Consider the following 144,179-nt stretch of genomic DNA (forward strand, 5'->3'; position numbering starts at 1 on the left):
GGCAGAGGAGACAATCCATAAGTAGAGCAGCTGCCCCCCTACTAGATTTTTTAATTCTCCCCTTAGATTTTGAAAAATAGATTTTTCGGTAATTTATATAAAAAAAAAAGATTGCCCCACCCGTATAGATTTTGAAAAGTACCGTTTTTGATGTCTTCATTAAAAACATTGAATGAGAACCTTCCCCTTACATTTGCGTGAATCGGTGTCCTTGGTCCTTAGTGAATTTTCCAATTGGGATAATCACGCTGCAATCTTTAGTATCTTTAATATCTATCATTTAATCACTAAGATCCATTAATCTCTGAATAATTTGAGTTGAAGAGCAGGAGTGAATCTCCAGCATTTTTATTGGGAGGGGGGGCAAAAGGGACCCATATCGGATAGTCAAAGGGCATAGGATGTATAATAATTTTGCTCTCCGCATTATTGGGGGAGCAACTGCCCCCCCCCCTCCCTCTGCCACCCCCCAAACAACCCTTCTGTTGAAGAGGTAAAGCATATCATTGCTTTCAAAGCTGAGGTAGGGAAATGGAGGTGAATTTGATAACTTTGGATTTTTTTTCAATATTTCAATGCTAGATCTGCAATCATCAAGTCCAAAAGGCACATCGTGTGATTTTATATCGCATAGGGTTCTATCATGTGGCGAGTACTCATGCAGTTACCACTCATTCGGTACAAACTTAAACCAAGTATATTCGCTCAACCATAGGCAGCGCAATAATGCTGCCTAAGTAAAGAACGATGTCGGCACAATGTATTATTTTTTTTTTTTCCATACCAGGTCACTTCGTATCGAAGGAGTTGTCATAGAAACATCGAAAAGAGCTCATTCGATTGGAAATTGGAAAGGCTAGTGCTCTTTTTAATAGTCGAAAGTGATTGGAAGGCAACTAACACCCCTTCCACGCCAACCATTTCCCCCAACACATTCAATCACAATTTTGCGATAGGCATTTTGTTCAGCGTAGTTGATTTCCAAATAGAAATCATATTTTTGAGGAGGACACTCCCCCACAACCCTCAGGGCCAGGGTGTTAGTTATGCCCTGGGGGCTTATAAAGTTTTTATAGAAAGCTTTGTCGTAGAAACTTCAAAAAGGGCTTGTACAATTGGAAATTCAAAGGGCTTGTGTCTTTTTTAATAGTCGAAAGTGATTGTGAAAGTGATGAAAGGGCAACTAACCCCCCTCTTACTCCCACCTTTTCCCCAAACACATCCACTCAAAATTTTGAGATAGCCATTTTGTTCAGCGTAGGCGAAAGTTCTGGAAATTAGTTCTTTGAGGATAACCCCCCCCCCCCGAAAACCTCGGGGCAAGGGTTGTAAGTTAGGCCCTGGGGGTATATAAGGTTATTATAGAAAGCGTTGTCGTAGAAACTTCAAAAAGGGCTCATTTGTTTGGAAATTGAAATGGCTAGTGCCCTTTTTAATAGTCGAAAGTGATTGGAAGGCAACTAGCACCCCTTCCACCCCCACCATTTATCCAAACACATCCAATCAAAATTTTGAGATAGCCATTTTGTTCAAAGTAGTTGAAAGGTTCGGAAATTATATCTTTGAGGATGAAACTCCCCCTACAGCCCTCAGGATAAGGGTTATAAGTTATGCCCTTGGGGTATATAATTTTTTTTATTGAAAGCTTTGTCGTAGAAACTTGAAAAAGAGCTCATTCGATTGGAATTCAAAGGGCTAGTGCCCTTTTTAATAGTCGAAAGTGATTGGAGGGCAACTAACCAATCTCTCACGCCGACCTTTCCCCCAAATACATCCAATCAATATTTTTAATAGCTAACGGAGTTAAAAGTCTTAGAGATAGAATCTTTAAGGATGATAACCCCCTCAAAGCCCTCGGGGTAAGGGTTGTAAGTTCTGCCTTGGGGGCTTAAAAAGTTTTTATACAAAGTGATGATGCAAAAACTTCGAAAAAGTATCATTCAATTGAAAATTAGAAGGGTTTGTGCTCTTTTTAATAGTCGAAAGTGATTGAAGGATAACTAACACCCATCATTTCCCCAAACACATCCAATAAAATTTTGAGATAGCCATTTAGTTCGACGTAGTTAAAAAACCGTAAATTATGTTTTTGAGGATGACACTCCCCCCCCCCACATCCCTCCGGGCAAGGGTTGTAAGTTATACCCTGGGGGCATATAAGTTTTTTATTGAAAGCTTTGTCGTAGAAACTTGAAAAAGAGCTCATTCGATTGGAATTCAAAGGGCTAGTGCCCTTTTTAATAGTCGAAAGTGATTGGAGGGCAACTAACCCCCCTCTCACGCCGACCTTTCCCCCAAACATCCAATCAATATTTTTAATAGCTAACGTAGTTAAAAGTTTTAGAAATTAGGTCTTTGAGGATTATAACCCCCTCAGAGCCCTCAGGGCAAGGGTTGTAAGTTATGCCCTGGGGGCATATAAGGTTTTTATAGATAGAGATGTTGTAGAAACTTCATAAAGGGCTCATTTGATAGGAAATTGAAATAGCTAGTGCCCTTTTTAATAGTCGAAAGTGATTGGAAGGCAACTAGCACCCCTTCCACCTCCACCATTTATCCAAACACATCCAATAAAAATTTTGAGATAGCCATTTTGTTCAAAATAGTTGAAAGGTCCGGAAATTATATCTTTGAGGATGACACTCCCCCACAGCCCTCAGGGCAAGAGTTTTTAGTTATACCCTGGGGGCATATAAGGTTTTTATTGAAAGCTTTGTCGGAGAAACTTCAAAAGAGCTCATTCGATTGGAAATTCAAAGGGCTAGTGCCCTTTTTATTATTCGAAAGAGATTGGAGGGCAACTAGCCCCCGTCTCATGCGGACCTTTTCCCCAAACACATCCAATCAAAATATTTAGATAGCCATTTTGTTCAACGTAGTTAAAAGTTTTAGAAATTAGGTCTTTGAGGATGATAAACCCCTCAGAGCCCTCATGGCAAGGGTTGTAAATTATGCCCTTCGGACATATAAGGTTTTTATAGATAGTGATATTTTAGAAACTTCAAAAAGGGCTCATTCGATTGGAAATTATAAGGGCTTGTGCCCTTTTGAATAGTGGAAAGTGATGGGAGGATAACTAACACCCCTCTCGCACCCACCTTTTTTTCCAAGCACATCCAATCAAAATTTTTAGATAACCATTTTGTTCGACGTAGTTAAAAAATCCGGAAATTATGTTCCTGAGGATGACACTCCCCCCACAGCCCCCAGGGTAAGGGTTGTGGGTTATGCCCTGAGGGCATATAAGTTTTTTTTTTTATAGAAAGCGTTGTCGTAGAAACTTCAAAAAGGAATCATTCGATTGGAAATTGAAAGGGCTGGTGCCCTTTTTTAATAGCAGAAAGCGATTGGAGGGCAAGTAATCCCCCTCTCACGCCCACTATTTTCCCAAAAACATCCAATGAAAATTTTGAGATAGCAATTTTTTTCAGTGTAGTTGAAAGTTCTGGATATTAGGTCTTTGATGATGACAACCCCCCCCCCCCAGCCATCTGGGCAAGTGTTGTAAGTTATGTCCGGGGGGCATATAGGGTTTTTATTGAAAGCGTTGTTGTAGAAACTTCAAAAGAGATCATTCGATTGGAAATAGAAAGGGCTAGAGCCTCTTTTAATAGTTGAAAGTGATTGGAGAGCAACTAAACCACCTCTCACGCCCACCATTTCCTCAAACACATCCAATCAAAATTTTGAGATAGCCATTTTGTTATATTTGAAAGTTCTGTAAATTAGGTCTTTGAGGATGACAATCCCCTCACAGCCCTCAGGGCAAGGGTTGTAATTTATGCCCTGGGGACATATAAGGTGTTTATAGAAGGTGTTGTCGTAGAAAATCAAAAAGGGCTCATTCGATCGGAAATTAAAAGGGTCCTTTTTTAATTAAAAAGTTTAATTAAAAAAAATTAAAAAGTGCCCTTTTTAATAGTCGAAATTGATTGGAAGGCTTAACACTTTTGTAGTAAATATCAATGTGGGTACAATGCATTATTTTTTTTTTTTGTTTAGACCAGGGCACTTCGTATCGAAGGAGTTGTCGTAGAAACTTCAAAAATGACTCATTCAATTGAAAATAGAAAGGGCTAATGCTTTTTTTAATAGTCGAAAGGGATTGGAGGGCAACTAATCCCCCTCCCACCCCCACCCTCCCATTTGCCTATTATGTTTAAAAACTAAATGTTGCCTTAAGATTAAATCAAAATGCACTGTGTTAATGCGAATTCCCAATAAGGCATCTCAGAAGTATCCCAAGAACGACTCTAGGTATTCAGTTCAAAATTTCGGGGTTACTTCTGCTCTTAAAATTTAACCAAATCAAAATAGCGTAAGTGTATCCAAGCTATCAAAGAAAGTAAACAGATTTTTTGCGAATGGTATCAAGTTTTCTATTTCAGGTGAACTAGAGGGGGTATAAAGCTAAATTAAACACTACTATTTCTGTCCAGATTTTTAAAAGGGTGCATGTTGTTAAAAATTGCTGAAAATCTTTCTTCAGCATACAAATAACAGGCCAAACTATAAGGTTTTAAAAAAACGAAAAGATTTAAAGCACTATTTTTTTCCCTGAGAAGACTATACCAATATAAAACGAACAGAAATTAATTAAAAAAACTGTTTCCACAAAATAAGCTTTTCAAAGAAAATTAAAGAGCTCCATTAAATCAAAAATGAGCAAAAATAAAATAAAATAATCTACCAAGCGTGAAACTCCCACAAATCAGCATCGATAAATAAATGAAACCCAAAAACGAACAGAGATTACAATAAATAACCTAGTCAAACTAAAAACGAGCAGAAATTAACATGAGTAGGGCTCAAAAGCCCTATGCCTTCCCAAGACCAGAATATAATTTGCACTTTACTGAAAAAAATACAAATGAATGTGCATTGTCAGTTTAATATACATGTACGAACAGAAACTTTGATATTTAGTAATCAAAATGTTAATTATTTGATTTATTAAAGTTATAAAAGTAAAAACATTTACATTTTTTCAACCGTCTTAAAAATTGCATCCATAAGTTTTTTGGCCAGGTGGATTTTACACAATAGACAAATTTGAAACAAACTTTTACTGCATCAGTCCGTAACGCTCCAAACTGACCAGATTTTTTTTTTGTTCTGTCTCATTTTTTGTTCTGTGACTTGTAACTTACAGGGAAGGGCGATACACACCTCAGTAAAAGCAAAAATATATTGAAGGTGGGTTGTATCAATTTCTAATAACCAAAACCGAACTAAAATATTTTTATTTTCTAAGATCAGCATAGACTTACAGGACATGCACACTGACATAGAGGAACCTCAATGAATACAAAAGCTACGAAGGCGAAGATTGTTGTATTGATTCGAGACGCAAAAATAGGCTGAAATTTGTTTCATCTTAGTGGGCAACTATAACTTGCTTGGCAGTTATACTGGGTCAAAGGATCCTAAGAGAGAAAAATATTTTGATAACAAAAATGAAAGAGCTTTACTTGGTGTAACCAAGTAAAGAGCGAGCCACGGCCTATAGTAATCAGAAGTTTTAATACGTGTTTTGAAAAATTAAATTTCTTATGAAAAAAAATACCACTTTTAAATGATTCAGGAGTGGTAACTATTATTTTGATCAATCCTAATTGTAAAAGTTTATTGCGAAAACAAATCTAAAGGAGTTTTGAAAAAGAGCTTCAAAACCCCTCTAAAATGGTGCCAGGTCACAATGAAAAGTACATCCCTGGAATCACTATGGCGGAAAACCATATACGCCAGAATTAAATCCCTCCACCTTCAGGAACAAGAAGATTCACTTTTTTACATGGGAAGCACTGATGAATTGGATTGAGTTGAATTTAACTTTATCAAAAAAAAAACAAAAAAAAAAAAACAATACACCATTTAATCATTTAACAATATAGCCGTCCAAGAAGAAACAAAGCTCTGAGGATGAACGACTACAACAGTCAATGTCCATGAATTCAACTAAAGAACTACAAAAAATTATTAATAATAAATAAAATAAAATAAATATCAAAAATCAATCTCTGTGATAAAACAAGAATTTTTTTTTAAATATAAGTAAATAAAAACAAAGTTCATCATCCTCCCCTCCCAATAAATACTTCTTTAATCTTTTCTCAAATTGCTATAGATGTTCAGCCGCCTTAATACTCACCGGTGGCACATTCCAAAAACTCGGTCTCACATGGCGAATTGTAAATCCTGCCCGAGTCTGGATGTCTAAGCTCAGTCACAAGGTTTTAGTAATATACTCATGTAAGCAACTATTACTCTTATTAAAATGAGAAAAAAACATATGGGCATGCATCATTCCAACATTGATATGCAAAAATTGTAGCCTGATAATCCCTGATCTGCCCAGCATTCATCACTCTTAACTTTCTATAGCAAGTCTCTGTGTCATTAAAATCTTTCACATATTTTCCAATTATTCTCACCACTTTATTTTTTTCAATTTGAACACGTTTATAACTTCAGTAGAAATTACTAGCCCATAAAACCCAAGCATGTGAATAAGGACTAACTGTTGCATGATATAGCTTTTCTATTAAAGATTCAACACAACAACTAGAAAAAGTACGAACAGTTTAATCTGTGAACGAAGTAAGGCAAGCACCCGGCAGGTAGAATCTCATTGTGTCAACATAAATAAGATAAGGCAGTAGACCCAGAACAGAACCCTGTGGAACACCCCTTTTGATAAAATACTAACCAGAAATAATATCATTTAACATCACTCTAACAGATCTTCCAATTAAAAACTTTCAAAACACTTCAGATGTAAATCCCTGAAGCCCAAAAATTCTAATCCGCGTAACAAAATATTAAAATCTAATGTATCAAATGCCTTCCCTTTTTTCAAAAATCACACAACTACTGTTGCACAATTTTTCTTATTATCCTAGTGTATAATGGAAGAATTGAAATAGGTCTCCAGTTCTCTGTGTTCAACTTCACACCTCCTTTATGCCGTGGGATCGCTTTCGCTTCTTTTAAGGCGTCCGGGAATGTTCCAGTTTGTATTGAGACGTTTATCATATGAAGCAAACAGGGTAGAAATATAAGCTGATTAGTTCAGATGTTGTCACTTTGAAAACTGGTTGTTTTTTTTTTCTCCCAGGAGTGATCTAGTAGAACCAGCCGTCACAGAATATTGGGAGAGGGCCCATTCGAAAGGAAATCATCTTATTTATTGCCCTTTTTCAGCAATAAAAGAGATAATGGAACAGCAAAGTTATTTTTTCTACCATTTTGTACCACCAAACGCATTTTGTCCCACCATCCAAGAAAATAGAAATTCTAAGATAATCAGTTGATTTTCAAGGTCTAAAACCCTAAACACGAGGTTTTGAGCCCCCCTCCCATCTCCATAAATCACAGCAAAGTGGTATTTTCTGCCATTTTGTGCCACTAAACATCAATATCTCCGCAGAGAGAATTCCGGCGGATGCAAATTCTAGCAGATGCAATAGGTTTTCATGGTCTTACACCCCAAACAAGAACTTTTGAATCCCCAATATATTTTCTGCTGTTTGTATCAAAACTATGAAATTACAAAGACAGTTCCACATTTCTTCAATGTTGCCTAATTGAATTATGAAATTCAATAAAAAAACAAAATTAATAAATTTGACAACGCTGTTTGTCATAAAAATTCAATCATTACAAATCTTTTTGTTTCTAAAAAAAAAAAATCTGTTCCTTCAAAGGAAATCTACACCTTTGATTTGAAGTCATATATTTTCAGCTGATTTTGCCTATTCCTAAGTAAGTAAGTGAGACGGTACTAGACCCTTAAGGCCCAAACCGGCGGTGCTGATCTCCGTTTCGTGGCCCTTCAACCAGGAAATGCAAAGGGGGGCTGGGGGCCAACCATCTTGTGCTTTCGCATACCCTTCCTGTTTACCTTCCCCAGAATTCTCCAGGTATCCATTTAGAGATAGGTCAACTCTGACTGAGATTACAGGGTCACGCAACTGACTCCTGTCGCAAACCGAATTACTGGCTATGCCTGAGATTGAAACCATGCCCCTTGGACAAAGAATTCTCAAACCAGCCCCCCAACCACTTAGCCTTATTCCTAAGTCACGATTCATTTTTGTTAAATTTAGTACCCGCAACCAGGGCCAGTGTGGGAGTGGGGGACGGTGGGGGGGGGGGCTCATTTGTTCCCCTGTATTTAGAAAATACCTTTTTTGGGGTAGTTACACTGAAAAACTGCTTTTCTTTGGTATTTTCATGGAAAAAATGAAAAAAAATTGCCTGTACTTTAAAATATCTTTGCACTGATTTAGAAACGTAGCGGAATTAAGATGTGAAGGGATAATCCGTGGCTAATTTTGTTCCTATTTCATATTCACTAAATAACACTGTTGTCTTTAAATTATAATGTTTGGATGTTTACATTTCAAGTGTTACATAATGCTCTTTTTCAAAAGTTTTGAAAATCAAGAAGATAGGAGATAAAAGGCGTGCAAGTTTTACATACAGGAACAATTTTTTCAATAGAAAAAATTGCAGAAAAAATTGTATAGCCTTCTGCTTATGTGTTTTTAACAAGTCACACACCAATAAAACACACTTTTACAGTGATGCCGTGCCTAAAGAACTTGTAAAATTGAAAAATGATCAAGACTACAGCTTTGTTTTATTGAAAATGTTAAAAACATGATGTGTTGTACTGTAATCATACCGTGTGAAACTAAAAAGTTTCACAATAGTACTTCTTATAAAATTGCAAGGTATATAGTCTATACTTGGTATGAAATATCGTAAATTTACTTCTACCAAAATGAATCTTTCAGATCTTGAGATTTCAATTAAACGTGTGAAAAATTTCGTCTTAAAAAATTTTATACAGAACATTTTTCTCAGAACCTTTATAGAATAATTTTGCACTCTTGCGGATCATGGGTAAACCAGAGCGATACGTCATCTTAGTCAGTGTACTGCTACTGTAAAAAGGTATACCCTTCCTATACCATATTCTACTATTATTGCAGATACACTATTAACGACTTATACCTGCTTAAAGTGATGAATATTAAGGCTTTTGGAATCTTATTTGTTCAGTCGATCACAATATAAATCTGTTTATAAAATGATTTCATGGTTATGGCCCTTATTCTGGTTTAGACGCCATCCTTCTACGTTTTCATAATATAATTTAAGGTAAGGTAGACTTTTAAGTTATTAAACAGCAGTTTTCGAGAAAGCATTAAAATATTTATTCTGTTACGATTTAAAGATATTCATTCCTATCTATGAAGTTTATGCAAAATATGCTGATTTAATCAACCGAAATTCACTCATTTGGGAATTTTTTATCCTCATATTACTTCCATGGTATAGATGGCCGTCACGTTTATCACATTATTAGAAGAACTAGCGAAACATTAGTAGATTTTAAAACAAATTGCACTATGGCAAGTTCTACAAAATGTATTAGGATATTGACATCACCATCGTTTTGTGGAGGCGCAATATTGAACAAAAGTAATTGTAGAAGTGTTTCTTTAATATCTAGCAGCTCTTGCAACCATGGGAACAGGACATTGTTTAATAATATCCTGTCTAAAGAAGGTAAGTCCTCAATCTTTTATTGTGCATTGAATAAAAAAGGCAGTTCCCAAAAAATGGTAAATTCCTAATTCAAGAATGGCTTCTGGGGCTCATTGCATCTTGATTCCTTAAAGGGGCCCCAAAGATATTGGTAAATTTCTACCAAATCATATTATTGAGTTAGGAATAAAGTGAATACACCATTTGATGCCTTTTTTATGCTGATTATGAATATAATAAGCTAATCATTTGTATTGGAAATGAATTTCAGCCCCCCCCTATATATGCCAATTCAGGGTTAGGTTAGGTTGTAGAAATATAAACCCTGAATTGGCATATAGCTAGCCTATAAGGGGGGGAGGCTGAAATTCATTTCCAATAAAAATGATTACTATATTCGTAATCAGCATAAAAAAAGGCATTGAGTGGTGTATTCACTTTATGCATAGGGTAGAAATTTACCAAGGTATTTATATGGTTAATGAAAGAACATAAAAAAGGCATCAAATGATGTTTTCACTTTGATCCTAGCTAAATTATAGGCCCTATGAACAACTGCAAATTTACCATGAAATTTACCTATCCCCATTCTCCTAATGTGCAAATATATACCCTGAATTAGCCTAGAATATACTCTGAATTGTTGATGGCAAAGTTTTGAATTGCAAAATTCAGTGCTATTTTTGTCAATAGTATTCAAAAAACTTGAAATGGTAGGAAAAAGGTTTATATTTGAGTTGCCTAATAAATGAGGTTTGAATTTTTATAAATCAGTATTTTTAGAATAGGCTATGCTACTCATGAATAACTTATTTTAAATTAGTGATATATTTTAACCACTTTTCAATAACTTAACTAGTGTTGAAACTTCTTCGTGTGGTAACAAAAATGAAATTTTGTAGCCTTTAAAGTTAGAAATTTACCAGTTAGTTTAGTTAGGAGAATGAAACTTTCTTCCAGGACTGAATCCTGGGCATGAAATATACCCCAGGAAGTTATTGCCAAGCTACTAGCATATCTCTTCCTTTTTCTTATTTCTAGGGCTTAGAAGAAAGCATACATGACAGTGTTATTCCTAGGCAGTCAAAAAAAAATTTGTAGTTTGCATCATAATTTGGTAAATATTGACCTACAAATAAAATGAACTTACCATTTGATGCCAGCTCTTTCTGAATATAATACTCAGTTTTCTTACAAATTCAGCTTTAAGCCTTTTTTGGACTCTTGAAAATGATAATTTTTTTCTATGGTTTTTGGTATAAAAAGGGTTAAAAAAAAATTTCAGACTTACTATTTCATTATAAAATCCATTTTCTTAAAGTTATATGATCTGCTAGCATTGATTTGTCACAATTAAGTTGGATAAAAATTTTTTGAAACTTCTCTATTTTCTATCTCCCAGAGAAAAATTTCTCTATTTTCTATCTCCCATGTTTCTTTTGTCAGCTTTAATATTTTTTGACATATAGGCAAAACAGCAGTTTTTAAGCAGCCTAACAAAATTACCTTAATTCACACTTTGGAGCAATTAAGGTCCATACAGGATCTGTTGTGCTCCAGGTCAATGATGGCAAAATTTCATCACTGTATTAGGGCCCTGTGACATGCCATAAGAGAGTTCTGCTGGAGAGATGCAATTTAAGCCCAAAGCAGCATCAGCCTCCTAGCAAGACACTCATTATGATGAAGTTGGCATCAGTCAGTAGTTGAGTAGGATGGACAACCCAATCTTTCAGATCATGTTACCCAATTTGGACTATCCCCAAACTTCCCTTTACTCACATTTTCCCCAAAAATCCACATCCCATTGACATAAATTCTATCTGTGTATCCAAAAAAAATTCATAACTGGTTCTGGCCTCCATCCCTTATTTGCCAAAATAAAACTGACCCCTGCTCTCTCAGATACCCTACTTCATCTTGATGAAGATACCCTACTTCCCAGCATCATCTTGCCTTAGCCCCCCCCCCCCCTATAAAGAACACTCCCAATTTGACTTCTTCTTGTATCACCAGGAAACTTTTCCAACATCCCTTGCTCTTTATTCCCTGTGGGTACCCTACTGATGTGACTCTGGTTGAGTTCCTAGATGCAAAAATTATCCTGTAATAAATAGTCTCCCCAAAAATTATCCACACCATCCCAGAGCCCAAAATTAAAACCCATCACAAGAATTACTGAAACTCAACAACAGTCACATTTCCCCAGTTGCTTTAAATTTCCAAAATTTCTAATCACCAATGCCAAAAGCCTTAATTTTGAGAAATGTACTGAACTCAAGGTGCTATCAGAATTAAATCAGATTGACATTATAGCTGCTACAGAAGTACAGTCTCATAACCAAAGGTCTTTGTTTGTCAAACTATTTTGAATTTATTAAATTCTCTCTTTTGGAACACCTAATTGGAAAAAAAAGAGGTGGCATCATGCTTTTTACTAAATGCAACCTTTTTCCTAAAATTATTCCTGTTCCTAATTTATCTGAGAATGATGAAATCCTTTGGCTAAGTATTAGACCTAAAGTACTCCCCCATCTCTATAATATCATTGCATTAGTTGTCTTCTATTACTAGCCAAACCAAAACATTGATGCAAAATGCAAATTTCTTCAACAGTGGCAGACCAGTGCTGATTTTGTTATATCTAAGTACTCAAATGCTGGACTTTCCTGGTTGGTGACACCAATGAACTTAAGATGAATTCAATTTGCTTCTCTCTAAAAGTTAAGCAAATAGTTAAAATACCAACAACTAGGAGAAATACCTCACTAGATGTCATTCTAACTAATCTGAATAATCTTTACAGTCCCCCCTCAGCTTTGCCTCCATTGGATAGGAGTTATCATTTTTCTCTTCTCCTATCCCCCTCCCCCATTTTTATTTTAAGCACTCATTCTCAGTAACTTATAGCTCTTACTGCCCCCTTCAAAATGCTGCCCTTCTTTCTTTTGGAACATGGCTGAGTGCTGAGGATTGGTCCAATATTTATAATTTGCATGATCTCAATGAAATAACACTACCTTTCACATAAAGCTAAACAATAAATATATAATTTCTTTCACTGAAAAAAGATTTTAAGAAGTGCTCCAGTGACAAACCATTCAGTAATCAACCCATAAAAGTGCTAATTAGCAAAAATTGAATGTTTTCAGAGAATGTTTCTATATTCTCTAAACTATATGAAAGATTTCTTGGAGATTGGCTAAAAGAAAAAAAAATCCTACCTCTTACTGACTTGAGACAATTTAGGAACATCCAATCCACTTCTACTTCCCATTACATTGTTTTTCTTATCAACTCAATTGGGAAAATTCTCAAAAAACCTAATTGCTGGCTAAATTTAATTTCTTATAACCTTCAAAAAGCATGTGACCTTGTTAACCACAATATTTTAGTTGAGAAACTTGTAACTGGTTTCAATATTGATTATTTCCTGGTTAAATTGGTTGCCTCCTTTTTATCAAATAGATCACAGGTAGTCAAATATCAGAATCAATATTCCAATCTCCTCCTTGTTCACAATGGAGAACCCCTAGGTACTAATGGAGGTACCAATGGAGAACCCACAATGGTACTCTCATAGGTCCTCTCCTTTTTTCTGTTATGATAAATAGCCTTGTTAATGAATTTCCTAACAGATTGAAATTTGTGGATGACCTAATGGTTGTTGAAACCTGCTACAGAAACTTAGTAAGCAACCCTATGAGCATCCTCAATGATATTGCAGATGACACTGCAGACTTAGACATGAGAATAAACACCTCTAAATGTATGATAATGCCAATATGTTTCCTTAAAACTTAACCCCCTTGCCTCACCCCTGTCCCCCCAGATATTTCTGTGTCTTCCCTTATATTACTTGGGGTTACATTTTTGTCTAATTTAAAGTGGGGTATCCATATTAAAGATATTGTCCATAGAGCTAATGCTTCCATGTCTCTCCTTAAGCTCTTGAATAAATTTAATGTCCCCCCATCCCATTCTTCAAGGATTTATACTGCTCTTGACCACCCACATCTTGAATATGCTTGTCGAGTTTGGCACCCTAGCATCTCCTGTGATGAATCAGAAAAAATTGAATCCATTCAAAAAAGAGCCCTGAGAATAATTTTTAAAGAAGCTAAGGTACTGTACTTGCTCCTTCTAAAAAAGGACAAACTGGAAACTGAAACAGGAGAGGAATGTTGTACCTCTGTTTTACAAAAAGAAAAGAAAAAAAAGATGTAATAATAAACCTTTGCATGGGAAACATTTTCCCAAAAAGACACTCCCCATCCAGACACTCCCCATAAGGTATATATAGAAAGTGTGATCATGTGTGATCATGAACTTTGGAAGGGGCTTGTTAGATTGGCAATCAGAACATAATTTGCACTTTACTGAAAACAAAATACATTTATTTTTGACTTAACACCTTAAATTAGGTATTGTTTCTTAGACCACACTGTCATTCTATGACAAAAAAATAAATCCCCATTATAGAACAAATTTATATTTATCCCCATTTGAAAGTTCATTAGTTTGTCATAGAACATCAGTGTGGTCTAAGAAAACAATACCCAATTTATGGTGTTACGTTGTATATATGAGGAAATGAGACCAACCCTGTAAACAACTATAAACTCAACATTTGGTTTGCAATTAGAAGATGCAGAAGACTTCCACCTTCATTGAAAATTTGTGTTACATTTGGGCAACATTAAAGAAGGAAATTTACATTAAGATTTTAAATGAATTTTGTCAATGAACTCTCTCTGAAAATAACCTTGTGAATGATCTGGAAGTTCATTATTTTGTGAATGACCCAAAAAGTTATTTATTTTGTTGTGTATAAATATACTAGTTTCAATTTCATTATTTTAATATTTCTACTGAAGACAGTCACTATATATGTGATCAAAATATCCGGACTTTTGTACCTGTTTTTTCACTGTCTAAATAAATGGATTTATCCCCATTTGAAAGTTTATGTGTTCAAAACTCACAGCCCTTGTTCTAAGGGCTTTGGGGGGTTGTAATCCTCAAAGATATAATTTCTAGACCTTTCAATTATGTTGAACAAAATGCAAAAAATTAAATAAGAAAAATGGGTTTTAATTTCTATAAAGCAGTGAATACAAACACTTAATTAAACAAAAATACTCCAAATATTTTGGCCCCACATCCGGGAGCCTTTCTAAATGGAAAAAAAAAAACAAAATTTTTTTTTTACATCAACATAAAAAACATACTAAACAAACAAAAGAAAAAATATAAATAAATAGGAAAAGAAAACTCACAAATTAAATAAACAATTCCATTCACTGGCGTATAAGAAAATCGAATGTTTATATTGATTGGAACACGCCTTCTCACAGTATATAAATGGAAATCTATAAAAAAATGAAAATATATTTATACTTAAACTAAAACAATAAAGGTCAGCTAACCCCCGGCCCATAACCCCTAAATAGATCTCACAAGTTCATCACCCAATGTTTGAATTATAAATTGAACAGATTCGTTTGCTTGCAAGCTTAGCTGCAGTTTGTTTACCTTTCCTCTGCAAGGTCATCTTTCGTATCCGGACTATTATTAAAAATAGTTCTGGTTGAAAATTTTACCTGCTTTTTAATTAAACTATTATAAATCGAATTGATAAATATTATTTATATTAAAATATTATTATAAATATTATTATAAATCGAATTATTATAAATCAATAATCCTAGAAAAAGATGATTATGATAGTAAAATAGAAACAATTCTAAGTGATACTTCAACATATAAAAACCTTAACTCAGATCCAACTGAATTGTATGTTAAAAGATTAAGAAAAGATTTAGAAGACCTTAAAACAAATGGAAGTATCACACCCCAGATGTATTACAAGTTCTTTCCAAGGGGATCAGTTAGCCCTAGAATATATGGTTTGCCAAAAATACATAAAACAGGTATCCCTTTAAGACCTATTGTTTCAACAACCAATTCCCAACGGTAACAATCGAGAAATGGGCAGTAATGACACTTAAACCTTTATTATAACTCCAAGAGTCGTATATAAAAAACTCGGAATTTTTAAAAGATAAACTTATAAGTATAGAAATATCAGAAGAATCTAGATTGTTCCGTTTTGATATAAAATCAATTTATACATAGAGTCCTTTTGATAAATTGTTTAGTATTTTATCCAAAAAACATAAGGAACATAAAAATGAGATAGAAGAATTATCTTTGGGAATTGAACTGGAAACTATATTAAATTTAGTCAGAATAACTAGCAGGTATACTAATTACTTCACGTTTAGAGATAATTTTTACCATCAAAGTAGGGGATTGGCAATGGGAGGGCCTTTAAGTCCGTTGTTAGCAAATATTTATGTACAGTATGTAGAAAATTTAGCTATAGAAACATATTTTTTAAAACCTAAATTTTGGGGCAAATATATGAATGATATTTTAGTTATTTGGAATCCTGGGGAATCAGAAATTGAAGGTTTTTTGGAACATTTAAATAATCTGGGAGGAGAATTAATTTTTACAATTGAAAAGGAAACAGATAATAAGTTACCATTTCTTGATATTTTGATCCATAGAAATAATAACAAACTAGCGTTTTCAATTTACCATAAACCAACTAATAACAACCATTACTTGTCTTTTGCATCAAATCATCCAATCCAGGTAAAAAGGCGTTTGGTTATTTCTTTAGTTGATAGGGTATTAAAATTAGCATCACCAGAATACATAAGCAATGAACTAATTTTTATTAAGGATATTCTAGTAGGTAATGGCTATCCGGAAAATATGATTTCTCCAATAATTGAAAAAAGGAAAAGAAAAGTTACGGAACCAAAAATATTAGAAGAAGATGGGTCAAATCAAGAAGCAAATTACATAACTTTGCCTTTTATCCCAATATTGTCTCAAAAATTAAGAAGAGAATTAAAAAACATAATATAAATACAGCATTTAAATCAGGAAAAACTAAAAGCTCGTTGTTAAATAAAGGGAAAGACAAGGTACCAAGAAATTTGCAAAAGGGAGTATACAAAATTCCATGCTCTTGTGGTAAATTTTATGTGGGAAGAACACAATAGATTTTAGAAAATAGGCTACAGCAACACAAGAATGCCATAGATTGCTCTCAAAAACAAAATAAAACACCGGAGACTTTTGAGTCAGCTGTTGCAGAACATGTTTATAATTTTCCTCATCACAGTATTTTGTTTCATCAAACAAAAATAGTAGACCCGTCTGCAGGACTTTTACAAAGCTTCAGGGAAATTATAGAAACAAAAAAGATAATATGGGGGTATTAGTATCAATAGAGTTGAAGGGGATTTTAGGATCAATTCGACTTATAATAGTTTAATTAAAATGCAGGTAAAATTTTCAACCAGTACTATTTTTGATAATAGTTTGGATACGAATGATGACCTTGCGGACAAAGGTCAGACTGGGTTAAATGCTGGGAAAGGTAAACGAACTGCAGCTATGCTTGCAAGTAAAGAGATCCGTTAAATTTGGAATTTAAACCCTGAACGATCAACTTGGAACATCTAATGATGGGGTAAGGGCCGGGGGTTAGCAAACATCAACTGTTTTAGCTTATGCAGCAATAAATTTTGGTGTTTCTACAGATTTCCATTCATATACTGTAAAAATGTATGTTCAAAAAAATATAAATAGTTGTTTTTGTTCATATGCCAGTGAATGGAATTGTTTATTAAACATGTGAGTTTTCTTTCCCTATTTATTTATATTTTTTCTTTTGTTTGTTTAGTATGTTTTTTATGTTGATGTAAGAAATTTTTTCTGTTTTTTTTTTCCGTTGAGAAAGGCTCCCGGATGTGGGGCCGAAATATTCGGAGTATTTTTGTTTAATTAAGTGTTTGTATTCACTGCTTTATAGAAATTAAAACCCGTTTTTCTTGTTTAATTTTTTGTAAATGGAAAAGCAGTGTGGTCTAAGAAATTATTTGAACAAAATGGTTACCTCAAAATTTTTATTGGGTGTGTTTGGGGAAATGGTGGGAGTGGGAGACGAGTTAGCTGCCCTCCAATCACTTTTGACTATTAAAAAGGGTACTGGCTCTTTCAATGTCCAATCAAATGAGCAGTTTCCAAAGTTTCTTTGACTGAATGGCCATCTCAAAATTTCTATCAGAGGCATTTCAGGAAAATATGAGGTGTGGGTCATGGGGTGTCCACCCTTTGATCACTTTGAATCTTAAAAAGGGGAACTAGAACTTCTGATTTGCGATCACCCTTTCTATATAAACCTTAAATGTGCCAGGACATAACTTACAACCCTTGCCCTGAGAGCTGTAGGGGGGTTGTCATCCTCAAATACATAGTTTCTGAAATTTTCAGCTATGTTGAACAAATTGGCTATCTCAAAATTTTTATTGAATATGTTTGGGGAAATGGCGGGCATGGGAGAGGGGCTAGTTGCCCTCCAATCACTTTTGACTATTAAAAAGGACACTAGCAATTTCGATTTCAAATCAACTGAACCCTTTTTGAAGTTTCTACAACAACTGGTTTGATACAAAGTGCCCTGGTCCAAACCCAAAACCCAAAAAATAAAGAAATAATACATTGTGCCCACATCTCTCTTTACTTAGGCAGCACAATGCTTCAGTAAACCAAGATGATGAGTCAAAATGTCTTTCTTTAACCAGAAAGGAGACCAGTGATTAACTTTGGTTGGTCCTTGGACATTGAGGACCATTCTCAGCTGTCACATTAAATGGTTGGGAAGAGACAGACGGTTCTAGGCGTTTACCCCCCCCCCCTGGAAAATACTTCCTCGGAAAATATCCCCCTGCGGAAAATACCCTTCCGCCGGAAAATACACCTGGTAAATACTCCCTCCGGAAAATATCCCCCCCCTTGTGGCAAAATAAGGATTTTAAGTTTGAGAATTTTATTTGAGTTTTATTTTTTTAATTTCTGTAGGGGGAAGGAATTTTGGTACTTGTGTATTATGCGCCACTCACTCAAGTTTATGCTGTGTAAAATTTGAGAATCCACCGATTTTTTCGTTAGTTTTTTCTTTACTTCAGAAATAAATTGGGGCTATATATTTATGTATTAGGGGGGGGGGGTAAAGAATAGCAGGTCTGCATGCAATATGTGTTTGGTTCAATTATTCCGCATATTAGATAGATATAAAAACAAGTGTATTTTAAAGCCAAATATATGGTCATGAACATAATAAAATATCATAAATGAATATAGTGAATGGGGGGGGGGGGGGCGTTTAAACCCCTGTAAAACACCCCGGGGTGTTTAAAACCTGTAAAATACCCCAACGCGGAAATTCCCCCGGAAAATGCCCCCCCTCCACGGAAAGTAATCTCCATGGAAAATACTCTCTCCTTGGAAAATACCCTCCCCCTGTGGAAAATAAGGTTTCTGCATTTGAAACTTTTATTTGAGTTTTTTTTTAGTTTTGTTGAAAAGTGCTAAAGAACGGGAGAAAGAACAATTCACACTCCTTACATATCTTAAAAACGTAGAAAAAAAAAACACAAATTTATTTTTGTTGAAAAGGCCTTCCAATCAACGTTTGCAATTTTTGACAGTAGTGGGTGCCAAATTAAAAAAAAAAAAAATTGAAGAAGAAACAAAATATAGGGGAACAATCATCAAAATTAAGCTAAGACATGTGGATTATGGGCAATTCACTCAAGTTTATGCTGTGTAAAACTCGAGAACAAAACTGGTTTTTTCCTTAGTTTTTTACAGCTTAGCGCAAGACAAGACAAAGACAAGTGGCAGAACATATGGGAAATATATAATTGGGGCTATATATTTGCATGTAGGAGGGGGGGGGTAAAGTATCTGGATAGTTTGAAGTCAGAAAAAAATTCTTTCTAGGTATATGGCCACTAAAAAATTACAGAAGAATAGCGAGGTATATGGAAATTTTTTAAACTAAAAAAAAAAAAAAATCAAAAAAATCCCAGTATAAAGTAAATGTAATGTTTCATTTAAGTGTTTCTTCCAAGTGTCAAATGTTTTTTTTTCAATGACCGTTTTTCCAAGTATTAAGCACTATTATTAGGTTAATGTAGTGTATCATTTAAATGTTTTATGAAGATCGCTGATCAAAGTTTATGTTATTTGTGTCTTTCATTTATGTTATTTTACTGTGTTCATGGCTGTAGGCTATATTTGGCAATAATTGTACCAAACACATTTTGCTTGCAGACCCACTATGCCCCCCCCCCCCTAATGTGCACATCTATAGCCCATATTTATTTCTAAAGTAACAAAGAAACTAACGAAAAAACCGGTGTGTTCTCGAATTTTGCACAGCTTAAACTTGAGTGAATGGTGCATAATACACAAGTACCAAAATTCCTTCCCCCAACGGTAATTAAAAAAATAAAACGCAAATAAAATTCTTAAATTTGGAAAGCCTTATTTTCCACGGGGGGGGGGGGTTTTTTACTTGGGGGGGGGGGTAAACGCCGGCCACCGAGACAGACATATTCTGAGTGGTAAATTAATTTAAGGTTTCAGCAAATACGTCTAGAGCTGTAAAGTAGATATGACACTCCTTTATAATGGTATGTTGCTTAAATGGCGAAGAGACGTGAGGGATCACAGCTTTCAGCTGTGATGATAGGAGCTCTTGAAGCTTTAGAAGCCCTGGTACAATGCAGTACATCTAGAATTTTTTTTTTGGCACAATACGAATTTTACAGCTCTTTTTGGTTTTACTTGGTTCTTTCTGACTTGGATATCTGTTCCTGTTTTAGTTTATCGTAATCTTCTTTCTGATTATAGCAAATTTTTAACTTGCTGTTCGAATGGTACAAATTAATATCTTGCAGTCCAATTTTAGTTGGAAAACTATTTATTATATAATTTATTTATTTAATAGTTTATTTAAAAGCATTCATTTAATAATTTATTTAAAAGCATTTAATTATTTAAAAGCATAACAATTATTTAAAAGCATAAATTATGATATAATTTATTTAAAAGCATTGTCAACACTAGATGAAATGGGTAATCCAAAGTATACATATGTTTATGAATCTAAAACTCCTTTCTTACCTACATGGGCGTACGTAGCTTCTTCTCTAGGGGGGGGCAGCCGATTCTGTGATGAAGGGCGGGGGGCTGAAGTTATATTGGCTGTTCACAAAACCTTACATTGCCAGTAAGTTCTATCATACCTATGAAATCTTTATTAATAAGTAATCACCAAAAATCATCAATAAGCTTCAGCATTAATCAATCTTCATGGATTAAAGCTAAATCTTTCCAAGAAATTATGGATAATTGCTTCTTGTTTGACTTTTATTCTGTCATTCCAGCTGTTTGTTTCCAGCTTTTTCAACCATCTACCTTTTATCAACTGCCTTTTTAGCCATCTACGTTTTTTCAACTGCTTTTTCAGCCATCTGCTTTTTCAGCCATATCTAGTGCAAATTTGGATTTTTCGGGGGGGGGGCAGCTCCTCCTCTCCGCCCCCCTTCCGTTTGCCCATGCTTCCCTATTGAAAGATTTAAAAAACAGGGATAGACAGTAACTTCTTTTTGGTTCCACTTTTGCACTTATGAACTAGTTATTTATTATGGATAGTTGACATATATGTGGTACAGCTGTGGATTCCTCTTACTATCCATGTCTCATCTTAAAAGCAAAATTTTCTTACTGTACATGTATCTACAATGCGGGACCATTGGAGGAGAGAATAGAGATTTTCTTACACGAGATCGTTTGCCAAGACAATCATAAGATGTTGTTATGGGTATATATACCCATAGTAAGGGGAGGGAATTTTTCTCTTGGGGATGTGTAACATTGCAGAGAAAATTCGTGTTTATGTCCCTGTAAAGCGTAGCCTGTGTCTAAAACAATCAAGAATATACACTACGTTCAGCAAATACATTAAGATTCAGATGTTAAAATCGAGGATGTAAGATGCAACTAACCCACCGATTTTTATTTTTTGAATTTTCTTAGTCTTTATTTCCATTGTCGCTGATCAGTTTTGCCATAAAACTATTGTACCCCATCATTGAATTTTTATTGTCAGTACATAAACCAGCCCAGTTTTGTTTACATTTCCTATTAATTCAGGTCTGGGGAGATCGAAAATGACATCAGTATAGAAAAACAAAATCCATCGCTTAGTACCCCATTTCCACGGTAGGCAAGGTCAGAAGGGATAAAAATACCATTTGTGGTATTATAACAATATCATACATAATCGAAAAATATATAATTTAAAGGTCCTTTCCTAATAATTTAATGTTGAGGAAGACCGAAAATGACATTAGAACTAGAAAATTCTATCATTTAGCACCCCATTTCTCCCCTAAGCAAGGTCAGAGGGGGATGAAAATACCCTTTTTTGCTATTTGCCTACTTTTGGTTTTAATGTTATTATTGTAAAAAAAAAATGAAAAGTAAAAACTAAAGCAAAGAACAGTGTAGCAGAACATTTCAATATCACAACTTGGTTTTCAATTACCATGACTGAAAGGATCACAACTTCGTTTTGATTAAAGCGCTATGAATAAAACATAAATTTGGCTTAACCACATGTTATCAAGATCATAATGGTCCAAAGAAACGTTGAGGCAGCTTGTTCCATGGCACTGGCTACAAGCAATAGTGCAGAATGTCACTCTTTTTGCAAGTTCATTGAAGACAATCATAATCACCTTTACATTTGCAGTGAATCAGTTTGAGAAGGCTTTCAGGGACAGATGGTATATCAGTCATAATGGGCATATAATTGTTTCATGAAAATTTCCAGTCCCAGTCTTCAGGCTTTCAGACAGACTAGCTTCCAGCCCCAGTTTTTGAGTGATTCTATATGTTTTGTTAAGCGACTTTTTATGAAGATTTTTGTGTTCATTTATGTACGACTACTTCACAAATTAAGATTCCGTTTTTTCATCCCACACTAACATGCAATAAAGGATGGCAATGGGGTACTAAATAATAGAATTTTTCTATTCTGATGTCATTTTCGGTCACCCTGGGCTTCAACTAATAGGAAATGACCTTTGAATATATATATTTTTTTTTTAATTATATATTGTGGTATTATAATGCCGCAAATGGTATTTTCACCCCATCTGACCTCGCCTAGAGTAGGAATGAGGTGCTAAGCGACGGAATTTTTCAACTTCGATGTCATTTCCGGTCTCCCCAGACTTGGATTAATAGTAAACAACCTTTCAATCCACCAAATACTGCACAAATTAAGATTTTGATTTTTCATCTCTGTCTGACCTCTCTTAGGGTAGAATTAAGTTACTAAATAGTGAAATTTTCCCCTTTTAATGTAATTTTTGGTCTCCCATATTTGAATAAATAGAAAACGACCCTTCAATCCATAAAATATTTCATAAATTTAAATTTGAAAAATTTTCCCAGTTTTTTCCCTCTTTTCCCTTAAAAAAGGGGTATCTCTGCAGGACCGATTTTGTATATGTTTTCAAGCGGATTTTTCTGAACATTTTGGTGCCATAAACATTCCTGTTTCGCAAATGCCGAGGTTTGGCCTTGTTTTCATACTTTTACTGGACTATTAGCCTGTAAAATATGAAGAAAAATAGCCAGGTTGGATTTTTTTTTTTTACTGCTTGGTTTCTTGCCTGCTGGCTGCCGGCGTGTCATCCCTGATTTAGATCAAATTCTTTACCGGTAAAAGGGGATTCAGACAAATGGATGACAGAATTTGTGTTCGATTCGTTCCACAAAACGAGCAACCTACCAAATTAGCTTTTCCTGATAGATTCCAAATATGCCACTTTTCTTACAGACTATCTTTGACATTTTGGAGCTGCCACCGATCCATCCCGATGCAGAGCAGGGTGACTGCTGCCCGTATTTCGTATGAAGGACTCGAAAGCTTTTGAATATACAAAACTTCAAAGTCAGCAATTTTTTGACTTAATGTTAGATAACTTACCACTTTCTGGTTAAGCAAGCTCATACGTATGTAAATTTTGAAAGGGTTAGTTAAAAAAACATTCTTGTTTTTCGTTGGAATTTTCAAATGTTTGACATGCGATAGGGGTCTCTTAGTTAGAAAGATACAGTAGGGAAATAAGGCTAGGGAAGAAAAAAAAATATGTAGGCTAACTTTAGAAGACATATATCTTTAGTTAGAAGAGCATGTGTATTCTTAATTGTATACTCTTAGTTAGAAGGATGGAGTAGGGAAATAGGGTTAGGTAAGAAAAAAAAATGTAAAAATCTGCTTGTGACTATATGGAATGTATCCGAGAGGAGGGGGGGGGGGACAAAAGCCGTATTTTTAAGCCCAATCATTAATTTTGTTCTTGTAGGGTCCCTTGGTCCCGCCTTAGAGGTGGAGGGATTAAATTTTGCGCCTCTATTGAAATCTGTATGGCCTTATATGTGTATGTCTTTTATTCAACTCTTATGTTTCAGAATCATCAAGCTTATCAAAAGTTCTCAAATCACAATTCCACGTGTCACATAGTCATCAACAGGCAAGAAAGGACTATTATGACATTCTGGGTGTTCCTCGAAATGCTTCAGTCAAAGAAATCAAGAAGGCATATTATCAGCTAGCCAAGAAGTACCATCCTGATACAAATAAGTCTGATCCTAATTCTGGAAAGAAGTTTCAAGAGGTTTCCGAGGCTTATGAGGTAAATTTGAATATTGTCCTATCTTTAGGTCAGGGTTGCCACCGCGGACAGTTGCCACAGTGCTATAATCACCAAAACTTGCAAGCTACACAGTGATTTTCGGTGCTAGTCAAATTTCTTTTACGTGAGTTTCTGCTGTAGCCGCAATATGCACATGGTCTGTTTAAATGTACTTAGATTTTTTCTTATGTCAGTTTCTTAATCTGTTTTAATTTGAAAGAATAAGAAATGTCTCCTGAGCTAATCGGAGCGCTAAATGGGATAATGCACGCATATTGAAGTATATTTAGATTATTGTCATTCATAAAAAATACTGAAACATATATTTTGAAGTGAGACACATCGTGTAATTGCATTTTATATGTCTATAGCGCGTCCAGACTCCTGCTTGTGTTTTCTGGAAAAATTGGATGAAAATCTGGAAGCAGGAAAAGTAGTCTAGATTTGCCGTTTTTTTTTTTAAATGTCTGAACATGTTTATCATCTATCCCAGGACCGTAGCCAGTACTGTTTTTTAGGGGGAAGTGTATTTTTTTCAGGAGGAGGGGGTACAAAAAACTTCAAACAACGCATCGAAAATGTGTTTATATGCAGTTTTGTCACGTTTTCACGAATTGGACACAAATTTCGGGGGAGGGGTTTAAACCTTCTGCCCCACCTCCCTGGATATACCTAAGCTATTTTCATCAAATCTGTTTTTTTTTCTGAGCTAAAACATAAAATAAACCATTTTAGAGTCTCAGCTTAACACTTCCCTTTTTTGTTCTAAACAACGTTAAAAAATTTTTGTTTATCACTTATCGTCTCTGATTGCCTCATTCTTCTGACAGTTTTTCCAGAAAAGCAGCCCATAATATCTTTTTGCGTCCCATTTTTTCATTTTCTGAACCACTGATCTTCCAGGCCTGAAGACGGAAAGATGGCATGGAAGCAGTATTCCCAGTCCCCAGTTTTCTTTTCTTTTTTTTCCAGAAAGCGGATAAACCTGGACGTGCTATTATAAGAAATTCATTTTATAGTTTCTGGAGAAAGATCCAAATGCGATAGCAAGGATTATCTGTGATTTTTGCTTGTTTCTCACATTTTTTTGGCTCATTTGAAGAGCTTGCAGCGAAAAAAACCCCTCTATTTTCATGATGCATCAAAACCGTGCTTTTAAAAGTGCGACGTCGAAAGTGAATTTTTATTAATTCAACACCCCCTCAGCATGTCCTAAAAGTTGCTACTTCATGCTCTAACTGACATCTTTTAAAGGATAGAGATCAATATCACAATCTTGCTTGACTTAGTGACAATTCAGGTTAAATTACCACCATGTTAAATGAAGCTCAAATCTTTTTGAAGATAGAAAAAATGCTGTGTTCCTGACTGCTTGGAAAACAATTAATTTCCTTACAACACCATTTCCATTTCTTTTATTATCTAGTGATTTGGAAAACTAACCTAGCCCTAGGCTTATAGGTATGTATCAATAGCCGCGTTTTCAGGCTCAGCGGGTTCGAACACGGGTTGTTCCCGTCTAGTTTAAAGTTTCTAGTTTTTCCTCTAGTTTCGTCTAGTTTCAGCGGGTTCGAAGTTTCAACCCCGTGTTTGATGCAATAGATGCACTGATGCACAACCCTTGATGCACTAGACGAGAACAACCCATGATCGAAGACGGGTTGTTCACGGCTCAGCGGATTCGAACACCGGTTGTTCTCGTCTAGTACATCAAGCGTTTTCACAAAGCGGGTTCTCGAGGAAAACACGGGGTTGAAACTTCGAAGTTTGTTCCCCCCCGTGATATTTAATTTCTTCAAAAATCTTGTAAAAACTAAAATAAGCCTGCATAATTCAAGCATCCAGAGAAATGGCTCAGTTTTCTTTTGTATATATTTGCTTTTATGGTACTATGTGGCTGATTTTTCATTGTAAATTTCACTTGCTTCGGGAAATCAGCTCTAACTTTGCTCCCCCCTCCAACCAGGATTTAGACAAAATTACACCACAGTTTTTAATAGTAAATTTCCTAGTACTAGTGTTTGACATTAATGGGATAGATATGTTGAATTTATGGACTAATGGTTATGTATTACGTTTTTATATAAGCAGCTAGTGATGGGGGGAGGGGTAACATTTATGGCGCTATTGCTGAGATTTTTTTCCATTGAAAGAAGATTAAAAGTAAAAGTACAGTGTGGCCAGAGAGAAACAGCGGGCCTACTTGTGAAAATCCTGTGTATTACTTTTCTTTCTTTTACTGGTGTAAAATTTCATAGAGGAAAACCTCATTATTTCTGTGATGTTTTGGCAGCGAGTTCCGCGGATCATTCTTATGGTATGGTTTGGAATAATCTTCCTGAAAGCACTAGGATGGCTGAGAAATTCATTGATAACTTCTTGATGAGTCAGGACGGTTGAGGGGTATATATATATATATATATATATATATATATATATATATATATATATATATATATATATATATATATATAGCACGTAGCAGGCTTCTATATATGGATTCTCATTGTCGCTTGTCTTCTACCTTTTCTTTTTTTGATGTCATGAGTCACCACAGGGTCATTACAGCCACCCTGTGAAAAATGGGAATTCTTTCTTGAAGTCCTGACCTATTTAGATCGTTGTTGTGGCCAGTCATCGCTGTTCCTTGTTTTCCAGCAGTAGATTTTATTGTGCATTTTTTTCATTGTTGCCTCAGAAAGTTTTTTTTTACACGCTTTTGGCTTTAGCAGTTTAGATTCATACATCATCTAAATTAATGTTTTAAGACATTGCATATAGCAAATACGTCTTTTCCAGTTTCCAACCGAAGATCACTGTTCAAAATTTTGTTTGCAATTCAATGTGATTCTTGCTGTCGTTTGGTCCATGTCTTTTTCTTTAGCTGTTGCGATTCTCATTTTCACTAGTTTTCTAATAACATTTATCTGTGCTTCATTTTTATCAATCAACCCTTTAAATATTTTGAATGACCTTAAATTTAGAATTTGCGCCTTTGTAAAATTACGTTTTTTTGTTATTGGACCTTTAACTTTTGCCTTGGCTTGTCTTTAGTCATTATGGAAAACATAATGCCGAACCTCTGTTTTTTTAACAGAGGCTGATGCGGTTTCAGGTTCTTTGCTAGCATCCTTATAAACTCTAATGCAGTGGCGGATCCAAGGAGGCGATGTGGTGCCACCCTTACATAGTCTAAAGTAGTGTAATTTACTTAATTAACGCAAGTTTGCGTTAACTAAATTTGCTCCTAACGCAAGTTTATCGGATCAACTTATATCGGATCAACTTTTAAAATTATTAGTGAAAACTAAATATAGATTGTTTTTTGTGCAAATATTTTTTATTTTTGTTGTGATTCTTGGGATGTACGGAAGATAGATTATATTAGAGGGTTTTTCTTGAGCCTCACATTGTGAAATATAGTTGATTTTACGAAAATATCGTTTTAAAAAGATATTTTCGTAAAATCAACGATATTTCACAATGTGAGGCTCCAGAAAAACTCTCTAATATAATCTATCTTCCGTACATCCCAAGAATCACAACAAAAATAAAAAAAAAATAAAAAAAAATATTTGCATACTAAAAGAGTATTTAGTTTTCACTAATAATTTTAAAATCACAATTTTCTTAAACTCTGGTAAAGATAAAACCCCAACTACTCGGCAGAGAGCAGTTTATTACATACCATTTGACTATGGCAACTACTATGTTTGAATATCCCATTAGAGTCCAGAAAAACGCCTACACCAGCAAAAAGAAGACATAGACAAAGCGTTAATTGCTAATAGTTCTAATAACTCCTTTGATTCTGCTTTAGCTAGTCATATATTTGATAATCCCAGCCACACAATACTTTTTAAAAATCTTCCTCAGTAGTAGTGATTTGGGGATAAAACAGGTAGTCCGGGAATCAATAGAAATTAGGCTCAAAATAAATAAAAATATTTCCTTAAATAGGGACTTAGGAGAATATTCACTGAATTCTTTATACTCAAATTTTATTCAAAATGATCTAACAAAATATTTTATTAAACCAATTGACAATAGTATTGAACCCGTTACAAAAAGGCCTTTAAGACTAGCTGCTAAAAAAGCAAGATTAGCTTTGAAAACTTGCAGTTAATAATTTTATTTTATTTCATTTTAATGAGTTCCTTCTCTCTCATCATTTTATTTATCAGTCCTGGTTGAACTTCGTTGAAGTAAGGATGCTGGGGCTGTTTTAAAAGTTTTTAAAAGTTTTTGAGAGCATTTTCAGTTTTAAATTTCGTATCTTACTGTAAGTTGTTTATATATATATTTTTTCTTTTATGTTGTGCTGAAGACGGCCCTTGGACATAGGGCCGAAATATTCACCGATTTAAATTGCACTGTCTTGAAAAAAATTCCCTATTGTTTTTAAGTTGTGTTTGTTTGATATTATTTGTAACACTTGTAACTTTTCGTTTTTGGAGTTTTGTGTCATTTGAAAGTCCAGTTTGTTGATTTTCACCCGTTGTGAATTTAATTTGTTGAAGATGTTCCCTTGGTCTTATCACGTTTGTTAGTTCAGGTGTTTCCAAAGAATCGTCATTTTTATTCTCTAAAATATTTGATTATTAAACCAAGTCCGATTTCTAACAACGATTTATACTACGACTCAAACTTTTGGTTTTCGTTTTTAAGGTTTTTGAATTGTTGTAATCCCTTGTCAAAATATATACAAATATTTTTGTAATTACCAGTTTTTTGCTCTTTACGCAATTTAGATTGAAACACTTCGATTTCTAACAACGATTTCTACTAAGCTTCGACGTTTTGAGTTTCTATTTTAAGGTTTTAGAATTGTTGCAATCCCTTGTCAAAATATATACAAATATTTTTGCAATTACCAGTTTTCGCTCTTTAAGCAACTTAATGTAAACTTTCCCATGTATGAAAATCTTCAATTTTTCCACTTAAGCATGACAACGTCATTGCAATACTGATTTATTTAGAAATGACGTCAGTCACGTAAATATTTTTTTCCAAAATTAAGGCTTTTAAAGAATTTTCTCAAACTTCTGACCTATCTACATCATTTTTTTACGGCAGCGATTTTCCCGAAAAAACGTCCGTTTTCGAGAAAAAATACATACATACGTACACAGTTATTGCTCACTTATAAATATAATATATATATATATATATATATATATATATATATATATATATATATATATATATATATATATATATATATATATATATATATATATATATATATATATATATATATATATATATATATATATATATATATATATATCATAAGTGATTAAAATATTGAGTCATGCCACAAACAAATCTGAATAGATTTTCACGTGGCTTGTCTGTTTGATATGATTTTTTTGTGAATATTGGTTTTTCAATTGAAATGAATTTATCTCTCTCTCTTTCTATCTAGGCCTATCAGAGGGAATTTAACTTTGCTTTCATTTTGCTGTGTTAGACTTACACAGAGGAGCACGTGAGAACAAATCGAAGTTTTAGAAAGGCAGGGTTGTTTGGTTTGCCTTTTTAACATACGTTTAAGGAGAAACCGTTGCTGGTGACCGACGGGATCAGAATGAGAAGATGGAAGTACTGGGGGCACATGACTCGTATGAGCGAATGACGCCTCAAAACACAATGTATAGTGTTCAACATACAGCATTCGAAGGAGTGAAAGACAACTCAGCGCACTAATTCGATTCCTGGAGAAAGAGGCGACGAGTCTCCGGACCACGCTGAATGAACTTTTGTCTTTTGCACAATATTGGCCAAGCTGGAGGTCAACCGTCGCTGCTCTATGCGCCCCTAAGTATAGGAGGATCTAAGTCTAAGTAAGTTTAAGGAGAAAGGTAATTGGGTTAAAGGCGTCACAGATGTAAACCAATTTAATTAAAGCACGCTTTTTACCTCTGAACTATGGGAAAGTAACTTCTCTTTTTCTCTTTGGTTTAGCTAAATAAACCGGCTTCAAAATGAATAAGATTACGTTATGTGAAGTGATTGTAGAGCTAGTGTTGTCATCTATGTAATAAAAGTATCCATTACATGTACATCAAGGCTTGTAGCCTTAAGCGATGTGTAAATACCAGAGTTGTTCTAGTTGCTTTATTTTATTTTACAGGTTCTAAGCGATGATACAAAGAGGAAAGAATACGATTCTTGGGGATCAACACGTGAGCAGATGGGCATGGGTGGAGGTGGTCCGCAAGGAGGACCTTGGGGAGGAGCAAGTCAAAACTGGAATTTTCAATCAAACATAGATCCAGAGGAATTATTTAGGTATCTTCCCAGTTTATTTTTGGTATATGGAAAGTACGGGGAGGGTTGGCTTTTGTTCAACTACAAAAGCCAATTATGTTCACTTACCTTTGTTTAGGGTAACAACTTTAGTTTACTTTCGCTATATCTTAAATTTGAACTATTATCTTCAAATAAAAATTTTCTTCTGTGGTAGCCTTAATGTCGAAAAATTATAAGTCTGGTTTTCGAAATAAGTGGAAACTTTTTGGTGGCAAGACTAAAACTTCCAGTCGATAGAAAATATAAAATCACGTAAAAAAGTCTTTCAATTTTGGTGATGACAAATATTATTGTAGTTAAAAGCCCATGAGGATTTCTGTCCTTCAGGAAACTTGCCTAAGAGGCTATTAATTCGTAATTTGTTTCTTTTTTTAACAAGGTGAAACAAATGCCATTTATTTTAATGATAACTCGTGCTAATGAGCTAATCTCAGATAGTTCAAATATTTTTGATGGTCAGTCTTTTTTTCGGTTTTTGTTAAAAAAGGGGAGAACCTAAAAGTCATATTTAAATTCCATGTATTTACTTTTTAAAGCATTGTTTTACATTTTTTCTCAAAATGAACACTGTTGTTTGATCTTGTTGTTAATTTACTAGATTCCATTTTCATTAGCTATGGCTGCGCTGTTTTGTTTTCATACCACTGCTTATTTCGGAAGAAAAGTTCAATATATATGGTTAAAATGAAAATTTAAACAAGCAAATTTTTATTGTATATAACCAGGAAAATACTTTTTAGTCTCAAATAATAGCTAAAACAATTTTGAATGTTTTTAGATTCTCCATTTATTTGTAAGTTTATTTATGCTACTGTAAGTTTATTGGATACTGGAATGTTAGAACAGTTAATCAAGAAACACAGCCAGGAAAACTCAACAGTGTTATGAGAACCCTTGATAAGTTCCGTATTGACATAGCTGGACTTTCTGAGACCAGGCTTACTGGTTTTGGGACTTTGAAAACTGAGATTTACCACATCTGTATTCCGGACTTGAGACTAGAAAAGAAGCAGGTGTCGAATTTGCACTAAGTAATCGGGCCAAAAAATGCCTAGTGGACTGGGAACCAATTGGTGAGCGGATTCTTCGTGCCCGTTTCGCCACTTCACAGGCCAAATTGACAGTTATTGTAGTGTACTCCCCAACGAATGATGCCTGTCAAACCAAAGACGACTTTTATCGTGCGTTATCGAATGTTGTTGCAAAAACGCATCCTCATGATATTGTGACTGTGTGTGGGGACTTTAATGCTAAAGTTGGAGGTGATGCTTCTTATGCCCCAACTATCCTCGGTAAACATGGACTGGGGGAAATTAATTACAATGGTGTGCGACTAATCGATTTTTGCGCTACTCATGAACTTATCGTCGGCGCAACATGGTTTCCACATAAACAGATTCACAAGTATACTTGGAACTCGCCTGATGGTGTAACACGAAATGAAATAGACCATATCCTAATTACGAGGCGCAGGCGACGGTGTCTAGAGGATGTTAGAACCTTCCGAGGTGCCGACTGTTATTCCGATCACCAACTTGCTGTTGCAAAGTTCAAGCTGAAACTAAAAACTGTGACAAAGCCCCAGCGCCCAGTGAAAACCTTCAATTTGAGGAAATTGCAGGACCCGAACGTATTGCAAAAGTATACTACAGCTTTGTCAAACAAGTTTTCCCTTCTAAGGGACTAAGTGTCGCTTGATAGTCAGTGGGAAAAAATTGCAGAAACCGTGAAAGAGGTCGCACAAGAAGTTGTGGACTACAACAGGAAGAAGAAAGAGCAGTGGATATCTGAAAGTAGTTGGGATATTATTGATCAAAAGGCACAACTCAAAATCCTCGTAGATAAGAATGACCATAGCACGACTTGTTCTAGAGAATATGTAGATAACCTGAAAGCGCTGTACAACCGTCTCCAAAAGCAAGTCAAAGCCGCAACCAGGTATGATATGAGGAGGTACCTCGAAACTATGGCCGAACAGGCTGAGGCAGCCACTGGACGGGGAGATATCCGTACTGTGTATGCCATAACGAAGAAGTTAGCGGGTATTTCAAAGGCGTCGTCGACCCAAGTTGAAAGCAAAGAAGGCATCTTATTAACCCAGACTGATGACATAGTCCGACGCTGGAAAGAGCATTTTAACGAGGTACTAAATCAGATGCCTCCCACAACTACTTTAAATATCCCTGAAGAACCACTGTTTGATGTCGGAATATGTTCCGGACCTCTCATGCTTAGTGAAGTCAAGGAGGCCCTAAAGACTTTGAAAAACGGAAAGGCTGCAGGCAATGATGGCATATCACCAGAATTACTGAAGTACGGTAGAAGCGCCCTAGTCGAACCCATATTTGAACTTCTTTCCCGTGTTTGGGATGAAGAAAAAGTCCCTAGTGAATGGTCAAAGGCAGTAATTGTAAAACTCTTCAGAAAGGGACAAAAGACTAAGTGTGATAATTGAAGAGGTATTGCTTTACATTCTGTTGGCAGCAAAGTCCTGTGCCGAAGAATTCTTAACAGGATTCAGAGTAAAGTGGAGAAAGTTAGGACAGATGAGCAGCACGGATTCTGCTAGAGCAGATCATGTTGTGACCTTACATTTAGCCTGAGAGTCCTGCTGTATGAATCCAATGATTGGCAATTTCAGCTACTTATAGTATTTATGGATATTCTCAAAGCTTTCGACTCGATACATCGAGGAACTATGTGGAAGATTTTAGTGCACTATGGAATTCCGACCAAAATTGTAAATATAATTAAAGCGCTATATGATGATATCATGTGCGCAGTACAGACAGAGGGTGGCCTAACGGAGTGGTTTTCTGTTCAGTCAGGTGTAAGGCAGGGCTGCATTCTATCACCATTACTGTTTGCCATAGTGATAGATTTTGTTCTCCGTGGATGCACTTTTAGTGGCGGTCTACAGTTAAATCCACTGAGAGAACTCAATGATGGTGATTTTGCTGACGATGTTGCACTTATTACCCACGACCCAGAAGATATGCAACGCAACATTAATGAACTCGGTCGTATGGCAAATGCTGTCAGACTCTCCATAAATGCTAACAAGACCAAATCAATGCCGAATGCAGTTATACCTGACTTAGCCGAAGGACTTTTGGTTAACAACGAGGAAATTGAGGAAGTGAGAGAGTTCAAGTATCTCGGCAGCATTCTTACGCAAGATGCCAATTCTGAAAGAGAAATACTGTGCGGAATAGCATTGGCTGGGTCTGCTTTCAGCTACCTTAGAAATGTTTGGAGAAATAATAAATATTCCCAGAAGTTAAAGCTTAAAATTTATAATAGCAATGGGGTCTCTGTCCTTACGTACGGCTGCGAAACTTGGAGCATCACTGCTCAGCTAGAACGACGACTCCAGGCATTCGACAATAATTGGCTAAGGTCTATCCTAAATGTACATTGGACGAGAACAATACGAAATGATGAAATCTATCATATGACAAGTCATACCCCCATCCTTCATCTCATTAGAAAGCGGCGATGGATGTATTGGGGGCGTATGGTGCGACTGGGGGAAGGAAGGCTGCCGCACGACGTATGGTGTTGAACACCCCCCGGTCTCTGCAATTTAGGGAGACCGAAAATGATCCTTGGCAGGTCGCTAATGAAGGAGGCGATGCTGGCGAGGTCCTCGTTGGAGGAGCTATGGTTGAAGGCTCAGGACAGGTCGTCGTGGCGAACCACTGTTGCTGCCTTATGCGCCCCCAGGCGTAGGAGGACCTAAGTAAGTAAGTTATTTATGCTAAAAAAGAAACAAAAACTATTAAGTTTATGAACAAACCCTGATGAATTTAGAACACTAAAAAAAAGTAAAAATCTTGTCATGAAGAATATCTTTTCGGGAATTTGAAAGATTGTGAAAACATACGAATCGTATGTGAAGTTGTGATAAATAGTAAAAATAGGATGAGAGGGGTGGGCCCTAACTCCCATCTTCCATACTATCTATTTGCCTGGTCTATTTTGTAAAAGCACGCTTTCAGACTTGAGTATCCGAATTTTGTGTGCATCTAAGCGTGTTTCTGAGGAATTTTGACAAAAGAGAAGGGAGGCTCAACCATATCTTGGATGATTATGCTGCACCTTCTCCTTTGTTGACAGGTATATCGTAGATAAATAATTATCCTATTATATGATATATTCAACATTGAAGCCACATGGACTATGGTTACTAAAGAGCCTCAAAACAAAAAGAAAAGAGCACTACCACAGAGACAACGCATAAACAACTCCGCCCCCAGTGGCAGATCCAGGGGGCGAGGGGGCGCGCGCCCCCTCTAGCGTAGTCTAAAGTAATGTAATTTATTTAATTAACCCAAGTTTGCGTAATTAAACTTGCTCCTAACGCAACTTATCGGATCAACCTATTTTGCCCCCCCCCCCTAATTTTTTTTTTTCGGATTAACATATTTTGCTCCCCCCTAAAAAGATCCTGGATCTGCCCCTGTCCGCCCCCAATAAATATATGCTTCAAAAACATCTTTGCCTTGTCCTGCTTATCCTCCTTTCTCCGAATAGATGTATCTGTTGTGCATCGCCACACGCAGAAATTTTGCCACATTCCTAAAATGCATGTGTCAATTGCTCTACAACATTTCAACCACATATTACTTCCCTTTTGTGTGGTATGCGTGTTGATGAAGTACGAAATGTCCTTGTCCTTCAGGTGCTTGTAGAAGTTTTCCTGGTTTAGTGAAAAGTGTAGAATTTAATAGTTTTCTCAAGGCGCTAGGTCTCTTTGCAACTTTATAGCGCTTGTGTGAAACTGCACGAGGTTGATTTCCTTCAACTACTATTTTCAAGGGGTTTGGTAGCCTTGATGTAGCATTATCCTTCTAAACTAGCTACAATAACAACATTTTACCCCATATTATTAACCTAAGTCCTTTTAAAGTTGCTGTAAAAAGCGCTCTGAAATATGATTTGGTTTAAAATGTGCTTTAAAGTGTTTTTTTTTTGTACTTAGTTTTAGGGTAAACCATAGCCAAAAATCTAGCCTCGCTTAGATATGAGTTAATAAAGAGGAGAAGGACTTTGATAGCCTCATCAAAGAGGCAATAGTTATCAGCAATTGAGAGCCAGAATTTCGATAACTGTTTACCATATAAAACTGATAAATCAATGAGTTCTTCACTTGCTTTTGTTGACGTACTAGTTGGTAAGTCGTTTTGATAGGGCTTATAAATCCAACTCAACGAATCAAATTTTTTCATCTCTTCCCTAAAATAGTCGTCAAAATTATTTCTTAACTGTGATAAATGACTGGAAATTTCAGACAGTGGCTGCACTGCATTTATGGCTGCGCTTGGTTTTCAATAACAAAAGTTTCAAGTGTTTCAAAACAACCATACTTGCCATTATCAATGTTTTTCTCTTTTTTAGAATTCTTTCGTTTAAATCTCTGAGCATTTCTTGGGGTATGAGAAGCAGAATTTTAAAACCAGGGTGGGATGGAGTTAGAGTGTTTCCCGCGCAGCGTATATAACCAAGGAGGTTTACCGCTGTAACAGATTCACAGTTGTATGGTAGTCAGTAATGAAATCTTCTTTTTTAAGGAAAATTTTTGGAAGTGGTGCCTTTGGAGGCAAATCTCCCTTTATGGACATGGGTGAAGACTATGCTGATTCGAATTTTGGCTTTGGAGCAGCACAAGAGGTACTTCCAGAATTAGACTGCTCAGTGTTGAACTGAACCAAGTCCATTTTATAATATTGACTCGTGATGTAACTTATATGTGGCAATTCAAAATGCACTATTTTGTGCGACCCAAATTTTACAGAACGAGTAAAAAAAAAAAAAAAAAAAGGGAAAATGATAAAACTGAAAAACTCAGGTTTTTAGGTTCGTAAACGGCCAGTTATTTGTACAACGAACTTTTTTTTTCTCGCCTAAAGCTCAACTTACCAAATATTTCTTGTGAGTAAGTTGAGGGGATACACAGTTTTTAACTAGAAAAAGACGTTTTTAAGCTAACCTGCTGCTACGGATTAGCCCGCATTGGTAGGCCAAACTACAAACAAAAAGGATCGTCATATACGTTTCTAGAAGAAGTGCTTTTCCTATCCCACAGCTCACTTCTTCTTTTTCTTAGATCTTACAACAGTATCAGGCATTTTCTGCCTCTTCTGGCATCTGAAATGCAGATGTTACTTGGGAATTTATTAAACCGTAAGCTCTCCAGTCTCACGGTAAAATATCCCCAGGGCGATATCCAACAGTGTCCGACTTAATCATTTATGTCACGCGGAGGCAATTCATAATTCAACTCAAATGTTCGGTTAAGCGATGTTTGCCATGTCAACAAGCCTAATGCGGGGCTCCCACGGCGTCAATAGAGTTAATACACTTTTTCATGAAAGTGCGAACCGTAAAGTTTGTCCCACTCGCAAAGATTTCACATTTTTGACTTTACGGCAATTTTTCATAAAAAGTAACTGAAATTGTCAGACATGGAGCTGAGAAAACCATCTTTTTTTTTAGCATTTCTTCCTTTTAGTAATATTAAAAAATATTTTTTTGTTTCTTTTATCAAGCAAAATATTTAAACAAGTTTACACTATTATACTTGTAGACACTAATTTGTATGTTGTTTGTTTGATATTTTCCATACGTCTTCCGCTATTGGTCCTCCGCTATTGGTCCTCCGCTATTGGTCCTCCGCTATTGGTCTTCCGCTAATGGTCCTCCGCTATTGGTCTTCCGCTATTGGTCCTCCGCTATTGGTTGAACTTTGTGGGCTTTCTTGAAAAAGTTAAATAAAGTTCAACTTTTTTCCGACAGCAATAAAGTCAACAGTCATGCGAGGAAAACAGTTTATTAACTTTTTGGACAGCTTTATTAACTTTATTGACCCCGTGGGAGCCCCGCATAATGATGGTACGACAAAGCACTGATTGAAGGGTTGGTTAATTGAGTAATTTATGCGTGATAGTCTACAGTTGCCTGTGAACTTTAATCTTTTTTAATAAAGTCGAAGAATAAAGTTTGTTTAAGAATTATCGTCTATATCGTATAAGAAAAAACAACAAAAATTCAGAAAAAAACAGCATAAACTTGTTAGTGCAGTGGTTTCCAACCGATTTTGGGCCATGTACCTAGGCATTTCTAAAATCCTAATACCCCCTTGTGAAATTTAAATTTTGTAACTCAAAATTTTATGTGTATTCACCTCAAGGAACCTTAAAAGGTCGTGAACTTGGTTTTTCTTTCGGGTCGTCCTCTAAGCAATTTTGCGCAAATGAAATGTCTATATAAGATAGATTTTATACAATGCATGACGTTATTGTAATACTGTCATGTATCTTTTTTGCTCTTTAAATCCTTATGAATGTGACGTCATTCACATGAATGTTTTTTTTTTATATAAGGACTAGTTGAAAAGAAATGTGAAGAAATAGAGAAAGCTTTTAAAGTGTCTAAGGTAAAGCATGAGTTCAGTTAGAAACCGAGCCGAGTGGGTAGCACACTAGATTTGAAATCCTTTTTCGGTGAGGACAGGGGTTCGAGTCCTGGTCTCGCTTTTTATTTGGTTTGGAACGGGGGTCAGTGTCGTAACTTTCTAAGCTCAGCCAGAGTCGACCCAGATCTAAATGGGTGCCTGGAGTATCTGGGGAAGGTAAACAGCAAGGGTATGCGAAAGCACAGCAATTGGTGTTCGGCTGGCCCCCGAACACCAATTGCGCTTCCTGGCTGAAGGGCCATGAAATGGAGATTGACACTGCCGGTAGGGACTATCAAGCCCAGTGCCGTAATCTTTAACCTTTTTATGGAACTTGGTTGCGTTTTTGGTGGTTTGAATGACGAAACAGCCGGAAATAAGATGTTCGGCCAAATCAGATTTTCTATTAATCTTTACCAATTAGAACACGTCCCCAACCTTTCACAGAAAATAGAAAATAATTTCTTTCTCTATAATCTCCAATTTATGAGTGAAAAGTTCCACTCCCACATATTGGAAGTCGTCTCTTTAGTTGTCAGTAAAACACAAATGACATTCAATGTTAAAGAAGGTTTGAGGCCATCGGTACCCCACTCACATTTTTGTTGGTTTGAGACGGTGTTTCATAAAAAAAATCATCTTGAAAGGATAGTTTTTGTTTTGACTTATTTATTCATTTTATCTTATGTTTGTTCTTGGTTTGATTTTCTCATTCTTAATAGTTTTGCTCGTTTCAAGTTTGAATTTTTAGATGAGCTAAGTTTTTTGCTCTTCAAAGTTTTAGAATCGTTCTTTGATTTTCGATGTTTTCTTTCTAATTTAACATTTCGAAAAAATAACTTTGGGATCCGTGAAAGAGGATTTTCGATCGTCGGTATTTAGTAAGGATTTTTTCATGCATTAATAATTATATTTTAACTATGAAAAAAAAACTTGAAATACTTAATTCCAAAATTTTGAAATGCCTATACTGTTACCATATTTTGCTCTATGATGCTTAACCTCCTTTTCTCAACTTCTAATGAATCAGCAAACGCATTTTATGGAATAGGCACCCTCAGAAGACTCTTCTGAATAGAGTTGCAGTCTCATACAAACCTGTTCTTCAAGTATTCAGTGCGAAGTGTCCCCAATTGCTGATAATCCGACCGTGCATTGTTTCTGTAACTTTGCTGTAGATGGTTCATAAATGATCCTGCAGACAAAGATAAATTTTGAGCATATAAAATTTTAGGAATAACGTATTAATCATGATATTTTAAAAGGGGGGGGGGATGGAACTGGTCCTGAACTCCCGAGGACACCGCTACCATGTACTTGCTAGTCCCAAATTATCCAAGAATTACGACAATGAAAACAACACTTTGAAAAGATATCATGCTGCTATTATAGCTAATCATTTTTCACACCATTTTCAATCAAACAAAATTTGCATTAGTTGTTTACAATTTTATTAAAGTAAAGTCCAGAAAGGTCATGTTGGATGTATAGGCTCCCAAAGTCAAGTGACCAACTTGCTTTGCTTAATTTGAGGTAGGCATTGCTAGTGTTATTTATGTAAGGGGCTCTGGTTAGATCAGGCTGGTCCAGTTTTGACTGTAAGGCTTGCAAACAATTGTAAAGCCATTTTGATTTTACAATTAATGAGGTTTTTGTAATTGGTTACTTATGGCCAAATTTTTATGGACTTGGGATTTTGACAAATCCGTACAATATAAATCCGGTCCACTTAATATTTTCAGTTTTCAATTTAACTACTGACTGAAAACGATTGATAAAAGACAATGTGATAGCCCTAGAAACTACTCGACTAATTTGTACTTAACTATTTTATTGTTTTAGTAATGTAATTAATATGATTAGTTATTACTTATTTTAATTAAGATTTGGTGATTAACTTAATTATGATGTTTTTAAGGTAATAAGAGATTAAATATTTGTTGACAAATTGGATCTAAGACTTATTTTCCGTGCAGTTCAGTCTTATTTAACTATATTCTTGTATCAGAATCACGACAGCTTATCATAGAGCTCCACTATAAAACTAATAAGAAAATATTTGAAAAGGAAGCGATGGAAAATCCAGATGAAAAGCTAGACAGGGATGCCCTTAAACTGAAGTTTTCAGTTTAGCTTATTCAGCTTAAAATTAAAAGCATAATTTATCCTAAGCATAACTTTTATCAAGGTCGTATTCGTGGGGGAGGGGGTTCAGTGTTTGACCCCTCCCCAATCTTTTTCCAACTCGTAAAAGGGTAATGGGAATTCATTTAAACACATTTTTTGGTGTGTTTTTTTTGTACTTTCCCTCCGGGTTGTATCCGCCTTGATATGGGTACTCCCTTGGTTTTTTAAAGTTTTTTCGTAGCATCTTGACCAGAAATACCCTATATGCCACTAGTTTTCTGCCCCGTTTTGGTGTTTGGCCTTATGCATCTGCTGTAACTTCACTTGAAAGGATCAATCGGCGGCTTTGATGGGATACCTGATTAGAGAAACAGTTTAATGTTACATATTGGCTACAAAACAAAGCTGTTTCTATAGTTAACAGCTTTCATTACCTATGGGTAATGAAATGAAAAAAAATCATATGAAGTTAGAAAGCTAAGTGTTAAACTTTAAATGAACAGATATTATCCTAAATACGGGAGGGGGGCCTCCCCCTCTACGTCAACTCAGAACCGTAACATTTAGAAGCCTGGACTCTTTATTCCAATTGAGTATATTTGCTTTGAAATATAGTTTCTCAGTAAGACTGAAGACGGGAAATATTCAGTTAAATTTTTTTTTAAGACAATACATAAATGTAATATTTATTATTTTAATATAAATTTATTATTTATTATTATTTAAATATATATAATATATATTATTGTAATATAAATGTAATATTTTTTACTCACCGGCTATATCTGTTACATACATTATGGAAAGCTGTCAGTAAAGCTCAAACTCGAATATCTTTTGAAGAGTAGGGAATTTAGAGGGCAATATTTCCTATTACGCTAATGGTAATTTTTGTCCGTTTTAATTTTTATCATCATTGTTTATTTTTGTAGGTACATTTTTTCTTTCGGATATTATTTCTGTCTGTTTTTCATTTGTTTGCGATAAGTAAATTTCAGAATGTGCTAGAATTTTTTCACAGGTCAATAATCTTGACTTTCTTTATTTATATATTCTGATATGTTGTTTCTTAGTAGGGGGGGGGGGCGGGGGCAGGGATTGCTACTGTAAGAATGTGTGTTTAATTTGAAACTGCTGTCAATGCACATTAGGTTTAGTGCAATAATTTTTTCCATTTTTCAAAATAAACTTGGACTTGTGATATTAAAAAAAGAAAGAAGATGTATTAGTAAAAAATTAATTTTTTTCTTCGTTTTTTCTTTAAATTAGAAAAAAAAACTTTACCTGGGTATTTTCGATGCTTTTTTAGCATTCGTATTAATTATATCTTTCAAAACGAAGCATCAAATAAAAGAAATCAAAAATATGGCGTGATGGTTTTCAACCCCTCAAGGGTCTGAAGACTCACTTTGACAGGGTAGGACGTCTGTATGAAATATCCCATTTTGGCTTCAGATATTTCATCAATAGGGTATAAAGATTACACAGTTTTTCGATAAGATACTCTTATTCGATATGTTTGAGCTTACCATCGATCAGACTGGGGTAATGCAGAAGGTGTTCTGTAACATTTTCTATCAAAGTAAGATTCGTTGATCGCCTTTCCGAATTCTGTATCCAGGATTTTTGTTCGGGGAGGTTTGTTTTTTCGGGGGGGGGGGGATGGTTACAGAGAATACTTTCGAAAACGCATGCAAAATTTGTTTACGAGTCGGAAAAAACATTTTGGGGGCAGGGGATCAAATCCCCTACCCCCAGATACGACCTTCATCTTATGTTAATCTCAGTATGCTTGGAAAGTTTTCGGTTTTCATTTTCTAAAATGTATCCTCACTTAGGGAAATAGTGCTTATGATATATATATATATATATATATATATATATATATATATATATATATATATATATATATATATATATATATATATATATATATATATATATATATATATATATATATATATATATATATATATATATATATATATATATATATATATATATATATATATATATATATATATATATATATATATATATATATATATATATATATAAAGTACTAGGTGTAGGTGACCGAGCTTATCTATGTGAAAAGAAAGGCGATTTTTTAATCTCTTTCGCAAAAGAACTTTAATTTTATTTTATCTTATTCGCTGTAGAAAGTAAAACCATGAAGGTATTTGACGTCTGGGTATTTGTGACGTCATTCATATGAAAAATGTTTTCCGAAATTATTTAAGGCCCTTAACGAATCGTCCTAAAGTCGTGTCCTATCTAGATCGTTTTTTCATACTGTAGAACAAACAATTATCTTATTACGAACCATATTATTAAACGAACGATAGTTAAAAATATTATTAGAATTTTTTTGAAGCAATACGTAGCATTTAATGCGAAGCAATAAGAATTTGAGACTCACGTCACATCTCTCAAATGGGAATATTTTTTTCTAAAAGCTTGGAATCAACTGATTTGTCAACAAATAAATTGTGTTTTAAAGCACCTGGTACTTAGGTTCAAGACTTTCAACCTTCAGAGGTCTCTAAATTTCAGTCAGCAGACGATTTATGAAGAAAATTTAGGGGTCTGGAAAAAAGAAAACAAATTTTACCAAAATTTATGACTTATCCAGGTCTTCCTTTTTTTCAAAACAGAAAATGGTAGTAATTCATTTTTCAAGATAAACATATATACAATTATTACTTGTTTAATAAGACAGATATAATTACCATAATGTTGCCGTATTATGGTAATATAACGCCATTTGAATTACCACAACTGGCTGCTCTCATTTACGATTTTGCTTCCTCTTTTTAATGAGATTTTAGTGGTTAATCACTACAATTTGTGCTCCTCTTTTTAGATTGCCGTAAATTTGACCTTTGCTCAAGCAGCCCGAGGAGTGAATAAAGAGGTAAACTTGAATGTTGTCGATACATGTCCCAAATGCAAAGGGTCGAGATCGGAAATCGGTTTTAAAGCTGTTAAATGTCCCTTTTGTAACGGCACTGGAATGGAAACTATAAGTACAGGTAATATTCAGTTACGTTTTTTAGGCTTTTTACTTAGTGTTTCTGTTTGTCGTTTTGTCCAGTGTTTTTTTTTCGCTAATCGATGCTTAGGGTGGTTTACTCTGCTCATGTTTGAGATGTGGCTATAAGTAAATTGAATTGAATTCTTCGAAAGTATTTAAGTTGATTTGAACCAACTTCACGACATGGTGGGGATTTTAATTGTGATTATCAATCCTTTACATAGTATACAGATGTTTGTAAATTAAAAAGGACCCCCCTCCCCACACCATGATCCTAATTTCAGGAAAACTCAAATGCACAAGGATTTGAGTATCAGGATTTGAATATTAAATTTCTTTACAAGTATCAGACCTCTCCTTGACCAGCAAATAATGTCTAATCTCCTTACTAAATCTTATGTGACTTACGCTTACAAAGGATGCCATAAAGATAAGTAAAGCAGTTTTACCATATTTTACTATTACAAAATAGGCTGCGGTCTAGTATCGTAAGAAATTCACTGCAATAAAAGGATGGGTATAGGATTTCCCCTTCAGTTTGCCCTAGAAATAACAATGTAGAAAAGCGTTACAATGCGCAATAATTCGGATATTTGAACCTCCTATTTCTTTACCCCTTCCGGAAAAAAACTCCGTAATCACTCCTTCAATTAACTTAAAGGCATTCCCTGAAATAAATGGATGGATGTGAATGTCCCTTTTGATTGGTCCCACAGGAAATGTTTGATGAAAAGCCTTGAAATGCTCTAGAATTGTGATATTTAAATCTGAATTTTCTTTACAAATATCAAACCCCTTCCTCTACCAGGAAAAAATCCTCAAGTCAGCCCTTAAAATTTGGTCTTGCATAAAGGCCATTATATCAGTTTGTTTTATTGTTGTTCACTTTGGCAATGTAGGTTTACATGTAGTGTCTCTTTCATATTGATCTTTAAATAAAAAAATTGCGAGTTTAAAATCAAAGGTTAGGCTTTCAAATCAAAAGTTTGCTTTTTAGAGACTTAAGAGGCATTTTCTTTCTCTTTCAGTTTACTGAAAGCACTTTGACATTCTATTAGTGGTTGAGAACAAGGGCGTAAACTGTCTAAAAAAATTACCAGTCTCAGGTTGTATATCAGCTGTGGGTTGATATTAATAACTACGAAAAACCTGTACAATCTTTCCTTCAAAGCGTTTCTTCTGTTAAAAGCAATCATTTTATTTAAGTTGGTGGGGTTCTCCTGAAGTTGCAGCATAGCTAAAATATTTTTATATTTCTGAGTTGTTTTTTGTTATTTGGTAGAAACTGTTGTATTAGTTTTGCTGTTAATTTTTTAATTCCTTAGCCAATAGATACAAAAAGATGTTCGAACGTACACGTCGTTCCGGTTATTGACCCCTCCCCCTAATAACTATACAAATACGATTTGGATTAAGATTCAATTATGTCATGAGGGAGGTTAAGTAAATAAATAGTTACTTGTACTGGCAAAGGGAAAAAAACCTTAAGGTTTCTTAACAAGGGATGTTTAGAAATGTATAAAAAAGATGCTATTTAAGAATTATTACCAGCGCAGGACTGTGGTCTGGTGACTTTTCATTTTTTATGTATGTTCCCTTTGTCGTTAATAAGGACCATAAGTCAGTAGACCTCAGCAGTGGGTATATTGACGTTAAGAAATATAGGACTATTTTGATTTCCTGGTCACAAAATGTATATAATTTATCATATAAGTATCTTCTTTAATATTTTTTTTTTTCGTTTTATTGTTATATATTTATTATTTAATATTATTTTAATTTTATTAATTGACGTATTAATTAGTTATCTAATTTAATTTTATTTAATAATTATTTATGTTTTATTCTATTACGAGTATTTTATTTTTCTACTCTTATAAGATCTAATTGCATAAGCCGGATTCTGCTCACAAAGAAAAGAAGTATGGAGATTGATTAAAGTAGCTTTATTTGGGGTCTAGAGTATCCTATGTCTTTTGTGTTGCTATAAATGTTCTGTGCATGAAATTGATTTCAACTTAGGTTTAAGGCTGGTCGATACTGTGTTTGATAACATATATCTATAAACTTTCTTTCAATCCTGTCTACAAACTGAAATAAAAAATGTCGAAAGCTTGTGACCTGTTTTTTCTTAGTCACCCTGTATGATATACCAACTGATGGAAAAAAAAATACTTAAAAAAGGATTTAATATTAGATGTCAATAAAAAAAAAAAAAAAATTTACCAGTCCATATATATGAAAGAAAATGACAAATCTTTCAGAATAATTCTCAGGATCCATCCGTATCACCAAAAATAAAAAGTTATAGAGGAAATGAGAGAAAATTTAAACATAATGTAAAAAACAGCTGTAAAAGCCTAGGAGCTAAAAGCAAGGACAGTAACTGACAAATAAGAATCAAGATTAAAAACAGGCAAAGGAAGAAGCTAAGACTAAAACCAACGAATGAAAAGCAAAACTAAAAACAAGCAAAGAAAGAAGCCAAGACTTAAAACTAATGAATCAAAAGCACAACTACAAACTAAAGTAGAAACATGAATGATTGTTTAATGTAATTTAAATTGTTCTGTACAATGTCCATATTATAATTTGTTGGATATTGTCTATATACTAATAACTTCATTTTAGGTCCTTTTGTGATGAGAACAACTTGTAGACGCTGTAGTGGTACACGAATGTACATCAAACATCCATGTGTTGAATGCGAAGGAAAAGGCTCTACTGTTCAAAGGAAAAAGGTCACTGTGCCAGTACCTGCAGGTAATACCCTAGCTGTTATTTTCCTTTTATTTTTGGAACCATCAAAATGGACAAAAAAAATTTGAGTTTATTCAAAAGGGGTACTAGAAACCAAAATGAAAGTTGAACTCGTCTCCGGTGTTCGGAGGGAAAAGGTCACTATACCAGTATCAAGAGATAATACCCTAGTTATTATCATTATAGTTTATAACACCAATGTAGACGACCCGTAGGGGTATAAAAACTTAGATAAAACATTCATGTGTAAAATGCGAAGGAAAATGTTGTATTGTACAAAGGAAAAAGGTCACTGCACCAGTGCGAGCAGATAATACCTTAATTATTATTATTTTATTATAACACCAATACAGACGACCCGCAATGGTACATAAGACCTCCATGTGCCGAATGCGAAGGGCAGGGTTCTGGTGTTTTTAATATTTTTGACTAAGGAATGATATCTCATTTCGATATTTTTCTTTTAGCATTGTTTGACAGTGTTTTAGTGGTTGTGCTTTGTCATGATTTTCTTGCTTATTTGTTTTTTTTTGTGGACTCGGATATCCGAATTCGGTCTTTCGGGCTTGTGATAGTAATTTTTTTGAAATAAATATCTTATCTGTTCAAAGGAAAAGTTCACTATACCAGTACTAGCAGAAAATACTCTAAAGTTACTTTTTTTGTACCACCAATGGAACAGAAAAAAAATCGCATTAGTTCAAATTGACTGTTGAAAATGGAATAATTGTGAACACATGACTTTTTGGTGAAGGCAGATTTAGTCCCCGAATATAAAATAGACCAGAAACTTATTGTCCGAAAAATAGGCTGAATCTTTATACTGAAAAGAGATTAACTGAGAGGTATACTGAGGGAACAAAGGCTTTGTGTTGATGAAACGACTCTTTTAGTGAAAACAAGCTTCTTGCTGTTAAAATGTAGCCACCATATTCATCATTTTTAAGATTAGAATGTGAATTGATAATGAATTGATAAATACCTCACCTGGTCCAATAAAACGTGTGTGACTAGGAGCAAATTTACGTATGGCTTATTCACCTCTGGCTGAATGATCAAAATGTATTGGAACGGCATGTATATTGACGCAAATAGCGACGAAGACCACACTGCCTTTCCATCATAAACAAAAAAGTAGAACAACAAGGAAATTTAAAAATAATTTTAAAATCTTTAATTTACTAATTTAGGTTAAATATATACACCCTTTTACTTGCATATGAGGGTTTTTTAAATTACATTTTGACTGTGACCTTTTTATTTTATTTGAAACATTAGAATCTTTTAAAAACACCTACAACAGCGCAAAGATGACAAAACTAAAACTTTAAATTCTAATAATCCAAATATTTCCTTTGATTCTGCTTTGAGCAGTCACATATATTATAACCCTAGTCATAAATACTTTTTGAAGAAACTTGCCTTATTAGCAATGATTTAGGCATAAAACAGGTTGTTCGAGAGGCATTTGAAATTAAAATCAAAATAAATAGTAATATTTCTTTAAATAGAGATTTGGGGGAATATTCGCTTAATGCCCTATACACAAATTTAATTAAAAATGATTTAACTAATTATATTAAAAAATCAGTAAATAACTCCACTCAACCTATTACGAATAGACCTTCTAGGCTGGCTGCCAAGAAAGCGAGATTAGTTTTAAAAGCTAATCTGGTTGAACTTCCTTGAAGTAGTGATATTAGGGCTGTTTTAAAACATTAAAAAAAAAAGCTTTCAGTTTTAATGATTGAATTTTAATGTAAGTTTCTTTTATATTGTTTTTTATCATCTTCGTCTGTTTTGCTGAGGACGGCCCTTGGATATAGGGTCGAAATATTCATTTAAAGTTGCGTTCCACTGTCTTTTATAAAAAAAAAAAAAAAAAAAAAAAAAAATCCCTATTGTTCTACTTATTTGTTTATCATGTATATTGAATTGACAAAATTCGTTAAATGGCGCCATGCAGATTAATTCCTACCATTCACCCCTTTCATCATGATTGCACAATTTTTAAACTAGTTTCGTGACCAAAAATAAATTTTGCGTTGTAAACTTTACAAACTGATGTTTTTAATGATTAATTAAAAAAAACTTTTCCACAAAATACGTTTTTCAAAGAAAAGTAAAGAACTCCATTAAACCATAAATGAGCAAAAATCAAATCAAATAATCCACCAAGCGTGAAACTACACAAATCAGCATCGATAAATAAATGAAACTCAAAACGAACAGAAATCAAACAGTTCGTGGTAACGAACTGTAAGTAAGGAGCGACCCGGCTCAATGGTAACCGAAACTCTAGAAAACGGTATTTTGATACAAAAATATACATCAAAAGAATCAGATTTTAATGCTGATTTTAAATATATAAGTTTTATCAAGTTTAGTCCAACCTATCGAAAGTTACGCCCCTGAGAAAATTTGGCTGATTTTTGAAAAAAGGGGGAAAGACCCCCTAAAAGTTATAGAACCTTAAAGAAAATCACACCATCATATTCAGCGTATCAGAGAACCCCACTGTAGAGGTTTCAAGCTCCTATCTACAAAAATGTGGAATTTTGCATTTTTTGCCAGAAGAAAGATCAAGGGTGCGTATTTATTTTTATTTTTTTTTTCCCAGGGGTGATCGTATCGACCCAGTGGTCCTAGAATATCGTGAGACCTCATTGGAATGGAAATTAAAAGTTCTAGTGCCCTTTTTAAGTGACCAAAAAAAAATAGAGGGCAACTAGGCCCCCTCCCACGCTCATTGTTTTCCCAAAGTCACCTGATCAAAATTTTGAGATAGCTATGTTGTTCAGCATGTTCGAAAATATTATAAGTATGTCTTTTAGGATGACTTAATCCTACGAAGTTCCCAGGAGGAGCGCTGAAAGTTATGAACTTTACCCAATGTTGACATATAGTATTGGTTATTGGGAAGTATACAGACGTTTTCAGGGGAGATTTTTCCTGGTAGTGGGGGGGGGGGTGGGTGGGTTGGGGGTTATGTGGGAGGATCTCTACATGAAGGAAGTTTTCATGGGGGAAGGGACATTGCTATGAAGGGGACGCCGGACTTCCCAGCATTATTTAAAAAAAGATCAAAAACTAAATATAAAAAAACAAGTTTTTCAACTGCAACAGCAGAAACATCAAAACTTTAAACGAACAGAAAATATTACATATATGACTGGGTTCACCCCCTAGTCAATACATCGCTCTTTAAGCCAAAGATTGTTTAGTACTTTCATAAGAGCTATTTATTCTAATTAACGGCCTTTGTGATTAAGCGGTCATTTTTAAAGAATTGGAAAAAATTCGAACTTTCGCTTAAAGACCAAGGTATTGACTAGGGGGCGAATCCCCTAATATACGTATTAAAAATATATGAATATAGAAGTTCGTTACGAAGTTAACTCGTAAGTTACGTATATCTATTACTAATAAAAACGTTCGTAAATAAAATTAAACAAGTTTCGAGAAAGCCATTTAACCAAATAAAAGTAAATTAATATGAAAATTTTGTTTTAATTATTCTTGTACGATGAGACAAGATCAAAACCTGCATTTATTCAAAAACGCTCAAAAATTAAATTAAAAAAAACAAGTTGTTTTTAACTGAAAGTAAGGAGCGACATTAAAACTTAAAACGAACAGAAATTATTCCGTATATGAAAGGGGCTGCCCCCTCCTCAACGCCTCGCTCTTTACGCTAAAGTTTTACTTTCCCAAAACTATATTTTTTTTAAAAAAATAAAAAATCTTAGCGTAAAGAATAGGGCGTTGAGGAGAGGACAGCCCCTATCATATACAGAATAATTTCTGTTCGTTTTAAGTTTTAATGTCGCTCCTTACTTTCAGTTAAAAAAACTGTTTTTTTTTATTTAATTACAATAAATAACCAAGTCAAACTCAATACCAGCAGAAATTAACATGAGTAGGGCTCAAAACCCCTATGCCTTCCAAAGGGCAGAACATAATTTGCACTTTACTGAAAAAATATAAATGTTTTTACTTTCATAATTTTAATAAATCAAATAATATTAACATTTTGATTACGAAATATTAGTATATATGCATATTAAACTGACAATGCACATTCATTTGGATATTTTTTAGTAAAGTGCAAATTTTGTTCTGACCGGGGGAAGGCATATGGGTTTTAATCCCTACTCCTGTTAATTTCTGCTCGTTTCGAATTTTACTCGGTTATTTATTGTAATTTCTGTTCATTTTGGGTTTCATCTATTTATCGATGCTGATTTGTGGAAGTTTCACGCTTGGTACATTATTTGATTTTAATTTTGCTCATTTTTGGTTTAATGGAGTTCTTTACTTTTCTTTAAAAAAAACTTATTTTTTGGGAACAGTTTTTATAATTAATTTCTGTTAGTTTTATATTGACATAATCTTTTCAGGGAAAAAGAAAATCATACTTTAAATCTTTTCGTTTTTTTGAGACTTTATAGTTTGGCCTGCTATTTGTATGCTGGAGACCAATTTTCAGCAATTTTTAACAACATGCACCCTTTTAAAAATCTGGACACAAATAGTAGTGTTTAATTTAGCTTTATACCCCCTCTAGTTCACCAGAAATAGAAAACTTGATACATTTCGCAAAAAATTTGTTTACTTTCTTTGATAGCTTGGATACACTTACGCTATTTTGATATGGTTAAATTCTAAGAGCAGAAGTAGCCCCGAAAGTTTGAACATAATACCCTCAGTCGTTCTTGGGATACTGCTGAGATGCCTTATTGGGAATTAGCATTAACACAGTGCATTTTGATTTAATCTTAAGGCAACATTTAGTTTTTAAACACAATGGGAAAATGGGAGGGTGGCCGTGGGAGGGGGATTAGTTGCCCTTCAATCACCTTTGACTATTAAAAAGGGCATTAGCCCTTTCTATTTTCAATCAAATGGGCCCTTTTAGAAGTTCTTAAGACAAATCCTTCGCTACGAAGTGCCCTGGTCTAAAAAAAAAAAAAAAAAAAAAAAAAAAAAAAAAAAAAAAAAAAAAAACATTGTACCCACATCGATCTTTATTATAAAAATGTCAGGTCTTCCAATCATCCAATTGATTGAGCCCTGTTTGAGTTTCTGCGACAACGCTTTCTATAAACACCTTATATGTCCCCAGGGCATAAATTACAACTCTTGCCCTAAGGGATGTGATGGGTTTGTCATCCTCAAAGATCTAATTTCCAGAACCTTCAGCTACGTTAAACAAAATGGGTATCTAAAAATTTTGATTGGATGTTTTTGGGGAAATGGTGGGCGTAAGAGGGGCGTTAGTTGCTCTCCAGTCACTTTGGACTTTTAAAAAAGGCACTAGCCCTTTCAATTTCCAACCGAATGAATCCTTTTGAAGTTTCTACGACAACGTTTTAAATAAAAACTTTATATGCCCCTAGGGCATAACTTGCAACCCATGCCGTGAGTGCTGGAGGGGGGGGGGGTCGTCTTCCACAAAGACCTAATTTTCATAGCTTTTAACTACGTTGAAGAAAATGTTTATCTCAAAGTTTGTATTATATGTTTTCGGTGAATTGGTGAGCATGATTGAAGGGTTAATTGCCCGCCAATATAATTTATCTATTAAAAGATCACTAGCCCTCTCAATTCGGACCAAATGAGATCTTTTTGAAATTTCTATTTCAGCGCTTTCTATTAAAACCTTATGTGCCCTAGGGCATAACTTACAACCTTTGACCTGAGGGCTGTGCGGGGGGTTATCATTCTCAAAGACATAATTTCCGGACCTTTTAACTACGTTGAACAAAATGCCTATCTCAAAATTTTTAATGGATGTGTTCTGGTAAATTGAGGGCGTAAGAGGGGGTTAGTAGCTCTCGAATCGCTTTCGACTATTGATATCGTCGCTATTCCTTTCAATTTCTAATCAAATGATTCGTTTTTGAAGTTTCTACGACAACGCTTTCTATAAAAAAAAACCTTATATAAAAACCTTATACCCCCAGGGCATAACTTACAACCCTTGCCCTGAGGGTTGTGGGGGGATTGTCATCCTCAAAAACATAATTTCTGGACTTTTTAACTACTTCGAACAAAATGGCTATCTCAAAATTTTGATTGGATGTGTTTGGGGAAATAGTGGGTCTGAGAGGGGTGTTAGTTATCCTCCAATCACTTTCGACTATTAGAAAGGACAGAGGCCCCTCTAATTTCCAATCAAATGAGTTCTTTCTGAAGTTTTTACAATATCATTATATGAAAAAACCTCATTTTCCCCCAGGCCATAATCAAGAACCTTTTCCTCAAGTGCTCTGAGGGGGTCATCATCCTCAAAGACCTAATTTCAAAAAATTTTAACTACGTTGAACAAAATAGCTATCGATTGGAATAGCTTTTGATTGGATGCGGTTGGGGAAAAAACCGGCATGAGAGGGGGTTAGTTGCCCTCCAATCACTTTTGACTACTAAAAAGGGCACTAGCCATTTGAATATCCAATCGAAGGAGCCCTTTTTCAAGTTTCTACGACAAAGCTTTCAATAAAAACCTTATATGTCCCCCGGGCTTAACTTAACAACCTTGATTTGAGGGGTTTGGTGGTAGGATTATTCTCAAAAATAAATTTTCTGGACCTTTTAACTACTTAGAAAAAAGGTGGTATCTAAAAATTTTGATGGGACGAATTTGGATCATTGAAATGCTGGCAAGGAGTGTCAGTGACCTTCAGATCCCATTTGACCATTGGTACGGAAGTTTGACAGTTTAATTTACAACAAAATGAGTCCTTTTTGAAGTCCTTACGACAATATGTTTTATAATAACAAGGTTTATATGCCCCCAGGTTATAACTTAAAACCCTTGCCCTGAAAACTGTGGGGGGGGGGGTTGTCATCCTCAACGACCTAATATCCAGAACTTTCAACTACGTTGAACAAAATGGCTATCTCAAAATTTGGCTTGGATGTGTTTGGGGAGAAGGGGGGCATGAGAGGGGGATTAGTTGACCTCCAATCAAGTTCGGCTACCAAATAGGGCACTAGCACTTTAAATGTCCACTCAACCTAGTTCCTCTTCAAGTTTTTACCATAACGCTTTCTACGAGCACCTCATGTGTCCCCAGGGTAGTACTTTCTACTTTTGTCCCAAAAACTGTGGGGGAGTGCTTTTTTCAAAAACAGGTTTTATTTCAAAAAATCAGCTACGCTGAATAAAATGAACATATCAGAATTTTGACTGGGTATGTTTAGGGAGATGGTGGGCGTTGAAGGGGTGTTAGTTGCCTTCCAATCGCTATCGACTATTAAAAAGGACGCTATCCCTTTGAATTTTCAATCGAATGAGCCCTTTTTGAAGTTTCTGCGATAAAGCTTTCTAGAAAAACATTATATGCTCCTAGTGCATAACTTACAACCCTTGCCCTGAAGGCTGTGGGGGATTGTCCTCCTCAAAAACATAATTTATACCTGAAAATCAACTACGCTGAACAAAACGGCTATCTCAAAATTTTGATTGGATGTGTTTGGGAAAACGGTGGGTGTGGATGGGGTGTTAGTTGCCTTCCAGTCACTGTCGGCTATTAAAAAGGGCACAAGCCACTCCAATTTCCAATCGAATGAGCCCTTTTCGAAGTTTCTACGATAACTCCTTCGATACGAAGTGCCCTGGTCTAAAGGAAAAAAAAATATTATATTGTGCCAACATCGTTCTTTACTTAGGCAGCGTAAAGCTATTCCTCTGCCTATAAAAGGGGAACTTCCTGTTTATTTTCACAAACAAAATGTTTTAGTCTAAAATTTTGGTGCGTGTGAAGAACAAGTCTAATCCAAGCTAGTCTACTGGACTGTTACTCGTGCCTAATAATTATTGACCACTCCTCAACGTCTAAAAGTGCCACATGAATCATTATACGTGGTAGTAAGTGAATGATTAATGGAAAGACAACAACGATTTTTATCTTTGTTTTTCATCCCACGCAGGCTTATTTAGTGTTCTGGTGGTTGGGGGGGGGGCAGCAGAAGTCTATAGGGGTTTTAGGTCAGTTCAATTAAGCTGGAAGAAAGAGTTTCACAGCCGTTTGTATATGCGCGTAGAATTTGCGACTAATTGTCTGACTTCTAACAACTAAAGCCAGAAGCATTTGATATAGTTATGTTCTAAGTTTTGAAGCCGATGGCTAAGAAAACGAAAGAGCTCAAAAACAAATGTAACTAATGAAAAATCATAAATTATGGAAGAGTAAGTAAATATTTGGAAGGTCACGGTTGATTTTTAGGCCAAATGGATATTTTAGTGACGCAAAAGGAACGTAAAGATAACATGCACAGGAAAAAATTGATCCAGCTATCCCAACGTCAGACGTAAAATAATCTAGGAAATTCTTTTTATTGAACATCAACTCATCAAATCTTCTTTTTTTGGTTTTAGATTATTGGCAACATAAGGTATCCGATATGACATATGCGCACTTGTTCCCTGGCCATCGTCTTATTCCAATTATTTTCTTTTTTTGTTTTTAGGATATTTTAGCAAATTTTCCCAGTACCACAGAGAGCTTCCGAAGCAATTTTGTTAAAATTGATTGAGGATCATAAATGTGTCAACAATTTGAAATGCTAACGTGAGCCTAGTTTAAAATAAAGAGAAAAATATAGTCTCTTACTAATTTCTAAGCAAAATGCTGTCTATCTAATGTTTATACAGCACAAACAATATTTGTCCTGTGCCGGCAAAGATTTTAATCAAGGCGGCTAGCATAACCGGAAACTTCCGAAGCTGTCAAATTATTCAATGATTCTTTTGAGGGGATTTTTATTGCTTTCTAAGCAGATATACTAGACTATTTTTATGAACTACCCTCTTCCGAACTGAAAATAAAAAAAATCTGCTCCATTAAATAAACAAAAACAAAAAAAGCGCTTTCTAATTATGTAAGTTTCATTAAATCTGAGTATCAGTCTCCGCAACAAAACTGGAGAAGTTAAATGCTTTTTTTAAGATTTCCTGGAAAGTAAGTATCGCCTTTTAGTTTTCTGTTGTTTATTTGGATCTCTTATCAAAGCTATACAAGTTATGGCAAGACCGCTCTATCAATTCGGATCGCCTTGGCCACATCAACTAAAAATTTTTCATTATAGACGAGACTGATTGATCTTATAAGGTATCGAACGGCCCTAATATGACAAGGTAGGAATTGAAAACTACTAGCGAAAAATATATTGTAGCATCTCGCAGCTTTATTAAAAAAGTAGAAAGTTTCACAGAAAGTTATATATTTGGTTAGATTAATCAACAATGCTATATAAAATTTCTCTGCAAAGTGACCGGTAATTAGTATTTTTTAAGGATTATCTGAACCCAAAATAGATTATCTTCAAAGTAGGCTTATGCTAGCTTGTGCACATACAGGTTGTTTAAGCAGGCTAAACTACCTTTTTAGCAGAAAATTTATATATTTGGTTAGATTAATCAACAATGCTATATAAAATTTCTCTGCAAAGTGACCGGTAATTAGTATTTTTTAAGGATTATCTGAACCCAAAATCGATTATCTTCAAAGTAGGCTTATGCTAGCTTGTGCACATACAGGTTGTTTAAGCAGGTTAAACTACCTTTTTAGCAGAAAATTTATATATTTGGTTAGATTAATCAACAATGCTATATAAAATTTCTCTGCAAAGTGACCGGTAATTAGTATTTTTTAAGGATTATCTGAACCCAAAATCGATTATCTTCAAAGTAGGCTTATGCTAGCTTGTGTACATACAGGTTGTTTAAGCAGGTTAAACTACCTTTTTAGCAGAAAATTTATATATTTGGTTAGATTAATCAACAATGCTATATAAAATTTCTCTGCAAAGTGACCGGTAATTAGTATTTTTTAAGGATTATCTGAACCCAAAATCGATTATCTTCAAAGTAGGCTTATGCTAGCTTGTGCACATACAGGTTGTTTAAGCAGGTTAAACTACCTTTTTAGCAGAAAATTTATATATTTGGTTAGATTACACCAATGCTTTGGTTAGATATAGAACAATGCTATATAAAATTTCTCTGCAAAGTGACCGGTAATTAGTATTTTTTAAGGATTATCTGAACCCAAAATCGATTATCTTCAAAGTAGGCTTATGCTAGCTTGTGCACATACAGGTTGTTTAAGCAGGTTAAACTACCTTTTTAGCTGAAAATTTATATATTTGGTTAGATTAATCAACAATGCTATATAAAATTTCTCTGCAAAGTGACCGGTAATTAGTATTTTTTAAGGATTATCTGAACCCAAAATCGATTATCTTCAAAGTAGGCTTATGCTAGTTTGTGCACATACAGGTTGTTTAAGCAGGTTAAACTACCTTTTTAGCAGAAAATTTATATATTTGGTTAGATTAATCAACAATGCTATATAAAATTTCTCTGCAAAGTGACCGGTAATTAGTATTTTTTAAGGATTATCTGAACCCAAAATCGATTATCTTCAAAGTAGGCTTATGCTAGCTTGTGCACATACAGGTTGTTTAAGCAGGTTAAACTACATTTTTAGCAGAAAATTTATATATTTGGTTAGATTAATCAACAATGCTATATAAAATTTCTCTGCAAAGTGACCGGTAATTAGTATTTTTTAAGGATTATCTGAACCCAAAATAGATTATCTTCAAAGTAGGCTTATGCTAGCTTGTGCACATACAGGTTGTTTAAGCAGGCTAAACTACCTTTTTAGCAGAAAATTTATATATTTGGTTAGATTAATCAACAATGCTATATAAAATTTCTCTGCAAAGTGACCGGTAATTAGTATTTTTTTAAGGATTATCTGAACCCAAAATAGATTATCTTCAAAGTAGGCTTATGCTAGCTTGTGCACATACAGGTTGTTTAAGCAGGTTAAACTACCTTTTTAGCAGAAAATTTATATATTTGTTTAGATTAATCAACAATGATATATAAAATTTCTCTGCAAAGTGACCGGTAATTATTATTTTTTAAGGATTATCTGAACCCAAAATCGATTATCTTCAAAGTAGGCTTATGCTAGCTTGTGCACATACAGGTTGTTTAAGCAGGTTAAACTACGTATTTAGCAGAAAATTTATATATTTGGTTAGATTAATCAACAATGCTATATAAAATTTCTCTGCAAAGTGACCGGTAATTAGTATTTTTTAAGGATTATCTGAACCCAAAATAGATTATCTTCAAAGTAGGCTTATGCTAGCTTGTGCACATACAGGTTGTTTAAGCAGGTTAAACTACGTTTTTAGCAGAAAATTTATATATTTGGTTAGATTAATCAACAATGCTATATAAAATTTCTCTGCAAAGTGACCGGTAATTAGTATTTTTAAGGATTATCTGAACCCAAAATCGATTATCTTCAAAGTAGGCTTATGCTAGCTTGTGCACATACAGGTTGTTTAAGCAGGTTAAACTACCTTTTTAGCAGAAAATTTATATATTTGGTTAGATTAATCAACAATGCTATATAAAATTTCTCTGCAAAGTGACCGGTAAATAGTATTTTTTAAGGATTATCTGAACCCAAAATAGATTATCTTCAAAGTAGGCTTATGCTAGCTTGTGCACATACAGGTTGTTTAAGCAGGCTAAACTACCTTTTTAGCAGAAAATTTATATATTTGGTTAGATTAATCAACAATGCTATATAAAATTTCTCTGCAAAGTGACCGGTAATTAGTATTTTTTAAGGATTATCTGAACCCAAAATCGATTATCTTCAAAGTAGGCTTATGCTAGCTTGTGCACATACAGGTTGTTTAAGCAGGTTAAACTACCTTTTTAGCAGAAAATTTATATATTTGGTTAGATTAATCAACAATGCTATATAAAATTTCTCTGCAAAGTGACCGGTAATTAGTATTTTTTAAGGATTACCTGAACCCAAAATCGATTATCTTCAAAGTAGGCTTATGCTAGTTTGTGCACATACAGGTTGTTTAAGCAGGTTAAACTACCTTTTTAGCAGAAAATTTATATATTTGGTTAGATTAATCAACAATGCTATATAAAATTTCTCTGCAAAGTGACCGGTAATTAGTATTTTTTAAGGATTATCTGAACCCAAAATCGATTATCTTCAAAGTAGGCTTATGCTAGCTTGTGCACATACAGGTTGTTTAAGCAGGTTAAACTACCTTTTTAGCAGAAAATTTATATATTTGGTTAGATTAATCAACAATGCTATATAAAATTTCTCTGCAAAGTGACCGGTAATTAGTATGTTTTAAGGATTATCTGAACCCAAAATCGATTATCTTCAAAGTAGGCTTATGCTAGCTTGTGCACATACAGGTTGTTTAAGCAGGTTAAACTACCTTTTTAGCAGAAAATTTATATATTTGGTTAGATTAATCAACAATGCTATATAAAATTTCTCTGCAAAGTGACCGGTAATTAGTATTTTTTAAGGATTATCTGAACCCAAAATCGATTATCTTCAAAGTAGGCTTATGCTAGCTTGTGCACATACAGGTTGTTTAAGCAGGTTAAACTACCTTTTTAGCAGAAAATTTATATATTTGGTTAGATTAATCAACAATGCTATATAAAGTTTCTCTGCAAAGTGACCGGTAATTAGTATTTTTTAAGGATTATCTGAACCCAAAATCGATTATCTTCAAAGTAGGCTTATGCTAGCTTGTGCACATACAGGTTGTTTAAGCAGGTTAAACTACCTTTTTATCAGAAAATTTATATATTTTGTTAGATTAATCAACAATGCTATATAAAATTTCTCTGCAAAGTGACCGGTAATTAGTATTTTTTAAGGATTATCTGAACCCAAAATCGATTATCTTCAAAGTAGGCTTATGCTAGCTTGTGCACATACAGGTTGTTTAAGCAGGTTAAACTACCTTTTTAGCAGAAAATTTATATATTTGGTTAGATTAATCAACAATGCTGTATAAAATTTCTCTGCAAAGTGACCGGTAATTAGTATTTTTTAAGGATTATCTGAACCCAAAATCGATTATCTTCAAAGTAGGCTTATGCTAGCTTGTGCACATACAGGTTGTTTAAGCAGGTTAAACTACCTTTTTAGCAGAAAATTTATATATTTGGTTAGATTAATCAACAATGCTATATAAAATTTCTCTGCAAAGTGACCGGTAATTAGTATTTTTTAAGGATTATCTGAACCCAAAATCGATTATCTTCAAAGTAGGCTTATGCTAGCTTGTGCACATACAGGTTGTTTAAGCAGGTTAAACTACCTTTTTAGCAGAAAATTTATATATTTGGTTAGATTAATCAACAATGCTATATAAAATTTCTCTGCAAAGTGACTGGTAATTAGTATTTTTTAAGGATTATCTGAACCCAAAATCGATTATCTTCAAAGTAGGCTTATGCTAGCTTGTGCACATACAGGTTGTTTAAGCAGGTTAAACTACCTTTTTAGCAGAAAATTTATATATTTGGTTAGATTAATCAACAATGCTATATAAAATTTCTCTACAAAGTGACCGGTAATTAGTATTTTTTAAGGATTATCTGAACCCAAAATCGATTATCTTCAAAGTAGGCTTATGCTAGCTTGTGCACATACAGGTTGTTTAAGCAGGTTAAACTACCTTTTTAGCAGAAAATTTATATATTTGGTTAGATTAATCAACAATGCTATATAAAATTTCTCTGCAAAGTGACCGGTAATTAGTATTTTTTAAGGATTATCTGAACCCAAAATCGATTATCTTCAAAGTAGGCTTATGCTAGTTTGTGCACATACAGGTTGTTTAAGCAGGTTAAACTACCTTTTTAGCAGAAAATTTATATATTTGGTTAGATTAATCAACAATGCTATATAAAATTTCTCTGCAAAGTGACCGGTAATTAGTATTTTTTAAGGATTATCTGAACCCAAAATAGATTATCTTCAAAGTAGGCTTATGCTAGCTTGTGCACATACAGGTTGTTTAAGCAGGTTAAACTACCTTTTTAGCAGAAAATTTATATATTTTGTTAGATTAATAAACAATGCTATATAAAATTTCTCTGCAAAGTGACCGGTAATTAGTATTTTTTAAGGATTATCTGAACCCAAAATCGATTATCTTCAAAGTAGGCTTATGCTAGCTTGTGCACATACAGGTTGTTTAAGCAGGTTAAACTACCTTTTTAGCAGAAAATTTATATATTTGGTTAGATTAATCAACAATGCTCTATAAAATTTCTCTGCAAAGTGACCGGTCATTAGTATTTTTTAAGGATTATCTGAACCCAAAATCGATTATCTTCAAAGTAGGCTTATGCTAGCTTGTGCACATACAGGTTGTTTAAGCAGGTTAAACTACCTTTTTAGCAGAAAATTTATATATTTGGTTAGATTAATCAACAATGCTATATAAAATTTCTCTGCAAAGTGACCGGTAATTAGTATTTTTTAAGGATTATCTGAACCCAAAATCGATTATCTTCAAAGTAGGCTTATGCTAGCTTGTGCACATACAGGTTGTTTAAGCAGGTTAAACTACCTTTTTAGCAGAAAATTTATATATTTGGTTAGATTAATCAACAATGCTATATAAAATTTCTCTGCAAAGTGACCGGTAATTAGTATTTTTTAAGGATTATCTGAACCCAAAATCGATTATCTTCAAAGTAGGCTTATGCTAGTTTGTGCACATACAGGTTGTTTAAGCAGGTTAAACTACCTTTTTAGCAGAAAATTTATATATTTGGTTAGATTAATCAACAATGCTATATAAAATTTCTCTGCAAAGTGACCGGTAATTAGTATTTTTTAAGGATTATCTGAACCCAAAATCGATTATCTTCAAAGTAGGCTTATGCTAGTTTGTGCACATACAGGTTGTTTAAGCAGGTTAAACTACCTTTTTAGCAGAAAATTTATATATTTGGTTAGATTAATCAACAATGCTATATAAAATTTCTCTGCAAAGTGACCGGTAATTAGTATTTTTTAAGGATTATCTGAACCCAAAATTGATTATCTTCAAAGTAGGCTTATGCTAGCTTGTGCACAAACAGGTTGTTTAAGCAGGTTGAACTACCTTTTTAGCAGAAAATTTATATATTTGGTTAGATTAATCAAAAATGCTATATAAAATTTCTCTGCAAACTGACCGGTAATTAGTATTTTTTAAGGATTATCTGAACCCAAAATCGATTATCTTCAAAGTAGGCTTATGCTAGCTTGTGCACATACAGGTTGTTTAAGCAGGTTAAACTACCTTTTTAGCAGAAAATTTATATATTTGGTTAGATTAATCAACAATGCTATATAAAATTTCTCTGCAAAGTGACCGGTAATTAGTATTTTTTAAGGATTATCTGAACCCAAAATCGATTATCTTCAAAGTAGGCTTATGCTAGCTTGTGCACATACAAGTTGTTTAAGCAGGTTAAACTACATTTTTAGCAGAAAATTTATATATTTGGTTAGATTAATCAACAATGCTATATAAAATTTCTCTGCAAAGTGACCGGTAATTAGTATTTTTTAAGGATTATCTGAACCCAAAATCGATTATCTTCAAAGTAGGCTTATGCTAGCTTGTGCACATACAGGTTGTTTAAGCAGGTTAAACTACCTTTTTAGCAGAAAATTTATATATTTGGTTAGATTAATCAACAATGCTATATAAAATTTCTCTGCAAAGTGACCGGTAATTAGTATTTTTTAAGGATTATCTGAACCCAAAATCGATTATCTTCAAAGTAGGCTTATGCTAGCTTGTGCACATACAGGTTGTTTAAGCAGGTTAAACTACCTTTTTAGCAGAAAATTTATATATTTGGTTAGATTAATCAACAATGCTATATAAAATTTCTCTGCAAAGTGACCGGTAATTAGTATTTTTTAAGGATTATCTGAACCCAAAATCGATTATCTTCAAAGTAGGCTTATGCTAGCTTGTGCACATACAGGTTGTTTAAGCAGGTTAAACTACCTTTTTTAGCAGAAAATTAATATATTTGTTAAGATAAATAAACAATGCTATATAAAATTTCTCTGCAAAGTGACCGGTAATTAGTATTTTTTAAGGATTATCTGAACCCAAAATCGATTATCTTCAAAGTAGGCTTATGCTAGCTTGTGCACATACAGGTTGTTTAAGCAGGTTAAACTACCTTTTTAGCAGAAAATTTATATATTTGGTTAGATTAATCAACAATTCTATATAAAATAAATATTCAAAGTGACAGGTAATTAGTATTTTTTAAGGATTATCTGAACCCAAAATCGATTATCTTCAAAGTAGGCTTATGCTAGCTTGTGCACATACAGGTTGTTTAAGCAGGTTAAACTACCTTTTTAGCAGAAAATTTATATATTTGGTTAGATTAATCAACAATGCTATATAAAATTTCTCTGCAAAGTGACCGGTAATTAGTATTTTTTAAGGATTATCTGAACCCAAAATCGATTATCTTCAAAGTAGGCTTATGCTAGCTTGTGCACATACAGGTTGTTTAAGCAGGTTAAACTACCTTTTTAGCAGAAAATTTATATATTTGGTTAGATTAATCAACAATGCTATATAAAATTTCTCTGCAAAGTGACCGGTAATTAGTATTTTTTAAGGATTATCTGAACCCAAAATAGATTATCTTCAAAGTAGCTTATGCTAGTTTGTGCACATACAGGTTGTTTAAGCAGGTTAAACTACCTTATTATAATAAAAATAATATATTTGGTTAGATTAATCAACAATGCTATATAAAATTTCTCTGCAAAGTGACCGGTAATGAGTATTTTTTAAGGATTATCTGAACCCAAAATCGATTATCTTCAAAGTAGGCTTATGCTAGCTTGTGCACATACAGGTTGTTTAAGCAGGTTAAACTACCTTTTTAGCAGAAAATTTATATATTTGGTTAGATTAATCAACAATGCTATATAAAATTTCTCTGCAAAGTGACCGGTAATTAGTATTTTTTAAGGATTATCTGAACCCAAAATAGATTATCTTCAAAGTAGGCTTATGCTAGCTTGTGCACATACAGGTTGTTTAAGCAGGTTAAACTACCTTTTTAGCAGAAAATTTATATATTTGGTTAGATTAATCAACAATGCTATATAAAATTTCTCTGCAAAGTGACCGGTAATTAGTATTTTTTAAGGATTATCTGAACCCACAATCGATTATCTTCAAAGTAGGCTTATGCTAGTTTGTGCACATACAGGTTGTTTAAGCAGGTTAAACTACCTTTTTAGCAGAAAATTTATATATTTGGTTAGATTAATCAACAATGCTATATAAAATTTCTCTGCAAAGTGACCGGTAATTAGTATTTTTTAAGGATTATCTGAACCCAAAATCGATTATCTTCAAAGTAGGCTTATGCTAGCTTGTGCACATACAGGTTTTTTAAGCAGTTTAAACTACCTTTTTAGCATAAAATTTATATATTTGGTTAGATTAATCAACAATGCTATATAAAATTTCTCTGCAAAGTGACCGGTAATTAGTATTTTTTAAGGATTATCTGAACCCAAAATAGATTATCTTCAAAGTAGGCTTATGCTAGCTTGTGCACATACAGGTTGTTTAAGCAGGTTAAACTACCTTTTTAGCAGAAAATTTATATATTTGGTTAGATTAATCAACAATGCTATATAAAATTTCTCTGCAAAGTGACCGGTAATTAGTATTTTTTAAGGATTATCTGAACCCAAAATCGATTATCTTCAAAGTAGGCTTATGCTAGCTTGTGCACAAACAGGTTGTTTAAGCAGGTTAAACTACCTTTTTAGCAGAAAATTTATATATTTTGTTATATTAATCAACTATGCTATATAAAATTTCTCTGCAAAGTGACCGGTAATTAGTATTTTTTAAGGATTATCTGTACCCAAAATCGATTATCTTCAAAGTAGGCTTATGCTAGCTTGTGCACATACAGGTTGTTTAAGCAGGTTAAACTACCTTTTTAGCAGAAAATTTATATATTTGGTTAGATTAATCAACAATGCTATATAAAATTTCTCTGCAAAGTGACCGGTAATTAGTATTTTTTAAGGATTATCTGAACCCAAAATAGATTATCTTCAAAGTAGGCTTATGCTAGCTTGTGCACATACAGGTTGTTTAAGCAGGTTAAACTACCTTTTTAGCAGAAAATTTATATATTTGGTTAGATTAATCAACAATGCTATATAAAATTTCTCTGCAAAGTGACCGGTAATTAGTATTTTTTAAGGATTATCTGAACCCAAAATCGATTATCTTCAAAGTAGGCTTATGCTAGCTTGTGCACATACAGGTTGTTTAAGCAGGTTAAACTACCTTTTTAGCAGAAAATTTATATATTTGGTTAGATTAATCAACAATGCTATATAAAATTTCTCTGCAAAGTGACCGGTAATTAGTATTTTTTAAGGATTATCTGAACCCAAAATCGATTATCTTCAAAGTAGGCTTATGCTAGCTTGTGCACATACAGGTTGTTTAAGCAGGTTAAACTACCTTTTTAGCAGAAAATTTATATATTTGGTTAGATTAATCAACAATGCTATATAAAATTTCTCTGCAAAGTGACCGGTAATTAGTATTTTTTAAGGATTATCTGAACCCAAAATCGATTATCTTCAAAGTAGGCTTATGCTATCGTGTTCAGATACAGGTTGTTTAAGCAGGTTAAACTACCTTTTTAGCAGAAAATTTATATATTTGGTTAGATTAATCAACAATGCTATATAAAATTTCTCTGCAAAGTGACCGGTAATTAGTATTTTTTAAGGATTATCTGAACCCAAAATAGATTATCTTCAAAGTAGGCTTATGCTAGCTTGTGCACATACAGGTTGTTTAAGCAGGTTAAACTACCTTTTTAGCAGAAAATTTATATATTTGGTTAGATTAATCAACAATGCTATATAAAATTTCTCTGCAAAGTGACCGGTAATTAGTATTTTTTAAGGATTATCTGAACCCAAAATCGATTATCTTCAAAGTAGGCTTATGCTAGCTTGTGCACATACAGGTTGTTTAAGCAGGTTAAACTACCTTTTTAGCAGAAAATTTATATATTTGGTTAGATTAATCAACAATGCTATATAAAATTTCTCTGCAAAGTGACCGGTAATTAGTATTTTTTAAGGATTATCTGAACCCAAAATCGATTATCTTCAAAGTAGGCTTATGCTAGCTTGTGCACATACAGGTTGTTTAAGCAGGTTAAACTACCTTTTTAGCAGAAAATTTATATATTTGGTTAGATTAATCAACAATGCTATATAAAATTTATCTGCAAAGTGACCGGTAATTAGTATTTTTTAAGGATTATCTGAACCCAAAATCGATTATCTTCAAAGTAGGCTTATGCTAGCTTGTGCACATACAGGTTGTTTAAGCAGTTTAAACTACCTTTTTAGCAGAAAATTTATATATTTGGTTAGATTAATCAACAATGCTATATAAAATTTCTCTGCAAAGTGACCGGTAATTAGTATTTTTTAAGGATTATCTGAACCCAAAATCGATTATCTTCAAAGTAGGCTTATGCTAGCTTGTGCACATACAGGTTGTTTAAGCAGGTTAAACTACCTTTTTAGCAGAAAATTTATATATTTGGTTAGATTAATCAACAATGCTATATAAAATTTCTCTGCAAAGTGACCGGTAATTAGTATTTTTTAAGGATTATCTGAACCCAAAATCGATTATCTTCAAAGTAGGCTTATGCTAGCTTGTGCACATACAGGTTGTTTAAGCAGGTTAAACTACCTTTTTAGCAGAAAATTTATATATATGGTTAGATTAATCAACAATTCTATATAAAATTTCTCTTCAAAGTTACCGTTATTAATTATTTATTTAGTTTTATCTGAACCCAAAATAGATTATCTTCAAAGTAGCTTATGCTAGCTTGTGCACATACAGGTTGTTTAAGCAGGTTAAACTACCTTTTTAGCAGAAAATTTATATATTTGGTTAGATTAATCAACAATGCTATATAAAATTTCTCTGCAAACTGACCGGTAATTAGTATTTTTTAAGGATTATCTGAACCCAAAATCGATTATCTTCAAAGTAGGCTTATGCTAGCTTGTGCACATACAGGTTGTTTAAGCAGGTTAAACTACCTTTTTTAGCAGAAAATTTATATATTTGGTTAGATTAATCAACAATGCTATATAAAATTTCTCTGCATAGTGACCGGTAATTAGTATTTTTTAAGGATTATCTGAACCCAAAATCGATTATCTTCAAAGTAGGCTTATGCTAGCTTGTGCACATACAGGTTGTTTAAGCAGGTTAAACTACCTTTTTAGCAGAAAATTTATATATTTGGTTAGATTAATCAACAATGCTATATAAAATTTCTCTGCAAAGTGACCGGTAATTAGTATTTTTTAAGGATTATCTGAACCCAAAATCGATTATCTTCAAAGTAGGCTTATGCTAGCTTGTGCACATACAGGTTGTTTAAGCAGGTTAAACTACCTTTTTAGCAGAAAATTTATATATTTGGTTAGATTAATCAACAATGCTATATAAAATTTCTCTGCAAAGTGACCGGTAATTAGTATTTTTTAATGATTATCTGAACACAAAATCGATTATCTTCAAAGTAGGCTTATGCTAGCTTGTGCACATACAGGTTGTTTAAGCAGGTTAAACTACATTTTTAGCAGAAAATTTATATATTTGGTTAGATTAATCAACAATGCTATATAAAATTTCTCTGCAAAGTGACCGGTAATTAGTATTTTTTAAGGATTATCTGAACCCAAAATCGATTATCTTCAAAGTAGGCTTATGCTAGTTTGTGCACATACAGGTTGTTTAAGCAGGTTAAACTACCTTTTTAGCAGAAAATTTATATATTTGGTTAGATTAATCAACAATGCTATATAAAATTTCTCTGCAAAGTGACCGGTAATTAGTATTTTTTAAGGATTATCTGAACCCAAAATAGATTATCTTCAAAGTAGGCTTATGCTAGTTTGTGCACATACAGGTTGTTTAAGCAGGTTAAACTACCTTTTTAGCAGAAAATTTATATATTTGGTTAGATTAATCAACAATGCTATATAAAATTTCTCTGCAAAGTGACCGGTAATTAGTATTTTTTAAGGATTATCTGAACCCAAAATAGATTATCTTCAAAGTAGGCTTATGCTAGTTTGTGCACATACAGGTTGTTTAAGCAGGTTAAACTACCTTTTTAGCAGAAAATTTATATATTTGGTTAGATTAATCAACAATGCTATATAAAATTTCTCTGCAAAGTGACCGGTAATTAGTATTTTTTAAGGATTATCTGAACCCAAAATCGATTATCTTCAAAGTAGGCTTATGCTATCTTGTGCACATACAGGTTGTTTAAGCAGGATAATCTACCTTTTTTAGAATAAATTTAATATATAATTATAGAATAATCATCAATGCTTTATAAAATTTATCTGCAAACTGACCGGTAATTAGTATTTTTTAAGGATTATCTGAACCCAAAATCGATTATCTTCAAAGTAGGCTTATGCTAGCTTGTGCACATACAGGTTGTTTAAGCAGGTTAAACTACCTTTTTAGCAGAAAATTTATATATTTGGTTAGATTAATCAACAATGCTATATAAAATTTCTCTGCAAACTGACCGGTAATTAGTATTTTTTAAGGAGTATCTGAACCCAAAATCGATTATCTTCAAAGTAGGCTTATGCTAGCTTGTGCACATACAGGTTGTTTAAGCAGGTTAAACTACCTTTTTTAGCAGAAAATTTATATATTTGGTTAGATTAATCAACAATGCTATATAAAATTTATATGCAAAGTGACCGGTAATTAGTATTTTTTAAGGATTATCTGAACCCAAAATCGATTATCTTCAAAGTAGGCTTATGCTAGCTTGTGCACATACAGGTTGTTTAAGCAGGTTAAACTACCTTTTTAGCAGAAAATTTATATATTTGGTTAGATTAATCAACAATGCTATATAAAATTTCTCTGCAAAGTGACCGGTAATTAGTATTTTTTAAGGATTATCTGAACCCAAAATCGATTATCTTCAAAGTAGGCTTATGCTAGCTTGTGCACAAACAGGTTGTTTAAGCAGGTTGAACTACCTTTTTAGCAGAAAATTTATATATTTGGTTAGATTAATCAACAATGCTATATAAAATTTCTCTGCAAACTGACCGGTAATTAGTATTTTTTAAGGATTATCTGAACCCAAAATCGAGTATCTTCAAAGTAGGCTTATGCTAGCTTGTGCACATACAGGTTGTTTAATCATGTTAAACTACCTTTTTTAGCAGAAAATTTATATATTTGGTTAGATTAATCAACAATGCTATATAAAATTTCTCTGCATAGTGACCGGTAATTAGTATTTTTTAAGGATTATCTGAACCCAAAATAGATTATCTTCAAAGTAGGCTTATGCTAGCTTGTGCACATACAGGTTGTTTAAGCAGGTTAAACTACCTTTTTAGCAGAAAATTTATATATTTGGTTAGATTAATCAACAATGCTATATAAAATTTCTCTGCAAAGTGACCGGTAATTAGTATTTTTTAAGGATTATCTGAACCCAAAATAGATTATCTTCAAAGTAGGCTTATGCTAGCTTGTGCACATACAGGTTGTTTAAGCAGGTTAAACTACCTTTTTAGCAGAAAATTTATATATTTGGTTAGATTAATCAACAATGCTATATAAAATTTCTCTGCAAAGTGACCGGTAATTAGTATTTTTTAAGGATTATCTGAACCCAAAATCGATTATCTTCAAAGTAGGCTTATGCTAGCTTGTGCACATACAGGTTGTTTAAGCAGGTTAAACTACCTTTTTAGCAGAAAATTTATATATTTGGTTAGATTAATCAACAATGCTATATAAAATTTCTCTGCAAAGTGACCGGTAATTAGTATTTTTTAAGGATTATCTGAACCCAAAATAGATTATCTTCAAAGTAGGCTTATGCTAGCTTGTGCACATACAGGTTGTTTAAGCAGGTTAAACTACCTTTTTAGCAGAAAATTTATATATTTGGTTAGATTAATCAACAATGCTATATAAAATTTCTCTGCAAAGTGACCGGTAATTAGTATTTTTTAAGGATTATCTGAACCCAAAATCGAGTATCTTCACAGTAGGCTTATGCTAGCTTGTGCACATACAGGTTGTTTAAGCAGGTTAAACTACCTTTTTAGCAGAAAATTTATATATTTGGTTAGATTAATCAACAATGCTATATAAAATTTCTCTGCAAAGTGACCGGTAATTAGTATTTTTAAGGATTATCTGAACCCAAAATCGATTATCTTCAAAGTAGGCTTATGCTAGCTTGTGCACATACAGGTTGTTTAAGCAGGTTAAACTACCTTTTTAGCAGAAAATTTATATATTTGGTTAGATTAATCAACAATGCTATATAAAATTTCTCTGCAAAGTGACCGGTAATTAGTATTTTTTAAGGATTATCTGAACCCAAAATCGATTATCTTCAAAGTAGGCTTATGCTAGCTTGTGCACAAACAGGTTGTTTAAGCAGGTTGAACTACCTTTTTAGCAGAAAATTTATATATTTGGTTAGATTAATCAACAATGCTATATAAAATTTCTCTGCAAACTGACCGGTAATTAGTATTTTTTAAGGATTATCTGAACCCAAAATCGATTATCTTCAAAGTAGGCTTATGCTAGCTTGTGCACATACAGGTTGTTTAAGCAGGTTAAACTACCTTTTTAGCAGAAAATTTATATATTTGGTTAGATTAATCAACAATGCTATATAAAATTTCTCTGCAAAGTGACCGGTAATTAGTATTTTTTAAGGATTATCTGAACCCAAAATCGAGTATCTTCAAAGTAGGCTTATGCTAGCTTGTGCACATACAGGTTGTTTAATCATGTTAAACTAACTTTTTTAGAATAAAATTTATATATTTGTTTAGATAAATCAACAATGCTATATAAAATATCTCTGCATAGTGACCGGTAATTAGTATTTTTTAAGGATTATCTGAACCCAAAATCGATTATCTTCAAAGTAGGCTTATGCTAGCTTGTGCACATACAGGTTGTTTAAGCAGGTTAAACTACGTTTTTAGCAGAAAATTTATATATTTGGTTAGATTAATCAACAATGCTATATAAAATTTCTCTGCAAAGTGACCGGTAATTAGTATTTTTTAAGGATTATCTGAACCCAAAATAGATTATCTTCAAAGTAGGCTTATGCTAGCTTGTGCACATACAGGTTGTTTAAGCAGGTTAAACTACCTTTTTAGCAGAAAATTTATATATTTGGTTAGATTAATCAACAATGCTATATAAAATTTCTCTGCAAAGTGACCGGTAATTAGTATTTTTTAAGGATTATCTGAACCCAAAATCGATTATCTTCAAAGTAGGCTTATGCTAGCTTGTGCACATACAGGTTGTTTAAGCAGGTTAAACTACCTTTTTAGCAGAAAATTTATATATTTGGTTAGATTAATCAACAATGCTATATAAAATTTCTCTGCAAAGTGACCGGTAATTAGTATTTTTAAGGATTATCTGAACCCAAAATCGATTATCTTCAAAGTAGGCTTATGCTAGCTTGTGCACATACAGGTTGTTTAAGCAGGTTAAACTACCTTTTTAGCAGAAATTTTATATATTTGGTTAGATTAATCAACAATGCTATATAAAATTTCTCTGCAAAGTGACCGGTAATTAGTATTTTTTAAGGATTATCTGAACCCAAAATCGATTATCTTCAAAGTAGGCTTATGCTAGCTTGTGCACATACAGGTTGTTTAAGCAGGTTAAACTACCTTTTTTAGCAGAAAATTTATATATTTGGTTATATTAATCAACAATGCTATATAAAATTTCTCTGCAAAGTGACCGGTAATTAGTATTTTTTAAGGATTATCTGAACCCAAAATCGATTATCTTCAAAGTAGGCTTATGCTAGTTTGTGCACATACAGGTTGTTTAAGCAGGTTAAACTACCTTTTTAGCAGAAAATTTATATATTTGGTTAGATTAATCAACAATGCTATATAAAATTTCTCTGCAAAGTGACCGGTAATTAGTATTTTTTAAGGATTATCTGAACCCAAAATAGATTATCTTCAAAGTAGGCTTATGCTAGCTTGTGCACATACAGGTTGTTTAAGCAGGTTAAACTACCTTTTTAGCAGAAAATTTATATATTTGGTTAGATTAATCAACAATGCTATATAAAATTTCTCTGCAAAGTGACCGGTAATTAGTATTTTTTAAGGATTACCTGAACCCAAAATCGATTATCTTCAAAGTAGGCTTATGCTAGATTGTGCACATACAGGTTGTTTTAGCAGGTTAAACTACCTTTTTAGCAGAAAATTTATATATTTGGTTAGATTAATCAACAATGCTATATAAAATTTCTCTGCAAAGTGACCGGTAATTAGTATTTTTTAAGGATTATATGAACCCAAAATCTTTTATCTTCAAAGTAGCGTATGCTAGCTTGTGCACATACAGGTTGTTTAAGCAGGTTAAACTACCTTTTTAGCAGAAAATTTATATATTTGGTTAGATTAATCAAAAATGCTATATAAAATTTCTCTGCACAGTGACCGGTAATTAGTATTTTTTAAGGATTATCTGAACCCAACATCGATTATCTTCAAAGTAGGCTTATTCTAGCGTGTGCACATACAGGTTGTTTAAGCATGTTAAACTTACTTTTTTAGCAGAAAATTTATATATTTGGTTTGATTAATCAAAAATGATATAAAAAATTTATATGCAAAGTGACCGGTAATAAGTATTTTTTAAGGATTATCTGAACCCAAAATTGATTATCTTCAAAGTAGGCTTATGCTAGTTTGTGCACATACAGGTTGTTTAAGCAGGTTAAACTACCTTTTTAGCAGAAAATTTATATATTTGGTTAGATTAATCAACAATGCTATATAAAATTTCTCTGCAAAGTGACCGGTAATTAGTATTTTGTAAGGATTATCTGAACCCAAAATCGATTATCTTCAAAGTAGGCTTATGCTAGCTTGTGCACATACAGGTTGTTTAAGCAGGTTAAACTACCTTTTTAGCAGAAAATTTATATATTTGGTTAGATGAATCAACAATGCTATATAAAATTTCTCTGCAAAGTGACCGGTAATTAGTATTTTTTAAGGATTATCTGAACCCAAAATCGATTATATTCAAATTACGCTTATTCTAGCTTGTGCAAATACAGGTTGTTTAAGCAGGTTAAAATACCTTTTTTAGCATAAAATTTATATATTTGGTTAGATTAATCAAAAATGCTATATAAAATTTCTCTGCAAAGTGACCGGTAATTAGTATTTTTTAAGGATTATCTGAACCCAAAATCGATTATCTTCAAAGTAGGCTTATGCTAGCTTGTGCACATACAGGTTGTTTAAGCAGGTTAAACTACGTTTTTAGCAGAAAATTTATATATTTGGTTAGATTAATCAACAATGCTATATAAAATTTCTCTGCAAAGTGACCGGTAATTAGTATTTTTTAAGGATTATCTGAACCCAAAATAGATTATCTTCAAAGTAGGCTTATGCTAGCTTGTGCACATACAGGTTGTTTAAGCAGGTTAAACTACCTTTTTAGCAGAAAATTTATATATTTGGTTAGATTAATCAACAATGCTATATAAAATTTCTCTGCAAAGTGACCGGTAATTAGTATTTTTTAAGGATTATCTGAACCCAAAATCGATTATCTTCAAAGTAGGCTTATGCTAGCTTGTGCACATACAGGTTGTTTAAGCAGGTTAAACTACCTTTTTAGCATAAAATTTTTATATTTGTTTAGTTTAATCAAAAATGCTATATAAAATTTCTCTGCAAAGTGACCGGTAAGTAGTATTTTTTAAGGATTATCTGAACCCAAAATCGAGTATCTTCAAAGTAGGCTTATGCTAGCTTGTGCACATACAGGTTGTTTAAGCAGGTTAAACTAACTTTTTTAGCAGAAAATTTATATATTTGGTTAGATTAATCAACAATGCTATATAAAATTTCTCTGCAAAGTGACCGGTAATTAGTATTTTTTAAGGATTATCTGAACCCAAAATCGATTATCTTCAAAGTAGGCTTATGCTAGTTTGTGAACATACAGGTTGTTTAAGCAGGTTAAACTACCTTTTTAGCAGAAAATTTATATATTTGGTTAGATTAATCAACAATGCTATATAAAATTTCTCTGCAAAGTGACCGGTAATTAGTATTTTTTAAGGATTATCTGAACCCAAAATCGATTATCTTCAAAGTAGGCTTATGCTAGCTTGTGCACATACAGGTTGTTTAAGCAGGTTAAACTACCTTTTTAGCAGAAAATTTATATATTTGGTTAGATTAATCAACAATGCTATATAAAATTTCTCTGCAAAGTGACCGGTAATTAGTATTTTTTAAGGATTACCTGAACCCAAAATAGATTATCTTCAAAGTAGGCTTATGCTAGTTTGTGCACATACAGGTTGTTTAAGCAGGTTAAACTACCTTTTTAGCAGAAAATTTATATATTTGGTTAGATTAATCAACAATGCTATATAAAATTTCTCTGCAAAGTGACCGGTAATTAGTATTTTTTAAGGATTATCTGAACCCAAAATCGATTATCTTCAAAGTAGCTTATGCTAGCTTGTGCACATACAGGTTGTTTAAGCAGGTTAAACTACCTTTTTAGCAGAAAATTTATATATTTGGTTAGATTAATCAACAATGCTATATAAAATTTCTCTGCAAAGTGACCGGTAATTAGTTTTTTTTAAGGATTATCTGAACCCAAAATCGATTATCTTCAAAGTAGGCTTATGCTAGCTTGTGCACATACAGGTTGTTTAATCATGTTAAACTTCCTTTTTTAGCAGAAAATTTATATTTTTGGTTAGATTAATCAACAATGCTATATAAAATTTCTCTGCAAAGTGACCGGTAATTAGTATTTTTTAAGGATTATCTGAACCCAAAATCGATTATCTTCAAAGTAGGCTTATGCTAGCTTGTGCACATACAGGTTGTTTAAGCAGGTTAAACTACCTTTTTAGCAGAAAATTTATATATTTGGTTAGATTAATCAACAATGCTATATAAAATTTCTCTGCAAAGTGACCGGTAATTAGTATTTTTTAAGGATTATCTGAACCCAAAATAGATTATCTTCAAAGTAGGCTTATGCTAGCTTGTGCACATACAGGTTGTTTAAGCAGGTTAAACTACCTTTTTAGCAGAAAATTTATATATTTGGTTAGATTAATCAACAATGCTATATAAAATTTCTCTGCAAAGTGACCGGTAATTAGTATTTTTTAAGGATTATCTGAACCCAAAATCTAGTATCTTCAAAGTAGGCTTATGCTAGCTTGTGCACATACAGGTTGTTTAAGCAGGTTAAACTACCTTTTTTAGAAGAAAATTTATATATTTGGTTAGATTAATCAACAATGCTATATAAAATTTCTCTGCAAAGTGACCGGTAATTAGTATTTTTAAGGATTATCTGAACCCAAAATCGATTATCTTCAAAGTAGGCTTATGCTAGCTTGTGCACATACAGGTTGTTTAAGCAGGTTAAACTACCTTTTTAGCAGAAAATTTATATATTTGGTTAGATTAATCAACAATGCTATATAAAATTTCTCTGCAAAGTGACCGGTAATTAGTATTTTTTAAGGATTATCTGAACCCAAAATAGATTATCTTCAAAGTAGGCTTATGCTAGTTTGTGCACATACAGGTTGTTTAAGCAGGTTAAACTACCTTTTTAGCAGAAAATTTTTATATTTGGTTAGATTAATCAACAATGCTATATAAAATTTCTCTGCAAAGTGACCGGTAATTAGTATTTTTTAAGGATTATCTGAACCCAAAATCGATTATCTTCAAAGTAGGCTTATGCTAGCTTGTGCACATACAGGCTGTTTAAGCAGGTTAAACTACCTTTTTTAGCAGGAAATTTATATATTTGGTTAGATTAATCAACAATGCTATATAAAATTTCTCTGCAAAGTGACCGGTAATTAGTATTTTTTAAGGATTATCTGAACCCAAAATCGATTATCTTCAAAGTAGGCTTATGCTAGCTTGTGCACATACAGGTTGTTTAAGCTGGTTAAACTACCTTTTTAGCAGAAAATTTATATATTTTGTTAGATTAATCAACAATGCTATATAAAATTTCTCTGCAAAGTGACCGGTAATTAGTATTTTTTAAGGATTATCTGAACCCAAAGTCGATTATCTTCAAAGTAGGCTTATGCTAGCTTGTGCACATACAGGTTGTTTAAGCAGGTTAAACTACCTTTTTAGCAGAAAATTTATATATTTGGTTAGATTAATCAACAATGCTATATAAAATTTCTCTGCAAAGTGACCGGTAATTAGTATTTTTTAAGGATTATCTGAACCCAAAATCGATTATCTTCAAAGTAGGCTTATGCTAGCTTGTGCACATACAGTTTGTTTAATCATGTTAAAATAACTTTTTTAGCAGAAAATTTATATATTTGGTTAGATTAATCAACAATGCTATATAAAATTTCTCTGCAAAGTGACCGGTAATTAGTATTTTTTAAGGATTATCTGAACCCAAAGTCGATTATCTTCAAAGTAGGCTTATGCTAGCTTGTGAACATACAGGCTGATTCAGCAGGTTAAACTACCTTTTTTAGCAGAAAATTTATATATTTGGTTAGATTAATCAACAATGCTATATAAAATTTCTCTGCAAAGTGACCGGTAATTAGTATTTTTTAAGGATTATCTGAACCCAAAATCGATTATCTTCAAAGTAGGCTTATGCTAGCTTGTGCACATACAGGTTGTTTAAGGCAGGTTAAACTACATTTTTTAGCAGAAAATTTATATATTTGGTTATATTAATCAACAATGCTATATAAAATTTCTCTGCAAAGTGACCGGTAATTAGTATTTCTTAAGGATTATCTGAACCCAAAATCGATGATCTTCAAAGTAGGCTTATGCTAGCTTGTGCACATACAGGTTGTTTAAGGCAGGTTAAACTACCTTTTTTAGCAGAAAATTTATATATTTGGTTAGATTAATCAACAATGCTATATAAAATTTCTCTGCAAAGTGACCGGTAATTAGTATTTTTTAAGTATTATCTGAACCCAAAATCGATTATCTTCAAAGTAGGCTTATGCTAGCTTGTTCACATACAGGTTGTTTAAGCAGGTTAAACTTCATTTTTTAGCAGAAAATTTATATATTTGGTTAGATTAATCAACAATGCTATATAAAATTTATCTGCACAGTGACCGGTAATTAGTATTTTTTAAGGATTATCTGAACCCAAAATCGATTATCTTCAAAGTAGGCTTATGCTAGCTTGTGCACATACAGGTTGTTTAAGCAGGTCAAACTACCTTTTGAGCAGGAAATTTATATATTTGGTTAGATTAATCAACAATGCTATATAAAATTTCTCTGCAAAGTGACCGGTAATTAGTATTTTTTAAGGATTATCTGAACCCAAAATCGATTATCTTCAAAGTAGGCTTATGCTAGCTTGTGCACATACAGGTTGTTTAAGCAGGTCAAACTACCTTTTTAGCAGAAAATTTATATATTTGGTTAGATTAATCAACAATGCTATATAAAATTTCTCTGCAAAGTGACTGGTAATTAGTATTTTTTAAGGATTATCTGAACCCAAAATAGATTATCTTCAAAGTAGGCTTATGCTAGCTTGTTCACATACAGGTTGTTTAAGCATGTTAAACTTCCTTTTTTAGCAGAAAATTTATATATTTGGTTAGATTAATCAACAATGCTATATAAAATTTCTCTGCAAAGTGACCGGTAATTAGTATTTTTTAAGGATTATCTGAACCCAAAATCGATTATCTTCAAAGTAGGCATATGCTAGCTTGTGCACATACAGGTTGTTTAAGCAGGTTAAACTACCTTTTTTAGCAGAAAATTTATATATTTGGTTAGATTAATCGACAATGCTATATAAAATTTCTCTGCAAAGTGACCGGTAATTAGTATTTTTTTAAGGATTATCTGAACCCAAAATCGATTATCTTCAAAGTAGGCTTATGCTAGCTTGTGCACATACAGGTTGTTTAAGCAGGTTAAACTACCTTTTTAGCAGAAAATTTATATATTTGGTTAGATTAATCAACAATGCTATATAAAATTTCTCTGCAAACTGACCGGTAATTAGTATTTTTTAAGGATTATCTGAACCCAAAATCGATTATCTTCAAAGTAGGCTTATGCTAGATTGTGCACATACAGGTTGTTTAAGCAGGTTAAACTTCCTTTTTTAGAAGAAAATTTATATATTTGGTCAGATTAATCAACAATGCTATATAAAATTTCTCTGCAAAGTGACCGGTAATTAGTATTTTTTTAAGGATTTTCTTAACCCAAAATCCATTGTGTTCAAAGTAGGCTTATGTGTAGCGATAAAAAAATTTAGAGTGGTTTAATTGTGGTAATAAAGATTGACCGCGTCGAACTTAATACTGTACCTTAAGGCTGCAAACTTACACATTATACGTTCTTCGATAGCGCCGCTTATAGCGCTAAAGATTGTGCCACCGAGGCCTGCGCCACAGCAATGGGGAGTAATGTTAATGGTTGACCGCGCCACCCGCTGAAAGCGAGAAAATAAAATATGTAGCTATATAAATGTAACCTCTTTTCCTCGAGCTATCTGGAGATCAGTTACCTCTAATGTTATGTAGAAATCAGATCCCTGGGAACGTACCTTGGAGACATACGAACTAATTACCTGTCGTGCGACTAGATACAGACATATAAAATAAACACAAGTAGAAAAGCAATAGTTTTATTTTGACTTACATATTTAGGTTTACAGCAGTTGTTCAGTTCAAATGACAACGACAAAGGCAAGGATAAATTGGCTCTCAAAGATAATGTTGATGGCAATAGAGACAATCCATAATTGAAACGAAAAACAGTTGTTTTTTTTTCACTATATCACACGAATAAAACTCCTGCGCATTACTAGCTTTTTTCACGATTGGCCCAAGTCCTGTGGAGGGGGCCGCTACTTTGTAATTATGTTCACAAACTCACTACATTATGCGAACTATTTATCCAATAATTTTGTTTTAAATATTTCGATGATTTCAACGTTCACACTCTCTTATAACTTAGATTTTCCTGCGAAACATTGTACCCAGCATTTTTTTTATTACCAATTATCTTAGCGAAATTCAAACCGAATAGCATCGTTGTTTGACTGAAGCTAAAATGCAATTTCTCTTTTTGCTGATTAAGAACTTTTCTTTTTTGAAACTAGATTTAAACTTAATTAGAGGGAGTCGGAATTATCTTTAGAAAGAAGGAATTTTATCTTTTTGTATTTTAAAAATATCACATTTTACTCACGGTACATATTTCCTTTCCCATTATTTAATGACGTCCCGTCATTAAGACTTGCTTGTCCTCTGACTTTTGAAATATTCGCCATTTATTTACAATTTATTCTATATGATTTTGATTGACATTGTATTATTTTATATTTTTATTTTGGCTTAATCAGGAGTGCTAAAAAATTTTCTCTATTACTTTTTCTTATTTTATTATATATTCCTTTCTAAAATTCATCTACCGGACTAAGATTATTTATGGTTCTAGCCTAGCCACTTTACTAAAGATTTTTTTTCTACGTCTAACACTGATGACTTTTACATTTCCAACAAGGTTAGTCTATTCTACTTTTTTATAAGCTTTATGCTTCCTATCTACGCTAAATTAATGGGGAAATACATTGACTTTACACTAACTCTATCTAAGTAAATAACAATACACACACACACATATATATATATATATATATATATATATATATATATATATATATATATATATATATATATATATATATATATATATATATATAAACGATTTAAAGTGTTCACTACATTCATTAGTAATCATTAAAACATTTTCACTTGGTTTGTTCGTTATATAATTTTGATAATAATTCATCAAAGTTGTTTTTCGAAACTATTCTTTATCAAAACTATTAAAATGTGACATGTTTAACTTCACACCTATTTCACCAACCACGTGTCTCTTAGCGTACTCACTCCTTCTGTTATAAATTATGGTCCTTCACTCCTTTCGTCTTGGCAAAAATTTAAAAACACTTACAATATAGTTTCTTCACCGAATAGTTCGAACTTGGCTATGTTCATTCTGCTTCTACAATTGTCAAAAGGGAAAGTATAATCCCAGGTACAGGTGTGTGGAGTTTGATATCAGAGTTCATTCTCACCTGCTGTTTTTGGATAGTTCATAGGGTGCCTTATCATTAAGGGGTTGAACACTTGGACTGCGTTCGTTTTCTTCTCAGCATATCATTCTTGGGATATTTTAAAGCACATACAGAATGTAATTCTCGTATAAAATTGTTCATTCGTGCACTTAGAGATTATAGTTCTCTTATAAAATTGTTTGTGTCTGGCTTGCGTCTATTAACTTTTGCGGTGATTCCTTGGTTAATCTCAGGGGAATTGAAGTTTGGGTTGGGAATGGGTCGACATCGAACTTTAGTGACTCCTTCAATATATTGTCTTTAACTTGTGGGAGGAGTATATTGTCACTAAGGGGTTAATCACTGGGGTTAATTTTGGTTTCTGTAATTCAGTGGTTGGTTTCCAGGTTCATTTTTCGGAAATTGTCTCGTAACATTTATGGGATAACAGAGATATGAACTTTCCACACAGAGGGGATAGGATGGAGACCGAGAGATGGTCGAAAGGGATTCGACGCGTGAATCTGCGTCATATAAATAATTTTTGGGATCATCAAATATCATAAGTATACAGTCGTATGGTACATGGGTCCATAATGATCATCAAGGATGATATTTATGAAATAATATCTTGTACTGGTCAATCGGGTTCTTAGGATTCTTGTGATTATATTGTTGTATATTGCACTGGATACTGAAAATCAAATATACTGTTACCTGATACGCAATATGGTTCGTTGTCGAGGAAACAACGATCAAAGGTAACTATGATTTTCGTAAACAAGCTGGGATGAAAATTGCCTGGAGTCTATGTTGAGTAATCTTCGTTGGTTGAGGTATTATAAAAATAGATGCTGCTAGGTCTTACTTGCACTGGACAACGCATTGAAATGATTGATTTCCAATATGTCAATCCACTTCCTATAGTAAAAATAATGAGGCAGAATCACACGTTCTTTAAAACAAATAGTCATAACACATGATAAGCAATATGATTGGTTTCAATAAATGGTTAATGTTATACTACAAGGTAATATCAAGCATATGCCAATGTTAATATGCATATATTGTTTTTAACAAACTGGCATTGTTATTTCTCTGATATAAGAGATTACTTCTCTTAACTTTAAGTAATGTCCCTTATTATTTTCCTCGGTATACTTTATTTCACACAATTTAACTTAATCTTTCTCAGCACTCATTTAATTCTATATTAAATTTAAAATAACCCTTGAAATATAAATTCAGCTCATTATTAAGTTTGAGGTCTAATTTTACAACATATTTCATGCCTGCAGTCTTCAAGCATGTCCGTGCTGTTTAAGAAACACATTTTGCAGCGTCATAACCACACGGTTTTACGTAAACGACCCTACAATGAGGGAACTAGACATAGCAAGGACGAGTGGAGACCTCTATACCCACTCTTTTTCTAATGTCTTCCCTTTTAACAAACTGGCATTGTTATTTCTCTTATATAAGAGATTACCTCTCTTAACTTTAATTTTTTGTATTTTAAATATATCACATTTTACTCACGGTACATTATGCTAGCTTGTGCACATACAGGTTGTTTAAGCAGGTTAAACTACCTTTTTAACAGGAAATTTATATAATTGGTCAGATTAATCAACAATCCTATATAAAATTTCTCTGCAAAGTGACCGGTAATCAGTATTTTTTTAAGGATTATCTTAACCCAAAATCCATTGTCTTCAAAGTAGGCTTATGCTAGCTTGTGCACATACAGGTTGTTTAAGCAGGTCAAACTACCTTTTTAGCAGGAAATTTATATATTTGGTCAGATTAATCAACAATGCTATATAAAATTTCTCTGCAAAGTGACTGGTAATTAGTATTTTTTAAGGATTATCTTAACCCAAAATCCATTGTCTTCAAAGTAGGCATATGCGAGCTTGGGCACTTACAGGAAGTTTAAGCAGGTTACCTGACTCTAAGGCTGAAGGCTTATTGGGGACTGCTTTCTCTTCTTCCCTTGCATTTCGATGTACCTGAAAAGACAAATATACAGCAGTTTTAAGCCAAATAAAGTCACCAATGCTAGATGGCGTTGATGATTCTGCTTTCGGCATAAGCGCTAGTTTTTTTTTTCTTTTATAAGTTTCTTATAGTCTTTGTTTTGGATAGAAAAATTATATAAAAAACATACAAAAGCATAACTATGTTTGTTGCCTTAAATCACTGCTAAACATCAAATTTTGAGGATTTTGAGTATTAAATGATTTTGAGGATTTTGTATAAAAGCAAAATAGTCATTCCATTTTCAACTGTATCGAGACTGATAAGATTAACCGTAAACCGTTTGAGTATGAACTTGCACGTGCCATATTAATCTAACTTTATGTGTTGGGAAAATATATTAGACATAGATTAGATTAAAGTTGTCTCAGTCGGCTTCTAGGTGCAATCAAGTAAAGTGTGTTTTACGTCCTGTCGGATTTTATTCCAAAACTGCTCTCAGATGAGCAAAAAGAAAACCGAAAACAGATCGCCATTTATTTGCTTGAGTGTTCTCGATCTAATGATTTTTTTTGATTTTTTTTTATCAATTATAACTGGTGGCGAGACTTGGGTATTTGGCTACGATCCAGAAACAATGGTACAATTTTCGCAGTGGAAGACACCTGATTCACCACAACCAAAATAAGCTCGTCAAGTTCGGAGTCAAGTGAAGGTTATGTTGACTGTTTCTGTCGACTACAAAGGTGTTGTTCATCATAAGTATGCTCTGAAAGGACAGACCCTAACAAAGGAATACTACATTGATGTTCTTGTCCGTTTACGAGACACTGCACGAAGAAAAGGAGCCGAGTTTAAAGAGAAAGTGCTGGTATTTGGAAAGTGCATTACAATAACGCTTCAGTCCATTTAGCCCATGTTGGGTGGCAGTTTTGGCCAAACATGATATCCCAGTTGTTTCTTAACTCCCCTATTCACCAGTCTGATTTTTTTTGTTCCCAAAGATGAAAATGGCGCTGCACGAAGAAAAGGAGCCGAGTTTAAAGAGAAAGTGTTGGTATTTGGAAAGTGCATTACAATAACGCTTCAGTCCATTTAGCCCCTGTTGGGTGGCAGTTTTGGCCAAACATGATATCCCATTTGTTTAATAACTCCACTATAAACCAGTCTGATTTTTTTTTTGTTCCCAAAGATGAAAATGGCGCTGCACGAAGAAAAGGAGCCGAGTTTAAAGAGAAAGTGCTGGTATTTGGCAAGTGGATTACAATAAAGCTTCAGTCCATTTAGCCCATGTTGGGTGGCAGTTTTGGCCAAACATGATATCCCAGTTGTTTCTTAACTCCCCTATTCACCAGTCTGATTTTTTTTTTTTTACCAAAGAAGAAAATGGCGCTGCACGAAGAAAAGGAGCCGAGTTTAAAGAGAAAGTGTTGGTATTTGGAAAGTGCATTACAATAACGCTTCAGTCCATTTAGCCCATGTTGGGTGGCAGTTTTGGCCAAACATGATATCCCAGTTGTTTCTTAACTCCCCTATTCACCAGTCTGATTTTTTTTGTTCCCAAAGATGAAAATGGCGCTGCACGAAGAAAAGGAGCCGAGTTTAAAGAGAAAGTGCTGGTATTTGGAAAGTGCATTACAATAACGCTTCAGTCCATTTAGCCCATGTTGGGTGGCAGTTTTGGCCAAACATGATATCCCAGTTGTTTCTTAACTCCCCTATTCACCAGTCTGATTTTTTTTTTGTTCCCAAAGATGAAAATGGCGCTGCACGAAGAAAAGGAGCCGAGTTTAAAGAGAAAGTGTTGGTATTTGGAAAGTGCATTACAATAACGCTTCAGTCCATTTAGCCCATGTTGGGTGGCAGTTTTGGCCAAACATGATATCCCAGTTGTTTCTTAACTCCCCTATTCACCAGTCTGATTTTTTTTTGTTCCCAAAGATGAAAATGGCGCTGCACGAAGAAAAGGAGCCGAGTTTAAAGAGAAAGTGCTGGTATTTGGAAAGTGCATTACAATAACGCTTCAGTCCATTTAGCCCATGTTGGGTGGCAGTTTTGGCCAAACATGATATCCCAGTTGTCTCATAACTCCACTATTAACCAGTCTGATTTTTTTTTTTTTCACAAAGTTTAATATGGATCTGCACGAAGAAAAGGAGCCGAGTTTAAATAGAAAGTGCTGGTATTTGGCAAGTGCATTAAAATAAAGCTTCAGTCCATTTAGCCCATGTTGGGTGGCAGTTTTGGCCAAACATGATATCCCAGTTGTTTCTTAACTCCCCTATTCACCAGTCTGATTTTTTTTTGTTCCCAAAGATGAAAATGGCGCTGCACGAAGAAAAGGAGCCGAGTTTAAAGAGAAAGTGCTGGTATTTGGAAAGTGCATTACAATAACGCTTCAGTCCATTTAGCCCATGTTGGGTGGCAGTTTTGGCCAAACATGATATCCCAGTTGTTTCTTAACTCCCCTATTCACCAGTCTGATTTTTTTTTGTTCCCAAAGATGAAAATGGCGCTGCACGAAGAAAAGGAGCCGAGTTTAAAGAGAAAGTGCTGGTATTTGGAAAGTGCATTACAATAACGCTTCAGTCCATTTAGCCCATGTTGGGTGGCAGTTTTGGCCAAACATGATATCCCAGTTGTTTCTTAACTCCCCTATTCACCAGTCTGATTTTTTTTTTTTGTTCCCAAAGATGAAAATGGCGCTAAAGGTTAAACGTTTTCAAGATAAAGATGAAATAAAACAAAATGCGATAGAGTAGCCACGAGCAGTTTCTAAAAATGACTTCCAGAGGTGTTTTAAAAAAATTGCAGAAACGTTGGTGAACACGTATAGGCTTAGGAGGAGCATATTTTAAAGGAGATTGAATGTAAATAACTTAATCTAATAAATATTTATATTTTTTCCAGCAGTCTCGATACTTTTTATTAGACCTCGTACATAAGCCAATCCCCTGCCCTTCCTGTATTTGTCACTCAGTTTACTTCAGTTAATGGCAGAAAGTCAATTCCTCTTTTGGAAATTAGCTGAAATTATTATAAAGTTATAGTTATTTTGACTGGCTACAGAAGGTTGCTTTATTAAACTCTTGATTGCCAAAATTTAGCGGGTGCTAAATCAATCTGACGTCTAAAGATTATGGCTAAAAATACCTCTAAAAGTAGAGGAAACGAGAACAGGCTGTACATAGGAATTAAAAAAAAATAGATGAGTTCTCTTCGCAAACCTGACATATCTCTGAATTTCACCATTATTTTTAGGTAGGTGAATAACTTAACAAATATACCCTTATCAAAAGTTATATTCAATTTTTATGGTTGTCTACAGGCCCCCTCCTAAACCTGGGCCCCTGTGCTTTTGTATCCCCCCCCCCCTTTTGAGGCCATGATATCCTACATTATTCTTTTTTCTAAAAACTTAGATTCTAACTCTTGTTTTTACATTTTTAAGGCGTTGAGGACGGGCAAACTGTTCGAATGCAAGTAGGCCAAAAAGAAGTCTTTGTTACATTCAGAGTAGAAAAATCATCTTATTTCCGTAGAGATGGCGCTGATGTTCATACGGATGCATTAATATCAATATCACAAGCCATTTTAGGTGGTACGGTTAGAGTCCAAGGCATTTATGAAGATCAAGATGTAAATGTAAGTTCTCTTCTGACGTATCTCTTATAAATTGCCATTTGTAAATTACCCCTGTTCCTGCTTCCCTGTCATTGGTGCTAACAGCCCACGTAAACCCTACCTTTTCCGTTAAGTGTCACGAAAGCTTTGTTAGCTCACTTTGAAAGTTTGCCAAAAAAGCCTCATCCTCTTTGTGACGGAACCTCTTTATGAATATGATTTTTTCTCCGCTTTCCTACTTGTTACCCTCCTCTGTTTTCTCTTTCTTCCTTTTGTTCCCTGATTCCCCCTTTATTCAGTTAATATTCTGTCAAACTGATGTTCGGACTAATATTCATCAAGAACCTGATGCCGCCCCCTTCTTCCCTTGAAGAAACATCGACATTTTTACTATTTTCGAAACATTTCCCCTATTTGTTGTTTTTTTTTGCAACCTCCCCCCCCCCAGTATTTTTTTTGGAACAATTTTTCGTATATAGTTTTATTTGTGAATGTGACTAAAGTGTTACGATTAGGAAATAGATTCTTCGCGGTTACTTCATAAGACTCTGGTATTTACACATGGATTTCCGTTTTTTTTATTGAGGGAGGGGGAGTGGAGTTGTAATTAATTCCATGCGTTTTGAGTGTTCTCAGCTACGCTTTGTTGGTATCTATGTATCAGACGTGTATTAATGACAAGGAGAAATTCTCTGATTGTCTGAAAAATTTCACTGCATGTAACTAAAATGTACTTTTTTTTGTATCCGAATGCTATCGTTTCGTTAAAAATATTATCGTTATGTTATACAGCCAAAAGTGCCTCTTTTATTTATTTTTTTTGGGGGAGGGGGTGGGGAGATATGGGAGCCTACAATGGGAAGCCCTCGGTATTGTCTACTATATAAGGGTTTTGGGTATATAAGGGTTTTGCCGTATTGGGTAATATCCGAAAAATTACAAGATGTTAAATTTTCAACTAATCTTGCTTCAAAACAAAATTCAAAGTTAGATAGTTAAAGAAGGCTCACGAAAGAGTACCAAGCAAACTACACGAAAAAAGAAACCACTATAAATGCAAAGAGGAAACTTTAAAAGATTAAATATATATCTTCATTTTCAAAGCAACGTATAAGCTTCAGGCTGGAATTGCAAAAAAAATATTATTTTTGCATTTAAAGGGTCATGATTTGGCGACGAAATTTTTTTTGTAACCTGAGAAAATTGTAAAAAAGTTCATTCTAGCTTTGGGCCATCATCGGTTTCTAGTTCATGGGCTTGTGCCACCATTAGTTTAGTGCCACATTTAATTCACCATGATCACTGACCCCATAACTTGTGTAATTAATTTACTTAATTATTAGGACCTAAACTTAATTTACTCTGATTATCATAATCAAAGACAAATTTTACGTTTATGTTTAAACAGGCAAATCCATTATTCTTTACAGATAAATGAACTTTCGTTGTATTGCTCACCATAAACTGCAAAATATTACTTTAACTATTTTGCAAATGCTGATAAGGGTGGGGAAAACAGGGAATCACACAAAAATTGGCGCCGATGTAATCTAAACTTAATCTAGGTTTACCTTTATCCTTTTTTGAAACAGATTTTTATTTTAAGATCCCAGAAGGCACTCAGTCACATACCCGCATTCGATTGAATGGAAAAGGTATTCGACGAGTGAACACTTATGGTTATGGGGATCACTATGTTAACATAAAGATTAAAGTACCCACAAAATTGAACGAAAAACAACGAGCCTTAGTCACTGCCTATGCGGAAATGGAGTCGGACACGCCAGGTACCATACGTGGAATGACAACTACTACTGAAGGTTAGTTCTTACTATTATTATGATTGTATTTGTTTGTTGTTGTTATTCTGTTATTGTAAATAAGGAAGCGCAAAGCTGCTTGAGCTACAAGCATTAGCGGAAACAGTTTTTATTCGGTACTTAAACAAAAAAAGATTGGTAGAAATTACAGCGTATACTTTATCGATGTACCTTCATTTTGGAATATAGTAACTAAAATCCTGTTTGCAGTACTTCAAGCTAAACTTCTAGAGGATTTTTTTTCTTCAATAGCCAAAAGCACGACTCTGTTCGTGACGTTACTGAATCATGACGACTCTGATGTTACTGTATTCCAGAGACGTTGCCCCGCCTTATAATTACAATGCAGAAAGATACGTGGCACTGTGTTAGCACCTTCGAAGGGAAGACATGATATTTTAAAGTCATGACACATTTAGACAAACAAATGGGTAGGGGTCATTGGTGGAGTAGTGCAAGATTTAGACTTTACGCATAATTATAATACGCTTGAGACACAACGCTATTTTACGCTAACCCACAATGGGTAAGCGTACTTTTGAATATTTAGTTGCCATCAGCACTAGAGGGGAAGAAAATTCGCTTCCTAGAATCAAGATTGGGAAAAGATTTTAAACCTCTCTTAAATTTGTACTAGAAAAAGCTGTTTTGGATTAAATTTATACATGTATGTCCCTGTCTTAGTTAAAAGTTATGCCAGTTATTTATATATTTTCGTTTTGGTTATAAATGGATATGTGCCATGTGATCTAAAAATTTATTTAAATTGGAAAAATTTGGTTTCGTCGAGAATCTGTTTTAATTTTGGACGGCCAATATTTCTTTAGGGATGGTGTTCTGTCAAACTTGCTTTTAAAGCGTCATGAGGCACAAGCACAAGTATTGTGATGCGCAAAGGTGGGAGGTATACCCTTGAATTTTGGGCATAATGATATTAATTAATCTGGATTTAAAAACTCAATGAGGCCTGCGAAAATTAATTCGTTGAATACCACCTCTGCATATCCTACATCCTCTAGATTTCTAAATTGTATTGCTGCTTTCAGATCTAATAAATCAATGGCTTACCCAAGGAGAGGAAAGCGCACATATTGTGATTCGTCAAAGTTTTAGATTTGCCCTTGGATTTGGGCTTAACTGTGCGAACTAATTTCTACTATAAAGTTTAATGAGCTCTGTGAAATGTAATTTATTGGGTGCCACCATTGAACGTTCTAAAACATGCGTACTCTAAGCTTTTGTAAAATTGCATTGCTAAATTTGACTTTTACAGGGTTGTCAAAAATCAGCAAAAAATCAATTTTTATCCATAATGGTAATTTTGGTAACGTCTTTTCATTAATAGAATATAAAAGTACATGCCTTCTTTCTTGTTGCCAGGAACGAAAGTCAATTTGGATGAAAGGCCGAAAGCTGGCGAAGAGAAAAGTGAAGGATTACTTAGCCGAATTAAGAAGACATTGTTTGGCTGATAGTGATGTGTATTAGGAACATATAATATTTTCGCCAGGTCAGTGAAAGAAGGCTTGTATTTTTATATGTACCAGCAAGGCTGTATCCAGATGGGGTTTAGGCGGTTTGAACCCCCCCCCCCCTCCCTCCCCCCCAAAAAAATTCCGACTCATGAAAACTTAACAAAAATGCATATAAACCAATTTTTAGATGTTTTTTGTGTAACACCTCCCACAAAATCCCCCCCCTGAACAAAAATCCTGGATACGGCCCTGTGTACCTGTCTTCTTACTTTATATAATTGGTAAATCTGAAAACAGCAACTTTGATTGGTAGATCTTACGCGAATAAGGAAGAAGTAAGGAAAGTAGAGAAGGCCAAAAAGTGTGAATTGCCGAGAATGTGGAAGATGCAGCCAGGTGGCATAATAGTAAGATTGACATGTCTGGAAATTGAGAGAAAGTAGTCAGTCTAGATTTGTCCCAGTTAAAGATAGGAACAGGGCCGCAATTAGTGATAAAGAAAGGGTTGAATTTAGGTGGGCAGTATTGATTGCGAATGTGTCAAACCGTAATGGAGTGTGGAATGGTACTAAAAAGAACGAGCAAAGCATAGCATATATTATATACGTAACCTAACCTAGGTACCTTTCTCCCTCCTAAACCACAAACAACAATCTTTTAAATATTGAAAAACCACGCTTTGCCATCAATTAATCTAGCAAATCACCCGTTGTCTGCTAATAAAATAGCAGTTTGACTGGTTTTGTGACTGGTTTCTTTGATACAGTATATAGCGATGCCCGCATAATGCACCAGTACCTTAAAAAGTAAAATAATACTTTAGTAACAAAATTATGGGAACTACAACAAAGAATTTTGGAAAGCTGGCCGCCCAGAACGCCTTATATTAAATACCTAATTTAACCAAAATACCAACTCTATATATTCTACATTTTTGTACTATCTACATTTTTGAAGTGATGTAAGATTTATTTTGCCAGGAAGAGTTAGGGGCAGCACTAAAAGGATTGAGAAATAAAAATGCCCAATGTTTTTTATTGAAAAATAAAAATATGAATTTAGGAGGTGTGAAGTGGAGGTCATGGATAACATTGCAAAAAATCTGGAAGAGCCAGCCAGACGGTATAATAGTAAAACATTGTACTGGCATATTAAAAAATTGAGAAGGAATACTCAATCCGGACTTATCCCAGTTAAAAATAAGAACGGGCCTCAACTAGGTGATAAGGAAAGTGTTGAAGAGAGATGGGCAGACCATTTTGAGAACGTGCTAAACCGCTAGAAAGTTACAGGAAAAGATATAGAAGAGAATGAAAAAAGTTAATGATACCTTGAAATCGAACGAAGATTTATTTTATGAGGAAGAATTAGTGACAGTAGTAACAGGATTAATGAATAATAAGGCCCCAGATGCTGATAGCGTGGTAAATGAGGGTTTGGAAATACAGTGGTTGTGAAGTTAGAGATAAATTACTGAAGATTATAAATGTAATTTTTTAAAAAGAAGTCGTGTCTAGTGATTTTAGGAAAACTTGAATTAAACGCCTCTTTAAGAAAAGTGATATGTTTGAGAAATTACAAAAGCATCAGCTTTATTTGTTTAGGAAGCAAATTAATTAGCATAATGATTCTAATGAGACTGAGGTGTTGCAGATAACACTTTAAGAGAAGAACAGTTTAGTTTTAGGAAGTGAAGAGGGTGCTTCCACCAAAATTTCAATAAATTAGAAAATGTGTGAATCAACAGACACATTCAGTTCCCATTTTTATGGATTATAAACAGTTGCACCGAATTCAGCTGATAAAAAAGCTTTAGTGAAGGTCATTCATTCTGCTCAGCGAAATCTGTTATTTTAGAACAGAATCTAATATCAAAGTCAATTAGAGTTAAGTTTTAATCAACGAAGATGTCTCTTAAAATTTGAATTATAATTATCTGTGTAAACATAAACTTCATAATTCATTTGTTTTTTTTTAACATGATTTTTAAATGTACAAATATTAAATATCTTTTAATAAATAGTGTTTCGAAAAATAAATTTACTTTACAAATTTATCTTTAAATTAAAAACTCAATTAGAGCAAAACAAATCTTGCATGCGAATTCTTCTTTTAAGTTTTTAACACTGGTATATATACGTATCTAATGACTTAACTAAAATCACAATAATTTAGTATCTGATAAAAATGGCGTTTTAACTTAGTCCCTTTCTCAGATAGTTTAAAATGTTTATGTTATTTAAACTTACAGGCAATAAAATGTAATATTAAAAATTTAATATAGAAACTTAAACTATAATTCCAAGATAAAAAAAAATAATTTGCTAGATCAAAAATAATACGTGCTAATGAGCCGTTAGTAAACCCGTGGAATATGCTTTGTGGGAATCTCTGAGCAATCGTTGAAAATAAACCTCAACTCAACTGTCGAAAAAAATTCCTACTTTTGATTATCCATTATACATAGATCCAAGATGCCTTCAATGATATTTAAAGATTGAAACCGAATTTAACTTTAAAAAAACGGCAAAAAACAGCGCACCTAACACCGAATGATTTATTTGACATTTTCTGAAAATGTTGTGTTTTCCTTCCTCGGAAGTTACTAGACCTCTGAAGGCTACCTGAAGAAAACATGAGACATACCAAAAGAGGCTAAAATAATTTTCTGAATGTTCTTTGGTAGGCTAGTCATGTTGTTCAACTGTTGATTGGTGTTTTCTTTTTCCTTTCTCTCTTTTCTTGTATTTCCTCAGTTTTGTGGCGTTGTACATCCTGGTGGGTAATGAAATTATACATACATACGCACTTTTTCCCCTGAAATATTGAACGCAATTACGCTGGTACCAACAGTGCTAGACACCAATAAGTAGCAAACTGCCTCTTAAATAGGGATGTCAGGGGGAGGGGGTCTGAAGATAAACAGTCTTTTTTTCAGGATAGAACTGGTATAGGCTTACACAGCTACACACACTCCTCAATCCCAATCTATTCAAAGCCTCCTTTTTACACCTTCCCAAGAAGTCCCGTTTCCCTTAAATCTTTCCTTACGACATCCTTCCATTCCTTTTGGTAACAACTTGCTCTTGATTTAGCCATAGACGATTGGCTAACGACGACAATCATGGGCAATATGCCATCCTTCATCTTCAGAACGTGTCCTAACCATCTCAACCTTTCTCTCGTCATTGCCCTTGAATGCAGGAATGACCCACATTTTGCGTATAGCTTACTTTTAATCATTAATATCGTTAATAGTCGAGATTAATGTAGCCAATGCAAATTGAGTAATAATTTGTTCAGGTTTTTGGTACAATACCTTTCTTTAGTTAATAATGAGCTTATTTAATTAATGACGGGCAAAGAATACTCGCAATAATTGCGACGAAAATGCCTCAAAAGGGCTACATCAGGCTCGAGAAGGGCTACATGACCAAAATTTATGTAAATGAAGTCAAAATATTATTTATGTTCGCTGTCTTAATTAAATATTTTACCAGTCGTTACATACTTCTATATTAGCAGCAGTGCTTTTTGGACGAGGGGTTTAAAAAGGGGAAACAAAATGTAGTGTGCACTTTTTCATGAGGATCACAGAAATATTGTCTTGTCCCCTCCCCCCCTCCAAAAAAAGATTATAGTAAAAGACTTAGTTTCTTACAAAAAGTAATTGATTGTTATTGAAAAAAAAAAAAAATTAAGAGAAGAGGGACCATGGGAATTTAGGCCGAGAAGTGGACAAGCTCAAACGAAAAAATAATGGTCAAAACTTCAAATTTCAGGTCTTCTCTAACGTGCCAGCAAATTACTGAAGCAAATTACAATGAATTACATTGTACAATAAAAAAATTACTATGAATTTGATCTGTGTGCTGCGAAGGCATTTTCAAGATGGGGGGGGGGCGGTGGAAGTGGGCTAAGAACCTCCTATCTAAATCTAAAATCTTAAAACTTAACAAATTGACTGTCTATATTATGTTTTCTGTTATATTGACCCTCTTCGTGTCGATGTGACAGAAAATGCCCCTTTCCATTTTCTGCTTGCTGGCACATTAGAGAAGACCTGAAATTTGAAGTTTTGGCCATTATTTTATTGTTTGAAAAAATATTTCTGAAGTTTTACATCGGGTAACTTATTTAGTCACCGTGAATAATTCTAGTATATTATTTTAATTATATTTTAATTTTAGTGTATGCAGGTCATAGATGCCTATTGCCCTTTCTTAACCTTTCTTGCCCTTTCTGCCCTTTCTGTTATATTGACCCTCTTCGTGTCAATGTGACAGAAAATGCCCCTTTCCATTTTCTGCTTGCTGGCACATTAGAGAAGACCTGAAATTTGAAGTTTTGGCCATTATTTTATTGTTTGAAAAAATATTTCTGAAGTTTTACATCGGGTAACTTATTTAGTCACCGTGAATAATTCTAGTATATTATTTTAATTATATTTTAATTTTAGTGTATACAGGTCATAGATGCCCATTGCCCTTTCTTAACCTTTCTTGCCCTTTCTGTTTTCTGTCATATTGACCCTCTTCGTGTCAATGTGACAGAAAATGCCCCTTTATTTTTTCAAACGAAAAAAATAATGGCCAAAACTTCAAATTTCAGGTCTTCTCTAATGTGCCAGCAAGCAGTAAATCATAGATAAAGCAAAAAAAAAACAAAAACAAAAACAAACTCTTAATCACCTTACCAACCCCTCCCCCAAAAAAAATCAATTTATTTTAATCCAGGATATTTTATTTTTCAGGGAAAAATGTGGCCATGAATGATTTAGAAGGTTTATTGAAAAGTTTAAGGGAATGTTTAGAAGAAGAGAAGGAGGGGAGTTAAACAGAAAGATGAAGTTAAACAGTGAGGATCTTTGCCATTTTTCCTGGGTCAAAAACTTAGTCATATTTTTATCCTGTTGATTTGATTATGAAATTATCAAATTCACTCTTGTCTTTTGCATTATTTTTAGGGAAAATATTATTCCTGAAGTTTTAGATCGGGTAACTTATTTAGTCACCGTGAATAATTCTAGTATATTATTTTAATTATATTTTGATTTTAGTGTATACAGGTCATAGATGCCCATTGCCCTTTCTTAACGAAGCCTCAGGGAAGCTTTATGGAGGATCGGCAAAAACATGCTTCTTTAGCCCAGAAATGCATACTTTTGTAAAGCTTTGATTCTTCCGAATATCTTTCTGGGAAAGGGAGCTCTGTTGATAATACACTGACTATTTTAGGCCGATTAATAAAGGACGTTCGTTGCCGTAATTCAAATGGCGCTACGTGACATTCTTCGTCAAACTTAGTTTTTACATTTATGGTCAAAATTAATTTTCTAGTCTGCTCCCATAAATGAGATGACTTGTGTATCTCTTGGCCGTCCGATGGCCGGGTTGAGGTGGCCGCCCAAGTTCCGAATTTGTTGAAAAACACAGAAAGATAAATTTCGATGACTTGGAGGAGGAATTTGACTGCCTTCAAGGCGAATATGTTGATTTTATCAAACTTTGAGAAAAGGAACTGAACGGGCTCAAAAGTGCGATAAAGAAATAAAAGCAGTATATTGGTTTTTTGAAAATGTTACCCTAAAAAACATTTTGATTTTCGGGAAATGGCGCCTCAGTACTCCGGCCGCAGGGCAATCTCTGAGGAGCCACCGGATGGCTCGGGCCCAGATTCAGTAGTTTGTAGAAAACGGTTAACCGGAAGGAGTAGGCCCATCGTTACAGGGAGTCACGAACAAGTCATGACAGGGAGTCATGTACTTCGGAGGGAAGTCGCTGAGACCCCTCTTAGGGATGCAAAAAAGGGTTGCATTCACCCATCCAAAGGCTGCATATTAATATGCTCGCAGGGTAATCATGATCATGAACATGGATTAGAGTCTCGCAGGCATAAAATTGAGACAAAGGAAGTAAGCAAATTGCCGAAGTGGTTTATAAATTATGAACTGGTAATTCATAATGGACTTGTTTATGCAGTCGATGGTAATGAAGATAAAAGACGTGCAAATACATATAAAATTGTGGTGCCAAGAGAACTTATCTCCACCACCATTGCCGTGATGCTTAGCGAACTGTTGTTAGATGCCATTCAAGGGTATATAAAAACGCTAGAGCGAGTACGCAAATTTGCAGTTTTGAAAACTTACCGATGCTTATACAAAATTTTTTCAAAAGTTGCGATTCATGTCTCCTCGGAATATTACGGGTTCTTTGCCAAATCCATCTTTGGCTGAAAATATTCCTCCTTCACATTTATTTTATGTGTTTTTGTTAGACAGCGGAGTACCCATGCCATATGAATGTGTAAACGGAGATTTGCATGCTCTAATAGCGGTAGAGCATTTTAGCAAATTATAGTGGCTCCCGTCCCAAACATTAATGCTTCAAAAATAATCAAGAAATTATTAAAAACGAATGCGATATTAAAATTTAAAGAGTTCATAATCCCATAATAGTTCCTGTTGGAAACGCTCACTTCTTAATCGTTACGCCTAAATTAGACATAGTGTACTTTTTTAGATAATTTTTTTTTTAGATTAAGGGAGCAACACCGACTAAAAATTATAGGGTCTGTTCTTGTTCAAGTAAAAGACGAATGTTCCCTTGTCCATGACAGATCCTTCATACCCGAAGTGTATGACGGTAAAACTAAACTCAATTTGACAAAATTCGCTCATAATCAAATTCTCTTCAATAATACGAATCTTCATTTCGATCTTGAAACATTAGGTTTCGAGAAAATTCCTAGCTTTCTCGAGAAAGAAAATACATATTCTGAAAAAGATTTAAATTGTCTCAAATATTTTGAGCAAAACAAAATTACCAAAAAATTGAATCTGCGGAATCCAAGATTATTGGGATCATAACTGGTGGTGGAATTGCTTTTCTACCCTTATCGGTGTTTCTACTGTAGATAAGATAAGATTTATTGCAAAAAGCCTTTGGGCCATAGCAACATATAATACAGTCTACAAACAAAGCCCAGGAACAAAATACAACTTTAGATAATAAAATCAAAAAAAGAAAAAAAGAACAACAAAACGGCAAAAAAGAAACACATCAAGGTTCAACATTTCAACCAACAGACACTAATCATAATAAAATTCAAATCCTAAAAACCGTAACAATCTATCCCCTCAAACATGATTCCCTATGTTTAATCCCTAAACGAAGAAACTTACACAACTGTAATAGCACATGCTTTCCTCTCAGCCATCCGCTCAATTAACCAGCATCCACTCCCAACACTCGTCCAAAACATTCATTCCTCAACTCAGACAACTGTTCATACTTGGATACAAAATGAAATAAATTCTTATTCATATATGCGTACATTAGGCAAAAATAAGGACCAGCCGCCAGCCTAAACTTTCCCAAAAATTTCCTTCTCTCACCTAAATCCAAACTATCCCCTCTTACCAACAATAAATCATTCTAATCCTCTTTATTCAACTCAAATTTAAAATAAACCTCCTCCCCCCAACAGTCTTTGGCTTGGGAGTAAAACCTCAAAGACATAGATTGGTCCTTATGAACTCGCCACTCTTGGATTTCTTGGTCATTTAGGGTTTTCTGGACTTCCTTCCATACTGACACGGCTTCACCCATAGGGCTTTTTCCTTCATTCCACATCTCCGAAAGGCCACAAAGGTCCAGTATTTTCTTGACCTGATTTGGCCATGAATCACGTCTACTGTCCTTCAAGCTCTCCAAATAAGCTGACTTAAGAAGCCGAACTCTAGGTAGCCTAATTATCTTCTCCCAAAATTTCACCATTCTAACCAATCTAAAACTCCTAAAATTAAAAAGCCCCAAATCTCCTTTCAGTACCACTAAACTAAGTGAATCCTCCAAGCCTAAAATTTTCTTAAAATATCTTAGCTGAACTACTACTAGCTTAGCTGCTTTAGAAAAACCACAAACCTCAGAACCCTGATGTACACTAGAAGCTACTTTTGTCTGGAACACTCTTTTCTGGATCTCTTCTCTCTCTCTCTCTCTCTCTCTCTCTCTCTCTCTCTCTCTCTCTCTCTCTCTCTCTCTCTCTCTCTCGCTCTCTCTCTCTCTCTCTCTCTCTCTCTCTCTTTCTCTCTCTCTCTCTCTCTCTACGGGCCAATTATGAATTCGTCTTAATATGCTTCAAAACCATATATTTGAGTTTTATAACCTTCCCTCTTGAATATTCTCCCTCCAAGCCCGCTTAATGTTTTCATAAATTGTCTACTGGCTAACAGAACTAGCAGGCTGATGCAACCTTATAGAAAGGCTTAATGGCTCACAAGGCCGTATCCAGGGGGGGGGGGGTACCCGATTTGAACCCCCCCCTGAAATTTTTGACCGACTCGAAAATAAGTAGAAAATTAGTAAAACCTAGGTAAAAATCAGTAAAATTAGTCGAAAACTGAGTAAAAAATGAATACCCCCCCCCCCCGAAAAAAAAATCCTGGATCTGCCCTTGATGGCTCATTTTAAAGCTTTTGATCACATCAACGTAAAGTCTAGAGAGATACCGTGTATCTGCACGTCTTCAGAGTTTGTCAGAATTTTGGTTTTGTCCTTGTTAAGCTTCATCCCAACCAACTCCGCCGTGACAGCCACATTATGCAGCAAGGCTTGTGCATCCTCCACATTTTTCACCACCAGGCCAATGTTGCCTGTATAGTCAAGGTCACTAAAGGGGAAATCTGGACTGAGTTTGAAAACTTCAGCAGAATGCAAGGCACGGTTCATTAGTATTATTTTATTATTTATTGAAAACCCGTCTTCATACAAAAAGAAAATGACGGAGCACTACAAAGAGAAAAAACAAAACAAAAGTAAAATATCACTATACAACAATGACGACGCAACTAGAGCTGAAGAAGTCGGCTCCAAGTGGGTCTTGAAGTCTTTTTATTGGGTTTTTTATAAGTTTAGCAACGGGTATTATAGGATTTGCTATGCACAGACTGTTGATGAGCTTTGATTTGCGTGTTCAAATTGGTTGTCTCAGCAGATATTTTACGAAACGGAAGAAGTGGAGTGGATTCTCAATTTATCAGCATTAGTAAGAATCTCCTAAAAGGATGCAATGTAGAGGATAGCAACAGTGCTGTACGGCATTGCAAGATAACGGCGATTGAAACGAAGCTTAGCAGAGACTATGGAAGCATATGAAGCCTATATTCGGTGTTTGATACCTTCTATTAGAAGATGACGAGTGTGGGGAATGGTTTTTCTAACGGGAATATCAAGATAAACGATTTGGTCAGAAGGGCAGATCTTTTAATTCCCTAGAATAATTTTATAAGGAAGTGGGTCTATCTACTTAAAAACCACTACGTCAGATTTTTTAGCGTTAAATTCAAGCCCAGATTTTAAGTATTCTGCTTGCAGTTTTTGGAAAGTTTAAGAAATTTTGTCCAAACTTCGGCTGATGTTAAAATGACATCAGCATAAGTGACATACTTATGCATAGTATAAGGCCAGAAAGACATCAGCATAAGGCCTCAGCATAATGACATCAGCATAAGGCCAGAAAGAACGCAAGAAATCTCACACTGGTCCTGAGTTTCTAGGAAATAGCTATTGAAATAACAAGGAGAGGCGATTGGACCTTGACTAGCTCCTCTCTTAACTGGTAAAGTTCTATCCAGTGGCCTTGCCATTTCATCTTGCTCAGGAGGTATTTTAAGACGGACTCGTAGCTGAGCATACATATCCCTTTGAGATCTGCTGATAGCCATATTTACTCTCTTTTACCAGCCCTTAAAAGCATAAGGGGGTGGATCAGGGAGTCTAAGACATTGCGAACATCAAGATTCGCCAAGGCGAGTGGCGGCCCTTGCGAGGCCAAGTGTTTGATATAAAGAGTAAGACAAAAGCGGAGTTTAAACGGTATCTTCGTTTGGTTCGATATAATGGTGCTGAGTTCCCTAAAAGTGCAGTACAATGGAAAGAAGTCATTAATACGACTATATTTGATTCATTAGGGACTAGTGATGTTATCCCAGATTCGTCTTGGCTTGGGCATTATAAAAGTATTTTTTGTAAGATTGAGTATAGTGTTCACTATTGTTTTCAGTTCTTAATTTCGAAATTTTTTACTCCTAAAGTTTTGCAACATCATGCTATTCCCGTCTCAACTAAAAGTATTGTTAATTGTATGCTTAAACTTAAGTCTAAATCAAGTGATCTTAATGGGATTAGGGCTCACCATTTACGTTGTGATTGTCCGGCACTAGTCGCTCAGTCCCAATTACTTTTCCTGTACTGTTTATGCTTTTCAATTGTGTATGATTCCTTCATTTGCAGAACGGTAACTTCGATTTTTAAACGTGGAAAAGACCATTTTGATTGCAGTTCATGTGAGCCCACCACTGTTGCTTCCAATATTAGTAAGGTTTTTGGATATGTTCTGCTCCCATATATTATTGAACGAACTGCGAAAGACTCTAATCAATTTGGATTTCAACCTCGTATTGGGTGTCAACATGCGCAGCTTCAACTCATTATGATGCCCAGTCTAAAGGTTATGAATTACATATTTGCGCTTTGGATTTGTCTAAAGCCTTCGATAGTATTTGCCATGCACAAATGTGGCACTCTTTGTCAGAGTTTGGAGTGAACCCTTCTGTCATACATGTACTAAAATTTTGGTATAGTAATTAGTTTCTTCGTTTAAAATCTGGTGCAGGGTACTGCGGTAAAATACCAGTTCAATCTGGAGAACGACAGAATGGAGTGCTATCACCTTATCTTTTTAATGCTTGCATTCAAAATGTGTTATTAGGAATCAAGCCTTCGTATTTTTATAATTTATCTAGTGTATCTTATATTACGTATGCTGACAACCAGCTAGTTTTGAGCCAAACCAATTCTATTTTGGCATTGTCTGTGCAGCATATTTTTATGATATTTCGGGATGTTGGTCTGTTTTTGAATTTTGATAAATGCGAATATTTAGTTTTCAATCCCAAATCATCAGCTCATAATTTGTCCTGTGGATCCTCAGTAATTCGCAATTTTACGAGTTTATGGTGGTTAGGAATTAGTATTTGTTCTACACTCACTATTTTGCGACTTCAAGTTCTGAGAAAAGTTGAAGATCGGATATGCGAAAATTGTACCTAACCGTTGAAAATATTCACGCCGAGCTTTGGCTAAAATGTATTCCACATATTGTGACCATTCTGTCTTGTTTTTAAGTGGAATGTATTTGTTATTGAATAAGAATGATTTGCGCCAGATCCGTATTGCTTATCTTAGATATTGCAAATTTTTATTTTACCTTCCCACTTCATATCGTAATACACGTTTTATTGAGAAGTATGGTGCTACCGGCATTATCGAATCGTTTGAATTGCTTAGTAATAATTTGACAAGAAATGCCTTTGTGTCCCTAGGCCCAAACCATAATACTAACCGTGTGTTTTTGTCAGTGATTAAGGTTTAAGTTATCTTTGTTTCTGTGTATTTGATTGATTTTTTTCCTTTTTACTGTGCTTTACTCCGCTTGTTTTGTATAAAAGTGGGTTATAAATAAATTATTATTATTACTATCTGGACAAAAAGTATTCAGCAGAGCATTAGCAGCAACTGCAAGGGCGTCTGCACATCCAAAGCCATGTTGAAAGCCAAATTGATGTGGAGGCGCGTAACGTTTTTCTTCAAGCTTTTTTATGAACAGTAGTTCATAAAACTTGCAGAAAATGGTTGACACAGTCACGGGCCTGAAAGATCTGCATTGAATGGAGGTTTTTCGTTTTTTTTGGAATGGGAGAAAGATCTCCCACGCAGAATGTTGACGGAACCAAGCCTTGTGTAAGAATCATCTGCAGCAGTAGACTGAGATGTTCTAAAAGCGCAGATCCACCATTTTTGATATGTAGATCTTGAATTCTATCTATGCTTCTTGACAGCTTTGGCTTAAGGTGCATAATAGCATCAGTTACAGACGATACAGACAAGGCCGTACCCCGAGGAGGGTTGGGGGGTTTGAACCCCCCCCCCCCCGAAATGTTTGTAAATGGATATAAACATATCCATTTTTCCCGAAAACGTAACAAAAATGGATATAAACAAATTTTATATGCGTCTTTTGAGCTTTTATGTGTAACCCCCCCCCCCGAAATCTTTTTTCGAGTAAAAACCCCTCCGAAAAAAAAAATCCTGGGTACGGCCTTGGTTACAGATACTGTAAAATCAGAGTAAGAGAATGCATGCAAAAATTGGTCAAGGTCTTCAGCATATTTGTGTTCAAGTTGGGGTCAGGTGGAGAGAATTCGGCCACATAAAAGAGATACAACCACTCAGAGGAACATCAGCAGCGGAATGGGAGGTTTTTGGAATCCTTGGAAGGAGTGTCGACCAAAGGAAATAAGGGTTATCTTTGATTTTTTTGAGCTGACTGTTCTATGATTTTCTTGTAGTGGTTCTGAAGTTCCTTGGCAAACTTTTCTTTGTTGCTATGTGGATGGAATTAACAGGACCAGACCGTGGTCGGTCGCATCGATTCGTGGTCGATGAATAGATGCATTGGATCCAGATTGGAAGATGACTTTCGATCCATATGGATCGAAAGTCATGCAACAATACCCATCTAAGCCCAACAGAAATTAATATCAAAATAAATAAGTGATAAGGCAAATGATATAAATTTAATAGAATGTTCAAATCAAAATAAAAACGAACAGAAATATATCTCAATTAAAAGTACATCTAACATCCTGTCAGGCTTCTAAAGGTCAGCTCATCATTTGCACTTTACTACACACAAAATATATTTAAAACGTTCTCTCGCTTATAGCATTAAAATGCCAGTAATGGCTGTGCAATTAAAAGGAAATGAAGCTTATAGAGATTTTTTCGTAACTTCGCCTTGTCACTCCTGGACAGGTGTTCAACCTTTTTGCGTAGAAAGAGAAGAGTCCAGCTAGCCAGATTCATGCCTGGCAGGTTGACGACGGAGCAAATTTTCACTATGCGCCAGTTGATCGAAAAGAAGCGAGAGTTCCACCGAAAACCGTACATCGCATTCGTGGACTTAAAGGCTGCCTTCGATTCTGTTGATCGCCGTTCACTTTGGCTGAAACTAAGAACTACGGGTCTACCCAAGAAATATTGCTCACTTTTTGAAAAGCTGTATGAGAATAGGGAAAGCTGTGTGCTAGTCAATGGAAGACGCAGTCCCAAATTCTCGGTGAAGACTGGTGTCCGGCAAGGTTACGCCGCCGCTCCCGAGCTTTTCATAGACCTGCGTCATAGACCATGTTATGACCAGCACGACGAATCGCCTTCAGTTCGGAGACCGGCAACTCTCTGATGCTGACTTCGCCGATAACATAGCACTAATTGTGAACACCGTCAAAGAGTTCACCAAATCTCTCCAGATTCTATCAGAGTAACTCTTGAAAGTTGTACTAAAAATCTACAGGCAGAAAACCATAATTTTTCTCCTTGAGCCTCCCACATCCTGTTTTACCGTAAAGGAAGTCATCGTCGGAAGCAATTGAGTAGATGTGGCTGACGACTTCACTTACCTGGGATACATTCTGTCGAAGGAGGGCTTGATCACAAAAGAGCTTACATATCAAATATCCAAAACGTCGGTACTTGTTGGGAGACTTAGCAGCATCTGGCGAAAGCCAAACGTAAGCCGCCTTACCAAAATGTGCATTTACAATGCGTCAGTCAGCATTGTTCTGCTGTATGGAGCAGAGACCTTGTCATCTCCAAAATCTATCCTCTGCGCCGTCGATGTCGCACAGACGAAACATCTCCGAAGAATCGAAGGACTTCACTGGACTGACTTCGTTAGAAACCAGACTCTCGTTTCACGTACCGCTCAAACTCCTTTCTCGACGCAGCTCGCCCAGCGTACTGTTCGGTGGTACGGTCAACTCCTTTGCATGTCACGCGACGCCCCGGCACGGGTCGCATTTGACTTTGACCCCACCCTAAAAGGATGGAAGCGACCCAGAGGACGCCCCCCAACAAGGTGGAAAGACAAAGCCGATGAATTCCTCACCCAAGCCCACATCCCGGTGGAAGAAGCTGCGAGCCTGGCAAGCGATAGGTCAACCTGGAGGCGCCTAGTCTCATCGGTCTCTACACCAAACCCTCGACAGGAGCCTTAAGTCAAGTCAAGTAAGTGAAGTGCACTTCTGTAAGGTAGTCTGTACAAAAAAAGCGTTTCAAACACCATCCTCCCCCAAAAACCCAAAAGTGCGCAGCCTGAAATAATAGTCCCCATTTCTGAGTAGCTTTTCCCCATTAAACACTTTTCAAAACACGGATTTAAGCTGTTATTTAAACTTGTGCAATAGGCCGTGGTTCATTTTACACTAGGTTGTAGCATCTAAATCCAGCAGAAGGACTAATTACTAAAAATTAAAAACTACATTTCAGCAAAATCTTGCGGTGTTAGGCGTAATTTATTTTAAACTATCTACGCCGGGGTCAAGCGCCCTCTCTTTCCCTCCCCTTTAATCACCTCTGATCTGCCCTCCTCCTATAAAAACATTGTGCGCCAACTTCAATAAAATGATGGATATTTCCATACTTGTTTATATTTATTTTATTGACATAATCCATCTAATTTGGGTTTTGATTCCTTAATGAAAGAAGAAAAACTTAATCAAAAATGAAATTAAATGTAAAACTTGTTTCTAGGCAATTAACTCTGCCGTTCTTCTGTTTATTTGATCATGTTCCATTTCACAAAATAGATCCTAAGATAACACTCGTTGATTAACACTTAATTAACATCTTAGTATCGTGATGATCTGTGATTGAACTCCTTGATTGGGCATCGATTTTTATGTTATATGTATTTTATATCTATTATGTTAAAATTTTAGCCAAAAATCATATTAACATAGATTAAAAAACATTTTCTGGATAATGATTGTTCTGTGGTATGTTTTTCAAAAGTTATTATGGGTATTACTAATTTTAAAATCCAGGATCAAATTTAGAATTATTTAGTCTACAGAGATTATAAATAGAGAATTCAAACGTTACCATTAGAAGTATAGATGGGATACAACGATGAGAAATCGTTACAATTTTTGAAAAGCTGACTACCTTGATGAATGGTAACTCTGTAATCAAGCCTCAGCTAAAACCTAAACAAGATTTAGTCATGTAACATTATTATACCTAGTTATCCTAATTCTAGGTACAAGGCAGTGTACTAGCTGTTGCCTCCAACAACTTCCAAATTTAATCAAGTTTGCAATACAATGTTTTTGGTCAGAAAATCTGAATAACTCTTATATTTGCCTAAGATTATTAAAAAAAATAGAATTAAACTTTGTAAAATTTTTTAAACCTTCGAATAATATAGAATGAAGCAACAAAAATAAATCTATTACATAAATGAAAACCAAGATAAGTAATTACTTGAACTTAGAACAGCGAAAAATAAACTACAGACAATTTTTGGCGGGTATTATAGTGACCCCACTCAAGAAGTGATGCTAGGTTAATCCTAATGAAACTTACCTAAATATCTTAAAAATATAATTCTTTAGTAACAAATTTATGGAAACTACAACAAAGAATCATGGAAAGCAGGCCGCCCAAAACGCCTTATATTACATACCTAACGAAAATAACAACTCTACGTACTAAATATTTAATTAAAATATAGGCTATCTATATAGTAGTTTATCTCACTCAGCCTAAGCTAAATGTCTCTGAATGTAGACAAACAAACCGGTTTTACCCAGATAGATCAGATCCAACTTCTTGTGTGGAGTCGCTATAATGCATAGGTAACTTTTTGGCTATTAAAACAATCAACATGTCAATGTTTTTCCTTGGGGCTCGGTTACATTTTTAAGTGATTTTCTGACCGGGCTTGGAAAGTGCTGCATGGTCAAGCAGGTGTGATACTGGCGGGTTGGACTCTCCAAAGGATTTGTGAAGGCAATCTTAGACACCTGGACACCACTGAGGAAGGCTCGTCTACAAGTGGAACAAAAAACGATAGGCGGACGAAAGAACAAGCTTTGCGGAGGTTGAGGAAATCATCTCAATCAGGATGATGATTAGTATCGGTGAAAGTTTGATAGAAAAAGACATACATTGTATTACACATATATTGGATAATACATCTTGCGTAAAATTGCTCTCTGTCAAGACATTTTGTTCACTAGAGCGAAGGGGATCTGATTAAAATCCTTGGTTGGGACGGGATAACGACCACGGGGAAGTAGGTGGTGACACTAACCTAACAAACGACACTAACCTAGATTGCCTTGTTTTTGTACCAGGAGATGCACCTCCAATGAAAGCTTTTGTGTGAAGGACGCCTTGTTTTGGCCCGATATTGGAAAGGCTAGTTAGTCTTACGGTCTCCTGTTTAGGTTCCTTGGGAAGTTCAGTTCTGTTTATTTAATTATAATATTACAAAACACATACCATCAATTCAAGTGGTCGTCAAAGAATGATATGAAAGCATTTGGAATGAGAAAAAGGTTAACCAAGTCTCAAGTCAAGGGAAATGGGAGATTTAATAACTTAGCCACTGACTTGAAACTAGTTGAAGAAATTGAGAAGATTAGTTTCTGGCCCAATTGAAATAAGGGGATATATGCTTCTCAAACTGGTTGAAACCAGGCAGCAAAGCCATCTTGCACAAAAAGGTTATGAATTTCAACCCTCCTCCCCTCTGGGAATGGGACAATGAATACTGGTAGATAAATCATTCTCGGACCATTGAATCAAAAATATCCTTTTCCGTGTGTCTCAAAATCAAATTAAATCTTAAAGGAGAAATAAAGAAAACAATTTGGATCACCTTCAATGACACAATTGCCAGAAAATATGACAGTTTACCTAATAACACAGGTGAAATCAAGGAAGACCCAGATACGGAGGTGAAAAGACTTGCTTTCAGTCAAGCAGCCCCGCTGACAGTAATCGAGAAAGGTGAGGAAATAAATATTTGATGGACTTTTGAGTTAAATGACAGAAGAAAAATGGATCAAAGCTAATGAGAATTGCAATCCGAACAATTGACCCAGGAAATTGCCAGACATATATGGATGGTCTGAAACTCCTCAAAAAAGATATAAGGAGAGGAACGAGAATCTAATTAAGGAATTTCCTTGAAAACATAGAATCAGAAGAAGTTAGTACCAAGCTACAGAAGACTAAAAACAGGACACCCGGGTCTACTTAGATAGTGTCTCGAAGGAAGATCGCACTCCCAAACTGAGCCCAGAAGAAAACCTGGACCGTAAACCCAGTAGTTATTAGCCCTAATCCAAGGTATCTCAAGTTTTAAGGGTTGATTGAATCAAAAAGCTATGGATGTTTTCAACCTTTTTAAGGCTCAGATCCTCAAAGGATTTATCTCATCATGCTCCAAAAAGAATGGAAAAAGTAGAAACGCATTGAATCGCAATTCCTAAGAGGGGCCTTACTTTAGGCTACATCCCCAAGATATGGCTAAAAGCAAGAGGTGTTTTTATACCTAAACCTGGGAAAGATGATAATTCAAATCCAATATTGCATAGGCTGATCGCACTAACATCCTTTCAACCAAAAATGAAGGAGCAGTTAATTCATTGGTTTTGAGACCAAAAATCTTGCGTTCAAAAAGTAAAAGCAGGGTTTTAAAAGCAGATATTCTACAGAAATAGTTGTACACCAACGGGTATGATGCATAAAGCAGGCACTAGGAACTAAAAATACGCATTAGGCATATTTCTGAACATAAAAGGGGTGTTTGATAACGCCAATTTTGAATCCATAGAAATATCCATTAAAGAAGAGAAAATAGATGAAACCATACAAAAATGGAGCTCCCATCAAACGGTTCGTGGTAAAGAACTGTAAGTAAGGAGTGACCCGGCTCAATAGTAACCGAAACTTGGAAAAACGGATTTTGATACCAATAGATACATCAAAAGAGTTAGATTTTAATGCTGATTTCAAATATATTAATTTCATCAAGTTCAGTTTTACCCATCAAAAGCTACTCGCCTGAGAAAATTTGCCTGATTTTCGAAAAAAAGGGGAAACACCCCCTAAAAGTCATAGAACCTTAATGAAAATCAAACCATCAGATTCAACGTATCAGAGAACCCTACTGTAGACGTTTCAAGCTCCTATCTGGAAAAATGAGGAATTTTGTAGTTCTTGCCAGAAGAAAGATCACGGATGCGTGTTTTTTTTTTTTTTTTTTTTTTCAGGGGTGATCGTATTGACCCAGTGGTCCTAGAACACCGTGGGAGGGCTCATTTGAACGGAAATTAAAAGTTCTAGTGCCCTTTTTAAGTGTCTAAATAATTGAGGGCAACTAGGCCCCCTGCCACACACATTTTTTTTCCAAAGTCTCTCGATCAAAATTCTGAGATAGCCATTTTGTTTAGCATGGTCGAAAATATAATAAATATGTGTTTTAGGATGACTTTATCCCCCAAAGTCCCCGGTTGGAGGGCTGAAAGTTATGAGCTTTACCAAATGTTTACATATGGTATTGGTTATTGGGAAGTATACAGACATTTTCAGGGGGGATTTTTTCTGGTAGCGGGGGGGGGGGGGGGTCGGGAGTTGTTTGGGAGGATATTTCCATGGAGGAGGTTTTCATGGGGGAAGAGACATTACTATGAAGGGGGCGCCGGATTTCCCAGCATTATTTAAAAAACCGATCAGAAATTAAATAAAAAAAAAAACAAGTTTTTCAACTGAAAGTAAGGAGCAACATCAAAACTTAAAACGAACAGAAATTAATAAGTATATTATTGGGTTCGCCCCCTAGTCAATACCTCGCTCTTTAAGCCAAATATTTTTTTAGTACTTTCATAAGACCTAATTAACGGTATTTGTGATTAAGGGTCATTTTTAAAGAATTGGAACAAAATTCAAACTTTAGCGTAACGAACGAGGTATTGACTAGGGGGCGAATCCTCTAATATACGTATTGAAAATATATGAATATAGAAATTTGTTACGTAAGTTAATTTGTAAGTTACTTATATTTATTACTAATAAAAACGTTTGTAAATAAAATTAAAAACTTTCGAGAAAGCCATTTAACAAAATAAAAGTAAAATTAGTATGAAATTTTGTTTTAATTATTTATGTACAGTGAACCAAAATCAAAACCTGTATTAATTCTAAAACGTTCCAAAAAAAGTAGTTGTTTTTGGCCATTTACGACAATTTATAGCACCGCCCTTAAATTGGTCCCAAATGACGATTTTAATACAAATCAAGTGCTAACATCGAATTTTAACCTTGTATTCTTACAGAATATTGCCCCAAAAGCAGTTGATGGGACCTGTTTTTCCATTTACTAGCTTATATACAAATCGTTCTTTTCATTTTTATGAAGATCTTGATGGAGGGGAGGATCGCTCCTGTAGCCCTCCCCTAATATACGCTTCTGCCTACGAACAATACAGGAAAAAACTTGTTGTTTTTTTTTTTAATTGAGACTGATCAAAGAAGTGACTTGGGGAGCTATGGTCTAACACCTAATAGAGATTTTTATGTTGAAACAATATTTCCCCCCAAAATGCCTTTAAAAGATCCTTCACTCACCTTGTAAGTTCGAGTTTGATATATCCCCACAAGTGATACAATAGACGCCATGTCTTTCACTATTTTTGAAATCACCTTAAACATCTAGATAAGAGCATCTTTTATTTTTAACACTGGAACTGGCTTTAGAAACTTTCAATTGGCTGAGGTTCCAACTACTCTATAATACAAAACTAAATAAAATAAATGACAAAAAATGTGACATTAAACATTACTATCTGAGTCGGAAGCCATGGCAGCACTTGCAGTGGCAGATTTTCTTTACCCTTTTCCAGTATTCCACCAGCTCGGGTGTGTCACCGTGTTCATGGGGGGTTTCCATTTCTTGGTAACGGCTCGTTTACCACCCAGAATAGGATTGAGAGTAGTAAAGCCGAGTTTATTTCTCATTTTTTTTTTAATTGACAGCTGAAAGGGCTCAAGCAGAAGAATCTCGCACAAGCAGAGGAATGTTGCAGGATAAGCATTTTCATAATGACTTCACCCAAGAATGGAAAACTTTCGACTTTCGGACTATCGTTCTATTACTTTAAACCGGAAGTAAACCGTGTCAGAATCTGCATATTTTTTTACATCAGCGCAAAATGGCCTACTTTTTCCATTCTTTGGCTATGTTTTTCACACCAGTCTCCTTTGCCAAATTTGGAAACTGGACAAGAATAGGGACAATGCTTAAGTTTGAGTGGTCAGGAAACAAAGCTATGAGTTCAGTCTGTTTAAGTTTTTTGCCAACGAGAATTTTTAACTGAGAAATCTTTTTCTTATTTCGTTGCTTAGTTTTATCATGTATTCGATACACATTATTTTGAAGGCAGTTGCAGCTGATAACGAAACTTTGTTGTTGGTAAATATAAGCTCTACACGACTGCCAGAGTCAACTTATTTCATGTCTCGAAAGTGCTGTGGGTCCCTGAGCTATACCAAAATTTCTTCATCGATAAAAAAAAACACAAACATTAGTTCAACAATTCTGAATTGTATCAAATCGTACCATAATTTTGTAAAATGTACCATATTTTGTAGGATTGTACTAAATTGTACCAGCACAGGTGAAATGTACCAAAATAGTACAATTGTACCACGTTTGGCATCACTGGCACTCAGGCATACACCAATGATCTACTATCTCGCACGAGGCATATAGCTGAGACCCGGCTTGAATTACGACATCCGTTACTCAATACCACGGTTGCCAAGTTTTCGGCAGAACGTATAGCCCAAACTGGCATAATTACTAGCCCAAAAATAGCCCAAAAATAGGAAATGCCATTGTAACCCTATCCTGCTCAATTATAGCGCTGTTATTGGTAAAACAAGGAAGAAATACAATCGGAATATCGGATAACCTGCACATAAGTATAGGTCAAAAGCAAAATAGAGCTCTGTGAACAAACAAAAATATTAACATCGTCCACGTATGCCGTCGTTAAATTGGTTAGTGCTTCACTGAAAGCAAATATTATATAAAAGCAAAAAGGCAAATTTTCATGCCCAAAGGTATGGTGAAAGCATTCGCACGGGATTCTGACTAATGGACAATTCTTCTGGGATTGGTATGTTTTGATGGGTGTCTTTGGGCTGAAAAACCTCTTCCTAGCTAATTTATCTATTACGGGTTGCCTCCCCGTAGTAGCATAATATTTGTAGGCATGAATATATAATGAGTCGGAGGTAATAGGCTTGAGATTGTCTGTACAGGATTTCGAATCTTGTTGATAGAAGAGCATCGCCAAGTGCTGAAAACCATGTTGTGACCAAAATGGGCCCAGGATTGCACAGATCCTCCGTCCATGGTGGTCCCAGGGACTTCTTGCTGTTTGGTTCTAAGCTTGCTTAGGCACATCAGTATTAATCTGAGAAGATATGTGATCCCGGTCCTGCACTGGTATCCAGTATCATTGCTTTTCCTGAGGCGAAAAACATTTCAATGATTTAAAGAACATGAAAATTGGAACTTGGAATGTTACGACATTAAAAAATGACTATCGTATCGACATTTTAACTGAGGAATTTAGATAATTCGAACTGGACTTATTAGGAGTGTCAGAATATCATTCCCGAGGGGTGGTAACTATTAGGCTAGGTGATACAAAATTTGTTTACTTAAGCAGGAAGGACGGGGTACATAGACAGAGACTAGGGTTCATGATGACCGAGGAAGCTTCCAATTCTTGTTTAGGCTGGGATGGTATTAATAATAGAATACTAATTGCTCATTTTATGACTAAAAAGTTCAGGGTATCAGTTATAGTAGTATACGCCCCTGTAGAACCGATTGATGGAGATACTAGTGACTCAGATGAATTTTACTTACAGTTACAGGAGCAAATAGAAAGGGTCCCAGGTTGAAATACGATGTTATTACTGAGAGATTTTAATGCACAGGTTGGTAGAAATAAAGATAGATGGTATCCCCGCCTCAATAAATTTGGTGTAGAAAAAGAAAACAGTAATTGATACACACTTTTGCAATATTGTAGGTATAACAATCTAGTTATAACCAATACGGTGCTTGGTCATAAAATGGCTCATAAGCTAAAATGGTATTCACGTGATGGTAAGACAGCAAACCTTGTTGATTATGCTATAGTAAACCGAAGACTGGCAGGATCAATACAAGATACTAGGGTATATAGGAGTGCTGTTATTGATGTTAAAAGTAAAGATCACCATCTAGTAGTGTCAAGGGTTAATTTAAAGCAGAAATATCGGAAGGGTAATTGCCTCCCGGGAAGTTATGATGTTGGTAGACTTCAGGATGAGAATTTGAGACAAACTTTCCAGGAACAGTTGAATACTAATCTTAAGAGTTTAAAATTTGATAATGTCGAAGATGGTTGGAATAATTTTAGAAAAAAAATTTGAGAAGTTGCTGAAGGTGTCTTAGGGAAGAAAGCTAGAACTGCAGCTAAGAATATTAGTGAAAAAGCTTTATGTTTAATAGAAAGGAGAAAGGACTTGTACAAGAAATATCTGAGTGATAGATCGCATGAAAACAAAAGAAATGTAAAGAAAGCGGAGAAAGCATTGAAATATGAACTAAGGAGGTGTGAAGTGGAGGCCATGGATAGGATTGCCGAGGATTTGGAAGATGCAGCTAGACGGCATAATAGTAAAATATTGTACTGGCACGTTAACAAATTGAGAGGCAGTAGTCAATCCGGACTTGTCCCAGTTAAAGATAGGAATGGGGTGGCAATTAGCGATAAGGAAAAAACTATAGCGAGATGGGCCGAACATTTTGAGAATTTGCATAACCGAGATAGGGTTGCAGGAAAAGATATAGAGGAAAAGGAAAAAGTTTGTGATCCTTTGGATGTGAAGGAAGATTTGTTTTGTGGGGAGGAATTAGCAACAGTAATAAAAGGATTAAAAAATAATAAGGCTCCAGATGCTAATAGGGTGGTAAATGAGTTTCTTAAATATGGTGGTTCGGAGGTTAGAAATAAGTTATTGAAGATTATGAATATGATTTTTGAAAAAGGGGAAGTACCTAACGATTTTAGGAACACCTTAATTAAGCCACTTTATAAGAAAGGTGATAAAAGTGAGTGTGGTAATTATTGAGGCATTAGTCTGGTCTCTGTAGGTAGCAAATTGCTTAGTAATATGATACTTTTTAGACTGAGAGATGCCGTAGACAAAGTTTTAAGAGAAGAGCAGTGCGGTTTTAGAAAAGGTAGAGGATGGGTTGACCAAACTTTCACTCTTAGGTTAATAATTGAGAAGTGCCTAAGTTTTCATACACCTTTGGTCCTCAGTTTTATAGATTATGAGCAAGCGTTTGATTCTGTTGATAGAGGAGCTTTAGTAAAGGTTTTATCCTTGTATGGTACATCAGCCAAATACACTAAAGTGACTGGTGCCATGTATGAGAATAGCACCGCTGCGGTTAAGGTAGGAAATGATGTTAGAAGCTTGTTTTGTTTTAGATTAGGGGTACAGCAGGGTTTTGTTTTATCCCACTCTACATGGGTTTTTTTTATTGACTTTGTTTTTTAAGGATAACATGAAAGTCAACGGAATCCAAGGGATTCACATTAGTAAGAAAAAGCCTAATGGACTTAGATTTTGCTGATGATTTAAGCATCCTAGATGAAAGTGTGAGAAAAATGAATGAAGTTTTAGAGGTTTTGCGAGTTCAGGGTGCTAGTATTGGTTTGAAAATTAATGTTAGGAATACTAAGTCACTAAGGCTAGGAATAAATGAAGATGAAATGGTGACGTTGGGTAATGAAAAGATTGATCAGGTTGGCAGCTTCACTTACCTTGGTAGTATTATTAGTAAAGATGGTGGGAGCAGTGAAGATGTTAAAAATAGAATACCCAAGGCTCAGGGTGTGTTTTTACAGTTAAAAAAAGTCTGGAAGAAGAGGAAGATAAGTCTGAAAACCAAGATTAGAATCTTAGAAGCTACAGTGATGACAGTGGTCAAATATAGCTCTGAAGCATAGGCGCTCAGAAAAGCGGATGAAGATTTAATAAATGTTTTCCAGAGAAATTGCTTAAGGATTGTTCTGGGTACCCGGCTGACTGACCGTATTTCAAACAATAGGCTATACGAAAAATATGGTTCAATACCGCTTTCTAGGTCTATAATGAAAGAAAGGTTGAGGTGGTTAGGGAACGTTGAGTGGATGAAGGAGGAAATAGTTCCAAGCGTGGACGTCTTCGGTCAACCGTCGAGGCCTAAGTAGAGATCATGTCGTCCTCGCCTGGGGTTGGAGGATGTCATAAAGATAGATTTAAAAGACCTCGATACGTTATGGGTGGGTGTGTATAGGACGGACTTCAATATATCGGGATTGCGAAGGAGCATGCATAGCTCTGCTGGCCTCAGGCGGCTTGATGCTGCGATGAGTCGCTAGTAGTAGTAGTAATCTTGGAAAAAAGGTGGTTGCCCTCCATTCTTTTCTGTCACTTAAAAAGAACAATAGAAATTTCAATTCCCGTTTGAATTAGCCCTCTCCTGATCTTCTAGGACCATTGGTTCAAATACGATTACCCCTGGGAAGAAAAAAAATAAATGCGCACCTGCGACCTTTCTTCTAGCATAAAATGCAATCCAAATTTTTTCACAAGGGAGTTTGAAACCTTGGTAAATTTCTAGGTGCCACTATAATTTAGCTAAGATGAAAGCAAAAATTTCTTTTGATGCCTTTTCCTATGTTCTTTCGTAATTCAATAATCGCCTCTGGGGCTAGTTGCATCTTGAGCCCTTAAAAGGACCCCAAAGGTATTTCATTTTTGTAATCACACAAAGAAGTTATTAACTCTAGTTAAGTAATTGAAAAGTGATTAAAAACATATCACTAGTTTAAATATGGGTTATCCAAGAGTAATATATTCCAAAAATACTTATTTATAACAATTCAAACCTCATTTATTAGGGAACTCAACTATAAACCGTTTTCCTACCGTTTCAAGTTTTTCAAGTGCCGTCGACCAAAATGGCACTGAATTTTGCGGTACGAAACTTTGCCGTCGACAATTCAGGGTATATTCGAATTCAGGGTATATATTTGCACATTGGGGGTGGGTAAATTTCACGGTAGCTTTGCAGTCGGCCATATAGTTTAGCTAGGATGAAAGTGAAAACATCATTTGATGCTTTTTTATGTTTTTTTTCATAATACATATAAGTACCTTCGGGGCCCCTTTAAGGGCTCAAGATGCAATCGGCCCCAGAAGCGATTATTGAATTATAAAAGAGCATAAAAAAGGCATCACATGCCATTTTCACTTTCATCTTAGCTACATTATAGTGCATCTAGTAGGAAAATGTCTAGTAAGAACATCTAGTAGGAAAATGTCTGGTTTGTATTGGGTCCTGGCTCAAGATGTTTCATCATATTAACGTTAAGCTAGAGTTAACCTCCAACAGTTGGCAAGGTTCAAACTAGGCGTTAAAGCAATGGACACTTGTGGACTGAGCTTCGACTATGTATGGGAGTCCATCGGTAAAATAATCAAGCAGTTCATGGTAACAAACTGTAAGTGAGGGCAACTCGGTAACCGAAACTCTAAAGAAAGGTGTTTTGATGACAATATATACATCAAGAGGATTTGATCCTTAGCTGCTTCTAAATATGTAAGATTCATTAGGTTGAAAGGACCCAACACAAGTTAAGAGAAGGAGAAAATTTGTTCCATTTTCGAAAAAGGGGAAACCATCCCAAATGGATGAGTGATCTTGATAAAAAGTACACCATCAGAAAACCTATTTACAGAGGTTTGAAGCCCCAATCTGCAAAAATGCAATGTTTTGTATTAATTCCGAGACGAATGATCATTGAGTGTATTTTTATTTTGTTGTTTTTCCCCCAGAAGTGATTTTACTGAAACAGTGGTTTTTGCGTTAATTAAACTTGCTCCTATCGCAAGTTTATCAAAAAACGTATTTTGCGCCCTTATTTCGATCCACCCTGATTTGGGGCCCCTCCTAGAATCAGGGTGGGGCTATAGCATCAGCCCGCCCCCGCCCTAAATGACGCCCCTGTGTTCAACGTAGTTGAAAGTTCTGGAAATTAGAACTGGAATCGGAGGACGAGTACCCCCCCTCCCTCACGGCCATGATTTCCCCAAACACTTCCGATTAACATTTTGATATGGCCATTTTGTTGAAGGTATTTGAAGGGTCCGAAAATTAAATCTTTGAGTATGATGAGCCCCCACAACCCTCAGTGCTAAGGTTGTAAGTTATGCCCTGGGAGCATGAAAGGTTTTTATAGAAAGTTTTGTCGTAAAAACTTCAAAAAGGGCTAGTTCTTTAGAAATTGAGAGGCCTATGGTCCTTTTTAATAGTCGAAAGTAACCTGAGGGAGAATCATCCCTCCCCCGCCCAACAATTCCCCAAACATTTCCGATCAACATTTTGATATATCCATGTTATTCGACGTAGTTGAAAGGTCTGGAAATTTGAGGATGACATCTCCCCCCTCGATAGCCCTCAGGACAACGGTCGTAAGTTATGTCCTTGGGTCATATAAGGTTTTTATAGAGAGTTTTGTCGTAGAAGCTTCAAAAAGGGCTCATTCGATTGGAAATTTAGAGGACTAGTGCCTTTTTATTAGTCAAAAGTGATCAGAGGGCAAATGCCCCCCCCCACGCACATTATTTCCCCAAACACTTCCAATCAAACTTAGAGATAGCCATTTTGTTCAACGTATTAAAAAAGCTCATTCGTAAAATAGCTCAGACGATTGGAAATTGAAAGATCTAGTGCCCATTTTAATAGTCGAAAGTGTTCGGAGGGCAACTAACCCCCCTCCCACGCGTACCTTTTCCCCAAACACATCCAATCAAAATTTTGAGATAGGCATTTTGTTCAACGTAATTGAAATGTACACAAACTATGTCTCTGAGGATAACACCCCCCCCAGTAGCCCTCAGGGTAAGGGCTGTAAGTTATGCCCTGGGGGCAGATAAGGTTTATATAGAAAGACTGATCGTATATACTTCGGAGGGGGGCTCATTGGATGGGTAATCTTCTAGTGTCCTTTTTAATATTGACAGTGATCAAAGGGTGGATACCTAACACCCCCACCCCCTCCCACACCCGCGCATTTTTACGATCACGATGAGAAACATAATCGGAATGGGACTATTTGTATGCTAACACTGCTATTACAATTGCTATTAATTATCAAAATTAGTAGTATTTTTATTCGTCAAAAATTATTGCATACAAAACTTCGAATACCGTATCACAAAATTCATCATTTGATTCTCTATTTTGAAAAGGGATAACAACAATTCAAAAACTTTAAAAAAGAAAACCAAAAGTTTGAAGCTTAGTACCTATCGTTGTTAGAAATCGGACTAGCTTTAATAATCAAATATGTTTGAAAAGACTGCAGTATTCAAAGAAAGCAATTTGACTCAAATTGTCTGCAGACTGGCTTTAATAGTCAAATATCTTTGAAAAAACTGCAGTATGAAATGACAGCAAATTGTCTCAAATTGTCTGCGGTTATGTTGCGATACATTATTCCCTGCTCATTTGTTATTTTAAAATGTTTAATCCAGTTACTTTTGTGAGGTGGTTTCAAATTGTCAAATTGTAAATGTTAAGTATTTGCATATTATATTTTTTGGTGAGTCTATTTTAGTTTTATGTATTTTTTAGTTTTATTTTTTTTTCTCTACGCTGAAGACGCCTTGTCAGATACAGGCGAAATATCCGTTTTTGTTTTTTCTTCGTTTTCATTTACTGGCCATAGACCCGTTTGTCGTATTTATATTTTTTGTGTTTTCTATCAACCTAACACATGAATTCGTAAGACTGACACCGGAATTTTGTTTTATGATCTTTGAATTATTTTTAACAAAATGGCTATTTCAAAGTTTTTATCGGATGCATTTGGGAAAAAACGGTTTCGGGGGGGGGGGGGTTATTTTTTGTTTATTTGAATTAAAATTGTGTCAGTTGTGGAGATCAGCGTGACTGGAAATTAGTTCTGGAAATTATGCCTTTGCGCAGGACACTCCCCCCACAGTCTTCCAGGCAAGGGTTATAAGTTATGCCCTGGGGGCATCTAAGGTTTTCATTGAAATCTTTAAAAAAATTTTAATCTTTAAAAAAGGCTCATTCGATTGGAAATTCAAAGGGCTAGTGCCCTTTTTAATAATCAAAAGTGATTGGACGGCAAATAACCCCCCTCTCACGCCCACCTTTTCCCCAAACACATACAATTAAAATTTTGAGATAGCCATTTTATTCAACGTAATTGAAAATTTTTGGAATTTGGTCTGTAAGGATGACAATGCCCTCCCCCCAAAGCCCTCAAGGCAAGCGTTGTAAGTTATAACCTGGGGGCATATAAGTTTTTTTATAGAAAGCGATGTTGTAGAAAGTTCAAAAAGGGCTAGTGCTCTTTTTAATTGTCGAAAGTGATTGAAGGGCAACTAACCCCCTCTAACGCCCACCATTTCCCCAAATACATCCAATCAAAATTTTGAGATATCCATTTTCCTCAACATAGTTGAAAGTTCCGAAAAATAGGTCTTTTAGGAAGATAACCCCCCTCAGAGCCCTCAATGCAAGAGTTGTAAGTTATGCCCTGGGGGCATATAAGTTTTATATGGAAAGTTGTTGTAGAAATTTCAAAAATGGCTCATTTGTTTGGAAATTGAAAGGGCTAGTGCCCTTTTTAATAGTCGAAAGTGAATGGAGAGTATTTAACCCCCCTCTCACGCCCACCATTACCCCAAAAATATTCAATGAAAGATTAGAGATAGTCATTTTGTTCAACGTAGGTGAAAGTTCTAGAAATTATGTAATTGAGGATGACTAACCCCCCAGAGCCCCCAGGGCAAAGGTTGTAAGTTAGGCCATGGGGGCATATAAGGTTTGTATAGATAGCATTGTCGTAAAACTTCGAAAGCGGCTCATTCACTTGGAAATTGAGAAGGCTAGTGCACTTATTAGCAGTTGAAAGTGATTGGAGGGTAACTAACCCCCTTCTAACGCCCACCATTCCCCAAATACATCCAATCAAAATTTTCAGATAGCCATTTTGTTCGACCAGTAGCGTCATTTCATTCTGAGCTAAATGGGGGCTAAACAACCTCTGTGGGCCCCGAAACTGTCTGGCTCACAGTTGTTAAAGATCAATATTTCTTGACAGTGGTTAGCACAGGTCTCTCCCAAGATCGACTAATAATAGTAAGAAGCAATTTAAAAGTGTTTAATGAATACAGAGAGAACTTAAGTTGGAAAGTAATTTACAATTTTATTGCAAAACTATGAATGGTCAAAGTCTCATTTTTCCAAAAATATCAACCATAGCATTGATATTCAATAATTTCATCACTGAGACTGCGCTAACAAGAAAATTCTTTTGCTGTATGAAAGATTTCATCAAAGCCATCGTCAGTTTGCATGTCTAAAATTTTATCTTGCATACCTGCAATAAGACCAATAGCTTTAAAGAAAACTAGGTCTACCTCCCGCAGCTGCTCAGACAAAGTTTGTGGCACAAATTTTTTTTCCCTTGATGGAGTATAGATATAAATTTAAATTTATGAAGTCTGGTTGAAAGTTCGTGGGCCTGGGCTGCCAATTTTCCGTCACTAGATGTTCTGGTAATTCATAAAGCGGCCAAAACACAATTGTATCTATTCAGTACTTTGCTCACCAATAAATTTCGGTATGTCCATCTGTAGTAGATGATTTCTCCAGCTGAAGAACAGTTATGCCGGTGGCATTTTGAGCATTAACAAACAGTTGGTAGCGTGTCTTGCTATTCACATCAAAACGGTACAATTCTTGAAGAGCGGAGATGAAAGATGCCATTCATCTCAAGTTCTGAATGAAATCACCCAATACAAGATTCAGTCTATGAGCAAGGCAGTTAATGTAAATTGCATGTGGTGCAATTTCTATAATACAGGCTTGCCCGCCTGAAAAGTGGCCGCTAAAGACACTGACTTGGTATTTTCACAGAAAAATTAAAAAACTACAAATTTTCACTTCCTTCTGGATGTTGAACAGTAAATTCCCCTCCCCCCATCATAATTTTTCTTGAATAACATCAATTGATAGGTCTGAGTTTTCTTTCATTGCTCAGGTTTTTCTTGTATAGCTCTCATTTGTTATGTTTTTCTCACCATTTTTATAAGTTGGTTCAAGCTAAACCAGTAGAAGTGACCCTATAACTCGTGTCACGCACCCCTGCTGCCACCTATAACTTTTTTGCACCCCAAATAAGGGCATAGCCTCCCTAAGGAGAATGATTGCGTAATCAGTCAATGACCTCTTTTTCCAAGGTCGATTTATTTGATGTTTCTATGTGTAATAACTCCGGAACGAAGGTTGCACATGCGCATTGAATTCTAACGGGAACAATGTTATTGATCTAGGACTCGAGGGGGAAGTGAATTTCCGAGAACTTGATTGCGTAATCAAAGTGTGTCAACAACAACAACATCGACCTTGGAACACCTGTGCTGTCGACCTCAATTCACCTATCGTGAATCAATAATTCCCCTTAGAAACAACAAATTAATTCCCATTTCTTGACAGATCAATCAACCAATGACATCATCTATCAGACTTTCAAAATTTTCGCATAGAAACGATTCTCCAGGAATAAATCCAAGTCAATAATGTCTTTGCCTCGGAAACAAATCTTTTGGTCGAACTCCAAAGGATATTAATAGCCAAAGGCCATGGAAACAATTCTCCAAGAAACATCTTAGCGATGAATTGTTTTCGCGCGGGAATCAGGTTTCTTATTAATTTGAAATGCATTAGCGCAGAGATGCCAAAAACAAAAGGAACACGCTGAATTACGTTTAGGGATTATTTGGGCGAAACTGTTTTAGACAGGTTATGGAACTATTTCGGCGAAACAGTTAGAGACATTTTAAAAGATGATTTTTGAAGAGATTTTAGAAGAGAATTTAATGGTGAAACTCTGTGGTCGTTATAATACACAAGTTTCATTTGAACAATGTTGTGAGGTCCTCTAACCCAACCCTAAAGGGTTCCAATCCTCCTACCCCAACCCCGAAGGAAGCCCCCGGTCCTCAAAGGCCCCCCAAGCTCCCAAAGGGCCACCGGCGCCCCCGAAGGCCCACCCAGACCCCCAAAGGCCATCCCCGGGTTCCCCAAAGGCCCATCGAGCTCCCAAAGAACCAACGGGGTCCCAAAGGCCCTCCACCGGTCCCCAAATGTCCCCCAGGCCCCCAACTGCCTCCCGGACCCCCAAAGGCCCATCGAGCTCCCAAAGGACCAACGAGGTCCCGAAGGCCCTCCCCCGGCCCCCAAAGGTCCCCCGGACCAGAGAAGCGCCGCCAGGATGCGTCGTGGGCCAGGAAAGCGCCGCAAGGATGCGCCGCAGGGATGCACCACGGGTCAGGAAAGCGCCGCAGGGGATGCGCCGCAGGGAGGCACTGCAGGAAAACGCTGCAGGATGTGCCACAGGGATGCGCCGCAAAAAAAAGTACACTAAAAAGTAAAAATTTCGAAATGTTATCCCCCAAACGCCCTCCTCAGACCCCCAAAGGCCCTCCCCTGGTCCTCAAAGGTCCCCCCGAGCTCCCACCCGACCACCGGCCCTCAAGGGACCCACAGACCCTCAAAGGCTCTCCCCGAGCACCCGTCTTTCGTTGATGTGTGTTGTCTGAAACCTATGATTTGGGATGTGTAGTTTGCTACTTCAGGCTTTTCTAAGCTAAGGTTTCCTAGTATTTCCTAGGTGAATGTTGTCTGAAACCAATAGTTTGGGATGAGTAGTTTGCTATTTCATGCTTTTATGAGCTAGGTTTCTTAGCCTTTCGTTGGTGTGTGTTGACTGAAACTTATGATTTGGGATATGTAGTTTGCTATTTTTGAATTTTCTGAGTTTGATTTCTTAGTCTTTCATAGGTGTGTGGTGTCTGAAACCTATGATTTGGGATGTGTAGTTTGCTATTTTCGACTTTTCTGAGCTGGATTTCTTAGCCTTTCATAGGTATGCGATGTCAGAAAATTATGATTTGGGATGTATAGTTTGCTATTTCATGCTTTTCTGAGCTAAGGTTTTCTAGTATTTCGTAGGTGAATGTTGTCTGAAACCAATAGTTTGGGATGAGTAGTTTGCTATTTTTTACTTTTCTGAGCTAGGTTTCTTAGTCTTTCGTTGGTGTGTGTTGACTGAAACCGATGATTTGGGATATGTAGTTTGCTATTTTTGACTTTTCTGAGCGGGATTTCTTAGCCATTCGTAGGTGTGTGTTGTCTGAAACCTATGATTTGGGATGGGTGGATTGCGACTTGTGACTTTTCTGAGCTGGATTTCTTAGCCTTTCATAGGTGTTTGTTGTCTGAAACCTATAGTTTGGGATGACTAGTTTGCTATTTTTGACTTTTCTGAGCTAGGTTTCTTAGCCGTTCATAGGTGAGTGTTGTCTGAAACCTATGATTTGGGATATGTAATTTGCTATTTCCGACTTTTCATAACCGGATTTCTTAGTCTTTCGTAGGTGTGTGGTGTCTGAAACCTATGATTTGGGATGTGTGGGTTGCTATTTTTTTGAATTTTCTGAGCTGGATTTCTTAGCCATTCGTAGGTGTGTGTTGACTGAAACCTATGATTTGGGATGGTTAATTTGCTATTTTTGACTTTTATGAGATATATTTCTTAGACTATAATATGTGTGTCCTTTCAGAAAATTATGATTTGGGAGTTGGAGTTTTCTTTTTTTACTTTTAATATATAGGATTCTTAGTAACTCATAGGTGTTTGTTGTCTGAAACTTAGGTTTTGGGATGAGTAGTTGGCTATTTAAGACTTTTCTTAGCTAAGGTTTCTTAGTATTTCTTAGGTGAATGCTGTCTGAAACTTATGATTTGGGATATGTAAATTACTATTTCGGGCTTTTCTGAGTTGGATTTCTTAGTCTTTCATAGGTGTGTAGTGTCTGAAACCTATGATTTGGGATGTGTAGTTTGCTATTTTCGACTTTTCTGAGCTAGGTTTCTTAGCCTTTCATAGGTATGTGTTGTCAGAACATTATGATTTGGGATGTGTAGTTTGTTATTTCAGGCTTTTCTGAGCTAAGGTTTTCTAGTATTTTGTAGGTGAATTTTGTCTGAAACCAATAGTTTGGGATAAGTAGTTTGCTATTTTTGACTTTTAAGAGAAAGTTTTATTAGTCTTTCGTTGGTTTGTGTTGATGAAACCGATGATTTGGGATATGTAGTTTGCTATTCTTGACTTTTCTGAGCTGGATTTCTTAGTCTTTCATAGGTGTGTGTTGTCTGAAACCTATGATTTGGGATGGGTGGATTGCTATTTTTTGACATTTCTGAGCTGGATTTCTTAGCCTTTCATAGGTGTTTGTTGTCTGAAACCTATAGTTTGGGATGAGTAGTTTGCTATTTTTGACTTTTCTGAGCTAGGTTTCTTAGCCGTTCATAGGTGAGTGTTGTCTGAAACCTATGATTTAGGATATGTAATTTGCTATTTCTGACTTTTCATAACCAGATTTCTTAGTCTTTCGTAGGTGTGTGATGTCTGAAACCTATGATTTGGGGGTGTGTGGGTTGCTATTTTTTGACTTTTCTGAGCAGGATTCCTTAGCCATTCGTAGGTGTGTGTTGACTGAAACCTATGATTTGGGATGGTTAATTTGCTATTTTTGACTTTTCTGAGCTGGGTTTCTTAGTCTTTCGTTGGTATGTGGTGACTGAAACCGATGATTTGGGATGGGTGGATTGCTACTTTTGACTTTTCTAAGCTAGATTTCTTAGTCTTTCATTGGTGTGTGTTGTCTGAAACCTATAGTTTGGGATGACTAGTTTGCTATTTTTGACTTTTCTGAGCTAGGTTTCTTAGCCGTTCATAGGTGAGTGTTGTCTGAAACCTATGATTTAGGATATGTAATTTGCTATTTCTGACTTTTCATAACCGGATTTCTTAGTCTTTCGTAGGTGTGTGATGTCTGAAACCTATGATTTGGGCGTGTGTGGGTTGCTATTTTTTTACTTTTCTCAGCAGGATTTCATAGCCATTCGTAGGTGTGTGTTGAATGAAACCTATGATTTGGGATGGTTAATTTGCTATTTTTGACTTTTCTGAGCTAGATTTCTTAGCCTTTCTTAGGTGTGTCCTTTCAGAAAATTATGATTTGGGAGGTATAGTTTGTTTTTTGGACTTTTCAGAGCTAGGATTTTTAGTCACTCATAGGTGTTTGTTGTCTGAAACTTCGAGTTTGGGATGAGTAGTTGGCTATTTCAGACTTTTCTGAGCTAAGGTTTCTTAGTATTTCGTAGGTGAATGCTGTCTGAAACTTATGATTTGGGATATAGTATTTCGTACGTGAATGCTGTCTGAAACTTATGATATGGGATATGTAAATTACTATTTCGGGCTTTTCTGAGTTGGATTTCTTAGTCTTTCATATGTGTGTGATGTCTGAAACCTATGATTTGGGATGTGTAGTTTGCTATTTTCGACTTTTCTGAGCTAGGTTTCTTAGCCTTTCATAGGTATGCGTTGTCAGAACATTATGATTTGGGATGTATAGTTTGCTATTTCAGGCTTTTCTGAGCTAAGGTTTCCTAGTATATCGTAGTTGAATGTTGTCTGAAACATAAAGTTTGGTATGAGTAGTTTGATATTTTTGACTTTTATGAGCTAGGTTTATTAGTCTTTCGTTGGTGTGTGTTGACTGAAACCTATGATTTGGGATATGTAGTTTGCAATTTTTGACTTTTCTGAGCCTTTCATAGGTGTGTGTTGACTGAAACCTATGATTGGGATGAGTGGTTTGCTATTTTTGTCTTTTCTGAGCTAGATTTCTTAGCCGTTCATAGGTGTGTGTTGTCTGAAACTTATGATTTGGGATGTGTAGTTTGCTATTTGAACTTTTCAGAGCTATGATTCTTAGTCCGTCATAGGCGTTTGTTGTCTGAAACTTCTAGTTTGGGATGAGTAGTTTTGCTATTTCAGGCTTTTCTGAGCTAAGGTTTCTTAGTCTTTCATAGGTGAATGATGTCTGAAACCTATGATTTGGGATATGTAAATTACTATTTCGGGCTTTTCTGAGTGGGATTTCTTAGTCTTTCATAGGTGTGTGTTGTCTGAAACCTATGATTTGGGATGGGTGGATTGCTACTTTTGACTTTTCTGAGCTGAATTTCTTAGCCTTTCATAGGTGTTTGTTGTCTGAAACCTATAGTTTGGGATGACTAGTTTGCTAATTTTTGACTTTTCTGAGCTAGGTTTCTTAGCTGTTCATAGGTGAGTGTTGTCTGAAACCTATGATTTGGGATATGTAAATTACTATTTCGGGCTTTTCTAAGCTAGATTTCTTAGTCTTTCGTTGGTGTGTGTTGTCTGAAACCTATGATTTGTGATGGATGGATTGCTACTTTTGACTTTTCTGAGCTGGATTTCTTAGCCTTTCATAGGTGTTTGTTGTCTGAAACCTATAGTTTGGGATGAGTAGTTTGCTATTTTTGACTTTTATGAGCTAGATTTCTTAGCCTTTCATAGGTGTGTCCTTTCAGAAAATTATGATTTGGGATATGTAAATTACTATTTCGGGCTTTTTTGAGTTGGATTTCTTAGTCTTTCATAGGTATGTGTTGTCTGAAACCTATGATTTGGGATGTGCGGGTTGCTATTTTTTTACTTTTCCGAGCTGGATTTCTTAGCCGTTCATAGGTGAGTGCTATCTTAAACTTATTATTTGGGATGGTTAATTTGCTATTTCCGGCTTTTATTAGCTAGGTTCCATAGCCTTTCATAGGTGTATGTTGTCAGAAAATTACGATTTGGGATGTGTAGTTTGCTATTTGAACTTTTCAGAGCTAGGATTCTTAGTCCATCATAGGTGTTTGTTGTCTGAAACCAATAGTTTGGGATGACTAGTTTGCTATTTCAGACTTTTCTGAGCTAGATTTCTTAGCCGCTCATAGGAGTGTGTTGTCTGAAAATTATGATTTGGGTTATGTAAATTACGTTTTCGGGCTTTTCTGAGTTGGACACTTCTAAATTTTTCCACACACGAAAACTTACACACACACACGTCAAAACTGACACATACAAAATCTTAGACACACAAAAACTTACACACACACACACACACAAAAACTTACACCCACACTCAAAAACTTACACCCACACGCAAAAACTTACATACACACAAAAACTTACATGTACACAAAAACTTACACACACACTAAAACTTACACACACTCACAAAAACTTAAACACACACACCAAAACTGACAAACACACACTAAAACTTACACACACACACCCACACACAAACATACAAAAAACAAACAAATGCACACTAAAACTTACATGAACATAAAAAATTACATGAACACAAAAACTTACACACACTCACAAAATCTTACTCTCACACACAAAAACTTACACACACACAATATAAATTTAACACACACTCTAAAACTTACACACACACACACACAAAAACTTAAACACACACACATGAAAACTTACACACACACACACGAAAACTTACACACACACGCCAAAACTTACACACACGCCAAAACTGTGTGCATGTAAGTTTTTGTGTGCATGTAAGTTTTCGTGTGCATGTGTAAGTTTGTGTGTGAGTGTGTGTGTGTGTGTGTGTGTGTGTAATAATTTTTGTGTGTTTAATATTTGGAGTGTGGGTGTATTTGTTAGTTTGTGTTTCTGTTGCATGTTTTTGTTTGTGTGTGTGTGTGTGTGTGTGTAAGTTTTTGTGTGATTGTAAGTTTTTGTGTGCATGTAAGTTTTCGTGTGCATGTGTAAGTTTTTGTGTGTGTGTGTGTGTGTAAGTTTTTGTGTGTGTCAGTTTTGGCGTGTGTGTGTAAGTTTTCGTGTGTGTGTGTGTTAGTTTTCATGTGTGTGTGTGTTAGTTTTTGTGTGTGTGTGTGTGTTAGTTTTCGTGTGTGTGTGTTAGTTTTAGTGTGTGTGTGTAAGTTTTTGTGTGTGAGTGTAAGTTTTTGTGCGTGTGTGTAAGTTTTTGTGTGATTGTAAGTTCTTATGTGCATGTAAGTTTTCGTGTGCATGTGTTAGTTTTTTTTATGTATGTGTGTGTGTGTTTGTGTGTGTAAGTTTTAGTGTGTGTGTGTATGTTTTTGTGTGTGTGTGTAAGTTTTTGTGCGTGTGTGTAAGTTTTAGTGTATGTGTAAGTTTTTGTGTACATGTAAGTTTTTGTGTGAATGTAAGTTTTTGAGTGTGGGTGTAAGTTTTTGCGTGTGGGTGTAAGTTTTTGTGTGTGTGTGTGTGTAAGTTTTTGTGTGTCTAAGCTTTTGTGTGTGTAAGTTTTGACGTGTGTGTGTGTAAGTTTTCGTGTGTGGAAAAATTTAGAAGTGTTCAACTCAGAAAAGTACGATAACGTAATTTACATATCCCAAATCATAAGTTTCAGACAACACACTCCTATGAGCGGCTAAGAAATCTAGCTCAGAAATGTCTGAAATAGCAAACTAGTCATCCCAAACTATTGGTTTCAGACAACAAACACCTATGATGGACTAAGAATCCTAGCTCTGAAAAGTTCAAATAGCAAACTACACATCCCAAATCGTAATTTTGTGACAACATACACCTATGAAAGGCTATGAAACCTAGCTCATAAAAGCCTGAAATAGCAAATTAACCATCCCAAATCATAAGGTTTCAGACAGCACTCACCTATGAACGGCTATGAAATCCAGCTCGGAAAAGTAAAAAAATAGCAACCCACACATCCCAAATCACAGGTTTCAGACAGCAAATACCTATGAAAGACTAAGAAATCCAACTCAGAAGAGCCCGAAATAGTAATTTACATATCCCAAATCATAATTTTCTGAAAGGACACACTTATGAAAGGTTAAGAAATCTAGCTCAGAAAAGTCAAAAATAGCAAACTAGTCATCCCAAAATATATGTTTCAGACAACAAACACCTATGAAAGGCTAAGAAATCCAGCTCAGAAAAGTCAAATGTAGCAATCCATACATCACAAATCATAGGTTTCAGACAACACACACCTATGAAAGACTAAGAAATATAGCTTAGAAAAGCCCGAAATATTAATTTACATATTCCAACTCATATGTTTCAGACACCACTTACCTAATAACGGCTAAGAAACATAGCGATGACAATACATAAAACTTAAAAAAGACATAACCAACAATTTGACTAAGAAAACAAACACAAATGAAAGGATAAGAAATTCAGCTCTGAAAAGTCAAAAGTAGCAATCCAACCATCCCAAATCATAGGTTTCAGACAACACACACCTATGAAAGACTAAGAAATCCCACTCAGAAAAGCCCGAAATAGTAATTTACATATCCCAAATCATAGGTTTCAGACATCATTCACCTATGAAAGACTAAGAAACCTTAGCTCAAAAAAGCCTGAAATAGCGAAACTACTCATCCCAAACTAGAAGTTTCAGACAACAAACGCATATGACGGACTAAGAATAATAGATCTTAAAAGTTCAAATAGCAAACTACACATCCCAAATCATAAGTTTCAGACAACACACACCTATGAACGGCTAAGAAATCTAGCTCAGAAAAGACAAAAATAGCAAACCACTCATCCCAATCATAGGTTTCAGTCAACACACACCTATGAAAGGCTAATAAATCCAGCTCAGAAAAGTCAAAATAGCAAACTACATATCCCAAATCATAGGTTTCAGTTAACACACACCAACGAAAGACTAAGAAACCTAGCTCAGAAAAGTCAAAAATAGCAAACTACTCATCCCAAACTATTGGTTTCAGACAACATTCACCTACGAAATACTAGAAAAACTTAGCTCATAAAAGCCTGAAATAGCAAACTAAACATCCCAAATAATAATTTTATTAAAAAACAAACCTATGAAAGTATAAGAAACATATATCAGAAAAGACGAAAATAGAAAACTACACATCCCAAATCATAGGTTTCAGACATCACACACCTATGAAAGACTAAGAAATCCAACTCAGAAAAGCCCGAAATAGTAATTTACATATCCCATATCATAAGTTTCAGACAGCATTCACCTACGAAATACTATATCCCAAATCATAAGTTTCAGACAGCATTCACCTACGAAATACTAAGAAACCTTAGCTCAGACAAGTCTGAAATAGCCAACTACTCATCCCTAACTCGAAGTTTCAGACAACAAACACCTATGAGTGACTAAGAACCCTAGCTCTGAAAAGTCCAAAAAGCAAACTATACCTCCCAAATCATAATTTTCTGAAAGGACACACCTATGAAAGGCTAAGAAATCTAGCTCAGAAAAGTCAAAAATAGCAAATTAACCATCCCAAATCATATGTTTCAGTCAACAAACACCTACGAATGGCTTTGAAATCCTGCTCAGAAAAGTAATAAAATAGCAAACCACACACCCCCAAATCATAGGTTTCAGACACCACACACCTACGAAGGACTAAGAAATCTGGTTATGAAAAGTCAGAAATAGCAAATTACATATCCAAAATCACAGGTTTCAGACAACACTCACCTATGAATGGCTAAGAAACCTAGTTCAGAAAAGTCAAAAATAACAAACTAGTCATCCCAAACTATAGGTTTCAGACAAAAAACACCTATGAAAGGCTAAGAAATCCAGCTTGGAAAAGTCAAAAGTAGCAATCCATCCATCCCAAATCATAGGTTTCATACAACACAAACCTATGAAAGACTAAGAAATCCAGCTCAGAAAAGTCAAAAATAGCAAACTAAATATCCCAAATCATAGTTTTCAGTCAACACACACCAAATAAATACTAAGAAACATAGCTAATAAAATTAAAAACTAGCAAACTACTAATACTAAACTATTGGTTTCAGACAACATTCACCTAAGAAATACTAGAAAACCTTAGCTCAGAAAAGCCTGAAATAGCAAACTACACATCCCAAATCATAATGTTCTGACAACACATACCTATGAAAGGCTAAGAAACCTAGCTCAGAAAAGTCGAAAATAGAAAACTACACATCCCAAATCATAGGTTTCAGACACTACACACCTATGAAAAACTATGAAATCCAACTCAGAAAAGCCCGAAATAGTAATTTACATATCCCAAATCATAAGTTTCAGACAGCATTCACCTACGAAATACTAAGAAACCTTAGCTCAGAAAAGTCTGAAATAGCCAACTACTCATCCCAAACTCGAAGTTTCAGACAACTAACACCTATGAGTGACTAAGAATCCTAGCTCTGAAAATTCCAAAAAGCAAACTAAACCACCCAAATCATAATTTTCTGAAAGGACACATATGATAGGCTAAGAAATCTAGCTCAGAAAAGTCAAAAATATCAAATTACCCATCCCAAATCATAGGTTTCAGTCAACACACACCTACGAATGGCTAAGAAATTCAGCTCAGAAAAGTAAAAAAAATAGCAACCCACACATCCCAAATCATAGGTTTCAGACACCACACACCTACGAAAGACTAAAAAATCCGGTTATGAAAAGTCGGAAATAGCAAATTACATATCCCAAATCATAGGTTTCAGACAACACTCACCTATGAACGGCTAAGAAACCTAGCTCAGAAAAGTCAAAAATAGCAAACTAGTCATCCCAAACTATAGGTTTCAGACAAGAAACACCGATGAAAGGCTAAGAAAACCAGCTCAGAAAGGTCAAAAGTAGCAATCCACCCATCCCAAATCATGGGTTTTAGACAACACACACCTATGAAAGACTAAGAAATCCAACTCAGAAAAGTCAAAAATAGCAAACTACATATCCCAAATCATCGGTTTCAGTCAACACACATCAACGAAAGACTAAGAAACCTAGCTCAGAAAAGTCAAAAATAGCAAACTACTCATCCCAAACTATTGGTTTCAGACAACATTCACCTACGAAATACTAGAAAACCTTAGCTCAGAAAAGCCTGAAATAGCAAACTATACATCCCAAATCATAATTTTCTGACAACGCATACCTATGAAAGGCTAAGAAATCCAGCTCAGAAAAGTCGAAAATAGCAAACTACACATCCCAAATCACAGGTTTCAGACACCACACACCTATGAAAGACTAAGAAATCCAATTCAGAAAAGTCAAAAATAGCAAACTACATATCCCAAATCATAAGTTTCAGTCAACACACACCAACGAAAGGCTAAGAAACCTAGCTCATAAAAGCCTGAAATAGCAAACTACTCATCCCAAACTATTGGTTTCAGACAACATTCACCTAGGAAATACTAGGAAACCTTAGCTCAGAAAAGCCTGAAGTAGCAAACTACACATCCTAAATCATAGGTTTCAGACAACACACATCAACGAAAGACGGGTGCTTGGGGAGAGCCTTTGAGGGTCTGTGGGTCCCTTGAGGGCCGTTGGTCCTTTGGGAGCTCGGGGGGACCTTTGGGGACCGGGGGAGGGCCTTTGGGGGTCTGAGGAGGGCGTTTGGGGGATAACATTTCGAAATTTTTACTTTTTAGTTTACTTTTTTTTTGCGGCGCATCCCTGCGGTGCATCCTGCGGTGCTTTCCTGCGGTGCCGCCCTGCGGCGCATCCCCTGCGGCGCTTTTCTGACCCGCGGCGCATCCCTGCGGCGCATCCTGCGGCGCTTTCCTGGCCCACGGCGCATCCCGGTGGTGCTTCTCTGGTTCGGGGGACCTTTGGGGGCCGGGGGAGGGCCTTTGGGACCCCGTTGGTCCTTTGGGAGCTCGATGGGCCTTTGGGGGGCGGGGGGCTGTGGGGGGCCGGGGGGACATTTGGGGCCCGGTGGAGGGCCTTTGGGACCCCGTTGGTCCTTTGGGAGCTCGATGGGCCTTTGGGGGGCCCGGGGATGGCCTTTGGGGGTCTGGGTGGGCCTTTGGGGGCGCCGGTGGCCCTTTGGGCGCTTGGGGGGCCTTTGAGGACCGCGGGCTTCCTTCGGGGTTGGGGTAGGAGGATTGGAACCCTTTGGGGTTGGGTTAGAGGACCTCACAACATTGTTCAAATGAAACTTGTGTATTATAACGACCACAGAGTTTCACCATTAAATTCTCTTCTAAAATCTCTTCAAAAATCATCTTTTAAAATGTCTCTAACTGTTTCGCCGAAATAGTTCCATAACCTGTCTAAAACAGTTTCGCCCAAATAATCCCTAAACGTAATTCAGCGTGTTCCTTTTGTTTTTGGCATCTCTGCGCTAATGCATTTCAAATTAATAAGAAACCTGATTCCCGCGCTAAAACAATTCATCGCTAAGATGTTTCTAGGAGAATTGTTTCCATGGCCTATGGCTATTAATATCCTTTGGAGTTCGACCAAAAGAGTTGTTTCCGAGGCAAAGACATTATTAACTTGGATCTATTCCTGGAGAATCGTTTCTATGTGAAAATTTTTAAAGTCTGACAGATGATGTCATTGGTTGATTGATCTGTCAAGAAATGGGAATTAATTTGTTGTTTCTAAGGGGAATTATTGATTTACGATAGGTGAATTGAGGTCGACAGCACAGGTGTTGCAAGGTCGATGTTGTTGTTGTAAGTTCTCGGAAATTCACTTCCCCCTCGAGTCCTAGATCAATAACATTGTTCCCGTTAGAATTCAATGCGCATGCGCAACCTTCATTCCGGAGTTATTACACATAGAAACATCAAATAAATCGACCTTGGAAAAAGAGGTCATTGACTGATTACGCAATCATTCTCCCTAGGGAGGCTATGCCCTCATTTGGAGTGCAAAAAAGTTATAGGTGGCAGCAGGGATGCGTGACACGAGTTATAGGGTCACTTCTACTTAAACCCCCCTCCTGTCGATAAAGCCTTTTGTTTGTAAAATCGAAATATTTGGTCTTTGATTGTTGGTAAAATTTCTTTTTAACTCTCTTATTAACAAATCCTATCCATTTTCATATTTTCGTTTTGTTATGATCTTAGGTGTGTGAGATTAAGCACCGTCCTTCAAGGTTTGTAATGATTCTTTGAATTGCCCTTTTATATAATTAAATAAAAAAAAAACAAATTTTTTTAACTGAAAGTAAGGAGTGACATTAAAACTTAAAACGAACAGAAATTATTCCGTATATGAAAGGGACTGTCCCCTCCTCAATACCTCGCTCTTTAAGGTAAAGCTTTTTATTGTTTTAAAAAATAAATTTGTGTGACAGATTCAAACTTTAGCGTTAAGAGCGAGGTATTGAGGAGGGGATAGCCCCTTTCATATACGGAATAGTTTCTGTTCGTTTTAAGTTCTAAGCAGAAGAAGGAGTGCCAGCGCGACGAGTACAAGATCATTGACCTCCAATGAGCTAGAATATGACTAGTACAAGATAACAGCCAATCAGAGGATTAGAATCCCTGTACGTACAAGACCACATCCTCTTTCTATGCCAATCAGGGACTTAGAAATATTAACGGGAAGTGACGCAACAGATATAAGGAAGGATTTTTGGTATAGTCAATATTAGTGTGAGAATAGAATTTAAAGAGTGGGAACAGTTTGACTTTAATTGTTTATTTTTTCGTTGAGATATATTTGCACTAATGAACGGACTGTTTACAATATTAAACGTTTATAGTGAATTTGATAGCAGCAGCAGCAACGATACCAGAGTACCAAACGTTAGGGTAGAAATTACACGAGGATTATGGTTTTGTTTTAAATGCGATGAAGCATATGCAAGATATATGCCATCTTTGAACAAATTTAAATTGGAGGATCAATTATGCTTAGCAGCAAAAGTTGATATAGCACTTGTGAATAGACTTCAAAGTGCTTTAATTGCAATAGTGAAGCATATAGAGGACAATAAGTTATATCGGTAATTGTATATGTGTAGTATATATTATTTTTGTATGATCACGCACAATAAAATTGTTTCGAAATCGAAAATGTCCCCTTTCTTTTTTTGTCGGATCTTTTAGGTTATCGAATATTCTTGAAGCAGAACGAATCATGGTTAGTCTAGGGTCAGCAGCAAGAGTGTTAGGATTGAAAAATAAGATCAATAGGATCTTTATTTGAACATGTAGGGATCCGTATTAAATACACTGATTATTTGACTGGTGTTCATGGTGCAAGTTCTAGTAGAACACTGCCTTCAGGAGTTATTTCCCAATAGGTTTCAAATTGATTTAGTGAGATTAGTGCAATACTCTCAGGTAATGGGTCGGCAAATTTACACTCTAAACGCACACTCCCTGTTCATACTATACTCATATCCTGGGTGCCAGACAGGTCTAGTACAATGATACCATGTGTTTTAGAGAACATTTCTTCGGTTATACCATTTTCAAATAGTTGCGAATCATGATCTAGGTTTTGCATTGTCAACTCATACAATTTCCTATAGGATTTATCAAAGATAGATTGCAGAGTGGGATTCCATTTAGTTTGCAAACAAGAGATGAAAGCCTAAACAGTTCAAATTTATATGGGCAGCCAGTCCACGATCCAATTGCACTAGCGCTTTTTACAACTGCCAATGCTAATTATGACGGAATTTCACCATTGATAAAGGATGAGTCGGTGAAGGTACTTGAAGGCAATATGAAGTTGATTGGTGATTGTATGAGGAAAAAGTAGCTTAATATTATTTCCACTGGCTCTCAGTTTTTCCACTGCCAAAGCAACAGACCTGCTGCTTTCGTACATGTAGTATTGCCGAGGTGCGAGAGAGAGTCAAATCAGGATTGGTAGGAATTTCATTTCGTAAAATAAAATTAGATGGAGCAAACATCAATTTTATATCCACTTTAATATTTGCTGGTAGCCATTAGGGTATATTAAATATCTCATGATATATTTTTCCAACTAGATGTAATTCACTAGTTGTAGCATTATTAAACGCATCTGTACCATTAGTATCAGTAATATATTCATAAACATTGGAGGTGCCTCTCAATTCCTTGTATGACTTGGGTCTCATCAAAATGAACTGCATATAATTTGTATAATTTTAGAGATTGTTGCTTGTGCTCACCAAAGTGCCATTTATGTAGACACTGATTTGACGAAATAAATTATGTAATATACAATTTTCATAGGATATTCCATCAGCACGAATTGGCATTTCATTTTTCAGATTTCTTGACCATCATATGTTAATCTATAAATGTAGAAGACATGTCCATAAAGTAGTCCTCATTGGAATAAATTTGAAGTGGATATTATCGGAGAGCGGTTGTTGTGGATAAAATTGTTCATAGTATCCATGTTTGACACAAATCGACATTTTCTACATTGAATAGATTTAAAGATGAAGTGATTGAAGATTGGGAATCCTTATGCGGTAGATATGCCATTGTTCAGTCTATGAAAAGAAATCCAGTTTCGATCCAGCAATTCTCTTCCTGTAGCTTCTTCTTCTGTTTATTGCACGTATCGTCTTTTTCATTCTTTTCTTTGACAGGGGTAATGTCTTTCGTTTCCGATCTGAGTAGAGACTGATGAGTGGTGCACTGTTTCTCAACATTTTTAAACCTTTTCAATTTTGATTAAATTTCAATTGCTCACCAAGGGTTCACTCACTGGACCTAAGATTTTCCAAAGCACTTTTTTTTAAATCCTTGCCAAAGCTCCAATCGTATAGTGTTGAGGATGCAAAATCTGTCGCAGCCGGTAAAATATATTTTCTAGCCAGAGGTAGTGCAGAGCGAAACAGCTTAGCAAACCAACTGCCAAGACCATAGCCTGACATTGCTGAGTGATCTTTGTAATAGTCCATTCCGTTGCCCAGTTGTCTTGGGCCAAGGGTATTAACATAGCAGTTAATATCAAGGCAAATGAATACCACTTTTCTATTAGACATTTTGTTTTTGAACACCGACAACGATGGTTCGAAAATGACATATAATCACAGCCAAACCTTTTGATATTGCTAGGGGGTCACCGAATTCAGTTAGTGCTTACTGCCAGAGTTCCGATTAGAACGTGTTTACAGAAATATAGTTAAGATGCTTTATTTTTTAATGATGAATATGTTCTTGATTTGTTTTTCGTTCAAGAACTCGTAGGAGGGGGACATTGCTATTGCCAACTCTAGATGTTTCAACAAATAAAGCGTAGAGAAATATACAAGTTTCCGTGGAGAAGGCGGACGGGTAGTCGGCAAAAATAAAATTAGTGTCTCCAGCACTTTATCATTGATTATATTGAGCTTAAAGCTAAGAACATCTTTTAGATTATCACTGAGAATAACTTTTTAATCGGCAATGGGTGAACTAATGTAGATCTTGCCCTCTTCCTTTGAATAGTTGAAATGAAAGGCCCCTTTCTTACGAGCGGAAACTCTTATATTGATAGAACGACATAAATCGTTCATACAGGTGAGTTCTTCGTATGGTAATTCAACATATGGATAATCCATCCAATTGATCATTTGAATTTTATGCAGTTTGCTATCGGGTGGTGGTGGCCAATTATAGGGTCTAATTTTTAATTCATATTTGCAATCTTTTCTCAGGATATCATATGTATTTTTGAGAATACAGTCGAAAAGACCCACTTCTTATATACCATCGGGTTTGATGGTGGGAGAGAGTTTCGTTCAAAGATAACTCGTTTTATACAAATCATTATAGAGTAGGTCCGAGACACTGGACATGAATTCCATATAGAAATCATTGGGTATTGTTAATGTCTTCAACTGCAACCCAAGAATCAAAATCAGAGTTGTATCCTAGCCAACGAACAAGCAACTGTCTCTTGCCATTGCAAGTACGACTCTTTACTATCTTTTCAGTTTGATAAATTTCACTACTGTTTCTAACTTTTAGTAGTTCATATTCATAAAAAACCCCGAGGATCTCATAATCTTTGGTGTCTCGCAGCCGATATGTTATGCGTGTGGTATCAAGGATTTTCGAAACTTTAAAAATTTCAGTGCTCCATAAATAATTCCCCTTTTCAAAAATTTTAGTGGTTCTATTAATACAAACAGTATCACCAACATTGAATTTTGCCTTCACATTTTTTTTGTTGTTTTTTCACTGGAATATTGCTCTAGAAAAGTGTCAAATGTATTTTCACTGCAATGAACTTCCTGAGGGCTAGCACTGGACAGTGTTCGATGTGGTCGTTGGTTATATATTAGCATGATTTCATCTAAATCATGAATAAAAGCAGCAGTATTTTTCAGCGTGCAATGTCTCAAAATTAATAGACGAATCGTTCTTATCAATCGTTCAGCCAATGCAGCCTTTATTGGACTGTGACTATGATATAGCTTTGTATTATATATCAATAGAACCTTTTGCACATGAGGATTAAGAAATTCGCTACCGCTGTCACTTTGAATTTTTATCTAGCAATCTTTTTCAAGAATACTTTCTAAAGCATGAGCAACTTCAACACCTCTTTTTGATCGCAATGGAATGGCATATGCATAGCGACTAAAGACACTGATTGCCACTAGAATCTATTTCTAGTGTGTATTGTGACGCTGTTGAATCTCATCTAGAGTTAAAAGATTAGTTTAAATTATATGCAGAGGGAAAAAGGCTTTAGTTTGTCGATATTGTTTGCCACGATCCCTGCGATTATGATGCAGAGTGTAGCTCAGTTCATTTTCTAGATACTCTTTTGCATTTTTTAATTTGCTGCCACCTACATCAGAGGCAACTTTAAAAAGTGTTGTGGGGGAACTTAAACTTCCCTCTTCACCATTACTTTCATAGATATGTTTTAAAACTTCATTCAATTTGAACACAAACACGTAGTGTAATGCCCACTACCCTCTTTGCACACTAGAGGGTGGTGCTTCTGATGGTGAGTTGATATCAATACCTGTTCGCTTTTGTCTAGCCGTCATCATCGTTGGCGTTATCAAATCATTGCTGCTACTGCTGCTACTGGGAGTGCTAGTTTTTTCAAAGATTGATTTAAAATCTTCTTTTTCTTCTTCTTTTTTAAATGTTGTTGTTGTTGGCGTTGTTAGAAGGCTGACACCTCTACTATATTCTCTTAATTATTTTAGAATTTTCTTATTGCCAATAAGACTTTTGGAGAAGTTTGATGTATTTAGACAGGTGTATAGATTATTGTCAAATGATAAAAGTCCTTTACGATTTGTAACCATATCACAAATTAAATCGAGTAGATTATAGCTTTTTCCCTGAATTATAATTCGTTTCCCAGTGCTATCGACTTGAACTTGATAATCACCACTTTCCAACATGAGATATGTTAGTACTCTTTTACTCTGTTCTTGATAGGTCACTGGCAATAGGTTTCCAATTGATGTCACTATGGAATTCAATTCCTTCTGCTTTGATTGTGCTGCTGCTGCAGAATATTGAGGAGATTTTTCCTGTTTGGGGGGTGGGGATCTGTGACAGCGACGGTGGCGGGTCTCTCACGATAAGGTCTATGTTTGTCCACACGATGCAGTGCATCTTGAAGTAAAACTAGCTTTTTTCATCGGCGATATTTTCATCATTAGTGAACTTGCTTAGATTGTCTTTAAAGTGTTCAACTGGTGAGAGGACAAGTTCTATTGGATTCAATTTATAGGGTTTAGCCATCTATAGAAAATTGTTTACAAGTCCTGCAATTATTGGCAGTAAAAGTGTAAAAAAGCTACCGCCCGCTTGAAGGAGACGTTTTCTTTTAAAATTTTTCCTTTGTTTTTGCAAGCCAAGGCACGTACAGTTGGACGATGTTGCTTTGTCTGTTGTCTAACACCTTGTGGCAAAAGTACATTGCCCTCAGTTAAATTTAAACAACGTTCAGATATTAGATTAATAAATTCTTTGTCAACCCTATGTTTGAGTATGGCCTTCATGAGTGGGGGTTTTGAAGTGCCTAGAACAGAAAATAAGTGTCTATTTTCATGTAGTTACTTCAATGTCATGCTGGCAACTAATAGCCTTTTTTACTGTTCACCGGAAGATATGCAGTAATTTCTTTGTCGAAAATATCTGTGACTGCACGTAGATCCTCGGGAATATTCTGATTAAGATCTAGCAAAATGTACCCATAGGGCTTATTTGTCGCCTGACTGTACGCTGAAAGTAGAAATTTGGGAGCACCGGGATATATTTGTTTATTGAGAGTTATTAGAGAACTTGAATCACGAACAACTCGGTAGATAATATAGACGGAGCAGTTCGAAGCAAGGGTTCTCATACACTTGCTCTGATGAAACAGATTGTGTAGAACTAGGGTTATGGAAATTTGTTCCTGATGAGAGCAAACAGTAAACAGTTGTACCATTTCCTGTGAGAACTGTTCAATCGATTCAGCTAAATCATCAATAATTAGCCATGAGTTTGACTCAATACTATTGAAAACGTCAAGTCCCCGTATGAATTGTTTTGGCATGGACGTGGCTGTGGCAATAGCTTTTATTTGATCGTGGGACTCCTGCCAAATACTACAGCAATAGTAAATTTTCTTTGGTTTTTCCAAAAACATTTTATTGCAATATTTAATTATTTTAGCTAAAAGTTTCGTTTTCCCCGACACTGACGGACCACAGAGAAACGACCTGAATTGTGTTTTAAATTTATACATACTGCTGCTGCTGTTGACAACAGTTAGACCATACTTGTCTAATGAATAAATAATAATAATAGTTTTCCCTTCGATCTACCTAGTACGTTATTTACCAAGAACAACAAAAACATATTTTTTTCTTTTATTAACATCAATACTTTTTTTACAACAACAACAATAGCAACAATAGCAACAATAACAATATTTTTCATTTATTGACAAAAAAAAAACTACTTAAAATACAACAAGAACAATATCAATATTTCTTATTTATTAACAACCCTTTTTGTACAACAATAACAATAGCAACAACAACAACAAGAACAGTATTTTTCATTTATTGACAAAAAAATGACTTAGAATACAGCACGAACAACAATAGCAGCAGCAGCACAGTTGAATATATTTGTAGAAAATATGAGATAACACTATTTACAACATTTAAAAGATGAGAATTCCCCCAAGGGATCCCTACCCCCCCTCCGGGGGGCCGAAGGCTGGCCGCGGGCGGGACCACCCACCATCCCGGGGCCGTGCGGAGGTGGAAAACATAAAAACAAACTGTATACAATAGCAGCTGCAGTAGCAAAATGATGACGATGATGATTGAGAAATTCGTGTTGCCCCCACCCACCAAGTACTATTTTTTATAATTTTTTTTTGTTTTTTTTTTGCTAAGTTAATTTATACAGACCGAGTTGGTTTCGATAGTCCACACATTCAATACGATCTGAAATTCGATAGTGACCGTGGGAGAGTACTATTACACCATTCTCGAGCACACAGACCTTGTCGGATATGCAAGATATGGCATTTTCTCCACTATAACAGTATAGTTCCTGCATTGTAGAGAGCGAATTATCGGCACTTTTGCTCTTATCACTAGACAACTGTCAACACAGTTTTTGTAGACACTCATGTCGAAATTATTTTTACAAAGTGTTTAGGCACCCCTCTGCACGCCTGTTTTACATCCTTACCGTTTGTTTCCACACAGTAAACTTTGGGAACGGGGAACACCCCCTTGGATATTAAATCACTCCCCGTCTCCAAATTTAACATTAATATTTGATTGGGGTCCTGACGTCTCACCAACTCGGGGTAGATGCTCTCATTCCAATTTGTGAAATTCATCCGCGGGCTAATGTGCACCCCATTTTCCAAATCATATTATAAATCCCCAATTTTAACTTTTAAAAACAGAGAATCTGTGTCCCCATAGTAAACTTGAACCTCTCCCTCCCTTGGCCATTGTACCTTGCACACATTGTAAAAGAACGACAGCATGAGTTTCTTGGACCTTTCAAGTATTGAACTCCCCCCTCACAATATTTTTATTCAGAACAACATTTCTATTTTTTTTCTGTGTAGCAGAACCTTATTTGGGTCTATGCTCGTGAATGGTGTAAAATTAGGATCGGCGATAATTCATCCACATTCTTTTGGGCATGTTACGACGTCACAACGTGATCTGTTTCGTACGCTTTCACACATTTTTCCAAAAGCTGAATTTAAAATAAGCTTATACATTTATTTTCTGACTTCACTTTTTGCCTGTAAGCGTTTACTGACAAAGGTGTCAGTAAACGTTTTCAAGTAGAGTTTCTGATCGAATTGCCGGGTCCTGTGTATTTTTGTGATCCTGAAACCATTGCTCACTATCCCCCGCAATAGGACGTGGTGAACAACAGTATTCTGTTTAGGGTCTAAATCTACAATTAGTTTCTGCTTGGAGGGGATCCAATGCATGCCCATATAATCGACCAAAGACCGATTGTATGGGCTCAATGACTCCTTGGTCAAAGGTATATTGACGCACAGAAAAACAAAATCTTTTACAGTGTCGTGAAGTTCCAACGGTATTTGTACATCAATTTCAAGGAACCATACTTCAGGACCATTATCCACGCCAGTGGGAATGTCAGGGAGGTCACGAGGGTTTTCAAGCAATTTGTAAATGCCACTCGGTAGACTGTATTTAGACATCGCCGAGGGGTACAATGAGTTCATGTCAAGAAAAACAGCATGGACTTTACACCATCAGCAGAGTTCTGCCCAGTTGGATCCGTTGTTAGGACGCGATTCCCATGAAAAATATACCCCCCCCTCATAGATCTTTATACAAATAGGTGTTGATCCACATCGGTGATTAAACCTATTTCCTCCCTACTAATTTTTAGAATTAAGTTATTGACGAGGTGTGGTGTTGAAAAATAATAACCAATGTCTGGTCCGGAGTCTGAAAAAATTTGGTCTGTGTTTTTGCAGATAATACCCAATCGGGTCACTAAAATGCTTGTCAAGTACATTCTACAATCATCACAATCTTTTTTACAACCACCCTTAGCCCATACCCTTTTGGTAAATTCGTTGTCCTCGTCAGTGCATTCACTATCGGTAAGTAAATTATAAAATGCATCAATGGGAGGAAGTTTCTCCTCACTTAACCTTGCGCCAGAGCAGTAATAGTCATATACATATATGCCTTTACAAGTCAGTAAGTCATACATTTGACTGTCTGGAAAGCGCTGTTTAAGCAGAGGGAAACTATCAAAATAGTCACTTTTCTGCACTTGAATTAGAGCCTTGGGGAAAAAACTATAAGAATCTACAAAACGGATTTTATTCCAGCACGTATCCCCATTATCAACTGCCTGCCATTTCAACTATAAAAGCAATAGCTTCTCAGCAGATCTGGGTATAATATTGTAGATAAATGAGCTATTTCCTCATGGACTATCTACTCCCCTTCCCTTTCTGTGTCCGCTTGCCCAAGCCTATAAAATAAATTTCTAATCGTAATTTGAATTGTGAATGAAAACCGGTATAAAATACTGCTGGCTTACATTCAAATTGCACGATTGGTGTGCCACACCACGAAAATTACTACCCCCTGAAGATATTTCTTGCCACAGGTAATCGTGGTCGCTGACTTTCCCCTTCACTCCCCTAATCTTTTTTCCCCTAGTCCCTTTCCCCTTAGTCCCCTCTTCAAATTCACCCTTACACACCCAGCATATTTTCTTACTTTTAATGGCCAGGCGATCCTCTGCTGATAATATCATCGGTTAGTGTGTATTTCGTTAAACGGGAAATATCCCCATTTGCAGTGACGATTAATTTGGTTAATGCTTTGATCATGAAATCATTCTCATCCAATGTTTCGACTATTTCTAACAATTGCATAGTGTTAGAACTGTCTCTTTGTTCGTGGGCATAGGGAACTTGCGATGGCTTGATGTGCTTTGATGCGATTCAGAAATTGTGGGTCATTCACATCCACCAGCTTGGCTTATTAATCTAAACTTATTTTATCGCTTTGCATTAAGGTATTCTGGAAATTTTTAAATCGTAAAATTGCTCAGTCAACCGAAACTGTTTCAACCGATTGATATCCGTGTCTTTTACAATGTTTAATGTGATTTTGTAAATTTAAATCACTACGAACTTGGGACAAATGCATTGGGCAGTAGTATATTACCCCTAGATACTTATCCCCTCCCTGAACTCTACTAGTATCCGTAATGGGATTGAAATGGCAAAGTAAATTGGGTTCACTAGGTGCTGGGTACAACAGCCAAACCCAATGTTTCACCGATTCAATCGATGGGCCCCTTACTGGAAATGTTAACCCCTTTTTATGAGAACGCATACCCTCTATAAATTTTGTTTCGTATTGCAGCACAGTAACGCCGATATTTAAATGTGCGTTGGCCCGTTCAAAAATATCTATCACCCTGAGTGTTACAGGAAATTTTTCTGCTAAACAAATGAAATATACTGGGGGAAAATCAGATTCCTCCTTGCCATGCACAGCCCAGTGGTCCAAATGTTTCTTTGTAGCTTCATCTGTAGAGGTTGGGAAGCCAATATGAGAAATGCGTAAATGACAAATATTTGGCCTCTCTGAAAACAGATTCGTGGAACGCCCTGGCACCGTTCTAAATCGGGAATATATTTCAAGACTATTGCCCTGGACCCTCCTGCCCCTCCTCTTAAAAATTTTTTTTTTTAATTTACATATATTTACACTTATATTTTCAACAAATAAAACTACGAAACCACTCCCATTCTCATTATAATTTTCGAGATGAGTGACAGTATTGTCGACCCATTGCAAAAAGACACACGTAATTTTCCAAATGAGGATACACCACCAACATTTCGGTGTGCACATAATGGTCATACACCTCACCATGACTCTCATTTATATAAAATATTTTTAAAACAATTGAGGTTTTGATACTGTCCCAATCCCTCCCCCCACAGCTGAATCCGGTTCTCTAAAAGTGCAAGAATTTTCCCTACATATTCATGAATAATATAAATGGGATCAGTTATAAAATTTCCCCCCATAAGTGTATAAACGGATAGCCAAAGGTTGCAGTGAAAACGTCTATTGTGTTCAGAATCGAATCTGTTTGCTGAAATTCCGGTAGCAACAAAAATTGTGTATCATTACCCCCCTTTCCCATGAATATCATCACCACCTAAACCCTCCCCCCCTCGTATGTCACTACCTAAACCCCCTACCCCGCTTTATTCAACAATAGGGCTGGTGTGTGTACTAAAATCCCCCAGTTCACTTGGCATAGCCTTTAGTGTGTTAGGGCTATGCAAATCCATCCAAGCCATTTCATTTTCATGTTCAATTAAAATTGATTGAACCGGGACAATATTCAATAAATCTGAGGGGGAAGGATTCTCATTTATCTCACGAGTAAAATTATCTAAAATTTGCATAGTATTCGGGCTTAACCAAGGTAAATCACCCTTGAAGTAACAGCATTGCCTTGTTCAACTATACTATCAACACTGAAATAATGTCCCAAATAAGTCGAAAGTGATCAGAGGGCAAATGCCATCCCCCCCCCTCACGCACATCATTTCCCCAAACACTTCCAATCAAACTTTGAGATAGCCATTTTGTTCAACGTATTAAAAAAGCTCATTCGTAAATTAGCTCATTCGTTTGCATATTTGAAGGGCTATTGCCATTTTTAATAGCCAAAAGTGTTCGGAGGGCAACTAACCCCCCTCCCACGCCCACGTTTTCCCCAGACACATCCAATCAAAATTTTGGGATAGGCATTTTCTTCAACGTAATTGAAAGGTCCATAAATTATGTCTTTGAGGATGACACCCCACCCCCCAGTAGCCCTCAGGCCAAGGATTGTAAGCTATGCCCTGGGGGCAGATAAGGTCTATATAGAAAGACTGATGGTATATATATCGGAAGGGGGCTCATTATATTGGTAATCAGAAGTTCTAGTGTCCTTTTTAATATTGACAGTGATCGAAGGGTGGATACCCCCCTCCCCCACAGCCTCGTATTTTCACGATCACGATGAGAAACATAATCGGAATGGGAATATTTGTATGCTACCACTGCTATTACAATCATAGGCAGCGCGCTATCGCTGCCTAAGTAAAGAACGATGTGGGCACAATGTGTTGTTTTTTGGTTCTTTATACCCGGGCATTTCGTATCGAAAGAGTTGTCGTAGAAACTTTGAAAAGGGCTCATTCAATTGGAAATCGGAGTAGCTAGTGCCCTTTTAATATTCAAAAGTGATTGGTGGGCAAATAGCCCCCCCCCCCAAGCCCATCGTTCCCCCAAACACATCCAATCAAAATCTTGAGATAGCCATTTTGTTCAGCGTAGTCTATTTTCAGATAGAAAATATGTTTTTGAGGAGGACACTCCCCCACAACCCTCAGGGCAAGGGTTTTAAGTTATTCCCTGGGGCCACAAAAGATTTTTATAGAACGCGTTGTCATTTATACTTCAAAACAGGCTCATTCGATTGGAAATTCAAAGACATAATACCCTTTTTGATAGTCGAAAGTGATTGGAGGGCATCTAGCCCCCCCCCCCCCCCCACGCCCATCATTCCCCCAAATAATCCAATCAAAATTTTGAGATAGCCATTTTTTTCAGCGTAGTTTATTTCCGGATAGAAAAAATGTTTTTGAGGTGGACACTCCCCCAAAACCCTTAGGGTAAGGGTTTTAAGTTATGCCCTGGGGGCATATAAGGTTTTTATAGAAGGCGTTGTCGCAAAAACTTCAAAACAGGCTCATTCGATTGGAAATTCAAAGAGTAGGACCAGTAGAAAGGGGTCAGGAGGTCCCACGAGAACACCATATATGGGCATAGAGCCCCTAGGGAGATGGTTTTTGTCACTGAGAATGAAAAAACAGGATTTTTCTCACTTGAAAAAACAGGAATTTTCTCACTTTTATGGATTTTTCTTGGACGGTTATGAGTGTTAGTCAATTTATTTGTTGTTTTTCATGGATGTCAACAGCAATTTATGTCTGTTTTATGGTTTTTGTCACTGAGAATGAAAAAACAGGATTTTTCTCACTTTTATGGATGTTTCTTGGATGGTTATTAGTGTTGGTCAATTTATTTGATGTTTTTCATGGATGTCAACAGCAATTTATGCATGTTTTTATGGTTTTTGTCACTGAGAATGAAAAACAGGATTTTTCTCACTTTGATGTATTTTCAAGGAGAATTGGTGTTCGTTCAGGAGAATTGTTTCCGGGCGAAGTTTATTAGTGTCTTTGGTAATCGTCCAGGAGAATTTTTTCCGGGCGAAGTTTATTAATGTCTTTGGTGTTCGTCCAGGAGAATTGTTTCCGGGCGAAGTTTATTAATGTCTGACGGATGATGTCAAGGTTGATTGATTTGTTGGTGTTCATCCAGGAGAATTATCTCCGGGTGAATGTTTTG

At 35.3% G+C, this 144,179-nt stretch overlaps 1 protein-coding gene across 2 annotated transcripts; it reads left to right on the top strand.

The window, feature by feature from the left end:
• The first annotated feature begins 9,397 nt into the window (after positions 1-9,397).
• Positions 9,398-92,909, top strand: LOC148952764 (dnaJ homolog l(2)tid, mitochondrial-like). 2 transcript variants are annotated; one of them, XM_089087412.1, is made up of 10 exons: positions 9,398-9,579; positions 23,977-24,200; positions 30,337-30,494; positions 36,089-36,188; positions 42,965-43,133; positions 45,767-45,898; positions 84,501-84,694; positions 86,280-86,493; positions 87,874-88,003; positions 92,722-92,801. In XM_089087412.1, the coding sequence occupies exons 1-9, from the start codon at positions 9,420-9,422 to the stop codon at positions 87,963-87,965; spliced, it is 1,443 nt and encodes a 480-aa protein (XP_088943538.1). In that variant the 5' UTR covers positions 9,398-9,419; the 3' UTR covers positions 87,966-88,003; positions 92,722-92,801. The 2 variants fall into 2 exon arrangements, with proteins under 2 accessions (XP_088943538.1, XP_088943539.1); XM_089087413.1 differs by lacking the exon at positions 87,874-88,003 and having other exon boundaries at positions 92,722-92,909.
• Positions 92,910-144,179: the final 51,270 nt, after the last annotated feature.

This window comes from Artemia sp. Qi Xiang Cuo, chromosome 4, assembly GCF_049724085.1.
Source record: "Artemia sp. Qi Xiang Cuo chromosome 4, ASM4972408v1, whole genome shotgun sequence".
NCBI classification, from domain to species: domain Eukaryota; kingdom Metazoa; phylum Arthropoda; class Branchiopoda; order Anostraca; family Artemiidae; genus Artemia; species Artemia sp. Qi Xiang Cuo.

What these genes read in the sequence shown, in the direction of transcription:
- LOC148952764 (XM_089087412.1), top strand. Translation starts at nt 9,420, where the DNA reads ATGGCAAGTTCTACAAAATGTATTAGGATATTGACATCACCATCGTTT. An exon ending in AGGTTTCCGAGGCTTATGAG is followed by an intron (nt 24,201 to 30,336) that starts GTAAATTTGAAT and finishes TTTATTTTACAG; the next exon opens with GTTCTAAGCGATGATACAAA. An exon ending in ATGAAGATCAAGATGTAAAT is followed by an intron (nt 84,695 to 86,279) that starts GTAAGTTCTCTT and finishes TTTTATTTTAAG; the next exon opens with ATCCCAGAAGGCACTCAGTC.